This window comes from Pelodiscus sinensis, unplaced genomic scaffold (assembly GCF_049634645.1).
Source record: "Pelodiscus sinensis isolate JC-2024 unplaced genomic scaffold, ASM4963464v1 ctg207, whole genome shotgun sequence".
NCBI classification, from domain to species: Eukaryota; Metazoa; Chordata; order Testudines; family Trionychidae; genus Pelodiscus; species Pelodiscus sinensis.
In genome coordinates, this window is record NW_027465918.1 from 1 (window position 1) to 114,973 (window position 114,973).

At 68.2% G+C, this 114,973-nt stretch overlaps 5 protein-coding genes across 13 annotated transcripts; 2 read left to right on the forward strand and 3 right to left on the reverse strand.

The window, feature by feature from the left end:
* Nucleotides 1-105: 105 nt before the first annotated feature.
* Nucleotides 106-9,566, reverse strand: WBP1 (WW domain binding protein 1). Its single transcript, XM_075916694.1, is given in 7 exon segments — nt 106-1,052; nt 1,054-1,173; nt 1,175-1,224; nt 1,440-1,547; nt 1,550-1,600; nt 3,321-3,423; nt 9,346-9,566. Coding segments are annotated over 7 exon segments (960 nt in total). The 5' UTR covers nt 9,415-9,566; the 3' UTR covers nt 106-593.
* Nucleotides 9,567-11,528: 1,962 nt separating this feature from the next.
* Nucleotides 11,529-18,285, reverse strand: INO80B (INO80 complex subunit B). The gene is made up of 5 exons (XM_075916695.1): nt 18,128-18,285; nt 16,762-16,960; nt 16,363-16,481; nt 13,235-13,410; nt 11,529-12,917 (listed from the first exon to the last, which is right to left on the reverse strand). The coding sequence occupies exons 1-5, from the start codon at nt 18,186-18,188 to the stop codon at nt 12,453-12,455; spliced, it is 1,020 nt and encodes a 339-aa protein (XP_075772810.1). The 5' UTR covers nt 18,189-18,285; the 3' UTR covers nt 11,529-12,452.
* A 25,958-nt stretch (nt 18,286-44,243) lies between these two features.
* RTKN (rhotekin) lies at nt 44,244-71,033 on the forward strand. 7 transcript variants are annotated; one of them, XM_075916706.1, is made up of 13 exons: nt 44,244-44,558; nt 61,960-62,159; nt 62,240-62,301; nt 62,382-62,435; nt 62,506-62,623; nt 63,973-64,197; nt 64,269-64,363; nt 64,844-64,950; nt 65,939-66,064; nt 68,077-68,242; nt 68,957-69,061; nt 69,344-69,452; nt 70,264-70,407. In XM_075916706.1, exons 1-13 carry the CDS (start codon nt 44,448-44,450, stop codon nt 70,268-70,270), a joined length of 1,485 nt encoding a protein of 494 aa, XP_075772821.1. In that variant the 5' UTR covers nt 44,244-44,447; the 3' UTR covers nt 70,271-70,407. The 7 variants fall into 7 exon arrangements, with proteins under 7 accessions (XP_075772821.1, XP_075772822.1, XP_075772817.1 ...); XM_075916703.1 differs by lacking the exons at nt 44,244-44,558; nt 69,344-69,452 and adding exons at nt 52,139-52,294; nt 52,848-53,189 and having other exon boundaries at nt 70,264-71,033; XM_075916707.1 differs by lacking the exon at nt 70,264-70,407 and having other exon boundaries at nt 69,344-69,456.
* A 449-nt stretch (nt 71,034-71,482) lies between these two features.
* LOC142824955 (uncharacterized) lies at nt 71,483-91,317 on the reverse strand. 3 transcript variants are annotated; one of them, XM_075916697.1, is made up of 14 exons: nt 90,726-91,316; nt 85,017-85,069; nt 83,957-84,069; nt 82,549-82,623; nt 81,686-81,823; nt 81,412-81,489; nt 80,392-80,543; nt 80,243-80,297; nt 79,574-79,648; nt 78,388-78,514; nt 74,036-74,872; nt 73,254-73,873; nt 72,503-72,560; nt 71,483-71,748 (listed from the first exon to the last, which is right to left on the reverse strand). In XM_075916697.1, the coding sequence occupies exons 1-14, from the start codon at nt 90,809-90,811 to the stop codon at nt 71,669-71,671; spliced, it is 2,547 nt and encodes an 848-aa protein (XP_075772812.1). In that variant the 5' UTR covers nt 90,812-91,316; the 3' UTR covers nt 71,483-71,668. The 3 variants fall into 3 exon arrangements, with proteins under 3 accessions (XP_075772812.1, XP_075772814.1, XP_075772815.1); XM_075916699.1 differs by lacking the exon at nt 90,726-91,316 and adding an exon at nt 85,293-85,432; XM_075916700.1 differs by lacking the exon at nt 82,549-82,623 and having other exon boundaries at nt 90,726-91,317.
* Nucleotides 91,318-113,255: 21,938 nt separating this feature from the next.
* LOC142824954 (uncharacterized) lies at nt 113,256-114,586 on the forward strand. Its single transcript, XM_075916696.1, has 3 exons — nt 113,256-113,382; nt 113,455-114,053; nt 114,221-114,586. The coding sequence occupies exons 1-3, from the start codon at nt 113,256-113,258 to the stop codon at nt 114,524-114,526; spliced, it is 1,032 nt and encodes a 343-aa protein (XP_075772811.1). The 3' UTR covers nt 114,527-114,586.
* Nucleotides 114,587-114,973: the final 387 nt, after the last annotated feature.

A 114,973-nucleotide genomic window follows, 5' to 3' on the forward strand; every position in this document is an offset into this window, starting at 1 on the left:
CCTCCCTGCCAGGAGAGCGTGGCCCCCCCAGCTTTCCAGCCCTGCATTGACTCAGCCCTGGGCTCATGCCCCAGGTTCAACCCCCCCCCCGCACACACTGGAGGCTGTAATTCCAGATCTCTTTAATAATGCGAACGCTACTGGAGTTCCTGCCCCCCAAGCACAGGCCAGTCTGGGGGCAGCCCCAGGCCCCCGCCCCCCAGGAGAAGCAGGTGGAGAGGGAGGAATCGGATTGCGCACCCCGGCCCAGCATGGCAGCGCTACACATGGGACCCAACACATGACAACAGCACGCAGAGAGGGACAGTCCATTGGGGCAGCCCCCCCAGGGCTCCGTGCCCAGAGTCCACAGCCCAGGGAGGGCTCCGGCTGAGCCAGGCAGTGTGCTGCCAGCGCTCCCTGCCCCAGCACAGACAGCGGCAGGGGAGGCGCAGAGCCCCAACTGTTCAGGAAAGGGAGAGGCTGACAGCCGCCTCGCTCTGGGGGGCAGGAAGAGGCTTGGGGCCGGGGCAGCAGCTCAGCCCCCTCCGTGGAGGAGCCTGCGGGGAAGAGCTGTCTGGAGCCATGGCGGTCACAGGCAGGAAGCCCAGGGCTCAGACAGGCATGGCGGGCGAGCTGGGCTCCCCGCTGCCCCCCTCGCTCGGGAGCCCGCCCAGGCTCCTGTGCTCAGGCCCCGCCTTGCTGAGCAGGTGCGTTTCCTCCTCACTGTCCTCCTGGCAGCGCCCCACCTCTATGCCCGAGTCGCCCGTCAGGCGCCGGTGCCGGAAGTGCTCGCCGCTGTCGCCCTGGGCCGCGCCCTCCTCCTCCTCCTCCATGTCCGAGCTGCGGTGGGAGTCGGCCTCGAAGAAATCCACGTTGGAGGAGAAGAGGGTCTGCTTGGGCGGGGGCTCGCGGGGGGCCGGCTCCTCGGGCAGCTCCCAGCTGGCGCCGGTGCCCGTGCTGCTGCTGCCGCCTTCCTCGCTGGGCGTGCTGGCCTGGCTGCGCTCCGTCTCGTCCGTGAGCTGCACCGACAGCGAGGTGCTGCTGGGGGAGGTGAGGCAGCTCGACTCGCTACGAGCAGCTGGTGAAGTTCTCCGAGCTGGGCGACAGGGTCAGGGGACTAGAGCCCAAGCGGCTGTGCGGCGCCCCCAGCTGGGCCAGGATGGTGCTGTAGGGGGGAGGAGGGGTGCTCGGCGCGGTGGGCCACCTCCTCGTAGGCTGGCAGCTTCAAAGAAGCCAGCATCCCTGGAGGGGAGAGAGCGCGGTACCTGAGAACGCAAGGGCGACCGGCCAGCTCCATGGCCTGCCCCAGCATCCCAGCCTGCCCGGCCCAGGCCCCGCAGGCTCCTGCACTCGGTGTGCCCCGGGCTGGCCTCCCCACCGGCCCAGGGCGCACCCCAGCCCCGGCCCCAGCCCCAGGAGGATCTGTTCCGGCGCGGAGCCGGGAGCCCGGCACTCACTGAGATCCAGCATGGAGCTGGGGTAGTTGCAGGCACCGTGGTAGGCGATGAGGTTGATCTCGCGCTGCCGCTGCTGCTGCTGCAGGCGCAGTTTGGCGCGGCGGTGCCGTAGGCGCAGCAGCAGCTGAAGAGGATGAGAATAGTCCAGAGGAGCCAGAACCCTACAGGCAGGAGACGAGGTCAGAACCCTCCTGCAGCAACCGCCAGGCTGCCCACAGGGCCGCCGTCCATCCCCCAGCCCACAGGGCATCCCCCAGCCCACAGGGCATCCCCCAGCCCACAGGGCCACCGTCCATCCCCCAGCCCACAGGGCATCCCCCAGCCCCACAGGGCCGCCGTCCATCCCCCAGCCCACAGGGCATCCCCCAGCCCACAGGGCCGCCGTCCATCCCCCAGCCCACAGGGCATCCCCCAGCCCACAGGGCCGCAGTCCATCCCCCAGCCCACAGGGCATCCCCCAGCCCACAGGGCCGCCGTCCATCCCCCAGCCCACAGGGCATCCCCCAGCCCACAGGGCCGCCGTCCATCCCCCAGCCCACAGGGCATCCCCCAGCCCACAGGGCCGCCGTCCATCCCCCAGCCCACAGGGCATCCCCCAGCCCACAGGGCCGCCGTCCATCCCCCAGCCCACAGGGCATCCCCCAGCCCACAGGGCCGCCGTCCATCCCCCAGCCCACAGGGCCGCCGTCCATCCCCCCAGCCCACAGGGCATCCCCCAGCCCACAGGGCCGCCGTCCATCCCCCAGCCCACAGGGCATCCCCCAGCCCACAGGGCATCCCCCAGCCCACAGGGCCGCCGTCCATCCCCCAGCCCACAGGGCATCCCCCAACCCACAGGGCCGCCGTCCATCCCCCAGCCCACAGGGCATCCCCCAGCCCACAGGGCCGCCGTCCATTCCCCCAGCCCACAGGGCCGCCGTCCATCCCCCAGCCCACAGGGCATCCCCCAGCCCACAGCGCCCGGCCGGGCTGGAGGAGCCGGGAGCCCCCTCCCCCATGGACAGCGCCCGGCCGGGCTGGAGGAGCCGGGAGCCCCCCCTCCCCCATGGACAGCGCCCGGCTGGGCTGGAGGAACCGGGAGCCCCCCACCCCGCCCATGGACAGCGCCCGGCTGGGCTGGAGGAACCGGGAGCCCCCCCCCCCCCATGGACAGCGCCCGGCTGGGCTGGAGGAGCCGGGAGCCCCCCCCCCCCCATGGACAGCGCCCGGCTGGGCTGGAGGAGCCGGGAGCCCCCCCCCCATGGACAGCGCCCGGCTGGGCTGGAGGAGCCGGGAGCCCCCCCCCCATGGACAGCGCCCGGCTGGGCTGGAGGAGCCGGGAGCCCCCCCCCATGGACAGCGCCCGGCTGGGCTGGAGGAGCCGGGAGCCCCCCCCCCCCCCATGGACAGCGCCCGGCTGGGCTGGAGGAGCCGGGAGCCCCCCCCCCCATGGACAGCGCCCGGCTGGGCTGGAGGAGCCGGGAGCCCCCCCCCCCATGGACAGCGCCCGGCTGGGCTGGAGGAGCCGGGAGCCCCCCCCCACCCCCATGGACAGCGCCCGGCTGGGCTGGAGGAGCCGGGAGCCCCCCCCCACCCCCATGGACAGCGCCCGGCTGGGCTGGAGGAGCCGGGAGCCCCCCCCCACCCCCCATGGACAGCGCCCGGCTGGGCTGGAGGAACCGGGAGCCCCCCCCCCCCCAATGGACAGCGCCTGGCTGGGCTGGAGGAGCAGGGAGGTCCCCCCAGCCAGAGCCCCCCTGCTGGGAAAGGGCAGCATGGGAGCAGCCCCCCACACTTGCGACCCGTCGACGGCCCAGGAGAGGCCGAGCTCCCTCACAGCACGGATCCCCCAGAGGGAGGGGCTGGCCCCAACCCCGAGGCAGCTGGTGCCGGCCCACTCACACCAGAGCTCATAGTAGTAGGTGCAGCATCCGGTCTCTCCGCAGCAGTGGCCCGTCTCGCACACGTAGGGCTGGTTCTTCACCCCCGGGCAGTATTCCCGAGCCTGCAGTGGGAGGCCTGGCGTTACACCCCCCGCCCGCCGGCCCCCTGCTCGGTCACCCGCCCGCCGGCCCCTGCTCAGTCACCCGCCAGCCGCCCGCCGGCCCTGCTCGGTCACCCGCCAGCCGCCCGCCGGCCCCCTGCTCAGTCACCCGCCAGCCGCCCGCCGGCCCCTGCTCAGTCACCCGCCCGCCGGCCCCTGCTCGGTCACCCGCCCGCCAGCCCCTGCTCGGTCACCCGCCCGCCGCCCACCGGCCCCTGCTCAGTCACCCGCCAGCCGGCCGCCGGCCCCTGCTCAGTCACCCGCCAGCCGCCCGCCGGCCCCTGCTCGGTCACCCGCCCGCCGGCCCCTGCTCAGTCACCCGCCCGCCGGCCCCTGCTCGGTCCCCCCCCGCCCGCCGCCCACCGGCCCCTGCTCAGTCACCCGCCAGCCACCCGCCGGCCCCTGCTCAGTCACCCGCCAGCCGCCCACCGCCAGCCAGCCCCTGCTCAGTCACCCGCCCGCCGGCCCCTGCTCAGAGTCACCCGCCCGCCGCCCACCGGCCCCTGCTCAGTCACCCGCCAGCCACCCGCCGGCCCCTGCTCAGTCACCCGCCAGCCGCCCACCGCCAGCCAGCCCTGCTCAGTCACCCGCCCGCCGGCCCCTGCTCGGTCACCCGCCCGCCGCCCACCGGCCCCTGCTCAGTCACCCGCCAGCCGGCCGCCGGCCCCTGCTCAGTCACCCGCCAGCCGCCCGCCGGCCCCTGCTCGGTCACCCGCCCGCCGGCCCCTGCTCAGTCACCCGCCCGCCGGCCCCTGCTCGGTCACCCGCCCGCCGCCCACCGGCCCCCTGCTCAGTCACCCGCCAGCCACCCGCCGGCCCCTGCTCAGTCACCCGCCAGCCGCCCACCGCCAGCCAGCCCCTGCTCAGTCACCCGCCCGCCGGCCCCTGCTCAGAGTCACCCGCCCGCCGGCCCCTGCTCAGAGTCACCCGCCCGCCGGCCCCTGCTCGGTCACCCGCCTGCCGGCCCCTGCTCGGGTCACCCGCCAGCCGCCCGCCGGCCCCTGCTCAGTCACCCGCCAGCCGCCCACCGCCAGCCAGCCCCTGCTCAGTCACCCGCCCGCCGGCCCCTGCTCAGTCACCCGCCCGCCGGCCCCTGCTCAGAGTCACCCGCCCGCCGGCCCCTGCTCAGTCACCCGCCCGCCGGCCCCTGCTCAGAGTCACCCGCCCGCCGGCCCCTGCTCAGTCACCCGCCCGCCGCCCCCTGCTCAGTCACCCGCCCGCCGGCCCCTGCTCAGTCACCCGCCCGCCGGCCCCTGCTCAGTCACCCGCCTGCTGCCCCCTGCTCAGAGTCACCCGCTTGCCGGCCCCTGCTCAGAGTCACCCTCCCACCGCTCACTGCTCAGTGTCACTCTCCCACTGTACCGCACAACCGCCCAGCAGCCCTGTTCAGTGTCACCCTCCCATCACACCGCACCGCACCACCACCTGGCAGCCCCTGTTCAGTGTCACCCTCCCACTGCACCGCACCACCACCTGGCAGCCCCTGCTCACTGCCTATCCAGCTGCACTGGAGCAGGTCTCCAGGACAATGCCAGCTACTGGCAGGCCATTTAGTCTGGGGGACTCGCCGAGTGCCATGATCACACAGGGGTCTGTCTGGTGGGTGCTGGGCGACTCTCCCCCCACATGCGGCCAGCGTATCATTGCAGTGCTGCAGGCTAGGCCTGGCTACCACTGCAAGAGAAGTGTCCTCATCGGGGGTCCTGCCAGGGGTATCCAAAGAACCACAACTCCTGTCTACACAGGACTGGAGCCACCCTCCCCAGGGACCACTTGGTTGCATCAACTCCCCCAGCAGGCCGCTGCCCCTACAGTCTCTAAGCAGGGGGTCATGCCTGCCTCCTACCCTTTTCCCTACGGAGCTTCCTCCTCATCCGGAGCCATCTGAGCCAGTTCAAAGCCTCTGAGGCCTTGTCCACATGTGGTCAGCTCCAGGATTACGCCGGGCTACACACACTGCTCCCCCTTGCTGCCTCTGTTTCAGGAGCAGGAGCCAGTACCCATGAAGAGCTGGCTTTAAGCAGGCTCCCCACCAGCACCAGATGCCCCTTCCCCCATCAGCCCCACGTTGCTGCCTCTCATACAGAAGCAGCAGCATGGAGGATGAGGGGAGCAGGCTGGAGCTGGTATGTGCGGGGGAGTCAGCTTTCAAACAGGCTCCCCCATGTGACAGCTCCTCGGACCCGACTGCCCCCCACTGCCTCCTACACAGGCAGTGAGGGGGGGCAGGCAGGAGGCTGTGCTGGGGGGAGCCAATTTAAAAGCCAGTTCCCGCAGCACCAGCTCCATGCCCCCTCCCTTGCTGCTGCCTCTATCAAAAGCAGCAGTGTGGGGGAGGGCGCGAGAGGCTGCCACGAAGCAGCCCGTGTCCACAGAGAGCTGGGACTCATGCACTCCTGGCCCCACTCTCGGGGAGCCCCTGCCACCCCCACACTGTTGCACCAGGAGCTGATTTTTAAACTGGTTCCCCTTGCAGACCAGCTCCCGCCTGCCACCCCGCACTGTATCAGAGGCAGGGGGCTCCCTGAGAACGGGGCTGAGCGCCCCTGGGAACTACAGAATAGCCATGGAAGCGCTAAGATTTCATGCGTGACACGATACCCAGCACCCCATGTCTACCCAGACCTGTGCCAGCTGGACTGCAGACGTGCTGTTCAACCTCTGCAGGCCTGTCGCACAAGAGAGCTGTGCCCCTCGGACTAAAAACGGGCGATTTTTAAACTCCTTTTGTCCAGACTGCACGAAAGCAGCTTGGATGAAATCGGGCCCATTTCAGTCAGAAACCAGCACGTGCGAAGAAACCCTGTGGGAGGCAGCAGAGGGTCCCTAAACTGGTTTAAGTCACTCGGTGGAGCCCGAGCCGCTCTGCCTCCCAGACTGGCCCTGAGCACCCGCCCGTCTCTTCCCTGGCTGCAGCCATGCGGATTCACTGCGGCTCAGCCCTGCTGACAAGGCTGCAGCAGGGCCCCCCACCTACACGGGGCAAGGGCCCCCCACCTACACGGGGCTAGGGCCCCCCACCTACACGGGGCTTTGCCACACTCCAAGCCAGCCCATCCCAGCCATGCTCTGGCATCGGGTGGGTCACCCTGGCTGCAGCCTGAGAGCCTCCCAATGGGTAGTGCCTCGCTCTGTGGCTGCAAGTGCCCGTCTCATGGCGCCCTGAAGTGGACCCACCCCCTGCCCCGCCATCCCCCTATGTCTCCCCTCTCCCCCTCGCCGGCATCCCCCCCACGCTTCGCCCTGCCTCGCCTGGCATCCCCCTCACCATTCCCTCTTGCCTCACCCCCGGGCCTCCCCGCATCCTCCCTTGCCCCGCCCCCTGTTGCCTGGCATCCCCTTTGCCCCGCCCCTCCCGCATCCTCCCTTGCCCCGCCCCCTGTCGCCTGGTATCCCCCTCGCCCCGCCCCCCGCATTCTCCCTTGCCCCACCCCCTGTCGCCTGGCATCCCCTTTGCCCCGCCCCTCCCGCATCCTCCCTTGCCCCACCCCCTGTCGCCTGGCATCCCCCCCCTCGCCATCCTCCCTTGCCCCGCTCCCTGTCGCCTGGCATCCCCCTCGCCCCGCCCCCTGTCGCCTGGCATCCCCCTCGCCCCGCCCCCCGCATTCTCCCTTGCCCCACCCCCTGTAGCCTGGCATCCCCCTCGCCCCGCCCCCCGCATTCTCCCTTGCCCCACCCCCTGTCGCCTGGCATCCCCCTCGCCCCGCCCCCCGCATTCTCCGTTGCCCCGCCCCCTGTCGCCTGCCATCCCCCTCGCCCTGCCCTCCGCATTCTCCCTTGCCCCGCCCCCTGTCGCCTGGCATCCCCCTGACCCCGCCCCCCCGCATTCTCCCTTGCCCCACCCCCTGTTGCCTGGCATCCCCCTCGCCCTGCCCCTCCCACATCCTCTCTTGCCCCGCCCCCTGTCGCCTGGCATCCCCCTCGCCCCGCCCCTCCCGCATCCTCCGTTGCCCCGCCCCCTGTTGCCTGGCATCCCCCTCGCCCCGCCCCTCCCGCATCCTCCCTTGCCCTGCCCCCTGTCGCCTGGCATCGCCCCGCCCCCACATTCTCCCTTGCCCCGCCCCCTTTCGCCTGGCATCCCCCTCGCCCCGCATCCTCCCTTGCCCCACCCCCTGTCGCCTGGCATCCCCCACCCGCCATCCTCCCTTGCCCGCCCCGTCGCCTGGCATCCCCCTTGCTCCGCCCCTCCCGCAACCTTCTTTGCCCCGCCCCCTGTCGCCTGCCATCCCCCTCGCCCTGCCCTCCGCATTCTCCCTTGCCCCACCCCCTGTCGCCTGGCATCCCCCTCGCCCCGCCCCCCGCATTCTCCCTTGCCCCACCCCCTGTCGCCTGGCATCCCCCTCGCCCCGCCCCCCGCATTCTCCCTTGCCCCACCCCCTGTCGCCTGGCATCCCCCTCGCCCTGCCCTCCGCATTCTCCCTTGCCCCGCCCCCTGTCGCCTGGCATCCCCCTCGCCCTGCCCCTCCCGCATCCTCTCTTGCCCCGCCCCCTGTCGCCTGGCATCCCCCTCGCCCCGCCCCTCCCGCATCCTCCGTTGCCCCGCCCCCTGTCGCCTGGCATCCCCCTCACCCTGCCCCTCCACATCCTCCCTTGCCCTGCCCCCTGTTGCCTGGCATCCCCCTCGCCCTGCCCCCCCACATCCTCCCTTGCCCCACCCCCTGTCGCCTGACATCCCCCCCCTCGCCATCCTCCCTTGCCCCGCCCCCTGTCGCCTGGCATCCCCCTCGCCCCGCCCCCCCCGCATCCTCCCTTGCCCCACCCCGTTGCCTGCCATCCTCCCTTGCCCCGCCCCCTGTTGCCTGTCATCCCCCCTCGCCCCGCCCGCCATCCTCCCTTGCCCCGCGGTCCCCCCTCGCTCCCCCCCTCTCGCCCCGGCATCCCCCTCGCCGCTTTTGCCCCACCCCCCCAGCCCAGCATCCCCCTTGCCCCCCCGTTCCCTCTCGCCCCCCCACCCCTCCGCCATCCTCCCTTGCCCCACCCCCCCAGCCCGAGATCCCCCTCGCCCCACCCCCCCAGCCCGAGATCCCCTCGCCCCGCCCCCTCGCACTCTTTGCCCCGCCCCCCGGCCCCCGAGATCCCCTCGCCCCGCTCCCACGCACCCTTTGCCCCGCCCCCCGGCCCGAGATCCCCCCCGCCCCGCCCCCTCGCACACTTTGCCCCGCCCCCCGGCCCGAGATTCCCTCGCCCCGCTCCCACGCACCCTTTGCCCCGCCCCCCGGCCCGAGATCCCCCCCGCCCCGCCCCCTCGCACACTTTGCCCCGCCCCCCGGCCCGAGATCCCTCGCCCCGCCCCCTTTGCCCCGCCCCCTGGCCCGAGATCCCCTCGCCCCGCCCCCTCGCACCCTTTGCCCCGCCCCCTCGCACCTTTTGCCCCGCCCCCCGGCCCGAGATCCCCTCGCCCCGCCCCCTCGCACCCTTTGCCCCGCCCCCCGGCCCGAGATCCCCCCGCCCCGCCCCCTCGCACCCTTTGCCCCGCCCCCCGGCCCGAGATCCCCTCGCCCCGCCCCCTTTCACCGTTTGCCCCGCCCCCCGGCCCGAGATCCCCCTCGCCCCGCCCCCTCGCACCCTTTGCCCCGCCCCCCGGCCCGAGATCCCCCGCCCCGCCCCCTCGCCCCGCCCCCTCGCACCCTTTGACCCGCCCCCCAGCCCGAGATCCCCTCGCCCCGCCCCCTCGCACCCTTTGCCCCGCCCCCCCGGCCCGAGATCCCCTCGCCCCGCCCCCTCGCACCCTTTGCCCCGCGATCCCCTCGCCCCGCCCCCTCGCACCCTTTGCCCCGCCCCCCAGCCCGAGATCCCCTCGCCCCGCCCCCTCGCACCCTTTGCCCCGCCCCGAGATCCCCTCGCCCCGCCCCCCGGCCCGAGATGCCCCGCCCGCCCCGGTACCTGCTGCTGCTGCCGGCCCAGCAGCGCGGCCCAGGCCCCCTCGGAGCCGACGCCCCCGGGCCGCTCCATGGCGCCGCCTACAGCCCCCCGCGGCCCCGCGCCGCCGCCCCGGCCCCCGCCGCGCGCAGCCGCCGCCGCTGCCCCGGCCGCGCCGCCGCCATCCCGGCCGCCCCCTCAGCCCGGGCCGCAGCCTCCGCCGCCGCCATCGCGCCCGGGCCGCAGCTCCCGCCCCGCCGCCGCGCCCGGCCAATGCGCGCCCGAGCTCCGGCCCGCAGCCAATCGGCGCCGCCGCCGCCGCGCCCTCCGCCAATCGGCGGCCGCCTGCCTGCGCCCTCACGCCCAACAACAGGAGACAAAGGGACCGAGGCCCGCCTCCGTAGATGACGGACAGGCGTCGTGGCCAGTCGAGATCGCAGTCCCGCCTTTCCAAGCCTGACTGACAGCAGGTCCGGCCACAGGCAGGGCTGAGCGCGCGCTCGAGGGGTGACTGACAGATTCGTCCACAAATGGAAGATGGGGACCCGCCCTCCGTGTGTGCTTTAACGACTATCTGCCAACGGACGGTGAGACCCACCCCAGCTTATTAGTGACAGGAGCTGCGACCAATGGAATCCATAGACTGGCCCCTTTGTCTGTGACTGACAGGATCTGCCAGCGACAGCGGCGCGGGCGGGGATCGTGGGGGGCGGGGCAGAGAAGGGGGGCGGGGGGGCAGTGCACAGGGGCAGGGTGGAGGGCTGGGGGCAGTGCACGGGGGCAGGGTGGAGGGCTGGGGGCAGTGCAGGGGGGCAGGGCAGGGGAGCTGGGGGCAGTGCAGGGGGGCAGGGCAGGGGAGCTGGGGGCAGTGCACGGGGGGCAGGGCGGAGGGCTGGGGGCAGTGCACGGGGGCAGGGCAGGGGAGCTGGGGGCAGTGCACGGGGGCAGGGCGGAGGGCTGGGGGCAGTGCACGGGGGCAGGGCAGGGGAGCTGGGGGCAGTGCACAGGGGCAGGGTGGAGGGCTGGGGGCAGTGCAGGGGGGCAGGGCAGTGGAGCTGGGGGCAGGGCAGGGGAGCTGGGGGCAGTGCACGGGGTCAGGGCGGAGGGCTGGGCACGGGGGCAGGGCGGAGGGCTGGGGGGCAGTGCACGGGGGGCAGAGTGAAGGGCTGGGGGCAGGGCAGGGGAGCAGTGCACGGGGGCAGGGCAGAGGGCTGGGGGCAGTGCCAGCCAAGTGCTTTGGGCAAGAGGGCAGAGGCGTGGTGGGAGGGGCACCACAGAAGGGGGCGGGGCCTGAGCAGTGGCTGGCCAGGGGGTGAGGAAGGCCCTTGTTGTTAGCACTTGGCCCAGTGCTGCGGTACAGGCCCCAGGCTCTCAGCTTTCCAGCCAGCCAGGTCTGTCTATAGTCCAGTCCCATTTCAGCCCCTTAAGGCAGACACCCAGCTTTAGAGCCCATCTCTGCCCCCTTCCCTGTGTCACTTACAGAGGCTGGGCTGCGTCCCTCCAGCTGGGGGAGCCCTCTGGGGCCCGGGGCAGGAAGCAAGGCCTGCAGGACGCTGCCTTATGCCCAGAAGTGTTTCCCAGAAAGCCCTGCAGAACTACAGCGCTTAGAAACCAGCCCGCCTGAGCCGCCTGCCCCGGGCAGCAGTGCGGCGCCTCTGCCCTTTCCCCAAGCAGCGCCAGCCTGCCAGCAAAGCCCATCTGTGCACCAAGTGCTCCTACGCTGCCCTCGCCGCCCCAGGCCAGGTGTGCCGGGTCCTTGGATGGCACAACTGCTGTGCCGGGGGAGTCACTGGGCCGGGCCTCCCAGGGCATCCTTCCTGAGGGCTAACTCTGGCCCTTCCACAGCCAAGGCAGCCTCAAGAATGCAACACAACAGGCTACGCAGGTGGGACGGAACCAGGCAGCCCTGGGCCAATATAGCAGCAAGGCACAAAACACATCCCAAGCTGGTCCAGGCACAGCCCCCTCCGCCCTGGCTGGGAGGTTCATGGCCCAGTCAGAACCCCCTCCCCCCCCCAAAAAAGCTGGAGCAATCGGGGGTCTGGAAATGGTCCCGACCTGGGCGAGGGGTGGCCGAAGGCCCAGGCTGGGTGCTCTTTCCTGGCTGCCTTCACCAACAGAGCCTGGGAGCTCCCCCCAGGCACGTCCCTCTCCCCCAGCCACCACAGGGAGTCCCCCCTAGGGCCCCAGCAAGGGAGCGACAGACCTTCCTTCCGCACCACGTTTAATACACCTTACAGGTAAGGAGGAGCGCAACGGCCCAGCCGCAGGAGAGCAGGGGAAGAGCAGGAAGGCACCTTGCACCAGTCAAGTCTGCTCGGCAGGATTCCACCAGACGTGCTCCCCCCCAAGCCCAGCCCCGCCCCACGCCATGGCCCCGTTCCGCCCCCAGTAACCAAGGCCCAAGCCCCCAGCTGGGACCGCACTGAACCCTGGCTGCAGCTCAGGCAGCGAGCCAGGCCCAGCAGCCCTCTCCCACGGCCCTGCGGCAGGCCAAAGCCCCCTTCCCCGCAAGAGATCTCCACCCACGTTGGCCCCGCTCAGCCACCTCCCCACGTCAATCGCTGCTGAGCAGCAGCAGAGGGTCCCACCCACACCCCCCAGCCTGCCCCGGCGGGAAGGGCTCCGCAGCCAGCAGAGACTCCCCCCACACACCCCAGCGCACGGGGCAGCCAATTTACCTCTCCTGCCTTGGGGTGGAGAGCACTGGGGGACAACCTCGGCAACGCTCCCCTGCCGCCAGCCCCACTCCACATGGCCCCTGCCCACAGCCCCGCTCTGCATGGCCCCTGCCCACAGCCCCTGCCAGCCCTTCCACTGACAGCTGGAAGCCACCCGGTGGCGGGGTCTGGAGACGCCATGTGGCCAAGCCCAACCCCAGGTCAAGCCGTGGCACATCCCTCCCTCACCTGCGAGGGTGGGAGCCACGTGAGCCGCACTGCAGAGGGGGCCCATGCAGCCACTCTGGGCTCAGACATGCCACAGCTCTCAGGGAACGAGTCCAGTGCAAGGGCAGGTCCCAGACGCCAGGGTCCTCGGCTCACTGGCACAAGGCAGCAGCTGTGTCCTGAGCCGCTCGTTCTCCCAGGGGGCTCAGGGACCTTCGAGAGCAAGGCTCGGTGCCAAGACCCCTAGCCCACCGCCTCCTGCAGCTGCAGGTTCTTCTGGTAGCAGGCCAGGCTGCAGAGGGGCACGCCGGTGCGGGAGCAGGAGTAGCGCTTGAGGTTGGGGCAGCCACTGACCCCGCAGGGGGTGGGAGAGGGCACAGGGGTGGGGGCGCAGGGCGGCAGGGGCAGCGCGGCCCCTGGCGGGAAGGACACGGTGATCTGGTCGGCAGCGTTGCAGTAGCGGATCATGGGGCACGGGGCCTGTTTGGCCTTGCGCTCCCGCAGCGTCTTCACCTTGGCCTTGCTGGTCTTGGTGAGGCGCTCGATGGTCTGGTTCTTGTTCTCCTCTGCCTTCTTGGCCGCCTGCAGGCGCCGCTTGCGGGCCCGCTCCTCCCGCTTCACCAGCATCTCCTCCGTCAGCTCCTTGGCCTTGTAGCCCATGGGCAGCTCCAGGAGCGGCTGGCTCTGCTGCTTGTGCAGGAGGGCTTTCTGCAGGGGCAGAACAGAGGAGATGGGCAGGGGCTTTCCCCACTGGGGAACCGGCTCCAGGCCAGCCCCAGGGAGTGTGCGTGTGTCCAGGAACAGGCCTCTCTGCAGGGAGCCTGGCAGGACACAGGCTCTGAGGCACCAGCCATGGCAGAGTTTTGGGCCCAGGTGGACTCTGTGCTACCTGGCTCCTGGCTGCACGGAGCCACAACCCCCAGCCACTGCAGCGCGTGGTGCTGGAGCCTTCCCAGGCCTCATGGGGGAAGAGCTGAATCTACCCCTTGGAACTGCCACACGGAGCCGCTCCCAGTCCCCCTCACCTGTCTGGCCGTGAGCAACGACTCGTCCACCTCCTTCCGAAGCTCGCCATTCTCGTCCAGCTCACCCTTCTCCAGCGCGTCCAGCCAGCGCTCCTCCTCCTCGTCCTCGCGGGCAGGGACGCAGCTCTCCGAGTCCAGCTCCGGCAGGGGCAACGGGTCCAGGTTACTGTCTTCATCTGGGCACCCCAGCCAGGAGACACAATGATACCACCTGCCCTGGCCAGGCCTCCCCTGCTCCCAAGAGCTGTGTCCCGGGGAGAAGGCCCAGCAGACCCCCACTAGGACCTGGCTGCCACTTGCTTTGGCCCTGAGTGTCAGGTCCGGCTCCGGCTCCCACCAGAGCATGGCGGAGCCGAGCCTGGCTCCCACGGCGGCAGCCCAGCCAGAGAGGCAAGGGAGAGCTGCCTGCCGCCCTCCCCCACTCACGGTCTTCAGGAGGGAAACCAGAACACTTGGGCTACGTCTACACTGGCGGCTTCTTGCACAAGAAAGCGTCCACACTGCCTTGTGGGAGCTGTGCCCTTGCGCAAGAAATCCCTGCCGAGTGTCCACACTGCCTTGTGGGAGCTGTGCCTTTGCACAAGAAATCCCTGCCGAGCGTCCACACTGCCTTGTGGGAGCTGTGCCTTTGCACAAGAAATCCCTGCCGAGCGTCCACACTGCCTTGTGGGAGCTGTGCCTTTGCACAAGAAATCCCTGCCGAGTGTCCACACTGCCTTGTGGGAGCTGTGCCCTTGCGCAAGAAATCCCTGCCGAGCGTCCACACTGCCTTGTGGGAGCTGTGCCCTTGCGCAAGAAATCCCTGCCGAGCGTCCACACTGCCTTGTGGGAGCTGTGCCCTTGCGCAAGAAATCCCTGCCGAGTGTCCACACTGCCTTGTGGGAGCTGTGCCTTTGCGCAAGAAATCCCTGCCGAGCGTCCACACTGCCTTGTGGGAGCTGTGCCTTTGCGCAAGAAATCCCTGCCGAGCGTCCACACTGCCTTGTGGGAGCTGTGCCTTTGCGCAAGAAATCCCTGCCGAGCGTCCACACTGCCTTGTGGGAGCTGTGCCCTTGCGCAAGAAATCCCGGCCGAGCGTCCACACTGCCTTGTGGGAGCTGTGCCCTTGCGCAAGAAATCCCGGCCGAGCGTCCACACTGCCTTGTGGGAGCTGTGCCCTTGCGCAAGAAATCCCGGCCGAGCGTCCACACTGCCTTGTGGGAGCTGTGCCCTTGCGCAAGAAATCCCGGCCGAGCGTCCACACTGCCTTGTGGGAGCTGTGCCCTTGCGCAAGAAATCCCTGCCGAGCGTCCACACTGCCTTGTGGGAGCTGTGCCCTTGCGCAAGAAATCCCTGCCGAGCGTCCACACTGCCTTGTGGGAGCTGTGCCCTTGCGCAAGAAATCCCGGCCGAGCGTCCACACTGCCTTGTGGGAGCTGTGCCCTTGCGCAAGAAATCCCGGCCGAGCGTCCACACTGCCTTGTGGGAGCTGTGCCCTTGCGCAAGAAATCCCTGCCGAGCGTCCACACTGCCTTGTGGGAGCTGTGCCCTTGCGCAAGAAATCCCGGCCGAGCGTCCACACTGCCTTGTGGGAGCTGTGCCCTTGCGCAAGAAATCCCTGCCGAGCGTCCACACTGCCTTGTGGGAGCTGTGCCTTTGCGCAAGAAATCCCGGCCGAGCGTCCACACTGCCTTGTGGGAGCTGTGCCCTTGCGCAAGAAATCCCGGCCGAGCGTCCACACTGCCTTGTGGGAGCTGTGCCCTTGCGCAAGAAATCCCGGCCGAGCGTCCACACTGCCTTGTGGGAGCTGTGCCCTTGCGCAAGAAATCCCTGCCGAGCGTCCACACTGCCTTGTGGGAGCTGTGCCCTTGCGCAAGAAATCCCGGCCGAGCGTCCACACTGCCTTGTGGGAGCTGTGCCCTTGCGCAAGAAATCCCGGCCGAGCGTCCACACTGCCTTGCGGGAGCTGTGCCCTTGCGCAAGAAATCCCTGCCGAGCGTCCACACTGCCTTGTGGGAGCTGTGCCCTTGCGCAAGAAATCCCGGCCGAGCGTCCACACTGCCTTGTGGGAGCTGTGCCCTTGCGCAAGAAATCCCTGCCGAGCGTCCACACTGCCTTGTGGGAGCTGTGCCTTTGCGCAAGAAATCCCTGCCGAGCGTCCACACTGCCTTGTGGGAGCTGTGCCTTTGCGCAAGAAATCCCTGCCGAGCGTCCACACTGCCTTGTGGGAGCTGTGCCTTTGCACAAGAAATCCCTGCCGAGCGTCCACACTGCCTTGTGGGAGCTGTGCCCTTGCGCAAGAAATCCCTGCCGAGCGTCCACACTGCCTTGTGGGAGCTGTGCCCTTGTGCAAGAAATCCCGGCCGAGCGTCCACACTGCCTTGTGGGAGCTGTGCCCTTGCGCAAGAAATCCCGGCCGAGCGTCCACACTGCCTTGTGGGAGCTGTGCCTTTGCGCAAGAAATCCCGGCCGAGCGTCCACACTGCCTTGTGGGAGCTGTGCCTTTGCGCAAGAAATCCCGGCCGAGCGTCCACACTGCCTTGCGGGAGCTGTGCCCTTGCGCAAGAAATCCCGGCCGAGCGTCCACACTGCCTTGTGGGAGCTGTGCCTTTGCGCAAGAAATCCCTGCCGAGCGTCCACACTGCCTTGTGGGAGCTGTGCCTTTGCACAAGAAATCCCTGCCGAGCGTCCACACTGCCTTGTGGGAGCTGTGCCTTTGCGCAAGAAATCCCGGCCGAGCGTCCACACTGCCCCTTGCGCAAGGGGACTTACCCGTTAGAAGAGAGCGTAGCTCTTGCGCAAGACGCCCTCTCTTGCCGCGCCGGTCGGTAAATTCCTTGCGCGAGAGCGGGCGGGCAGCGGGGACGCTCTGCAGATTCTTGCGCAGGAAGCCGCCAGTGCAGACACAGCCTCCGAGAGCCCGGCTTGGATGCCATTGCTCTTGTCCTGCTCCCTCCCTGGTCCAGGGGCCTCTCCATGCTGCCATTCGAGACCCCTCCCTGCGTCACAGCACTGCCCCGGGGCCCCTCGGCACCCTGGGGCTCCCGCAGCCACACGGCCGCCCCGGGGCCTCTCCCCACCCTTACCCTGGGGCTGGGCTTTGACAGCTGGTTAGGACTGAGGGAGGATTTCCCACGGTTAGCACTCACCCAGCCAGGCCCGGTACTGCTCAATAGGGACCCCCTCCATGGGCTCATCCTCGTCATCCGCAACCAGCAGAGGGGAAGGGGAGCGCGGCGCCTCGGGGATCACCGAGAAGGTCGGCACGCTGGAGAGACAGCCCAAGCCCTGCCTGTCAGGGAGCGGCAGAGCACGCCTGGCCGCCCGCCCAGAGTGCTGCAGGAGGGCCTGGGCGCATCACCCCGCACTACACCCGCACTGGACCCTGCAAAGGCCCCAGGGAAGACGGCCCTTGGGCTATTCTGGGGAGGTGGGCAAGGGGGAGACCAGGCTGGTTGGCTCCAGGCATGGCCCCTGGCTTGCTGCACCCTGGTGAGCCACTATGGCGAGTGCTAGTTTTAAGTATAAGCCTTGGCCACCTCCCTTACCTCTTGGTGCCCAGAATCTGCCCCCCCAGCTTGATTTTGAGCTTGAGCTGAGGCTTGGGAAGCAAGGGGCTGGCCTCCAGGGTCTCGGAGGAGAAGCTAGGCCCCACGTTGTCATGGTGATGCTTCTTCTTGTGCTTCTTCTTGTGCTTCTTGTGCTTCTTCTTGTGCGAGCTGTGCCCGCTGGACTCGTCCTGTTCTCCTGGGGACACGCACAACCAGTCATACCACCCCGCCCCCCACAGGCTCACACAGCCCCCCCCCCCGACCTCCTGGGCAAGACAGAGGGGCTCTGCCCCTCCCAAGGGAAGGGGGCACCGAGGGCTCTGGGGCGGGGCGGGGCAGGACCACAGGCGACATGACTGCCCCGCCAGAGGACAAGGCCCAACAGGCCCCATGGGGGAGGAAGCCCCCGTCCAGTGCTTCTCAGCCTATGGCCCACCCCGGCCCCACTGAGCCCCGCCCCCGACTCAAGCCCCCAGCCCGGCCCCACTGAGCCCCACCCCCGACTCGAGCCCCCAGCCCGAGCCCCGCTGAGCCCCACCCCCAAGACACCCCATCCCCACAATGCCCCGGCTCGAGCCCCGCCCCCCACAACTCCCCAGACTGAGCCCTGCCCCCCATAACTCCCAGCCTCACTGAGCCCTGCCCTGACTCCAGCCCCGCCCCCCACGATTCCCCAGACTGAGCCCTGCCCCCCACGGCCCTCCAGCCCCACTGAACCCCGCCCCCCACGATTCCCCAGACTGAGCCCTGCCCCCCATGGCTCCCCAGCCCCACTGAACCCCGCCCCCCACGATTCCCCAGACTGAGCCCTGCCCCCCACGGCCCTCCAGCCCCACTGAACCCCGCCCCCCACGATTCCCCAGACTGAGCCCTGCCCCCCATGGCTCCCCAGCCCCACTGAACCCCGCCCCCCACGATTCCCCAGACTGAGCCCTGCCCCCCACGGCCCTCCAGCCCCACTGAACCCCGCCCCCCACGATTCCCCAGACTGAGCCCTGCCCCCCACGGCCCTCCAGCCCCACTGAACCCCGCCCCCCACGATTCCCCAGACTGAGCCCTGCCCCCCATGGCTCCCCAGCCCCACTGAACCCCGCCCCCCACGATTCCCCAGACTGAGCCCTGCCCCCCATGGCTCCCCAGCCCCACTGAACCCCGCCCCCCACGATTCCCCAGACTGAGCCCTGCCCCCCATGGCTCCCCAGCCCCACTGAACCCCGCCCCCCACGATTCCCCAGACTGAGCCCTGCCCCCCACGGCCCTCCAGCCCCACTGAACCCCGCCCCCCACGATTCCCCAGACTGAGCCCCGCCCCCCATAGCCCCGCGCCTGAGCACAAGGGGGCGGGGCCGCGCGCGCTCCTCACCCGCCTCGGGCCCCTCCACCCTGCCGCCGGGGGCGCCCCCCCTCCGCCAGGCCTTGCTCATCGGGCCGGGCTCGGCCGCGGCAGCCGGGCGGCCTGTTCCGGCGGCCCCGGGCCCCGTTTCCGCCCCGCGCCAAGCTCGGCCCCAGCATGCCCCGCGGGCGGCGGCCATCTTTGTTCGGGGCAGAGTCCGAGGCGAAAGGGCTCCGTCCGGAAACAGGCCCCGGCCACTTTGTGTCCGGCCGGGGGGAAAGGCCCCGGGGGGGGGGGCAGCGCCCCCCAGCCAGTGCAGCCCGGCAGGTCGCTCGCTGCGTGGCGGGGGAGGGTATTGGCAGGGGCCGTGCTCCGTGCCCCCCCGTGCCCCCCCCATGCCTCGGCCGGCCCCTTGCCAGCAGCGAAGCTGGAGGGTCCCGCCCGACGGGCCGGGGGGGGTGTCAGCGGCCAAGGGACCCCCCCCCCCAACCTGTCCCGCCGGGCCCCGGCCCCGGCTGCTGCTTCTGAGAACGAGGCAGCAGCGCAGCCGGCAGGGGGGGCCCGAGCCCTTCAGCCTGCCCCTCCCACCCTGAAATGCAGCCAGGGCAGAGCGGCAGGGGGGGGCGCTACAGCATTAACCTAGCCGCGTTGCATCGCCTGCGCCAGGGCTGTGTCTACACTGGCAGGGGGCTGCGCTACAGCATTAACCTAGCCGCGTTGCATCGCCTGCGCCAGGGCTGTGTCTACACTGGCAGGGGGCTGCGCTACAGCATTAACCTAGCCGCGTTGCATCGCCTGCGCCAGGGCTGTGTCTACACTGGCAGGGGGCTGCGCTACAGCATTAACCTAGCCGCGTTGCATCGCCTGCGCCAGGGCTGTGTCTACACTGGCAGGGGGGGGCCTGCGCTACAGCATTAACCCAGCCGCGTTGCATCGCCTGCGCCAGGGCTGTGTCTGCACTGGCAGGGGGCTGCGCTACAGCATTAACCTAGCCGCGTTGCATCGCCTGCGCCAGGGCTGTGTCTACACTGGCAGGGGGGGGCCTGCGCTACAGCATTAACCTAGCCGCGTTGCATCGCCTGCGCCAGGGCTGTGTCTACACTGGCAGGGGGGGGCGCTACAGCATTAACCCAGCCGCGTTGCATCGCCTGCGCCAGGGCTGTGTCTACACTGGCAGGGGGGGCTACAGCATTAACCTAGCCGCGTTGCATCGCCTGCGCCAGGGCTGTGTCTACACTGGCAGGGGGGGGCCTGCGCTACAGCATTAACCCAGCCGCGTTGCATCGCCTGCGCCAGGGCTGTGTCTACACTGGCAGGGGGGGCTACAGCATTAACCCAGCCGCGTTGCATCGCCTGCGCCAGGGCTGTGTCTACACTGGCAGGGGGGGCTACAGCATTAACCTAGCCGCATTGCATCGCCTGCGCCAGGGCTGTGTCTACACTGGCAGGGGGGCGTTACAGCATTAACCTAGCCGCGTTCCATCGCCTGCGCCAGGGCTGTGTCTACACTGGCAGGGGGCTGCGCTACAGCATTAACCTAGCCGCGTTGCATCGCCTGCGCCAGGGCTGTGTCTACACTGGCAGGGGGGGCTACAGCATTAACCTAGCCGCGTTGCATCGCCTGCGCCAGGGCTGTGTCTACACTGGCAGGGGGGGGCCTGCGCTACAGCATTAACCTAGCCGCGTTGCATCGCCTGCGCCAGGGCTGTGTCTACACTGGCAGGGGGCTGCGCTACAGCATTAACCTAGCCGCGTTGCATCGCCTGCGCCAGGGCTGTGTCTACACTGGCAGGGGGGGGCCTGCGCTACAGCATTAACCCAGCCGCGTTGCATCGCCTGCGCCAGGGCTGTGTCTACACTGGCAGGGGGGGCTACAGCATTAACCTAGCCGCGTTGCATCGCCTGCGCCAGGGCTGTGTCTACACTGGCAGGGGGGGGCCTGCACTACAGCATTAACCTAGCCGCGTTGCATCGCCTGCGCCAGGGCTGTGTCTACACTGGCAGGGGGGGCTACAGCATTAACCTAGCCGCGTTGCATCGCCTGCGCCAGGGCTGTGTCTACACTGGCAGGGGGCCTGCGCTACAGCATTAACCTAGCCGCGTTGCATCGCCTGCGCCAGGGCTGTGTCTACACTGGCAGGGGGGCGTTACAGCATTAACCTAGCCGCGTTGCATCGCCTGCGCCAGGGCTGTGTCTACACTGGCAGGGGGCTGCGCTACAGCATTAACCTAGCCGCGTTGCATCGCCTGCGCCAGGGCTGTGTCTACACTGGCAGGGGGGGGCGCTACAGCATTAACCTAGCCGCGTTGCATCGCCTGCGCCAGGGCTGTGTCTACACTGGCACGGGGGGGCGCTACAGCATTAACCTAGCCGCGTTGTATCGCCTGCGCCAGGGCTGTGTCTACACTGGCAGGGGGCCTGCGTTACAGCATTAACCTAGCCGCGTTGCATCGCCTGCGCCAGGGCTGTGTCTACACTGGCAGGGGGCCTGCGTTACAGCATTAACCTAGCCGCGTTGCATCGCCTGCGCCAGGGCTGTGTCTACACTGGCAGGGGGGGGCTGCGTTACAGCATTAACCTAGCCGCGTTGCATCGCCTGCGCCAGGGCTGTGTCTACACTGGCAGGGGCCTGCGCTACAGCATTAACCTAGCCGCGTTGCATCGCCTGCGCCAGGGCTGTGTCTACACTGGCAGGGGCCTGCGCTACAGCATTAACCTAGCCGCGTTGCATCGCCTGCACCAGGGTTGTGTCTACACTGGCAGGGGGGCCTGCGCTACAGCATTAACCTAGCCGCGTTGCATCGCCTGCACCAGGGCTGTGTCTACACTGGCAGGGGGCCTGCGCTACAGCATTAACCTAGCCGCGTTGCATCGCCTGCGCCAGGGCTGTGTCTACACTGGCAGGGGGGCGCTACAGCATTAACCGAGCCGCGTTGCATCGCCTGCGCCAGGGCTGTGTCTACACTGGCAGGGGGGCGCTACAGCATTAACCTAGCCGCGTTGCATCGCCTGCGCCAGGGCTGTGTCTACACTGGCAGGGGGGGCTACAGCATTAACCGAGCCGCGTTGCATCGCCTGCGCCAGGGCTGTGTCTACACTGGCAGGGGCCTGCGCTACAGCATTAACCTAGCCGCGTTGCATCGCCTGCGCCAGGGCTGTGTCTACACTGGCAGGGGGGCCTGCGCTACAGCATTAACCTAGCCGCATTGCATCGCCTGCGCCAGGGCTGTGTCTACACTGGCAGGGGGGGCCTGCGCTACAGCATTAACCTAGCCGCGTTGCATCGCCTGCGCCAGGGCTGTGTCTACACTGGCAGGGGGGGGCCTGCACTACAGCATTAACCTAGCCGCGTTGCATCGCCTGCGCCAGGGCTGTGTCTACACTGGCAGGGGGGGCTGAGCTACAGCATTAACCTAGCCGCGTTGCATCGCCTGCGCCAGGGCTGTGTCTACACTGGCAGGGGGGGGCTACAGCATTAACCTAGCCACGTTGCATCGCCTGCACCAGGGCTGTGTCTACACTGGCAGGGGGCTGCGCTACAGCATTAACCTAGCCGCGTTGCATCGCCTGCGCCAGGGCTGTGTCTACACTGGCAGGGGGGGGCGCTACAGCATTAACCTAGCCGCGTTGCATCGCCTGCGCCAGGGCTGTGTCTACACTGGCGGGGGGGGCCTGCACTACAGCATTAACCTAGCCGCGTTGCATCGCCTGCGCCAGGGCTGTGTCTACACTGGCAGGGGGGGGCGCTACAGCATTAACCTAGCCGCGTTGTATCGCCTGCGCCAGGGCTGTGTCTACACTGGCAGGGGGCCTGCGTTACAGCATTAACCTAGCCGCGTTGCATCGCCTGCGCCAGGGCTGTGTCTACACTGGCAGGGGGGCCTGCGCTACAGCATTAACCTAGCCGCGTTGCATCGCCTGCGCCAGGGCTGTGTCTACACTGGCAGGGGCCTGCGCTACAGCATTAACCTAGCCGCGTTGCATCGCCTGCGCCAGGGCTGTGTCTACACTGGCAGGGGGGGCTGAGCTACAGCATTAACCTAGCCGCGTTGCATCGCCTGCGCCAGGGCTGTGTCTACACTGGCAGGGGGGGCTGAGCTACAGCATTAACCTAGCCGCGTTGCATCGCCTGCGCCAGGGCTGTGTCTACACTGGCAGGGGGGCGTTACAGCATTAACCTAGCCGCGTTGCATCGCCTGCGCCAGGGCTGTGTCTACACTGGCGGGGGGGGCCTGCGCTACAGCATTAACCTAGCCGCGTTGCATCGCCTGCGCCAGGGCTGTGTCTACACTGGCAGGGGGGCCTGCGCTACAGCATTAACCTAGCCACGTTGCATCGCCTGCGCCAGGGCTGTGTCTACACTGGCGGGGGGGGCCTGCGCTACAGCATTAACCTAGCCGCGTTGCATCGCCTGCGCCAGGGCTGTGTCTACACTGGCAAGGGGGGCTGAGCTACAGCATTAACCCAGCCGCGTTGCATCGCCTGCGCCAGGGCTGTGTCTACACTGGCAGGGGCCTGCGCTACAGCATTAACCTAGCCGCGTTGCATCGCCTGCGCCAGGGCTGTGTCTACACTGGCAGGGGGGCGCTACAGCATTAACCTAGCCGCGTTGTATCGCCTGCGCCAGGGCTGTGTCTACACTGGCAGGGGGGCGCTACAGCATTAACCTAGCCGCGTTGCATCGCCTGCGCCAGGGCTGTGTCTACACTGGCAGGGGGGCTGCGCTACAGCATTAACCTAGCCGCGTTGCATCGCCTGCGCCAGGGCTGTGTCTACACTGGCAGGGGGGCCTGCGTTACAGCATTAACCTAGCCGCGTTGCATCGCCTGCGCCAGGGCTGTGTCTACACTGGCAGGGGGGCCTGCGTTACAGCATTAACCTAGCCACGTTGCATCGCCTGCACCAGGGCTGTGTCTACACTGGCAGGGGGCTGCGCTACAGCATTAACCTAGCCGCGTTGCATCGCCTGCGCCAGGGCTGTGTCTACACTGGCAGGGGGGCTGCGCTACAGCATTAACCTAGCCGCGTTGCATCGCCTGCGCCAGGGCTGTGTCTACACTGGCAGGGGGGCCTGCGCTACAGCATTAACCTAGCCGCGTTGCATCGCCTGCGCCAGGGCTGTGTCTACACTGGCAGGGGGGCTGCGCTACAGCATTAACCTAGCCGCGTTGCATCGCCTGCGCCAGGGCTGTGTCTACACTGGCAGGGGGGCCTGCGCTACAGCATTAACCTAGCCGCGTTGCATCGCCTGCGCCAGGGCTGTGTCTACACTGGCAGGGGCCTGCGCTACAGCATTAACCTAGCCGCGTTGCATCGCCTGCGCCAGGGCTGTGTCTACACTGGCAGGGGCCTGCGCTACAGCATTAACCTGGCCGCGTTGCATCGCCTGCGCCAGGGCTGTGTCTACACTGGCAGGGGGGCCTGCGCTACAGCATTAACCTAGCCGCGTTGCATCGCCTGCGCCAGGGCTGTGTCTACACTGGCAGGGGCCTGCGCTACAGCATTAACCTAGCCGCGTTGCATCGCCTGCGCCAGGGCTGTGTCTACACTGGCAGGGGCCTGCGCTACAGCATTAACCTGGCCGCGTTGCATCGCCTGCGCCAGGGCTGTGTCTACACTGGCAGGGGGGGGCGCTACAGCATTAACCTAGCCGCGTTGCATCGCCTGCGCCAGGGCTGTGTCTACACTGGCAGGGGGGCCTGCGCTACAGCATTAACCTAGCCGCGTTGCATCGCCTGCGCCAGGGCTGTGTCTACACTGGCAGGGGCCTGCGCTACAGCATTAACCTGGCCGCGTTGCATCGCCTGCGCCAGGGCTGTGTCTACACTGGCAGGGGGGCCTGCGCTACAGCATTAACCTAGCCGCGTTGCATCGCCTGCGCCAGGGCTGTGTCTACACTGGCAGGGGGGCCTGCGCTACAGCATTAACCTAGCCGCGTTGCATCGCCTGCGCCAGGGCTGTGTCTACACTGGCAGGGGGGGCGCTACAGCATTAACCTAGCCGCGTTGCATCGCCTGCACCAGGGCTGTGTCTACACTGGCAGGGGGGGGCGCTACAGCATTAACCTAGCCGCGTTGCATCGCCTGCACCAGGGCTGTGTCTACACTGGCAGGGGGCCTGCGCTACAGCATTAACCTAGCCGCGTTGCATCGCCTGCGCCAGGGCTGTGTCTACACTGGCAGGGGGGGGCTACAGCATTAACCTAGCCGCGTTGCATCGCCTGCGTCAGGGCTGTGTCTACACTGGCAGGGGGGGCGCTACAGCATTAACCTAGCCGCGTTGCATCGCCTGCGCCAGGGCTGTGTCTACACTGGCAGGGGGGCCTGCGCTACAGCATTAACCTAGCCGCGTTGCATCGCCTGCGCCAGGGCTGTGTCTACACTGGCAGGGGGCTGTGCTACAGCATTAACCTAGCCGCGTTGCATCGCCTGCGCCAGGGCTGTGTCTACACTGGCAGGGGCCTGCGCTACAGCATTAACCTAGCCGCGTTGCATCGCCTGCGCCAGGGCTGTGTCTACACTGGCAGGGGCCTGCGCTACAGCATTAACCTAGCCGCGTTGCATCGCCTGCGCCAGGGCTGTGTCTACACTGGCAGGGGGGCCTGCGCTACAGCATTAACCTAGCCGCGTTGCATCGCCTGCGCCAGGGCTGTGTCTACACTGGCAGGGGGGCTGCGCTACAGCATTAACCTAGCCGCGTTGCATCGCCTGCGCCAGGGCTGTGTCTACACTGGCAGGGGGGCTGCGCTACAGCATTAACCAAGCCGCGTTGCATCGCCTGCGCCAGGGCTGTGTCTACACTGGCAGGGGGGGCGCTACAGCATTAACCGAGCCGCGTTGCATCGCCTGCGCCAGGGCTGTGTCTACACTGGCAGGGGGGCCTGCACTACAGCATTAACCTAGCCGCGTTGCATCGCCTGCGCCAGGGCTGTGTCTACACTGGCAGGGGGGCTGCGCTACAGCATTAACCCAGCCGCGTTGCATCGCCTGCGCCAGGGCTGTGTCTACACTGGCAGGGGCCTGCGCTACAGCATTAACCTAGCCGCGTTGCATCGCCTGCGCCAGGGCTGTGTCTACACTGGCAGGGGGGCTGCGCTACAGCATTAACCTAGCCGCGTTGCATCGCCTGCGCCAGGGCTGTGTCTACACTGGCAGGGGGGCCTGCGCTACAGCATTAACCTAGCCGCGTTGCATCGCCTGCGCCAGGGCTGTGTCTACACTGGCAGGGGGGCCTGCGCTACAGCATTAACCTAGCCGCGTTGCATCGCCTGCACCAGGGCTGTGTCTACACTGGCAGGGGGGCCTGCGCTACAGCATTAACCTAGCCGCGTTGCATCGCCTGCACCAGGGCTGTGTCTACACTGGCAGGGGGGCGTTACAGCATTAACCTAGCCGCGTTGCATCGCCTGCGCCAGGGCTGTGTCTACACTGGCAGGGGGGCCTGCGCTACAGCATTAACCTAGCCGCGTTGCATCGCCTGCGCCAGGGCTGTGTCTACACTGGCAGGGGGGCGTTACAGCATTAACCAAGCCGCGTTGCATCGCCTGCGCCAGGGCTGTGTCTACACTGGCAGGGGGGCGTTACAGCATTAACCTAGCCGCGTTGCATCGCCTGCGCCAGGGCTGTGTCTACACTGGCAGGGGGGCCTGCGCTACAGCATTAACCTAGCCGCGTTGCATCGCCTGCGCCAGGGCTGTGTCTACACTGGCAGGGGGGGCTGCGCTACAGCATTAACCTAGCCACGTTGCATCGCCTGCGCCAGGGCTGTGTCTACACTGGCAGGGGGGCCTGCGCTACAGCATTAACCTAGCCGCGTTGCATCGCCTGCGCCAGGGCTGTGTCTACACTGGCAGGGGGCTGCGCTACAGCATTAACCTAGCCGCGTTGCATCGCCTGCGCCAGGGCTGTGTCTACACTGGCAGGGGGGGGCCTGCGCTACAGCATTAACCTAGCCGCGTTGCATCGCCTGCGCCAGGGCTGTGTCTACACTGGCAGGGGGGGCTGCGCTACAGCATTAACCTAGCCGCGTTGCATCGCCTGCGCCAGGGCTGTGTCTACACTGGCAGGGGGGGCCTGCGCTACAGCATTAACCTAGCCGCGTTGCATCGCCTGCGCCAGGGCTGTGTCTACACTGGCAGGGGGGGCCTGCGCTACAGCATTAACCCAGCCGCGTTGCATCGCCTGCGCCAGGGCTGTGTCTACACTGGCAGGGGGCTGCGCTACAGCATTAACCCAGCCGCGTTGCATCGCCTCCGCCAGGGCTGTGTCTACACTGGCAGGGGGCTGCGCTACAGCATTAACCTAGCCGCGTTGCATCGCCTGCGCCAGGGCTGTGTCTACACTGGCAGGGGGCTGCGCTACAGCATTAACCTAGCCGCGTTGCATCGCCTGCGCCAGGGCTGTGTCTACACTGGCAGGGGGCTGCGCTACAGCATTAACCTAGCCGCGTTGCATCGCCTGCGCCAGGGCTGTGTCTACACTGGCAGGGGGGCGTTACAGCATTAACCAAGCCGCGTTGCATCGCCTGCGCCAGGGCTGTGTCTACACTGGCAGGGGGGCCTGCGCTACAGCATTAACCTAGCCGCGTTGCATCGCCTGCACCAGGGCTCTGTCTACACTGGCAGGGGGCTGCGCTACAGCATTAACCTAGCCGCGTTGCATCGCCTGCGCCAGGGCTGTGTCTACACTGGCAGGGGGGCGTTACAGCATTAACCCAGCCGCGTTGCATCGCCTGCGCCAGGGCTGTGTCTACACTGGCAGGGGGGCTGCGCTACAGCATTAACCTAGCCGCGTTGCATCGCCTGCGCCAGGGCTGTGTCTACACTGGCAGGGGGCCTGCGCTACAGCATTAACCTAGCCGCGTTGCATCGCCTGCGCCAGGGCTGTGTCTACACTGGCAGGGGGGGGCGCTACAGCATTAACCTAGCCGCGTTGCATCGCCTGCGCCAGGGCTGTGTCTACACTGGCAGGGGGGGGCGCTACAGCATTAACCTAGCCGCGTTGCATCGCCTGCGCCAGGGCTGTGTCTACACTGGCGGGGGGGGCCTGCGCTACAGCATTAACCTAGCCGCGTTGCATCGCCTGCGCCAGGGCTGTGTCTACACTGGCAGGGGGCCTGCGCTACAGCATTAACCTAGCCGCGTTGCATCGCCTGCGCCAGGACTGTGTCTACACTGGCAGGGGGGCTGCGCTACAGCATTAACCCAGCCGCGTTGCATCGCCTGCGCCAGGGCTGTGTCTACACTGGCAGGGGGGGGCCTGCGCTACAGCATTAACCGAGCCGCGTTGCATCGCCTGCGCCAGGGCTGTGTCTACACTGGCAGGGGGGCCTGCGCTACAGCATTAACCTAGCCGCGTTGCATCGCCTGCGCCAGGGCTGTGTCTACACTGGCAGGGGGGGCTGAGCTACAGCATTAACCTAGCCGCGTTGCATCGCCTGCGCCAGGGCTGTGTCTACACTGGCAGGGGGGCGTTACAGCATTAACCTAGCCGCGTTGCATCGCCTGCGCCAGGGCTGTGTCTACACTGGCAGGGGGGCCTGCGCTACAGCATTAACCTAGCCGCGTTGCATCGCCTGCGCCAGGGCTGTGTCTACACTGGCAGGGGGGGCTGCGCTACAGCATTAACCTAGCCGCGTTGCATCGCCTGCGCCAGGGCTGTGTCTACACTGGCAGGGGGGCTGCGCTACAGCATTAACCTAGCCGCGTTGCATCGCCTGCGCCAGGGCTGTGTCTACACTGGCAGGGGGGCCTGCGCTACAGCATTAACCTAGCCGCGTTGCATCACCTGCGCCAGGGCTGTGTCTACACTGGCAGGGGGGCCTGCGTTACAGCATTAACCTAGCCGCGTTGCATCGCCTGCGCCAGGGCTGTGTCTACACTGGCAGGGGGGCCTGCGCTACAGCATTAACCTAGCCGCGTTGCATCGCCTGCGCCAGGGCTGTGTCTACACTGGCAGGGGGGGCTGAGCTACAGCATTAACCTAGCCGCGTTGCATCGCCTGCGCCAGGGCTGTGTCTACACTGGCAGGGGGCTGCGCTACAGCATTAACCTAGCCGCGTTGCATCGCCTGCGCCAGGGCTGTGTCTACACTGGCAGGGGGGCGTTACAGCATTAACCTAGCCGCGTTGCATCGCCTGCGCCAGGGCTGTGTCTACACTGGCAGGGGGGGCTGCGCTACAGCATTAACCCAGCCGCGTTGCATCGCCTGCGCCAGGGCTGTGTCTACACTGGCGGGGGGGGGCCTGCGCTACAGCATTAACCTAGCCGCGTTGCATCGCCTGCGCCAGGGCTGTGTCTACACTGGCAGGGGGGGGCCTGCGCTACAGCATTAACCTAGCCGCGTTGCATCGCCTGCGCCAGGGCTGTGTCTACACTGGCAGGGCCCTGCGCTACAGCATTAACCTAGCCGCGTTGCATCGCCTGCGCCAGGGCTGTGTCTACACTGGCAGGGGGGGCTACAGCATTAACCTAGCCGCGTTGCATCGCCTGCGCCAGGGCTGTGTCTACACTGGCAGGGGGGGCTGAGCTACAGCATTAACCTAGCCGCGTTGCATCGCCTGCGCCAGGGCTGTGTCTACACTGGCAGGGGGCTGCGCTACAGCATTAACCTAGCCGCGTTGCATCGCCTGCGCCAGGGCTGTGTCTACACTGGCAGGGGGGCTGCGCTACAGCATTAACCTAGCCGCGTTGCATCGCCTGTGCCAGGGCTGTGTCTACACTGGCAGGGGGGCCTGCGCTACAGCATTAACCTAGCCGCGTTGCATCGCCTGCGCCAGGGCTGTGTCTACACTGGCAGGGGGGGGCCTGCGCTACAGCATTAACCCAGCCGCGTTGCATCGCCTGCGCCAGGGCTGTGTCTACACTGGCAGGGGGGGCTGCGCTACAGCATTAACCTAGCCGCGTTGCATCGCCTGCGCCAGGGCTGTGTCTACACTGGCAGGGGGGCCTGCATTACAGCATTAACCTAGCCGCGTTGCATCGCCTGCGCCAGGGCTGTGTCTACACTGGCAGGGGGGGGCCTGCGCTACAGCATTAACCTAGCCGCGTTGCATCGCCTGCACCAGGGCTGTGTCTACACTTGCAGGGGCCTGCGCTACAGCATTAACCTAGCCGCGTTGCATCGCCTGCGCCAGGGCTGTGTCTACACTGGCAGGGGGGGCTGCGCTACAGCATTAACCTAGCCGCGTTGCATCGCCTGCGCCAGGGCTGTGTCTACACTGGCAGGGGGGGCCTGCGCTACAGCATTAACCTAGCCGCGTTGCATTGCCTGCGCCAGGGCTGTGTCTACACTGGCAGGGGGGGCCTGCGCTACAGCATTAACCCAGCCGCGTTGCATCGCCTGCGCCAGGGCTGTGTCTACACTGGCAGGGGGGCTGCACTACAGCATTAACCTAGCCGCGTTGCATCGCCTGCGCCAGGGCTGTGTCTACACTGGCAGGGGGGCCTGCGCTACAGCATTAACCCAGCCGCGTTGCATCGCCTGCGCCAGGGCTGTGTCTACACTGGCAGGGGGCTGCGCTACAGCATTAACCCAGCCGCGTTGCATCGCCTCCGCCAGGGCTGTGTCTACACTGGCAGGGGGCTGCGCTACAGCATTAACCTAGCCGCGTTGCATCGCCTGCGCCAGGGCTGTGTCTACACTGGCAGGGGGCTGCGCTACAGCATTAACCTAGCCGCGTTGCATCGCCTGCGCCAGGGCTGTGTCTACACTGGCAGGGGGCTGCGCTACAGCATTAACCTAGCCGCGTTGCATCGCCTGCGCCAGGGCTGTGTCTACACTGGCAGGGGGGCGTTACAGCATTAACCAAGCCGCGTTGCATCGCCTGCGCCAGGGCTGTGTCTACACTGGCAGGGGGGCCTGCGCTACAGCATTAACCTAGCCGCGTTGCATCGCCTGCACCAGGGCTGTGTCTACACTGGCAGGGGGGCCTGCGCTACAGCATTAACCTAGCCGCGTTGCATCGCCTGCGCCAGGGCTGTGTCTACACTGGCAGGGGGGCCTGCGCTACAGCATTAACCTAGCCGCGTTGCATCGCCTGCACCAGGGCTGTGTCTACACTGGCAGGGGGGCCTGCGCTACAGCATTAACCTAGCCGCGTTGCATCGCCTGCGCCAGGGCTGTGTCTACACTGGCAGGGGCCTGCGCTACAGCATTAACCTAGCCGCGTTGCATCGCCTGCGCCAGGGCTGTGTCTACACTGGCAGGGGGGGGCGCTACAGCATTAACCTAGCCGCGTTGCATCGCCTGCACCAGGGCTGTGTCTACACTGGCAGGGGGGCCCTGCGCTACAGCATTAACCTAGCCGCGTTGCATCGCCTGCGCCAGGGCTGTGTCTACACTGGCAGGGGGGGGCGCTACAGCATTAACCTAGCCGCGTTGCATCGCCTGCGCCAGGGCTGTGTCTACACTGGCACGGGGGGGCGCTACAGCATTAACCTAGCCGCGTTGCATCGCCTGCGCCAGGGCTGTGTCTACACTGGCGGGGGGGCCTGCGCTACAGCATTAACCTAGCCGCGTTGCATCGCCTGCACCAGGGCTGTGTCTACACTGGCAGGGGCCTGCGCTACAGCATTAACCTAGCCGCGTTGCATCGCCTGCGCCAGGGCTGTGTCTACACTGGCAGGGGGGGGCGCTACAGCATTAACCTAGCCGCGTTGCATCGCCTGCGCCAGGGCTGTGTCTACACTGGCAGGGGGGCCTGCGCTACAGCATTAACCTAGCCGCGTTGCATCGCCTGCGCCAGGGCTGTGTCTACACTGGCAGGGGCCTGCGCTACAGCATTAACCTAGCCGCGTTGCATCGCCTGCGCCAGGGCTGTGTCTACACTGGCAGGGGGCCTGCGCTACAGCATTAACCTAGCCGCGTTGCATCGCCTGCGCCAGGACTGTGTCTACACTGGCAGGGGGCTGCGCTACAGCATTAACCGAGCCGCGTTGCATCGCCTGCGCCAGGGCTGTGTCTACACTGGCAGGGGGGCCTGCGCTACAGCATTAACCTAGCCGCGTTGCATCGCCTGCGCCAGGGCTGTGTCTACACTGGCAGGGGGGGCTGAGCTACAGCATTAACCTAGCCGCGTTGCATCGCCTGCGCCAGGGCTGTGTCTACACTGGCAGGGGGGCGTTACAGCATTAACCTAGCCGCGTTGCATCGCCTGCGCCAGGGCTGTGTCTACACTGGCAGGGGGGGGCCTGCGCTACAGCATTAACCTAGCCGCGTTGCATCGCCTGCGCCAGGGCTGTGTCTACACTGGCAGGGGGGCCTGCGCTACAGCATTAACCTGGCCGCGTTGCATCGCCTGCGCCAGGGCTGTGTCTACACTGGCAGGGGGGCCTGCGCTACAGCATTAACCTAGCCGCGTTGCATCGCCTGCGCCAGGGCTGTGTCTACACTGGCAGGGGGGCCTGCACTACAGCATTAACCTAGCCGCGTTGCATCGCCTGCGCCAGGGCTGTGTCTACACTGGCAGGGGGGCGTTACAGCATTAACCTAGCCGCGTTGCATCGCCTGCGCCAGGGCTGTGTCTACACTGGCAGGGGGGGCTGCGCTACAGCATTAACCCAGCCGCGTTGCATCGCCTGCGCCAGGGCTGTGTCTACACTGGCGGGGGGGGCCTGCGCTACAGCATTAACCTAGCCGCGTTGCATCGCCTGCGCCAGGGCTGTGTCTACACTGGCAGGGGGGGGCCTGCGCTACAGCATTAACCTAGCCGCGTTGCATCGCCTGCGCCAGGGCTGTGTCTACACTGGCAGGGGGGCCTGCGTTACAGCATTAACCTAGCCGCGTTGCATCGCCTGCGCCAGGGCTGTGTCTACACTGGCAGGGCCCTGCGCTACAGCATTAACCTAGCCGCGTTGCATCGCCTGCGCCAGGGCTGTGTCTACACTGGCAGGGGGGGCTACAGCATTAACCTAGCCGCGTTGCATCGCCTGCGCCAGGGCTGTGTCTACACTGGCAGGGGGGGCTGAGCTACAGCATTAACCTAGCCGCGTTGCATCGCCTGCGCCAGGGCTGTGTCTACACTGGCAGGGGGCTGCGCTACAGCATTAACCTAGCCGCGTTGCATCACCTGCGCCAGGGCTGTGTCTACACTGGCAGGGGGGCTGCGCTACAGCATTAACCTAGCCGCGTTGCATCGCCTGTGCCAGGGCTGTGTCTACACTGGCAGGGGGGCCTGCGCTACAGCATTAACCTAGCCGCGTTGCATCGCCTGCGCCAGGGCTGTGTCTACACTGGCAGGGGGGGGCCTGCGCTACAGCATTAACCCAGCCGCGTTGCATCGCCTGCGCCAGGGCTGTGTCTACACTGGCAGGGGGGGCTGCGCTACAGCATTAACCTAGCCGCGTTGCATCGCCTGCGCCAGGGCTGTGTCTACACTGGCAGGGGGGCCTGCGTTACAGCATTAACCAAGCCGCGTTGCATCGCCTGCGCCAGGGCTGTGTCTACACTGGCAGGGGGGGCTGCGCTACAGCATTAACCTAGCCGCGTTGCATCGCCTGCGCCAGGGCTGTGTCTACACTGGCAGGGGGGCTGCGCTACAGCATTAACCTAGCCGCGTTGCATCGCCTGCGCCAGGGCTGTGTCTACACTGGCAGGGGGGCCTGCGCTACAGCATTAACCTAGCCGCGTTGCATCGCCTGCGCCAGGGCTGTGTCTACACTGGCAGGGGGGCCTGCGCTACAGCATTAACCCAGCCGCGTTGCATCGCCTGCGCCAGGGCTGTGTCTACACTGGCAGGGGGGCTGCGCTACAGCATTAACCCAGCCGCGTTGCATCGCCTGCGCCAGGGCTGTGTCTACACTGGCAGGGGGGGCGCTACAGCATTAACCTAGCCGCGTTGCATCGCCTGCGCCAGGGCTGTGTCTACACTGGCGGGGGGGGCTACAGCATTAACCTAGCCGCGTTGCATCGCCTGCACCAGGGCTGTGTCTACACTGGCAGGGGCCTGCGCTACAGCATTAACCTAGCCGCGTTGCATCGCCTGCGCCAGGGCTGTGTCTACACTGGCAGGGGGGGCCTGCGCTACAGCATTAACCTAGCCGCGTTGCATCGCCTGCGCCAGGGCTGTGTCTACACTGGCAGGGGGGGGCCTGCGCTACAGCATTAACCTAGCCGCGTTGCATCGCCTGCGCCAGGGCTGTGTCTACACTGGCAGGGGGCCTGCGCTACAGCATTAACCAAGCCGCGTTGCATCGCCTGCGCCAGGGCTGTGTCTACACTGGCAGGGGGGCCTGCGCTACAGCATTAACCGAGCCGCGTTGCATCGCCTGCGCCAGGGCTGTGTCTACACTGGCAGGGTGGGGCCTGCGCTACAGCATTAACCTAGCCGCGTTGCATCGCCTGCGCCAGGGCTGTGTCTACACTGGCAGGGGGGGCTGCGCTACAGCATTAACCTAGCCGCGTTGCATCGCCTGCGCCAGGGCTGTGTCTACACTGGCAGGGGGGCCTGCGTTACAGCATTAACCAAGCCGCGTTGCATCGCCTGCGCCAGGGCTGTGTCTACACTGGCAGGGGGGGCTGCGCTACAGCATTAACCTAGCCGCGTTGCATCGCCTGCGCCAGGGCTGTGTCTACACTGGCAGGGGGGCTGCGCTACAGCATTAACCTAGCCGCGTTGCATCGCCTGCGCCAGGGCTGTGTCTACACTGGCAGGGGGGCCTGCGCTACAGCATTAACCCAGCCGCGTTGCATCGCCTGCGCCAGGGCTGTGTCTACACTGGCAGGGGGGCTGCGCTACAGCATTAACCCAGCCGCGTTGCATCGCCTGCGCCAGGGCTGTGTCTACACTGGCAGGGGGGGCGCTACAGCATTAACCTAGCCGCGTTGCATCGCCTGCGCCAGGGCTGTGTCTACACTGGCAGGGGGGGGCTACAGCATTAACCTAGCCGCGTTGCATCGCCTGCACCAGGGCTGTGTCTACACTGGCAGGGGCCTGCGCTACAGCATTAACCTAGCCGCGTTGCATCGCCTGCGCCAGGGCTGTGTCTACACTGGCAGGGGGCCTGCGCTACAGCATTAACCAAGCCGCGTTGCATCGCCTGCGCCAGGGCTGTGTCTACACTGGCAGGGGGGCCTGCGCTACAGCATTAACCGAGCCGCGTTGCATCGCCTGCGCCAGGGCTGTGTCTACACTGGCAGGGGGGGGCCTGCGTTACAGCATTAACCTAGCCGTGTTGCATCGCCTGCGCCAGGGCTGTGTCTACACTGGCAGGGGGCTGCGCTACAGCATTAACCTAGCCGCGTTGCATCGCCTGCGCCAGGGCTGTGTCTACACTGGCAGGGGGGCCTGCACTACAGCATTAACCTAGCCGCGTTGCATCGCCTGCGCCAGGGCTGTGTCTACACTGGCAGGGGCCTGCGCTACAGCATTAACCTAGCCGCGTTGCATCGCCTGCACCAGGGCTGTGTCTACACTGGCAGGGGCCTGCGCTACAGCATTAACCTAGCCGCGTTGCATCGCCTGCGCCAGGGCTGTGTCTACACTGGCAGGGGGGCCTGCGCTACAGCATTAACCTAGCCGCGTTGCATCGCCTGCGCCAGGGCTGTGTCTACACTGGCAGGGGGGCTGCGCTACAGCATTAACCTAGCCGCGTTGCATCGCCTGCGCCAGGGCTGTGTCTACACTGGCAGGGGGGCCTGCGCTACAGCATTAACCTAGCCGCGTTGCATCGCCTCCGCCAGGGCTGTGTCTACACTGGCAGGGGCCTGCGCTACAGCATTAACCTAGCCGCGTTGCATCGCCTGCGCCAGGGCTGTGTCTACACTGGCAGGGGGGCCTGCGCTACAGCATTAACCTAGCCGCGTTGCATCGCCTGCGCCAGGGCTGTGTCTACACTGGCAGGGGGGGGCCTGCGCTACAGCATTAACCTAGCCGCGTTGCATCGCCTGCGCCAGGGCTGTGTCTACACTGGCAGGGGGGCGTTACAGCATTAACCTAGCCGCGTTGCATCGCCTGCGCCAGGGCTGTGTCTACACTGGCAGGGGCCTGCGCTACAGCATTAACCTAGCCGCGTTGCATCGCCTGTGCCAGGGCTGTGTCTACACTGGCAGGGGGGGCTGCGCTATAGCATTAACCCAGCCGCGTTGCATCGCCTGCGCCAGGGCTGTGTCTACACTGGCAGGGGGCTGCGCTACAGCATTAACCCAGCCGCGTTGCATCGCCTGCGCCAGGGCTGTGTCTACACTGGCAGGGGGGCCTGCGCTACAGCATTAACCCAGCCGCGTTGCATCGCCTGCGCCAGGGCTGTGTCTACACTGGCAGGGGGGGCGCTACAGCATTAACCTAGCCGCGTTGCATCGCCTGCGCCAGGGCTGTGTCTACACTGGCAGGGGGGCCTGCGCTACAGCATTAACCCAGCCGCGTTGCATCGCCTGCGCCAGGGCTGTGTCTACACTGGCAGGGGGGCCTGCGCTACAGCATTAACCCAGCCGCGTTGCATCGCCTGCGCCAGGGCTGTGTCTACACTGGCAGGGGGGGCGCTACAGCATTAACCTAGCCGCGTTGCATCGCCTGCGCCAGGGCTGTGTCTACACTGGCAGGGGGGGGCTACAGCATTAACCTAGCCGCGTTGCATCGCCTGCACCAGGGCTGTGTCTACACTGGCAGGGGCCTGCGCTACAGCATTAACCTAGCCGCGTTGCATCGCCTGCGCCAGGGCTGTGTCTACACTGGCAGGGGGCCTGCGCTACAGCATTAACCAAGCCGCGTTGCATCGCCTGCGCCAGGGCTGTGTCTACACTGGCAGGGGGGCCTGCGCTACAGCATTAACCGAGCCGCGTTGCATCGCCTGCGCCAGGGCTGTGTCTACACTGGCAGGGGGGGGCCTGCGCTACAGCATTAACCTAGCCGTGTTGCATCGCCTGCGCCAGGGCTGTGTCTACACTGGCAGGGGGGCCTGCACTACAGCATTAACCTAGCCGCGTTGCATCGCCTGCGCCAGGGCTGTGTCTACACTGGCAGGGGGGCCTGCGCTACAGCATTAACCTAGCCGCGTTGCATCGCCTGCGCCAGGGCTGTGTCTACACTGGCAGGGGGGCTGCGCTACAGCATTAACCTAGCCGCGTTGCATCGCCTGCGCCAGGGCTGTGTCTACACTGGCAGGGGGGCCTGCGCTACAGCATTAACCTAGCCGCGTTGCATCGCCTGCACCAGGGCTGTGTCTACACTGGCAGGGGCCTGCGCTACAGCATTAACCAAGCCGCGTTGCATCGCCTGCGCCAGGGCTGTGTCTACACTGGCAGGGGGGCCTGCGCTACAGCATTAACCTAGCCGCGTTGCATCGCCTGCGCCAGGGCTGTGTCTACACTGGCAGGGGGGCTGCGCTACAGCATTAACCTAGCCGCGTTGCATCGCCTGCGCCAGGGCTGTGTCTACACTGGGAGGGGGGCCTGCGCTACAGCATTAACCTAGCCGCGTTGCATCGCCTGCGCCAGGGCTGTGTCTACACTGGCAGGGGCCTGCACTACAGCATTAACCTAGCCGCGTTGCATCGCCTGCGCCAGGGCTGTGTCTACACTGGCAGGGGGGGGGCGCTACAGCATTAACCTAGCCGCGTTGCATCGCCTGCGCCAGGGCTGTGTCTACACTGGCAGGGGGCCTGCGTTACAGCATTAACCTAGCCGCGTTGCATCGCCTGCGCCAGGGCTGTGTCTACACTGGCAGGGGGGGGCCTGCGCTACAGCATTAACCTAGCCGCGTTGCATCGCCTGCGCCAGGGCTGTGTCTACACTGGCAGGGGGGCGTTACAGCATTAACCTAGCCGCGTTGCATCGCCTGCGCCAGGGCTGTGTCTACACTGGCAGGGGGGGGCCTGCGCTACAGCATTAACCTAGCCGCGTTGCATCGCCTGCGCCAGGGCTGTGTCTACACTGGCAGGGGGGGGCGCTACAGCATTAACCTAGCCGCGTTGCATCGCCTGCGCCAGGGCTGTGTCTACACTGGCAGGGGGGCGTTACAGCATTAACCTAGCCGCGTTGCATCGCCTGCGCCAGGGCTGTGTCTACACTGGCAGGGGCCTGCGCTACAGCATTAACCTAGCCGCGTTGCATCGCCTGTGCCAGGGCTGTGTCTACACTGGCAGGGGGCCCTGCGCTACAGCATTAACCCAGCCGCGTTGCATCGCCTGCGCCAGGGCTGTGTCTACACTGGCAGGGGGGCCTGCGCTACAGCATTAACCCAGCCGCGTTGCATCGCCTGCGCCAGGGCTGTGTCTACACTGGCAGGGGGGGCGCTACAGCATTAACCTAGCCGCGTTGCATCGCCTGCGCCAGGGCTGTGTCTACACTGGCAGGGGGGCCTGCGCTACAGCATTAACCGAGCCGCGTTGCATCGCCTGCGCCAGGGCTGTGTCTACACTGGCAGGGGGGCCTGCGCTACAGCATTAACCTAGCCGCGTTGCATCGCCTGCGCCAGGGCTGTGTCTACACTGGCAGGGGGGGCGCTACAGCATTAACCTAGCCGCGTTGCATCGCCTGCGCCAGGGCTGTGTCTACACTGGCAGGGGGGCCTGCGCTACAGCATTAACCCAGCCGCGTTGCATCGCCTGCGCCAGGGCTGTGTCTACACTGGCAGGGGGGGCCTGCGCTACAGCATTAACCTAGCCGCGTTGCATCGCCTGCACCAGGGCTGTGTCTACACTGGCAGGGGGGGCGCTACAGCATTAACCTAGCCGCGTTGCATCGCCTGCGCCAGGGCTGTGTCTACACTGGCAGGGGGGCCTGCGCTACAGCATTAACCAAGCCGCGTTGCATCGCCTGCGCCAGGGCTGTGTCTACACTGGCAGGGGGCTGCGCTACAGCATTAACCCAGCCGCGTTGCATCGCCTGCGCCAGGGCTGTGTCTACACTGGCAGGGGGGCCTGCGCTACAGCATTAACCTAGCCGCGTTGCATCGCCTGCGCCAGGGCTGTGTCTACACTGGCAGGGGGCCTGCGCTACAGCATTAACCTAGCCGCGTTGCATCGCCTGCGCCAGGGCTGTGTCTACACTGGCAGGGGCCTGCGCTACAGCATTAACCTAGCCGCGTTGCATCGCCTGCGCCAGGGCTGTGTCTACACTGGCAGGGGGGCCTGCGCTACAGCATTAACCGAGCCGCGTTGCATCGCCTGCGCCAGGGCTGTGTCTACACTGGCAGGGGGGGCGCTACAGCATTAACCTAGCCGCGTTGCATCGCCTGCGCCAGGGCTGTGTCTACACTGGCAGGGGGCCTGCGCTACAGCATTAACCTAGCCGCGTTGCATCGCCTGCGCCAGGGCTGTGTCTACACTGGCCGCTTGAATTTCCGCAGAACGCGGCCGATCTCGTGTAGCATTGGCAGTGTCCTTCGGAAAGGCTGTGCCGCTCCCGTTCGGGCATAAGCCCTCTTGTGCGAATGCTTTTGCGCCACGGGCCAGTGCAGACAGGGGAGGACTGTTTTGCACAAAAAAGCCCCGATGGTGAAAATGGCGATTGGGGTTTTCTTGCGCAAAACCGCGTCTAGATTGGCACAGACGCTTTTCCGCAAAAAGTGCATTTGTCCTGCCAATCTAGACTCTTTTCCGCAAATGCTGTTAACGGAAAAACTTTTCTGTTAAAAGCATTTGCAGAAAATCCTGCCAGTGTAGACACAGCCCCTGGGCTCCCAAAGTGGGGGGCATGAAGAAATTCTAGGGGAGGGGGTGAGGCAACCCAGCCCCCCCATCAGGTTTTGCTGCCCCAGTCAGTTCCTTTTTTTTCTTCTTTCTAAACAACTTTTGCTGTTGGGGGGCGTGAGGGGTTTTCAAAAGGAGGGCGTGGTGCAGAAAAGTTTTGGAACCGCTGGCCTACACTATTACGTCCAAACCCCCCACCTGCTGGGCGTGGGTCGCTGTCCCATGCAGTGGCCCTGAGACCCCTGGCAGAGAGAGAATGCGTCTGCGCTGCAGCCCTAGCTGAGAGCCGGCTGGCTTGTAGCTCGCTCTGGGGAGGCTCCCGCACTGAGGTCCCAGGCTGGGTTCTGCCTGTGGGCGTTCTGCAAGCTCGAGGGCACCGGCTGACCGAGGGTAAGCGACTGGAATGTGCTGTGACTGTTCCCACACAGTCCGGTTGTCGGGGGGGCGAGGCAGACTGGAGAGGCGGAGGGGACTGGCTGAGACGCTGGAGTGATCCGGGAGCGTACGTGTGTCGGTGCCTCGACACACCAGTGTGGGGAGTCGGCCACAGTCAATTCTCCGTCCCAGCCGGGAGCCGCTGCAGACAGCAGGGCACCGTGGTACCTTGGGACGGAGCCAGGGACATGCTGGGCACAGCCCCACTTGCTGCCTAGCCCCAGGAATTCTCCCGGCGGTGCAGAAATTCCCACCCGTACAATTGAGGGGCAGCAGCTGGGTGGGTTTTCCAGCAAGGTCCTGAGCGTCTCATCAGCCTCCAGCCCAGCCTGACACAGCAGCAATTGGCCCCCAGGAATTCGCAACCCTTCACTCTGCTGCGCGGGTCCCCAAAGCAGCACAGCTCCTTAAGGCTGCAGGTGATGAACAAAGGCCCAGGGAAGGGGGGATTCTCTGCCTCCTGAGGGCTTGGAAGCCAGAGCCCAGCCTGGCCCCCAGCAGGATCAGGCTGCCGGGACAGGAAGCCATGTCTCTGCTCTGGAGAACCTGGGATGCGTTTACGTTTCAGGAGCCTGGCCGCTGCCCCAGTCTCAGGGTTCCGGCACATTCCCGGGGTCGGGGGGCAGCACCCATGTGAGTGCGGACACCTGCCGCCAGGCCGCTCTGGATGCAGCATGCGCCCTTCAGCCCCTCCCCTCAAACGTTTCTGGTCAGTCTCAGGCTGCGGGTAGGCCGTCCTTGGGGAGCAGCCGGCGAAGGGGCGCACAGATCCCACACTGCAACGAGCCCCCTGCCTCAGCCTCCTCACACACCAGGGCAGCTGGGCTAGGACACAGGTCCTTGGGTCTGGAACCACTGGGGCATCCTGGCTCGGGAAACCCTGCACTGGGCTGCCCCATGGCTGTTCCGCTGGCCATCTCCCTCCCTGCCGAAGAAACGATGCCCCGACTGCTTGTCTGCTTCGTGATTTCAGCTCCTCTTGGCTGCCAGTCACGTCTGTTCTGTTTCCACTGCTCCCCCCGCCCCCACCCTCGGCTCAGCTGGCTTTCCTGGGGCGGCTGCTGCTATTGGACCAGCCTTTGTGAGGGCTACGGCCTGAAACTCACATTCCTGCCCTTTGTGTCTGTCTGGGGTGTCAGTGCCCGAGGCCCTGCCAGCAGTGCTGCACCCGCACAGCCTGCCTCTTCGCCAGTCATCCCAGCTTGTGAACTTGAATGCACAGAGCCCCCCGCCCCCTCCCCAGGTTGCCTTCAGCCCAAGTCCCTGGGCTCAGGCCAGGGGACTGGGTGGCACGCGATGGCCTGTGCGGAGGGGCTACCGGGCCCTGCCGCTCCGCGAGTGGGCGCTAGACTGAGCGGCCGTGTCTGCTGATTCGCAGCGATTCATCAGCCCAACACAGACCCTATTGCCAGCTCGAGCCAGCCTGTGACTCAAGGCAGCAGACAGACGGCCGCCCGGCACTGCCCTCGGCCGACAGCTCCAGTTTTGTCCAGGCCCCAGGGCAAGGGAGAGTCGAATGCAGTGACTCAGAGGGCACAGCCCCCCTCCTTCCATGCTGCGCGCTGGCATCACAACTGCCAGGGAGGGGAGAGCGCCCCCCCCTGGCCCCCACCCTGGATGTCGCCCATCCAGGCACTGGCCCAGCCTTGCTGGTGAGAGCTGAGAAGGCAACCTGTCTGTTTAGACGGCCCCATGGCGAGCAGCTGTCTGTGGAATGGTGCAGCCTCTGCCCCGCCCGTCCCTGGGGGGGTGAACGCAGCCCTGGCAGAGCTTGCACAACACGGGGGTGGGGACGTGGCGCCTCCCAGCCCAGGGTGCAGGATCTATCCCTCCAGGCAGTGTCACTATTCCCCACGTGGGTCACATAGCGCCTGAGCCTGGGTTTGCTAAAAGGGGCCTGTTCCACCAGGCGCCCCCAGGTCCTGGCAGAGCTAAGCTCAGGCTCGGGAGCCCGGCCTGGTGGATCCTGACATCTGCTGCCCAACTGCTCTGGGAGGTTTGTTAAGCTCTTTGCTCCTAAGAGTCTGTGGCAGTGAGTTCCACAGGTTAATGATGCCTCACTCTGTGCTGTAGGGTTAGCAACACGGCCCTGGTGAAACCAGCCACCACCCAGAGAGCTGTCTCACTAGGGCCTGCCTCTCAGGCTTCCAGCTCCCCAGCCCTGCCCCACTGCCACTGCTGTTCTTCATATGCGGCGGGGCATGGGTCACAGCCAGGATCAGGCCCTGCTGTGCAGGGGGTTGCACAAACCTAGAGGGCCAGTCCCTGCCCCAGAGAGCTCCCATCTCACCAGAAGGAAGGGAGAGGTGGCTGGGCCGGGGCTCAGCTGCTGCAGCATGGGGGTCCTCTCTGCGCAGCTGGGAGAGGCCCCTCTGGGCTCGTGTGCACAGCCCGAGGGGAGAGGAAGGGCAGGGAGCCGAGAGCTGCCACAGAGCCGCTGAGGGGGTGGACAGGCCGGGGTCTCTCCCCAAAGCCAGATGAAAGGAGCAGAGGGGACACAGTGAGAGTCAGCACATATGTGAAGGGGGGTGGAAGCAGGAATTGTGGGTGTGCTGACTTGATGCACGTCCGACGTGCAAATGTGGGATGCATGCAAAGCACTTTGTGTGCGTGTGCAAGGATGTTACACGTGGGTATGTCTGAGCACATGGCTGTGTGCACACGCAGGTGCGTTTCTGTGCCGGTGCTGGCACCGCAGGGAGGAGTGCGACAGGCACCCCTACAGAGCAGCTCCAGCATTGGGGGGGGGGACACGGGGTGTGCAACTTTGGGCAGAGCCAACCCAGGAGCCTCTGGGCCCATTCCAGGCACAAGAGTGCAGGGGATGGTCCCCAACAAACACACACGTGTGTCCACACATGCACGGGCATGGCAGTCACAAGGGCACACGCTAGTGTGCAGACCCTGTGTGCACTCATGGGCACCTGCCAGGGACGTAAGGTCTCACACTGATGGGCGCACACAGATGGGGGTGCGCACACACATGGGCAAACACAGACGGAGGCACAGGCACAGATGGGGGCACACAGACAGAGGCGTACACACAAATGGGGCACACAGAGACAGGCACACACAGATGGGGGCACACAGACAGGAGCGCATACAGAGACAGGCACACAAACGGGCACACACAAACGGGAGGCACACAAACGGGAGGCACACAGATGGGGCACACAGAGACGGGCACACACAGATGGGGGCACATAGACAGGCACACACAGATGGGGGCACACAGACAGGAGCGTGTACAGAGACAGGCACACACAAACGGGAGGCACACAGAGACGGGCACACACAGATGGGGGCACACAGAGACAGGCGCACATAGATGGGGGCACACAGACAGAGGCGTACACACAAATGGGGCACACAGAGACAGGCACACACAGATGGGGGCACACAGACAGGAGCGCATACAGAGACAGGCACACAAACGGGCACACACAAACGGGAGGCACACAAACGGGAGGCACACAGATGGGGCACACAGAGACGGGCACACACAGATGGGGGCACACAGACAGGCACACACAGATGGGGGCACACAGACAGGAGCGTGTACAGAGACAGGCACACACAAACGGGAGGCACACAGAGACGGGCACACACAGATGGGGGCACACAGAGACAGGCGCACATAGATGGGGGCACACAGACAGAGGCGTACACACAAATGGGGCACACAGAGACAGGCACACACAGATGGGGGCACACAGAGACAGGCGCACATAGATGGGGGCACACAGACAGAGGCGTACACACAAATGGGGCACACAGAGACAGGCACACACAGATGGGGGCACACAGACAGGAGCGCGTACAGAGACAGGCACACACAAACGGGAGGCACACAGAGACGGGCACACACAGATGGGGGCACACAGACAGGAGCACGTACAGAGACAGGCACACAAACGGGCACACACAGATGGGGGCACACAGAGACAGGCACACACAGATGGGGGCACACAGACAGGCACACACAGATGGGGGCACACAGAGACGGGCACACAGAGACGGGGGCACACAGATGGGGGCACACACAGATGGGGGCACACAGAGACGGGCACACAGAGACAGGCACACACAAACGGGAGGCACACAGAGACGGGCACACAGAGACGGGGGCACACAGAGACGGGGGCACACAGATGGGGGCACACACAGATGGGGGCACACACAGATGGGGGCACACAGAGACGGGCACACACAAACGGGAGGCACACAGACAGGCACACACAGATGGGGGCACACAGAGACAGGCACACACAGATGGGGGCACACAGACAGGCACACACAGATGGGGGCACACAGAGACAGGCACACACAGATGGGGGCACACAGACAGGCACACACAGATGGGGGCACACAGAGACGGGCACACACAGATGGGGGCACACAGAGACGGGCACACACAGATGGGGGCACACAGAGACAGGCACACACAGATGGGGGCACACAGACAGGCACACACAGATGGGGGCACACAGAGACGGGCACACAGAGACAGGCACACACAAACGGGAGGCACACAGACAGGCACACACAGATGGGGGCACACAGAGACGGGCACACACAGATGGGGGCACACAGAGACGGGCACACACAGATGGGGGCACACAGAGACGGGCACACACAATGACATGCTCCCACCCAGCCCTGCCCTGCTGCCAGGCTCCATGTGCCTCTCACACTGTCCCTTTGTCCCTCTCCAGGCCTGGCAGTGCCACGAGGCTCCTGCCAGCTCTCGGCCTCAGTGCCCCCCGCCCAGCTCTGCACTGGCAGGAGCCTCGGCCGCCCAGTGGGTTCTGGTGCAGAGTCACCCCCCCAGGGATTCAGCCCAGCAGGTCTCCGCGCCAGGGGAGGCCCTGGGTGGTTCTTCCTGGTCCTAAATAGCCGGTTCGGTTCGGACTGCAGCGCCGCCCGGGCCCGGTTCGGTTCGGGCTGCAGCGCCGCTCAGCCCCGCCAGGTGCCGCCCAGGCCCGGTTCGGTTCGGGCTGCAGCGCCGCTCAGCCCCGCCAGGTGCCGCCCAGGCCCGGTTCGGTTCGGGCTGCAGCGCCGCTCAGCCCCGCCAGGTGCCGCCCGGGGCCGGGGGCGGAGTCTGACTCGAAGTTTGGAGCCGAGAGGGGAACTTCCCTTGGGACCCGGGATCGGGATCGGGATCGGGACGGGTCCGGCCGGGGCGGTGAATCCGAACCGGACCGGCCGGGGGAGCAGGCTCCCGCCCAGCCGCTGCGGGGTGCAGCCCGGAGCTCAGGGCTCTGCCCGCCCCAGACCTTGGGCCGAGGATGTTCTGCCGGAACCAGCGGAGCAGGGTGACCGTGGCGCGGGGCTCGGCCCTGGAGATGGAGATCCGGAGGGGCCGCTTCAGGCTCAGCCTCCTCGAGGACACCCCCCAGGTAGGACCCGGCCCCTCCCGCCCAGCCCGATCCCTCGCTGCCTCCGCCCTCACCTGCGCCCGCGCCGCGGCCCGGGACTCGCTGGGGGTGGGCAGCGGGGACCGGCGCGGTGCAGCCACCTCTAGGGTGGAGCTGGCAGAGGCGAGCCCGGGGAAACCGCGCTGCGGGCGGCGGGACAACTCGACCCCTGGGGCAGCGCTGCGGCTTGGGGGTCGGCCCTGCCAATGGAGAGCGCTCCCAGCCCTGCCCCACAGCGCCCTCTAGCGCTGCAGCATGGGGGGCCGTGCCCCCTACAGAGCCCCCAGCCCTGCCCCACAGCCCCCCCCTTTAGCACTGCAGCATGGGGGGCTGTGCCCCCTTCAGAGCCCCCAGCCCTGCCCCACAGCCCCCCCTTTAGCGCTGCAGCATGGGGGGCCGTGCCCCCTACAGAGCCCCCAGCCCTGCCCCACAGCCCCCCCTTTTAGCGCTGCAGCATGGGGGGCCGTGCCCCCTACAGAGCCCCCAGCCCTGCCCCACAGCCCCCCCTTTAGCGCTGCAGCATGGGGGTCTGCCCTGCCCGTGGAGAGGCTCCAGCCCCTGGGGATTTCCAGGCCCCTCAACATTTTGGCACCTGAGGTGGGGAGCTCAAATGCCCCCTGGCTTGGGCCAGCACTTTGCAAGGTCTGGATTCTGCCTCCTTCCTGGTCCACTCCCCTCGGGGCTGCTCAGCCACCTCCACAGGCCCGGCAGACAGTGTTCTACACCCTGGGCCTAGTGCCCCCGTCGGGCACCTGGGGCGGCCTCAGTGGGCCCATGGTAAGGCCGGCCCTGGACTGCCAGGAGCTCGTCAGGCCTTGGCCATAGGGCCTGAGCACTGGTGTCCCCACAGGCTTCCAGGCCACTGACTTGCTCTGAGAGGGAACAAGGCAGCTGGGCTGGGGGTGCCTGCTGGGGAGGGGCTGGCGGTGCCCGTTGGCAGCTGGGCTGGGGGTGCCCGCTGGGAAGGGGCTGGGTGCCTGCTGGAAGCCGGGTTGGGGGTGACCATTGGCAGCCGGGCTGGGGGTGCCCGCTGGGGGAGGGGCTGGGGGTGCCCGTTGGCAGCTGGGCTGGGGAGCCTGCTGGGGAGGGGCTGGCGGTGCCCGTTGGCAGCTGGGCTGGGGGTGCCCGCTGGGAAGGGGCTGGCAGTGCCCCTACCCCGACCCCCTGCCCCGCTGGAAGGGCCCCTATCCCGACCCCCTGCCCCGCTGGCAGTGCCCCTACCCCGACCCCCTGCCCCGCTGGCAGGGCCCCCACCCCGACCCCCTGCCCCGCTGGCAGGGCCCCCACCCCGACCCCCTGCCCCGCTGGCAGGGCCCCTACCCCGACCCCCTGCCCCGCTGGCAGTGCCCCTACCCCGACCCCCTGCCCTGCTGGCAGTGCCCCTACCCCGACCCCCTGCCCCGCTGGCAGGGCCCCTACCCCGACCCCCTGCCCCGCTGGCAGGGCCCCTACCCCGACCCCCTGCCCCGCTGGCAGGGCCCCTACCCCGACCCCCTGCCCCGCTGGCAGGGCCCCCACCCCGACCCCCTACCCCGCTGGCAGTGCCCGCTGGCCGTCGCCCCGGCTGCAGCGAGCCGTGGGTCCTCTGCAGTGAAGTCCAGGGCCGGGGGCTGCCGGGTTACGGGCAGAAGCGGGTCAGCAGGGAGGAGCCGTCTGCCCCCCACTTCCCTTCCCGTCCCTGTTAGCAAGAGCGTGTGGCCCTGGGGCCCCGACCGGCTGCAGACGCCACTAGCTCCCAGCTGGGCCACAGGCAACTCGTCTGCTGCCCCCGCCTCTGTGTTGCCAGGCTGGGGGGGGTGTCTGGGCCTGTGGGGGCTGGTGGCGGGGGTGCTCTGGGATGGGCGCAGGCCTGCTCTGCCCCGGGCTCTGAGTGCGGGAGCCGCCGGTCAGTCCATCTCCCGAGGGGCGCTGGCTGGATTCTTCCATCCGCCCAGCGCTGGGCACCCAGCAGCTCCGGCCGGCCGAATGACCCTGCTGGGCCGAGGACCGGCCCCATCCCTGGGGCTGGGGGCACACGGGGGGGCCGGGCTGCTGGGTCCCAGCTTCTCCCCTTCCTGCTGCAGGATCCCCAGGGAGTCTTGTGCCAGCCCCAGCCCCGGGCATGGAAAGGGTTAACGCCAGCCAGCTCCTCCTCCATCCCTGCCCCTGCCTGCTCCTCTCCCAGGGCAGCTTCCCGCCCAGGTGGAACAAAGGTGCTTTTCTCCCCGGAGCTGGGAATCCCCCTGCGCAGCCCCGGGCAAGGCTGGGACTGGCCGGCTCACACCTGGGCCCAGCGCCCCTGCCGAGGGCCCTGCTCCCTCCCCCCCCGGGCTGCTCCCACTGCCGGAGGGGGCCTAGCTCAGCAGGGGCCCACTGAACCCAACTGTAAACCCTGTGGATGGAAACTCCTTTGAGCCAGGGGGTGCTGCACCCCCCATTTCCAGCCCCCGAATGCTCCACAGCCCAGGGAACAGCCCAGCCCTTTGAGACAGGCTAAATGGCCACAGTCAATCAGACACGGTATTTTGGGGTGAGCACTAAATCAGGGCCCCTCATAGGAATGGCCATATTAAGTCAGACCAAAGGTCCTGTCAGCCAACAGTGGCCAGTGCCCGGTGCCCCAGAGGGACTGGACAGAACAGGGGTCCCTCCCCTGTCCCCCATTCCCAGCCCCTGACAAACAGAGGCCAGGGACACCCTCCCTGCCCAGCCTGGCGAATCGCCATTGATGGACCAAACCTCCATGCATTTATCTAGGGTTTTTTGAACCCTGTTGAAGTCCTGATCTTCACAGCATCCTCTGGCGAGGAGTTCCACAGGTTGACTGTGCGCTGTGTACTTCCCTTTGTTTGTTTTAAATCTGGCACCTCTTGTGTTATGGAAAGGAGTGAACGGCACTTCCTTATTCACTGTCTCCACGCCAGCCACGATTCTTTAGACCTCCATCATATCCCCCTTAGGCTCCCCTTTTCCAAGCTGAAAAGTCCCCGTCTTTCTCATCTCTCCTACGTGGAAGCTGTTCCACACCCTTAATCGTGTTGTTGCCCTTTTCCGCACCTTTTCCAATTCCAGCATCTCATTTCTGAGCCGGGGTGAGCACATCCGCACAGCACTCAGCATATGACCCTGCCGTGGGGCTGTGCGGAGGCAATAAGAGAGTCTCTGGCTTATTTGCTGTCCCTTTCTTCATGATTCCCAACAGTCTGTTCACTTTCTTGACAAGCGCTGCCCACGGAGGGGCTGTTTTCAGACCTCTCCACACTGGCTCCCAGGTCCCTCGTGTGGGATCGGCTAATGTAGGCCCGTCGTGTCAGACATGCAGCGGGGGTTGCTTTCTTATGCGCAGTGCTTTGCATTTCTCAACACAGATTTCACCTGCCACTTTGTTCTCCAGTCACGCAGGTTGGGGAGGTTCTTTTGTAGCTCTTGGCAGTCTGCTTGGGACTCAAGGATCTTGAGCAGTTTGGGATCATCTGCAAATTTTGCCACCTCACCGCTCACCTTTTCTTCCAGATCATTTATGAATGTTGTCTAGGACTGGTCCCAGCACCGGTCCTGGGGGACCCCACTAGTTACCTCTCTCCAGTCTGAAATTGATCATGTTTACCTACCCTTTGTTTCCCGTCTTTTAACCAGTTACCAACCCACCCCTGACAGTCTCTTGCCATTTCTGCCAGACTGGGCATTGTCTCAATGCCCTTATTACATGTATCCTGCTTCAAAGAGACTTTAACAGCAGACTACAAAGGGAAGCCTCAGAACTGTCATTCAGGCTTAAATTGGACACTTTACGAATGGGCCTTAACAAAGATGCTAATTAGCTTCCCCAGTTATCACCCCTAATATCATTATCTCACAGACACTAACCTCCCCCCTCAACCTCCCTCTGTTCTAAAATCTGATTTGTCAATTTTATATGTGTTCACTTTTTATGATTGTACCCTTTGGTATATAATGGTCATGCCAATTTTCTTCCACTATTTGATCTGAGGAAGTGGGTCTGGCCCACGAAAGCTCATCACCTAATAAACCATCTTGTTAGTCTTTACAGTGCTGCATGGTCCTGACTTTTGTTTCAGCAACCCAGGAAAGGACCTTCCCTCTTATCCCAGGACAACTTATCACAGAATCATAGGACTGGAAGGGACCTCGAGAGGTCATCGAGTCCAGCCCCCTGCCCTCAAGGCAGGACCAAGCTCCGTCTACACCATCCCTGACAGATGTCTATCTAACCTGTTCTTAAATATCTCCAGAGAGGGAGATTCCACCACCTCCCTTGGCAATTTATTCCAATATTTGACCACCCTGACAGTTAGGAATTTTTTCCTAATGTCCAATCTAAACCTCCCCTGCTGCACTTTAAGCCCATTACTCCTTGTCCTGTCCTCAGAAACCAAGAGGAACAAATTTTCTCCTTCCTCCTTGTGACACCCTTTTAGATATTTGAAAACCGCTATCATGTCCCCCCTTAATCTTCTTTTTTCCAAACTAAACAAGCCCAGTTCTTGAAGCCTGGCTTCATAGGTCATGTTCTCTAAACCTTTAATCATTCTTGTTGCTCTTCTCTGTACCCTTTCCAATTTCTCCACATCTTTCTTGAAATGTGGCGCCCAGAACTGGACACAGTACTCCAGCTGAGGCCTAACTAGTGCAGAGTAGAGCGGCAGAATGACTTCACGAGTTTTGCTTACAACACACCTGTTGATACAACCTAGAATCATATTTGCTTTTTTTGCAACAGCATCACACTGTTGACTCATATTCAACTTGTGGTCCACTATGACCCTAGATCCCTTTCCGCCATGCTCCTTCCTAGACAGTCGCTTCCCATCTTGTATGTATGGAACTGATTGTTCCTTCCTAAGTGGAGCACTTTGCATTTCTCTTTATTAAACCTCATCCTGTTTACCTCTGACCATTTCTCTAACTTACTTTGCTTAAGAGCCTTTGGTGAGGGACCTTGTCAAAGGCTTTCTGGAAATCTAGGTACACTAAATCCACGGGATCCCCCTTGTCTACATGCTTGTTGATCCCCTCAAAGAAGTCCAGTAGATTAGTGTGGCACCCCAACGCGCCGTCACATCGCCATTTTAGCCATCGGGGCTTTTTTGTGCAAAACAGTTCTTCCCTGTCTGCACTGGCCCTCTTGCACAAGTATTCTTGCACAAGAGGGCTTTTTCCCGAGCTGGAGCATGGAAGTATTTGCACAAGAAGCACTGATTTTGTACATTACAAAGTCAATGCTCTTGCACAAATTCAAGCGGCCAGTGTAGACAGCTGGCAAGTTTTTGCACCAAAACGGCCGCTTTTGTGCAAAATCTTGCCAGTCTAGAGAACACACCCCAAGTTCATGCATGTGTCTGACAATTTCATTCTTGACTATAGTTTAAACCAATTGGCCCGGTACTAAAGTTCGAGTTATCAGCCTGTAATTGCCTGGATCACTTCTGGAGCCCCTTTAAAAATTCATGTCAAATTAGCACCCTCCAGTCATTAGGTACAGAAGCTAATTTAAAGGACAGGTTACAAACCATAGTTAATAGTTCAGCAATTTCCTGTTTGAGTTCTTTGAACTCTTGGGTGATGCCATCTGGTCCCGGGGACTTGTTACGGTTCAGTTTATTAATTTGTTCCAAAACCTCCTCTAATAACCCCTCAGTCTGGGACAATTCCTCAGATTTCAAGTATCAGAGGGATAGCCGTGTTAGTCTGGATCTGCATTTATTCTTTTACGTAAGGAAAAGAACACGTACAAGAATAACTGGACACAAATCAGATATCAGGAATGGTAATTACAAAACCCTGTAGGGGAACACTTCCATCTTCCTGGACACACACTAGCAGATCTAAAGGTAGCCATCCTGCAGCACAAAAACTTCAAGACCAGACTTCAAAAAGAAACTGCTGAGCTACAGTTCATCTGCAAATTTGACACCATCATTTTAGGATTAAACAAAGACTGTGAATGGCTGGCCAACTACAAAAGCAATTTCTCCTCTTTTGGTGTTCACACTTCCAGATCATCTGCTAGAAGTGGGCCTCACCCTCCTTGACTGAATTAACCTCCTTATCTCTAGCCTCATTCTGGCCTGCATATTTATAGCTGCCTGTGGAAATTTCCACTCCATGCATCTGCCGAAGTGGGTCTTTGCCCACGAAAGCTTATGCTGCAACACTTCTGTTAGTCTCTAAGGTGCCACAGGACTCCTTGTTGCTTTTCCTCAGATTTGTCACCCTAAAAGACTGGCTCCCGTGTGGGAATCTCCCCAATCTCCTCAGCCGTAAAGACGGATACAAAGAATTCATTGAGCTTCTCCGCCATGGCCCGATGGTCTTTGAGTGCCCTTTGGCATCTCGATCGGCCAGGGGTCCCATTGGTTGTTTAGCAGCTTCCTGCTTCTGATGGACTTTAAATGTGGTTGGTTGGTTTCTTTTTTGCTCTGACTTTTTGTCTTTAGCTCACTGTTCTTCCCTTGTTCTGCCTTCCTAATTATATTTTTTACACTCCATTTGCCAGAGTTTATGCTTCTTTCCATTTCCTCAGCAGGGTTTAGCTTCTGACTCGTCATAGAAACCTAGGGTTGGATGAGACCTCAGGGGGTTGGACTCCATGCCTGCCAGCCAAAGCAGGACCGGCCCCACCTCAATCGACCCAGCCAGGGCTGTGTCAAGCTGGGACTCAGCAGGTCTAGGGCTGGAGAGTCCCCTCTCCCCCCACCCAACCCAGCGCTTCCCCGCCCGTCTAGGGGAATCGATTGTCCTAATGTCCGGGAAACTGAGCCCATTGCTCCTCGTTCTGCACCTGCCCGAGAACAGGCTCGCTCTAGGGATGTGAACAGTTAACCGATACCCCCCCATGGCATCACCTGGAAGTGGGGGAGGGGCGTCTGGGTGCTGAGTGTTATTGGTGAGGTTGGGGGCGTCATCGGGGGCAGGGTTTGGGGCCGCCTGGCAGGAGAGTCACCTTGGGGGGGCGTCTCATTTGGGGGCTTTGAAAGTTCTTGGGGGAAGCTTCCCAGGTGGAGCCGTCTGTCCTGCTGGGAAGGCGAGCGGTGGGGACTGGGCCTTGCGCTCAGGGGGTCTCTCTCCGGCTCCCTTGTCTTGCTGGGGGGCTGCTCCTGAGTTCGATGGCTCCCCGGCCTGCCCGGCGCACGTAGGTGGGGTGCGGCTGGAGGGGGCGCCAGGCACAGATCTCGCTGGGGCTCTGCCCCAGCCCTCTCTCCCCACTCGGCCTCTCCCCACCTGGGGGTCGCGGCAGGCCGAGGAGGGGGGGCTCCATGCAGCGCTCCCCCCTCTCCGCCACGCAGCGGCCGCGTGGCTCAGGCGGGCCGTGCGAGGCCGCTCTGCACCGGCAGGGGGAGCCCCGGGCGAGGCCGGCCCGGGCCGGGAGCCCCCTGCCGGGCCCGGGCGGAGAAAGCAGCTCAGGCTGCTCCACGTGCCTAGGGAGCCCGGCGCCCAGCCGCTCCCTGCCCATCCCCGTGGGCTCCAGCCGCCCCCTTGCAGCTGGGCTGGGCAGAGTGGGGTGCCCACGGGCCCCGGAGCCCGCCCCGCGAGGACAGAGGCCCGAGTGAGGGGCGGCTCCGGGCCGCTGGAGCCTGCGCGGCTCTGGCCCGCCCCGCAGCCCGGCGTGGAGGGGCCGCCCCTGTAACCCGAGCCGGGCGGGGGGCGGAGGCGGCCGGGCTCCCGGCTGGGCGGGGGGGAGCCGGGCAGGGGCAGCCGGCGCCTGCAGGAGGCCGAAGGTAACGGGCGCGGGTTGTGCCCGTGGCTGGATCCGCTGCGGGGCAGCGCCAGCTACAGCCTCTCCCGCCCGAGCCCCGCGCTGCCCCCATGGAAGGGGTGCGGGGTGCTCTGGGGTCGGGCCCTGGCTGCGGGTGGGGGGCGCTGCCCTGAGCCCCGCCCCTCTGGGCACTGGCTGCGGGTTGGGGGGCGCTGCCCTGAGCCCCGCCCCTCTGGGCACTGGCTGCGGGTTGGGGGGCGCTGCCCTGAGCCCCGCCCCTCTGGGCACTGGCTGCGGGTTGGGGGGCGCTGCCCTGAGCCCCGCCCCTCTGGGCACTGGCTGCGGGTTGGGGGGCGCTGCCCTGAGCCCCGCCCCCCTGGGCACTGGCTGTGGGTTGGAGGGCGCTGCCCAGCCCCCTAACACAGAGCTGGGGTTGAAGGGCATGCCCATCATTCGCCCTGCCACCAGGCCCGGGGTTACAGTGGGGGGCTGTCGCCCTGCACACTGGCTGCTTGTTCTGTGGGAGGGAAATGTGCGTTACGGGGCTGGGATGAATGGGCCTTTTCTCTTCACAGCTGGGCTGTGGCCGGGGGCTGGAATCCGCTGACGGACAGAGCCCGGGGCAAGGGTGGCAGCGACCTGCCCACGGGCCCCTGCTCGGCAGAGGCTGCGCTGGGTGAGATCGGGGGGCCCCGTGCTGGGGCGCTTGGCCGGGCGGGCACCAGGCAGGGGACGGCAGGAGACAGGGCAGACATGGGCTGTGGCTGTGCCCCGGCGAGCAGGCGCCCTCGGGCCCCCCAGTGACGGGGCCGGGGCTGGGCCTGGCTCCTGCGGATGCTGCAGAGATGCAGGACAGGCTGCGGATCCTGGAGGACCTCAACATGCTGTACATCCGGCAGATCGCGCTGAGCCTGCAGGTAGGGTCCCGGCCCCAGCCAGGCTTCCTGCAGCACCAGCCTGCGCAGGGCGACTCGCCACGGGCCCCTCCTGGGAACCTGGGGCCTGTCGGGGCCCAGGCTCGTGGCGTCAGGGGCCAGCCTGCTTTGCTTTGGGGGGTCTCGGTGCGTGGTTGTGCCCAGGGCGCTTGGCTGCTGGGGCAGTGTGGGGGCAGTGCCCCCCCTGGCTGCAGGCAGCCGGTGCCCAGGCTGGGGCGCTGGAGCGAGCGGCTTGGGGAGGGATTCCGGCGTGGCTCTGGGGGCTAGACGGGCTCGCTCCCCGGGGCGGTGGCCGTGCGCCCTACAATGCGTGTGGGGCGCTGGCTGGGGGACCAGCTGGCCTGGCTCCACGGCGCTGCGCCGGGCAGGGCTGCATGTGGGCGTGGGCAGGGCTGGTGGGAGGGGTCGGGCACGAGGGCACACGCGTGGAGGGCGGGCGCCTCGGGAGGGCCTGGCACAGGAGCTGGGCCACCCTATTTGCCGGTGGGTGGCATGGGCTAGTTGGTGCTGGCAGGAGCGGTGCATGCTGGGAGTTGTAGTCTCAGCCTGGCCCAGCCATCTCCAACCTTTTTAAGCACGAGGTCACTTCTTTGAATTGAAGAGCAATCCAGGATCCACCTCGCACCCGAACCCCTGCCCCACCTCCCTGTGCCCCTGCTCCAGGGCCCCGCCCCTCCTCCCTCCCCTTCCTCAGGCAGGGGAGAGGTTGGGGGCAGGCTCCGCTTAAGGGATTTGTAGTTGCTCTGATCTGAGCCTGGGGCAGGAGGGGGTTCAGGGTACAGGCTCTGTAGGGGAGTTTGGCTCGGGGGGCTCGGCTTGGGCAGGGGGTGGGGTGCAGGAGGGGGTTCAGGGTACAGGCTCTGTAGGGGCATTTGGCTCGGGGGGCTCGGCTTGGACAGGGGGTGGGGTGCAGGAGGGGGTTCAGGGTACAGGCTCTGTAGGGGAGTTTGGCTCGGGGGGCTCGGCTTGGGCAGGGGGTGGGGTGCAGGAGGGGGTTCAGGGTACAGGCTCTGTAGGGGAGTTTGGCTCGGGGGGCTCGGCTAGGACAGGGGGTGGGGTGCAGGAGGGGGTTCAGGGTACAGGCTCTGTAGGGGAGTTTGGCTCGGGGGGCTCGGCTAGGACAGGGGGTGGGGTGCAGGAGGGGGTTCAGGGTACAGGCTCTGTAGGGGCGTTTGGCTGGGGGGGCTCGGCTTGGGCAGGGGGTGGGGTGCAGGAGGGGGTTCAGGGTACAGGCTCTGTAGGGGAGTTTGGCTCGGGGGGCTCGGCTTGGACAGGGGGTGGGGTGCAGGAGGGGGTTCAGGGTACAGGCTCTGTAGGGGAGTTTGGCTCGGGGGGGCTCGGCTTGGGCAGGGGGTGGGGTGCAGGAGGGGGTTCAGGGTACAGGCTCTGTAGGGGAGTTTGGCTCGGGGGGCTCGGCTAGGATGGGGGGTACAGTAGGGGGTTCATGACTGGGGCAGGGGTTCAGGATGCAGGCTCCAGCTGGACACTGCTTACCCCAGGAGGCTCTTGGGTGGGGGTGCAGGGGGGCTGAGGCAGGCTCCCCCCTGCCCTGGCCCTGCTCCACTCTCCAAAGCAGCCAGCAAACCCCCTCCATCCCAGCCCTGTTGTGCCCCCGCGTTCTATGGCGACTGGATACAGGATGGAAGAGGGGCACCCTGACATCAGCCCCCCCCCGCCCTTCCCAGCAAGGGGGAGCAGGCGGGGGCAGCTCCCAGGCACAGGGCAGGAGACGCACAGCAATGGGGGAGGGGCAGCTGAAGTGTCCGGCTCCCTGTCCAAGACCTGCCAGTAGATCCCGGCCTGGTGGGTGAGCCGTGCCCTAGCCCCTGGGAGAGCACAGAGCCACGGGGCACCCAGCTGGGTCCGGGCACCCCGAGCTGGGCAGTGGCTCATTGGCAGGCTGGGGCTGGGAGCCAGGACTCCTGGGGTCTGTCGCTAGCTCTGGGGGGGGGTTTATGAGCTCTGCTGTGACCCACTGTGACGTGGGGCCTGTTGTCCGCCTGGGCCCGGTGCAGGGGGGCCGTAGCAGCCAGTGGCTGGGGCTGGACGCTGCTTTCTCCCGCGCAGGGCGTCCTGGCTGAGGGCTCCCTGAGCGGCTGCACGTTTCCACGTGGCAGGTCGTGGCTGCCTGCGAAGGGGCCTGGGGAGGCAGCGGAGCCCAGTGGCAAGAGCAGCCGTGGGCCGGGTTCCGGGGGTGCCAGTGCGCGCTGGGCCCTGTTCTGCCTGCCGGGGGCACACGGCCCCACGTGCCCAGCCCCGGCGGCGCCGCGGCCACGGGCCTGGTGCTGTTCCCCAGCCCAGGAGCAGCAGGATAGGAAAACTCTCCCTGTGGCCTGGGACCCCTAAGCCTAGACCCTTCCTTGCCCCCATTGGCCCCTGGCCATGCCAGGCTCTTCGCGCCGCGGGCACTGCCCCGCTCTGCAGGGCTCTCGGGCACTGGCAGGTCCTGAGTTCAGTTCCCTGCCCCGCCCGCCCGGTCTCCTCCTCCCCCCCCTCGGCCCCGCCCGCCCGGTCTCCTCCCCCCTTCGGCCCCGCCTGCCCGGTCTCCTCCTCCCCCCCTCGGCCCCGCCCGCCCGGTCTCCTCCTCCCCCCCCTCGGCCCCGCCCGCCCGGTCTCCTCCTCCCCCCCCTCGGCCCCGCCCGCCCTGTCTCCTCCTCCCCCCCCTCGGCCCCGCCCGCCCGGTCTCCTCCTCCCCCCCCTCGGCCCCGCCCGCCCGGTCTCCTCCTCCCCCCCCTCGGCCCCGCCCGCCCGGTCTCCTCCTCCCCCCCCTCGGCCCCGCCCGCCCGGTCTCCTCCTCCCCCCCCTCGGCCCCGCCCGCCCGGTCTCCTCCTCCCCCCCCCTCGGCCCCGCCCGCCCGGTCTCCTCCTCCCCCCCCTCGGCCCCGCCCGCCCGGTCTCCTCCTCCCCCCCTCGGCCCCGCCCGCCCGGTCTCCTCCTCCCCCCCTCGGCCCCGCCCGCCCGGTCTCCTCCTCCCCCCCTCGGCCCCGCCTGCCCGGTCTCCTCCTCCCCCCCTCGGCCCCGCCCGCCCGGTCTCCTCCTCCCCCCCTCGGCCCCGCCCGCCCGGTCTCCTCCTCCCCCCCCTCGGCCCCGCCCGCCCGGTCTCCTCCTCCCCCCCCTCGGCCCCGCCCGCCCGGTCTCCTCCTCCCCCCCCTCGGCCCCGCCCGCCCGGTCTCCTCCTCCCCCCCCTCGGCCCCGCCCGCCCGGTCTCCTCCTCCCCCCCCTCGGCCCCGCCCGCCCGGTCTCCTCCTCCCCCCCTCGGCCCCGCCCGCCCGGTCTCCTCCTCCCCCCCCTCGGCCCCGCCCGCCCGGTCTCCTCCTCCCCCCCCTCGGCCCCCGCCCGCCCGGTCTCCTCCTCCCCCCCTCGGCCCCGCCCGCCCGGTCTCCTCCTCCCCCCCCTCGGCCCCGCCCGCCCGGTCTCCTCCTCCCCCCCTCGGCCCCGCCCGCCCGGTCTCCTCCTCCCCCCCTCGGCCCCGCCCGCCCGGTCTCCTCCTCCCCCCCTCGGCCCCGCCCGCCCGGTCTCCTCCTCCCCCCCTCGGCCCCGCCCGCCCGGTCTCCTCCCCCCTTCGGCCCCGCCTGCCCAGTCTCCTCCTCCCGCCTCTCGGCCCCGCCCGCCCGGTCTCCTCCTCCCCCCCTCGGCCCCGCCCGCCCATTCTCCTCCTCCCCCCCCTCGGCCCCGCCCGCCCGGTCTCCTCCTCCCCCCCTCGGCCCCGCCTGCCCGGTCTCCTCCCCCCTTCGGCCCCGCCTGCCCAGTCTCCTCCTCCCCCCCCTCGGCCCCGCCCGCCCGGTCTCCTCCTCCCCCCCTCGGCCCCGCCCGCCCGGTCTCCTCCCCCCCTCGGCCCCGCCCGCCCTGTCTCCTCCTCCCTTGGCCCTGCCCCCGTCCTGTCTCCTCCCCTCTCGGCCCCGCCTGCTCAGCATGCCCAGGGTGGGGCGCAGCACAGGGAGCCCCTCCATGGCCAGGAGCCGGGGGCTGCGTGTGGCCTCCCCGTGTCCGGCTTCGGGGAGCCCCTGGGGCACGCTTGGCTGGACAGCCCAGGCTAGAGACTTGGCACCTGTGTCCTGCCCCAGCCGGCGGGGCAGTCTGGGTCAGGGTCCAGCTGGGGCAGGGTTTGAACCCGCGACCAGCCAGCCCTGTGCCCCCGCTGAGCTGTCTTGCTGGGGGGTGGGAGCCAGCGCCTGGCCGGCCGTGCAGGATTTACCCAGCAATCCTATTAGCAAATTGCTTGCTAATCGCTCTGGCCACACAGCGACTGGCTCAGCCTGCCCCACCCCACAAGGGCCGAGCCCCCACCCCGCTTCCCACGCGCTCCCCTGGCCGGCCTGTGCCCCCAATGGGGCCTGCCCTGCCAGGGTCCCTTTGGGTGCCCAACCCCCTCCCGTCCCCCGCAGGCTCCTGAGCCGGGGTGGGGGGCAGCGGCCGGGCCCCCCACCGGGGAAAGGCGGCATCTGTCCATCCCCCGCGCCAGTGCAGCTGCCTCCCCCTTGCTATTTATAGCCGCCGGTGATGTCACCGCTTCCTCCGTGCTCTCCGCGGTGTGAATCCTGGAGCCGCCGGCTCAGCCTTGGAGCTGCCAGGAAACGGCTCCTGCCAACCCCCCGCTCAGCTGTCCCCAGCCCTGCCGCAGCTGCGGCGCTGCCCGCGAGGCCATGGGCCGGGGGGCTGGCCCGGGGGGGGCCCGCGGCTGAGGGAGCCGGCGGGCAGCGCCCAGCATGGACAGCGGCAGGAGCGGCAGCGTGAGTGCCCGGGGCCGGGGCCCACAGAGATGCTGGCAGGAGGGAGCCGGGCTGGTGGCCTTTGGGGGGGCGAGACCCCGAGGGGCAGGCTGGGCTGGGGGGCGTGGCCCGGGAGATCTGGGGCACGGGCACCAATGCCCCTCCGGGCTCCATGGGGCGGGGCTGGGGGAGCGTCTGGCCAGCCCTTCCCCCCAGCATGAGGGCGGGGGCAGCTCTGCCCTGGCTGGGGGCGCTGGCTGGCGAGCGGGGCAGGGAGGGGTGCCTGGGCGCTGCATGTCGTGGGCAGTGTCCGGCCCGGCCCCGGGAGCTGCGGAGGGCAGCGCTGCCCTGGGAGGCGGTCGCCGTGTCCTGTGCTGGAGGGACCAGACCGGCCAGGGGAGGCTCGTCTCAGTGCAGCCCCCACAAGGCTCCCGGGAGGGCTGATTTCCTTCGACAACGATGGGGAGACTTGAAATGTAGGCGCTTGAACTCCCCCGAAATCCCCCCAGAGTTGTTGGCATCCCCGTGCCCCCACCCTAGCCAGCACCGTGTCCCAAAGGGGGGCTGGTGTGACCTGCAGGGCAGGAGCTGACAGGGCTGGGACGGGATGGTCACACTAGGCTCCAGAGTAAACACGTGGAGGGGGTGAGCTCGCCCTGCCTGCAGCCTCCGGACCTCGCTGCTGGCCTGTCTGGGCTGCTCTCTCCTAAGAACAGCTCGGCCCTGGGAGCCTTTGTGCTGCCGCCCTGCGCGGGCCGCAGAGAGCGCGGGGGGAGTGGCCGTAGGGAGGGGGGGCTCTGGGGATTCTGCTCCTCACTCCAAGGGGCTGCTGTCCCCTGGCGCTGTGGGGCGGGGTTGTCTCCGGAGCGCTCGGTGCCATGGGGCTGGGCAGCGTCTAGACCCCTCCAGCCCCTTGCGACGTGAAGCGGGGGGGCTCTGGACCCAGGTTGCCCAGGGCCTGCTGAGAGGGGCACGGACGCCGGCTTGGCAAACCGCTAGTCCCCTCGAGGCAGCGCGAGCTTTGTAAAGAGGGAAATTCGTCCGCCCCGTCCTGCTGGCAGGGGGCAGGGGCGTGGCACTAGAGCTTGGCATTGGGGTGCCCAGGACCTTGTGAACAAGGGGCAAGTCGGGAGGGGGGGACTGGTCTACGTAAGAGCAGCCAGACGGGGTCAGACCAAAGGTCCGTCCAGCCCAGCGTCCTGTCGGCCGACAGTGGCCAGTGCCCCAGAGGGAGTGAACAGGACAGGGACTCATCCAGTGAGCCCTCCCCTATTGCCCACTCCCTGCCTCTGACAGAGAGAGGCCAGGGACCCAGCCCTGCCAATACCATCGATGGACCTGTCCTTGAATCTGTCTAGCTCTTTTGAACCCTGTTAGTCCTGGTCTTCACCACGTCCTGTGGCGAGGAGTTCCACAGGTTGACTGTGCGCTGCATGGAGAAAAGCTTCCTTTGGTTTGTTTTAAACCTGCTGCCTATTAATGTCGTTTGGTGGCCCCTAGTTCTTATATTGTGGGAATATGTAAATCACTTTTCCTTATTTGCTTTTTCCACGCCAGTCGTGATTTTATAGACCTCTGTTCTATCCCCCGTGTCTCCTCTTTTCTAAGCTGAGAAGTCCCCGTCTTTTTAGCCTTTCCTCATATGGGACCCGTTCCAAACCCCTCAGCATTGTAGTTGCCCTTTTCTGAACCTTTTCCAAGGCCAAAATATCTTTTTTGAGGTGAGGAGACCACATCTGTACGCAGGATTCCAGATGTGGGTGTGCCATGGATTTATGGAGGCAAGAAGAGATTCTCCATCCCTCTTTAATGACTCCCAACGTGCAGTTTGCCCAGGAGCGGATGCTCTCAGAGATCTCTCCACAGTGACTCCCAGCTCTCGAGCTTACAGCTAAATTAGTGCCCGTCCCTTTGCACGCGTGGCTGGGATTATGTTTTCCGCTGTGCACTAGGATGCGTTTATGAACTCGTCTGTCCCACGCACCTTCCCGTGGGTCCCGTCTAGTCGTCTGTCTGGCACAGGGCAAGATCTGACCTGCCCGTGCCGCTCCCAGGCCCCATCTATGGCCATAGGGCTGCAAGAGGCAGGTGGCTCCCCCACTGCTGCAGGCTGGGCAGGGCACGTGCAGCCCAATGGACCCCCTAGCCCAGTGCACCCCAGTGATGGGACCCGTAGTCCCATATGACCCCCCCAGCCTGGGGTGCCCTGCTGCTCGGGGGAGGGGGTCCCTGCTGCACGGCCCCCTGCCCTAGCTCCGCTGCAGTTCCCAGCTGCCGCCCATCGGGTGTGGGCCGGGGGGGCAGGTTGGTGCCCTGCCTCGGCGTGGGCCTCGGGTCGGTCTGTCAGGGACAGGCTCAGGGGTCACGCGGTGCCACGCGGTAGGGACCCGCCTGGGGGCCAGGGCTGAGCACGGCCCCTCGGGCCGGCCGGGGGAATTCGACTGGGTCCAACGGTGGGACGCTGGAGCCAGACGCCCGCGGCCTGGATGCTGCTGTGAGCCTGGCGGACGCCCTGGGCACTGGGGCAGGGGGCAGAGCGGGGGGCTGAGCCCCTGGAAGCCAAGGCTGGGGTGCTGCGGCCCCCCCTTTCCTGCACCGTTGCTGCTCAGCCCAGGCCTGGGCCCGACCCAGCGAGCCACGAGACCCCTCTCACCCCTTGGGCCGCTCCTCTGTCCTGGGGCTTCGCCGGCTAACCCGGCTCCCTTAGACACCCGGCTGCTGGTGCCCGGCCCTCGTGCCGGCTCCCCCCTCGGGCGCCAGCTTCAGGGCTGCCCCTTTCCCAGACCGACTCCATCCCTATGGCCGCCCTCCCTGGCATCTCCCCAGCCCGGCCCGGCCCCCGCCACGGGGAGATCTGCTGCCACGTGACAGACGCCCCGTAGGCGGATTCCTCCCTGACCCCTGTGCCCGGGAGCCTGGGCGTGGAATCCCCCTTCCCTCTGGCTTTGCACCCGCCCCGTGTCCAGGGAGCCCAGGCTGGCTCCCCATGTGCTTCCCCGAGTTCCTGCTGTGTGCCTGGGTGGGGTGGCCTGGGCCTGCTCAGCTCCGAGAGGGGCGGGGGGCCCTGTACAGGCTGCCTCCGGGGGGCGAGGCCTGTGCCCGAGTCTCCCAGGGCGCCCCTCATGCCAGCCATGCCCGTCGCTGTCCCTGCCAGGCGGCACCCCGGTGCTGTGCTGAGTCCCTCCCTGAGTTCTCACCCCATTGGCCCCACTGACCCCACAGCTCAGTTAGCCCCGCCTCACAGCTCCACTAGCCCTGCCCCACAGCTCCCCTAGCCCTGCCCCACTGACCCCACAGCTCCCCTAGCCCTGCCCCACAGCTCTGCTAGCCCTGCCCCACTGACCCCACAGCTCCCCTAGTCCTGCCCCACAGCTCTGCTAGCCCTGCCCCACTGACCCCACAGCTCCGTGAGCCCCGCCTCACAGCTCTGCTAGCCCTGCCCCACTGACCCCACAGCTCCCCTAGCCCTGCCTCACAGCTCTGCTAGCCCTGCCCCACTGACCCCACAGCTCCCCTAGCCCTGCCCCACAGCTCTGCTAGCCCTGCCCCACTGACCCCACAGCTCCGTGAGCCCTGCCTCACAGCTCTGCTAGCCCTGCCCCACTGACCCCACAGCTCCCTAGCCCTGCCTCACAGCTCTGCTAGCCCTGCCCTACTGATCCCACAGCTCCGTGAGCCCCGCCCCACAGCTAAGCTAGCCCTGCCCCACTGACCCCACAGCTCCGTGAGCCCCGCCCCACAGCTAAGCTAGCCCTGCCCCACTGACCCCACAGCTCTGTGACCCCCGTCCCACAGCTCTGCTAGCCCTCCCCCACTAACTCCACAGCTCTGCTTGCCCTGCCCCACAGCCCCGCTAGCCTCACCCCACAGCCCCACTGACCCCACAGCTCTATGAGCCCCGCCTCACAGCTCCCCTAGCCTTGCCCCACTGACCCCACAGCTCCGCTAGCCCTGCCCTCATTGAGTCCATACCTCCCACTGGCTCTGCCCCCATCCCCCCTCAGCTCACTGCCCAGCCCCCCCTGACCCCTGCCATCTCCCCAGGACACGGAGCTGCAGAAGAAGATCGACCATGAGGTGCGGATGCGGGAAGGCGCCTGCAAGCTGCTGGCTGCCTGCACACAGCGGGAGCAGGCGCTCGAGGCCACCAAGAGCCTCCTGGTCTGCAACAGCCGCATCATGGCCTGCCTGGCGGAGCTGCAGCGCAGGAAGGAGCTGCAGGTGGCGCAGCGGACGGCCCGGCGGTGAGGGCCTGCCCGGGCGGGGCGGGCGGGCGGGCGGGCGTGTGGCGGGGCGGGGCTCACCGCTGTGTGCTTCCCTGCAGCCCCTCGGACGCCGGCCCCCTGGAGGATCGCCTGCCCTGCCGGGGCAAGGTCTGCGTGTCAGGTAAGCGGGCCCCACGGCGGGGGCAGCAGGCTGCAAGGGGGGCAGGGCTGCCCCGGGCTCACCGCCGTCTCCTCCCCCAGATCTCCGGATCCCCTTGATGTGGAAGGACACGGAGTATTTCAAAAACAAGGGAGGTGAGTGTGGGGCGGGGGCGGTGGTTGGCCAGGCAGGGGCCCGTGTGACGCCCGTGTCTCTGCCGCCCAGACCTGCACCGCTGCGCCGTGTTCTGCCTGCTGCAGCTCGGCGTGGAGACCTACGACACCGAGACGGTGCTGGTGGACCGGACCCTCACCGACATCTGCTTCGAAAACGGAGCCCTCTTGTGAGTGACCGGCCGGCGCCCCGCCCCCACGGCGCCCCCTGCTGGCAGAGGCTGGCCTGGAGTAGCTGGGAGCTCCGCCCACAGCCAGTGTCCTGCCCCGCCCCCACGGCGCCCCCTGCTGGCAGAGGCTGGGCTGGAGTAGCTGGGAGCTCCGCCCACAGCCAGTGTCCTGCCCCGCCCCCACGGCGCCCCCTGCTGGCAGAGGCTGGGCTGGAGTAGCTGGGAGCTCCGCCCACAGCCAGTGTCCTGCCCCGCCCCCACGGCGCCCCCTGCTGGCAGAGGCAGGGCTGGAGTAGCTGGGAGCTCCGCCCACAGCCAGTGTCCTGCCCCGCCCCCACGGCGCCCCCTGCTGGCAGAGGCTGGGCTGGAGTAGCTGGGAGCTCCGCCCACAGCCAGTGTCCTGCCCCGCCCCCACGGCGCCCCCTGCTGGCAGAGGCTGGGCTGGAGTAGCTGGGAGCTCCGCCCACAGCCAGTGTCCTGCCCCACCCCCACAGCGCCCCCTGCTGGCAGAGGCTGGGCTGGAGTAGCTGGGAGCTCCGCCCACAGCCAGTGTCCTGCAACGCCCCCACGGCGCCCCCTGCTGGCAGAGGCTGGGCTGGAGTAGCTGGGAGCTCCGCCCACAGCCAGTGTCCTGCCCCGCCCCCACGGCGCCCCCTGCTGGCAGAGGCAGGGCTGGAGTAGCTGGGAGCTCCGCCCACAGCCAGTGTCCTGCCCCGCCCCCACGGCGCCCCCTGCTGGCAGAGGCTGGGCTGGAGTAGCTGGGAGCTCCGCCCACAGCCAGTGTCCTGCCCCGCCCCCACAGCGCCCCCTGCTGGCAGAGGCTGGGCTGGAGTAGCTGGGAGCTCCGCCCACAGCCAGTGTCCTGCCCCGCCCCCACAGCGCCCCCTGCTGGCAGAGGCTGGCCTGGAGTAGCTGGGAGCTCCGCCCACAGCCAGTGTCCTGCCCCGCCCCCACAGCGCCCCCTGCTGGCAGAGGCTGGCCTGGAGTAGCTGGGAGCTCCGCCCACAGCTAGTGTCCTGCCCCGCCCCCACAGCGCCCCCTGCTGGCAGAGGCTGGGCTGGAGTAGCTGGGAGCTCCGCCCACAGCCAGTGTCCTGCCCCGCCCCCACAGCGCCCCCTGCTGGCAGAGGCTGGCCTGGAGTAGCTGGGAGCTCCGCCCACAGCCAGTGTCCTGCCCCGCCCCCACAGCGCCCCCTGCTGGCAGAGGCTGGCCTGGAGTAGCTGGGAGCTCCGCCCACAGCCAGTGTCCTGCCCCGCCCCCACAGCGCCCCCTGCTGGCAGAGGCTGGGCGGGACTAGCCCAAGCTCCCCCGACCCCCCAGGCTGGGCAGTGAGGACTCTCTCCCCCCAGCACGGAGGCAGGCCCAGACTTCCAGTTGAAGGTGGAGCTGTACAGCGCGGGGCTGGAGGAGGACTCGGTGCTCGGCAGCACCCCCAAGAAGCTGGCCAGCAAACTCAGCAGCTCGCTGGGACGCTCCTCCGGGAAGCGGCTGCGTGCGGCGTTCGACGGGGCCCCAGGGAGCCCCGTGAGTAATGGGGGGAGCACCCCCCTCCTGCTGCCGGCCCCCAGCGTGGCGTGAGTACCTGTCCCCCTACACTGCCATGCCCCTGGGGCCTGCGGGACCCTGACCCTCTCTCCCCTTCCAGGGGCCCCAAGTACCACCTGCTGGCCCACACCGTGCTCTCCCTGGCCGAGGTGCAGGACGGCTTCCGCACCCACGACTTGGCCATCACCAGCAACGGTAAGAGCGTGGGGGGGCTGGGGCCGGTGACACCTGCGGCGAGGTCTGCAAGCTGCTTGGCCCCTGCCCTGTCAGCGCGGTGGGGAGTCCCCGGGCCCTGCCGCCACCCACACCTGAAACGGTTAAGGGACTAACGCGGGGTCCCCCGCCCCCCGGAACAGCTCCTGCCCGTGGGAGCAGCAGATGGGGAGCTACTCAAGCCTCCCCTCCCCCGTCACCGGTTAACCGGATCTGGTAAGCATTGCCCGTTTAGGGTAACCGGGCAGCCAGTTAGCCTTGCGCATCCCTAGTTACCGCGGACATCGGTCCTTGTGCACGTCGGAGGCTCTTGCACCGCAGTCCCCATCCCCAGCTAGGTGTTGGTGCAGTGCCCAGGGAAACTGAGGCACGCCCAGAGGGTGACACTAGGGCAGTGGAGCCGACAGGCAGCACAACGGGAATGTGGCAGGGCAGCCCGGTGACGCCTCCTTTCGCCCCCAGAGGAAAGCTCCTTCTGGCTGCCCCTCTACGGCAGCATGTGTTGCCGCCTGGCTGCCCAGCCGCACTGCATGGCCCAGGAGATGATGTCTGGCTTCTTGACATTGCAGGCAAGTTCTGCGCCCAGTGCAGAGAGCCTGTGCCGGGGGCTGGGACACGGGCCTCTCTCCCCTGGGGCGCTGGCGCCGATCCGGCCCCGGGTGGGGGGCTGGGACACGGGCCTCTCTCCCCTGGGGCGCTGGCGCCGATCCGGCCCCGGGTGGGGGGCTGGGACACGGGCCTCTCTCCCCTGGGGCGCTGGCGCCGATCCGGCCCCGGGTGGGGGGCTGGGACACGGGCCTCTCTCCCCTGGGGCGCTGGCGCCGATCCGGCCCCGGGTGGGGGGCTGGGACACGGGCCTCTCTCCCCTGGGGCGCTGGCGCCGATCCGCCCCGGGTGGGGGGCTGGGACACGGGCCTCTCTCCCCTGGGGCGCTGGCGCCGATCCGGCCCCGGGTGGGGGGATGGGACACGGGCCTCTCTCCCCTGGGGCGCTGGCGCCGATCCGGCCCCGGGTGGGGGGCTGGGACACGGGCCTCTCTCCCCTGGGGCGCTGGCGCCGATCTGGCTCCGTGCAGGGCTGGCTGGGGGTGCGGGAACTGGGACTCTGTCAGGTCGGGTCCCTCTAAATTTCCTGGTTCAAGCGGCTGTTCCCCAGAGCCCTGGGGGTGTCTCCATCGCTTGGCTCTTGAGGCCCCGCCTGGCCGTCTGTCTCTGCCGCCTGGCGTCCCTGGCTGGGCGCGCGGCCTGGGCCAGGCGGGCTCATGCCTGGAAGCTGGCATTTCGGAGCCGACCCGCGGTCGGTCCTGGCTGGCAGCCGTGGCTCCGGGCCCTGGGTGACCGAGCTGGCCAGGGCTCAGTGCACTCTGGTGCCCAGGGCTGCGTGTCCCAGAAGCTGCCGCGCTGCCCATTTAGAGCCATGGCAGAGGCCCTGGTGCCGGGAGCCAGCCCTGCCCTCCCTGGGCCCAGTAGGAGCGTGGCCAGGAGCCTGGGGGCTGGGGAGGGCAGAGGAGAGAGCCCCATAGCCCCTGCTGTGACCCGGCCCGGCCTGTCTCCACAGCAGGGGAGTGAGCAGGGCTGGGCACGGCTGTTCTGCCTGCTGCGCGGCCCCAACCTCCTCTGCTACCGACGGCCGCAGGACGCCGAGGGCCCCGAGGAGCCGGCGCTCACCATCGCCATCAGCAAGGTGAGGGCCTCTGCCCCCCATCCCGCCCCACGCCCGGGGACCCCGCCCTGCCCTGCCGCAGGGGCCTGTGGGGGGGGGGCACCATGGAGCTTGGTGCTGGGCTAGGCGGTCTGGTGTGGGGCTTGCTGCTGGGCTCTGGGGAGCGACTGGGGGGCCTGGTGTGGGACCATGGGAGTGCAGTGGGGCTTGATGCTGGGCTCGGGGCCGTGGGGGGCGCTGTGGGGTTCGGTGCTGGGCTCTGGGGAGGGACCGGGGGGGCACCATGGGGCTCGGGGCCGGGCTCTAGGGAGGGACCGGGGGGGCGCCGTGGGGCTCGGGGCCAGGCTCTGGGGAGGGACCGGGGGGGCGTTGTGGGGCTCGGGGCCGTAGGGGGTGCCGTGGGGCTCGGGGCCGGGCTCTGGGGAGGGACCGGGGGGCGTCGTGGGGCTCAGGGCCGGGCTCTGGGGAGGGACCGGGGGGCGTCGTGGGGCTCGGGGCCGGGCTCTGGGGAGGGACCGGGGGGCGTCGTGGGGCTCGGGGCCGGGCTCTGGGGAGGGACCGGGGGGCGCCGTGGGGCTCGGGGCCGGGCTCTGGGGAGGGACCGGGGGGCGTCGTGGGGCTCGGGGCCGGGCTCTGGGGAGGGACCGGGGGGTGTCGTGGGGCTCGGGATCGGGCTCTGGGGAGGGACTGGGGGGGCGCCGTGGGGCTCGGGATCGGGCTCTGGGGAGGGACCGGGGGGCGTCGTGGGGCTCGGGGCCGGGCTCTGGGGAGGGACCGGGGGGTGTCGTGGGGCTCGGGATCGGGCTCTGGGGAGGGACTGGGGGGGCGCCGTGGGGCTCGGGATCGGGCTCTGGAGAGGGACCGGGGGGGCGCCGTGGGGCTCGGGGCCGGGCTCTGGGGAGGGACCGGGGGGCGTCGTGGGGCTCGGGGCCGGGCTCTGGGGAGGGACCGGGGGGCGCCGTGGGGCTCGGGATCGGGCTCTGGGGAGGGACTGGGGGGGCGCCGTGGGGCTCGGGATCGGGCTCTGGAGAGGGACCGGGGGGGGCGCCGTGGGGCTCGGGGCCGGGCTCTGGGGAGGGACCGGGGGGGCGCCGTGGGGCTCGGGACCGGGCTCTGGGGAGGGACCGGGGGGCGCCGTGGGGCTCGGGGCCGGGCTCTGGGGAGGGACCGGGGGGCGCCGTGGGGCTCGGGGCCGGGCTCTGGGGAGGGACCGGGGGGCTCCGTGGGGCTCGGGGCCGGGCTCTGGGAAGGGACCGGGGGGGCGCCGTGGGGCTCGGGGCCGGGCTCTGGGGAGGGACCGGGGGGCGCCGTGGGGCTCGGGGCCGGGCTCTGGGGAGGGACCGGGGGGCGCCGTGGGGCTCGGGGCCGGGCTCTGGGGAGGGACCGGGGGGCTCCGTGGGGCTCGGGGCCGGGCTCTGGGGAGGGACCGGGGGGCTCCGTGGGGCTCGGGGCCGGGCTCTGGGGAGGGACCGGGGGGCGCCGTGGAGCTCGGGGCCGGGCTCTGGGGAGGGACCGGGGGGGGCGCCGTGGGGCTCGGGGCCGGGCTCTGGAGAGGGACCGGGGGGCGCCGTGGGGCTCGGGGCCGTGGGGGGCGCCGTGGGGCTCGGGGCCGGGCTCTGGGGAGGGACCGGGGGGCGCCGTGGGGCTCGGGGCCGTGGGGGGCGCCGTGGGGCTCGGGGCCGGGCTCTGGAGAGGGACCGGGGGGCGCCGTGGGGCTCGGAGCCGGGCTCTGGGGAGGGACCGGGGGGCGCCGTGGGGCTCGGGGCCGGGCTCTGGGGAGGGACCGGGGGGCGCCGTGGGGCTCGGGCTCTGGGGAGGGACCGGGGGGGCGCCGTGGGGCTCGGGGCCGGGCTCTGGGGAGGGACCGGGGGGCGCCGTGGGGCTCGGGGCCGGGCTCTGGGGAGGGACCGGGGGATGCCGTGGGGCTCGGGGCCGGGCTCTGGAGAGGGACCGGGGGGCGCCGTGGGGCTCGGGGCCGGGCTCTGGAGAGGGACCGGGGGGCGCCGTGGGGCCTGAGCCGAAGGTCTCTGCAGGAGACGCGGATCCGGGCCACGGAGAAGGACCCCCGGAGGAAGGTGCAGAGCATGGCGGTGACGAACCGCTATGGGGCGGAGGAGGTGACGCACACGCTGCTGGCGGAGAGCCGGGCCGACCTGCAGCGCTGGATGGAGGCCTTCTGGCAGCACTTCTATGACCTGAGTGAGCCTGGGGGTCTCTGTGGGGTCGTTCTGCGCCCCATGGCAGAAGGACGTGGGCGCACTGGGGAGGGCCCAGCGGAGGGCAGTGAAGATGCTGAGGGGCTGGAGCACACGACCTACGAGGGGGCTGAGGGGCTGGGGCTTGTTCCGTCTGCAGAAGGGAAGAGCGAGGGGGGATTGGGGAGCAGCCGGCAGCTCCCTGCAGGGGGGTCCCCAAGAGGCTGGCGAGAGGCTGTTCTCGGGGGGGGGCAGAACGAGGAGCCATGGGCTCAGGTTGCGGGGGGGAGGTCTAGGCTGGACATTAGGAAAACCGATTTCCCTAGGCGGGGGGAAGCGCTGGGCTGGGTTCCCTGGGGAGGGGGAGTCTCCACCCCTGGCTGGGCTGTTAGCTGGGGCTGGTCCTGCCTCCGACGGGGAGGTGGATTCTATGACAGAGCTGGGGGTCGGGCAGCCGTTGGAGTGGGGCCTGACCCCAGGAGCCAGCAGGAGCAGGGCCAGGCTGGCAGTGGGATCGGGCCGGGGTGACAGGTGCCAAGGGAGCCGTGGGCTGCGGGGACCCCAGACGTGGGAGCTCCACCTCTGATCCTCAGCCCAAGGGCACGGCCCCAGGGTGTCCGGGGGGGGGCCCTGGCGTCAGAGCCCCCAGCTGCCACGGGGCAGGGTGCTCCCGTCCTTCCTGCCGGGCGGCCGCCCAGTGACCCGGCCCCTCTCGCAGGCCAGTGGAGGCAGTGCTGTGAGGAGCTCATGAGGCTGGAGGTGCCTTCGCCGCGCAAGCCCCCGGCCCTGCTGGCCAAGCAGGGCTCCCTCTACCACGAGACGGGTAAGGCGGGCTGGGAAGGGTCCCGGGCGTGGGGCAAGGGGACCAGCGCTGGGGGCAGGGCGTCTCAGCCGGGGCTGGCACGTGTTCTGTGCTCTGTCTTGCTGCCTGTCTGCAGGGCCCTTGCCCGCTCTCTAACTCAGCCGCCACGGGGGCGCCCCCCTGCTCCCTCACTGCCTGACTCTGCCCCCGTGCGCGTGTCTGTAACCGCTCCCCTTTCTCTCCCCTCCTGGCACTGCCTCCCCGCCCCCCTTCTGTCTGCTCTGCCCTGCTGCCCCGGGACAGCCCTGCCTGGCCCTGTGGTGCCGCCCGCGGCCTGCGAGGGGCTCCTGCTGCAGGATAACGCGGTCTCCGCCGAGATTCGGGCGCTCCTCTCCTCCTATTACAGCGACAGGTGACGTGGGGGCATGTGCAGACCCTGGCAGGCTGGGCCTCCAGAAACACGGGACCAAGCCCCATGCCTGTTGCCCCCAGGAGCCCTCGGCGCAGTGACCAGCCAAAGCCAACTCTAGGGGGCAGGGCGCTTGGCTGTGGGGGGCTCCTGGCTACTCCAGCCCGGCCTCTCCCAGCAGGGGGCGCTGTGGGGGAGGGGCATTGGCTCAGCAGGAAGCTCTGGGCTGCCCCAGCCCCTCCCGGCAGGGGGCAGTAGGGGGAGGGGCTGGCAGGGCAGGGAGCTCTGGGCTGCCCCAGCCCCTCCCGGCAGGGGGCAGTAGGGGGGAGGGGGCTGGCGGGGCAGGGAGCTCTGGGCTGCCCCAGCCCCTCCCGGCAGGGGGCAGTAGGGGGGAGGGGGCTGGCGGGGCAGGGAGCTCTGGGCTGCCCCAGCCCCTCCCGGCAGGCGGCAGTAGGGGGGGAGGGGGCTGGCGGGGCAGGGAGCTCTGGGCTGCCCCAGCCCCTCCCGGCAGGGGGCAGTAGGGGGGAGGGAGCTGGCGGGGCAGGGAGCTCTGGGCTGCCCCAGCCCCTCCCGGCAGGGGGCAGTAGGGGGGAGGGGGCTGGCGGGGCAGGGAGCTCTGGGCTGCCCCAGCCCCTCCCGGCAGGGGGCAGTAGGGGGGAGGGGGCTGGCGGGGCAGGGAGCTCTGGGCTGGCCCAGCCCCTCCCGGCAGGGGGCAGTAGGGGGAGGGGGCTGGCGGGGCAGGGGGTGCTGTGGGGCGGGGCAGGTGGGAGCGGGGGGCTCTGGCAGACATCCTGACCCCCCCCTTGGCCTGTAGCTATTGAGCCAATGGACGACATCGGGGCTGTGACGGACATCCTGGCGCGGAGGGTGACGGCGCTGGAGCTGCGGCCGGGCCTGGACGGCCCCTCCTGGGTGTCTCTCTTCGAGGGGCCGTTGCTCAGCGTGTCCACCTCGACCAGCGCCAGCTCCTGCCCCCCCCGCCCCCGCACGCTCTCCCTGGACGCCAGGCTCAGCCTGCTGAAGGGGCGCACGGGGAAGGGCCAGGCCGCCGCCCTGCACCCGCCCGCCGGCCCCCCACGCTCCAGCTCCTCCAGCAGCGGCAGCCCCACTCCGCCGGAGTCCGAGCGCCAGGGCCGCCCCCCGGGCCGCAAGCTGGGGGGCAGCCTGCAGTCCCAGGTGTGAGCAGCAGGGGGCGCCCCGAGCTGGCGCCTGCCCCCTGAGGACTGGACATGGGGGGCAGAGGCTCCCGGCAGGGGCCCCGTGGACGCTGGGCTCAGGGTGAGTTCTCGGAGCACATGCGACCTGCCTGGCCCGGGCACCCCGCTCATGCAGAGCCCTGGCCCCAATGGCCACTGGCGGGGGGGCCGCCCCCACCCCGGGGCCGCCTGGCTGCAGAGCAGAGGCTGACCCCAGCGGGGGGGGGGGGCAACGCGGGCCCCAGGCCTCCCTTATTCCAGCTCTAACGGCTGCTCCACGCTCCCCCCACCCGCCCTCGGCTTCCCCGCAGCGGGGCCAGGCCCCTCCCCACCGGGGCTGTGGGGGGGAGGCGGCCTCATGAATATGCATTAAAATGAATTTAACGTTTCCAGTCTCCTCCGTGGATGGGGGGAGTGGGCAGGGCTGGGCCTGCGGGGGGGGGGGGGGGGTTGGTCAGTGGTTTCCCCACAGCCTGTGCCCCGGGGGAGGGACACGGCTCAGCCCCCCGCCCCGTTCAGCACCTGCAGCCACCAGCCAGAGCTCCAGGCTGACCCTCCCTGCCCCAGGGCATGCAGCCAGGCCCAGTCCAGCCCCCCTGCCCATGCCCAAGGGGGGGCGGGTTTCCAGGCCCAGACCAGCCCCCTGGCTTGGCCGATGTGGAGAGGGGTGGGGGGAGCCAGGCCTGGGGGGGGGGGGGGGTGTGGCTGAGCCGTGTCCCCAGCAGGAGTTGCTGGGCCCTGCCAGGATGATGGCTGCTCCTCCCCCAGGCCTTGCTGTGGGGCAGGGTTGGGGGCCCAGGCGCCTGGGCAGGGCGCAGCAGAGCAGCCAGACCCACGGCCATTTCCCACAGCTCCTTTATTGGCCCACAGGCCAGGCCTGGGTGGGGCGGGGAGGGGGCTCACCCAGCGAGCAGAGTGTAGGGGGGAGGGCTGGGTCCGAGGGCAGCCCTGGGGGGTGCAGACGCTGAGCCCACACTTGCCCTGTGGGGTGAGCGGCACCGGCTGGGGGGCAGCCCCTGCTGTCTACGCAGTGTTGGGGGAGGGGCCCTCGGCAGCCTCCCGGGTCTCCAGCGCTGCCTCCGGAGCGAACCGGCCTGGGCCCCCTGCAGAAACACGGCAGGTCGGCTTCCAGGGGCCACAGCTGGGGCACAGGGCCCCACGGACTCCCCCAGTGGGGCTGCGCGCTGGGCTGCCCCTCCCCCACAGACCCCCTCAGTGTGGGGCTGTGCGCCGGACCCCCCTCCCCCACGGACTCCCCCAGTGGGGCTACGCGCTGGGCTGCCCCTCCCCCACAGTCCCCTCCCTGTGGGGCTGTGCGCCCGACCCCCCTCCCCCACAGACCCCCTCCCTGTGGGGCTGTGTGCCGGACCCCCCTCCCCCACGGACTCCCCGAGTGGGGCTACGCACTGGGCTGCCCCTCCCCCACAGACCCCCTCCCTGTGGGGCTGTGCGCCGGACCCCCCTCCCCCACGGACTCCCCGAGTGGGGCTACGCGCTGGGCTGCCCCTCCCCCACAGACCCCCTCAGTGTGGGGCTGTGAGCCAGGCCCCCTTTTCCCCCACGGACCCCCTTGTGGGGCTGCAAGGTGGGGCCCCCTCCCCCACGGCCCTCCCCCCCGTGGAGTTACATGCTGGGCCACCCCTCCCCCACAGACCCTCCCTCCCTCACGGACCCCCCCACGGGGCTATGCGCCAGGCCCCCCTCCCCCCAGACCTCCTTCCCTGGGGCTATGTGCCAGGCCCCCCCTCCCCCACAGTCCCCCTCTCTGAGAGGCTGGGAGCCAGGCCCCCCCCACTCCCGGGGGATCCGGATGTGCAGGGTGGCAGAGCGGGGGAAGGGCTTCCGGCGCTGCAGTACCTGCGGCAGGATCCCACGTTGCTTGCAGCTGGGGCTTGGTGCAGCTTTTCGGGGTGCCCTGCAGGACGAGAGGGGCACTGTGCAGTGGGCAGGGCAGAGCACGCCCATGGGCAAGATGCCAGCCCCCCCCACCGGAGCAGAGGTGCCCGCTGGAGGGGAAAGGCCCCATGACCCAGCCCTGAACGCGCCTCTCCCGGCATCAAAGCTACTTGGTGCCCGAAATGCCTCCCCCGCTGTGTCACAAGCCAGGGGGCGCGTCTCAGGAGCCCCTTCGGCGGGACTTACGGGCCAGCTCGCCACAGCGTGTTCCCGCTAAGGCGCCGACTGCGCATCGCCTGGTGCTTAGGCTGGGTCTAGACTGGCAAGGTTTTCCGACACTGGCCGCTTGAATTTCCGCGAGAACACAGACGATCTCATGTACGAAATCGGTGCTTCTTGCGGAAATGCGATGCTGCTCCCGATCGGGCAAAAGCCCTTTTGCGCACACGGGCCAGAGGAGACAGCTCAGATTTGTTTTGCACAAAAAAGCCCCGATGGCAAAAATGGCGATTGGGGCTTTCTTGTGCAAAACCACGTCTAGATTGGCACGGACGCTTTTCTGCAAAAAGTGGTTTTGTGGAAAAGCGTCCGTGCCAATCTAGACGCTCTTTTCCACAAATGCTTTTAATGGAAACACTTTTCCGTTAAAAGCATTTCCGGAAAATCATGCCAGTGTAGACATAGCCTTAGAGTCAGTGCTTGGCTCCGTTACCTTCTCTCCCGGGCTGTGGCCGGCCTCCTGCGCTGCCGTGCCGTTGTGTGCCGACGCCGGGCTGAGCTCCGGGGCGAGGGGGGGCCCGCGGCCGGCCTCCTGCGCTGCCGTGCCGTTGTGTGCCGATGCCAGGCTGAGCTCCGGGGCGAGGGGGGGCCCGCGGCCGGCCTCCTGCGCTGCCGTGCCGTTGTGTGCCGACGCCGGGCTGAGCTCCAGGGCGAGGGGGGGCCCGCGGCCGGCCTCCTGCGCTGCCGTGCCGTTGTGTGCCGACGCCGGGCTGAGCTCCGGGGCGAGGGGGGGCCCGCGGCCGGCCTCCTGCGCTGCCGTGCCGTTGTGTGCCGACGCCGGGCTGAGCTCCGGGGCGAGGGGGGCCCCGCGGCCGGCCTCCTGCGCTGCTGTGCCGTTGTGTGCCGACGCCGGGCTGAGCTCCGGGGCGAGGGGGGCCCCGCGGCCGGCCTCCTGCGCTGCCGTGCCGTTGTGTGCCGACGCCGGGCTGAGCTCCGGGGCGAGGGGGGCCCCGCGGCCGGCCTCCTGCGCTGCCGTGCCGTTGTGTGCTGACGCCGGGCTGAGCTCCGGGGCGAGGGGGGGTCCGAGTGATGGCTCCAGCAGGGCCTCTCCACCTGCAGGGCGAGGGGTAAGGGCTGAGGGCTGGCCACCATTGAGCTGCTGGGGCAGCGGGAGGCTTATGCCAGCCGGGGGGCAGCCAGGCTGGCTCAGGCTGCCCGGTAGCACCGCATGGTCCCCTCCCCTGCGCCCGGCAGCTGCCTGCCCCACACACCCACCTGCCGCAGGGTCCTCGCCAGGCCTGGGGGCTGCAGCCATGGAGGGGCCGGCGTGCCAGGCCCATGGGGATCCGGTACCTGTGCTGGAGAGCACTAGGCAGCTTTGGGCAGGCTCCCCACAGGCCAGCGATGTGGATGTGGGGTCAGAGAAGGGCCCAGTTGGCTCAGCTGGGATGCTGCCGTGGGGCCACGCACTGGGCCCCAGCTGGAGTGCTATGGGGACATCCTCTTCCACGGGCAGAAATGGAGCTGGTGGGCAGCTCGGGGACACAGCCCCATGAGGACTGCTGGGGGTCAGTGCTGCTGGGGAAGGGGGGGTGGCAGGGGGCAGCGAGAGGAGAGGAGGAGAACCAGCTCTGAGAGGGCTGACAGCAGGTGGGGGGCTGGGAGAGGGTGGAGGGCTGGGAAGGGGAGGAGAGCTGGCAGGGAATGGAGGGGGGCTGGCAGGGGGTGGAGACTCGGCTCTGGGGGGTGGAGACGCGGCGCTGGGGGGGCCGGCAGGGGGTGGAGACTCGGCGCTGGGGGGGCCAGCAGGGGGTGGAGTGCTGGGTTCAGCCAGGCTGATGGGAGGCAAGGTCATGGTTCCACTTGGGTTGATATGGGGCAGATCTTTGACCCTGGGCTGAATTGCTGGGGGTAGGGTCCCTGTCCCGGGGGGACTGGCGGGGGGCCCTGTCCTGGGGGGGCTGGCGGGGGGCGGGCCTGTGGGTCTGAATGGACTGCGAGGAGGGGCCGCCCCGGTGGGGCTGGGGCTGGCAGGGGGCTGCGGCCGGCGGAAGATGTAGGCGGACTCCGTCAGGCTGCGCTGGTAGCGCAGGCAGGGCCTGCGGGGTGCCCCTGTGGGGGAACCAGAGGAGATTGTCAGCAGCTGCTGCCCCTGCCCCCACCCCGCCTGCCAGGCAGCCAGCTCTGGGGGCACATGGGGGCTCCTTTTCCTGACAGCATCAGCAGCCTAGTCGGGGGCCCCCAGCAGAGCAGTCTTTTGGGGCAGGAAGTGAAGCAGGGTGCAATTCGCTCTGTTCACACCCTTGTGTTGCATGCGACTGCTCCTGTCCTCTAGTTACCCCGCACGCGTGCCTCAGTTTCCCTGAGCATGGCACCAGGCTGGGGCTGGGAATTCTAGGTGCCATAGAATCCTAGGACTGGAAGGGACCTCGCGAGGTTGTCGGGCCCGGTCCCCTGCGGCACAGCAGGGCCCGGCCCTGGCTAGACCAGGGCTACTCCACTTTGGAAGCCCCGGGGGCCAGTGAGCCAGTTACATGCAGGTATCTGCAAACAGCTTCTTTGACGCTGACGCTCATGAATACAAGGCACGTCCCACAATGCCCTGGCGCTCCCGGCACCGCCTGCCCGGGGACTAGAAACGCCGACACCCTGCGCCCATCTGTTCCCGCCAGCCCGTCCGCTTGTGTCTTTCAGTGCTCGCCCTGCCGGGGAGACGCCTCGCCGCTGTGGAGCGTGTTCCCGGTGGAGGCCACGTTCAAAGGATCCCACCCGTGCGTTGAGCCCCACGTAAGCCCGAACCGCCCCGCGGGCCGCAAACAAATGGGCCACAGGCTGCATGTTGAGTAGCCCTGGTCTAGATCATCCCTGGCAGGCGTCTGTCCATCCCGCTCTTACATAGCTCCAGGGACGGGGATTCCGCAAACCCCCAGGCAATTGATTCCAGTGTTTCACCACCCTGACAGGCAGGAAGTTTTTCCTAATGTCCAACCTCAAGCTCCCCTGCTGCAGTCTAAGCCCCTCGCTTCTCGTCCTGTCCTCAGAGACCAAGGGGAACAAGTTTTCTCCCTCCTCTTTCAGACACTCTTTTAGGTACTTGAAAACCCCTCTCATGTCCCTTCGGTCTTCTCTTTTCAAAAGTAAACAAGCCCAATTCTTTCAGCCTCCCCTCAGAGCTCATGTTCTCTCGACCTTTCATCATTCTTGTTGCTCTTCTCTGGACCCTCTCCAATTTCTCCACATCCTTCCTGAAATGCGGAGCCCAGAACTAGACACAAGACTCCAGCTGAGGCCCAACCAGCGCAGGGCAGAGCGGAAGGATGACTCCTCGTGTCTTGCTCACCACACTCCTGCTCCTGCAGCCCAGAATCACGTTGGCTTTTTTTGCAAGTGTGTTGCCCTGTTGGCTCAAATTTAGCTTGTGGTCCACTCTGACCCCTAGATCCCTTTCTGCCGTGCTCCTTCCTAGACGGTCGCTTCCCATTGTGTGTGTGAAACGGATTGTTGCTTCCTAAGTGGAGCCCTTTGCCATTGTCCTTATTAAACGTCGTCCTGTTTCCCTCAGCCCATTTCTCCAATTTGTCCAGATCCTTTTGAATTCTGACCCATCATCCAAAGCACATAGAATCCTAGGGTCAGCAGAGACCTCAGGGGCCATCGAGTCCAGCCCCCTGCCCAAAGCAGGACCAACCCAACTCAATCAACCCAGCCAGGGCTTTGTCCTGCAGGGACTTAACACCCCTAGGGCTGGAGATTCCAACCCCACCCCAGGGAACCCAGCCCAGGGCTTCCCCACCCGCCTTGGGAAATCATTTTTCCTAATCTCCAACCTAGACCTCCCCCACGGCAACTTGAGCCCATGGCTCCTTGTTCTGCATCCGCCCCACTGAGAACAGCATCTCTGGAACCCCCCTAACGGGAGTTGCAGGCTGCTCCCCAATTGCCCCTCGCTCTTCTCTTCTGCAGACTGAACAAACCCAAATCCCTCAGCCTCTCCGCATAGGTCACGTGCTCCAGCCCCCGCCACGTTTTCCTGGCCCTCCGCTGGACCCTCTCCAATGCGTCCACATCCTCTCTGTATTGGGGGGCCCAGAACTGGACCCAATACTCCAGATGTGGCCTCACCAGACCCGAATAAAGGGGAATAATGACATCTCTGGATCTGCTGGCAATGCTCCTCCTAATGCCACCTAATACGCCATCAGCCCTCTTGGCTACAAGGGCGCCTGTTGACTCATCTCCAGCTTCTCATCCACTGTAACCCCCAGGTCCTTTTCTGCAGAACTGCTACTTAACCGGTTGGTCCCCAGCCTGTACCAATACTTGGGATTCTTCCGCCCCAAGGGCAGGACTCTGCACTTCTCCTTGTTGAACCTCATCAGATTTCTTGTGGCCCAACCCTCCAATTTGTGTAAGTCACTCTGGTCCCTCCCCCGCCCTCCAGCGTATCTACCTCCCCCCCTAGCTCAGTGTCATCTGCAAACTTGCTGAGGGTGCAATCCATCCCCTCAGCCAGGTCATTAATGAAGATGTTGAACAAAACCGGCCCCAGAATCAATCCTGGGGCGCTCCACTTGCAACCCCTCCCGCTCGGCATCATCTCAAACTTAATAATCGTCCTCTCTCTGCATCATCTAAACAGTTGATGAAGATATTTAACAGAGCCGGTCCCAGCAGACCCCTGCGGATCCCCACTTGTCTGCCCTCCCAGCAGGACTGGGAACCGTTAATAACGACTCCCCGAGCACGGTTCTCCAGCCGGTTAGGCACCCGCCTTACACAGCCCCATCTAGGCTGCATTTCCCTAGTTGGCTGATAAGGTCGTGCCAGACGGTATCAATGGCCTCACTAAAGTCCAGGTGTCCCACGCCCACGGCTTCTCCCTTAGCCACAGGCCTTGTCACCCTCGCAGAGAGAGCGATCCGATTGCTCTGACATGATTTGTTCTTTACACATCCAGGCTGGCTGTTCCCTGCCACCTTCCAGGTGTGTGCAGATGGATTCCTTAATTACCTGCTGCATTCTCTTCCCTGGCGCAGCGTTAAGCTGACTGGGCTGGAGTTCCCTGGGTTGTTCTTATTTCCTGTTTGTAGGTGGGCGCTAGATTTGCCCTTTTCCAGCCTCCTGGAATCTCTCCCCACTTCCGCAACTTTTCAGAGACGACGCGAAAGGCTCAGCTGCCCCCTTTCGGCTCCCTGCGTGTTCTAGGTGCGTGTTCTAGGTGCATGTTCTAGGTGTTCTAGGTGCATGTTCTAGGTGTTCTAGGTGCGTGTTCTAGGTGCATTCGTCAGCCCTGGGGACTTGCAGGCCTCTCACTTTTCTAGGGGATCCCGGGTGTGACTCAGTGGGGGAGGCTGCCCCAACCCAGCACTGGCACACTGGCCCAAGCTCCCGTAACCTGAGCCTAGAGGGCTGTGACCAGGTGCCCCCTTTTGCCCAGGAAGGGGACACAGGAGGGGGCGGGGCTAGGGCCAGTTGCTGGGTGAGTGAGTGAGTGAGTCTGGGCTGGCAAGGGGGGCAGGGTCCTGGCTCTGGGCCCCTCCCCCCAGGCTGGGCGCCCCTCTGGCTGGGGGGGAACAGGGCCCGGGGGCTCCCTCCCCTCGGGGACGCCAGGGGCTGCAGGCACTCACCTGGCCTGATGCCGAGGGGCGACGGGGGTGACTGGGCATCCGAACTGGAGCCGGAGCCGGAGCGTTCCCGCTGCCTGAAGAACTCCCGGGGATTCTGGGAGCGTTGGGAGACCAGCACGGCCACCTCCTGCAACCCAGAGAGATGCAGGGGCAGCAGGGGGCAGGTACCGGGGCCTGGATCCCGGCCTGAGAGGGGAGCGTGCTAGCATTGGCCTGGCCCGGCAGGAGGGTCCTGGCTGGGGGGCAGGGGGCTAGGCTGGGCCTGGTGCAGCAGGAGGATCCTGGCTGGGGGGGCAGGGGGCTAGGCCAGGCCTGGTGCAGCAGGAGGGTCCTGGCTGGGGGGGGAGGGGGCTAGGCTGGGCCTGGTGCAGCAGGAGGGTCCTGGCTGGGGGGGCAGAGGGCTAGGCCAGGCCTGGTGCAGCAGGAGGGTCCTGGCTGGGGGGGGAGGGGGCTAGGCTGGGCCTGGTGCAGCAGGAGGATCCTGGCTGGGGGGGGAGGGGGCTAGGCCCGGCTTGGGCCAGCAGGAGGGTCCTGGCTGGGGGGACAGGGGGCTAGGCTGGACCTGGTGCAGCAGGAGGGTCCTGGCTGGGGGGGGAGGGGGCTAGGCCCGGCTTGGGCCTGGTGCAGCAGGAGGGTCCTGGCTGGGGGGGGGCAGGGGGCTAGGCTGGGCCTGGTGCAGCAGGAGGGTCCTGGCTGGGGGGGTAGGGGTCTAGGCTGGGCCTGGTGCAGCAGGAGGGTCCTGGCTGGGGGGGGCAGGGGGCTAGGCCCGGCTTAGGCCTGGTGCAGCAGGAGGGTCCTGGCTGGGGGGGGAGGGGGCTAGGCTGGGCCTGGTGCAGCAGGAGGGTCCTGGCTGGGGGGGGGAGGTGGCTAGGCCGGGCCTGGTGCAGCAGGAGGGTCCTGGCTGGGGGGGGGAGGGGGCTAGGCTGGGCCTGGTGCAGCAGGAGGGTCCTGGCTGGGGGGGGAGGGGGCTAGGCCGGGCCTGGTGCAGCAGGAGGGTCCTGGCTGGGGGGGGGAGGGGGCTAGGCTGGGCCTGGTGCAGCAGGAGGGTCCTGGCTGGGGGGGCAGGGGGCTAGGCTGGGCCTGGCTGGGGAAAGGGGCTCGGGGCAGGAGGGAGGTCACGGTGGGCCGCACTGGGAGGGGGTGGGGCAGGAGGTGTCCACGCCCTGGCCCAGTGGGTTGCTCTCACCGCTGCCTTCTCGATGGACTCGCTGCGCCGGAACCGGTCCCGCATGGCCTCCTCGTGGTCGCGCTGCTGCTGCTCCTGGGACGGGGTGGAGCAGAACCCCCCTGAGACCTGGGGAACCCGGCTGTGGGCACAGCTCCTCTCCCCCAGCTCCTGGCCTGCTGCCTGCCTGGGGCCAGATCTGCCCACCCTGCCGGCTCCCGGCCCTGCTGTGAGCTCTGCCCCCCCAGACTCAGCCTGGGCCCCCAGGACTCACCCTGCCCCCCCCCGCTCTGCCCCTCCCGGACTCAGCCTGGGCTCCCCGCTCTACCCCCCCAGACTCAGCCTGGGCCCCCCGGACTCAGCCTGGGCCCCCCCGGACTCAGCCTGGGCCCCCTGCTCTGTCCCCCTGGACTCAGCCTGGGCCCCCCGCTCTGCCCCCCCAGACTCAGCCTGGGCCCCCAGGACTCACCCTGGCCCCCCCCGCTCTGGACCCCCCGGACTCAGCCTGGGCCCCCCGCTCTGCCCCCCTGGAATCAGCCTAGGCCTCCTGGACTCACCCTGGCCCCCCCCATTCTGCCACCCCCGGACTCAGCCTGGGCCCCCCGCTCTGCCCCCCCGGACTCAGCCTGGGCCGCCGAGGCTGGCTGCCGGCTCCCTGGCGCAGGGCAGGGCGGACACTGTTCCACTCACCCATCGGGCCTTCTCTTTCCTCCGCTCCTCCGCCTCCAGCCGCGCCTGCTCCTTCCTGCAGAGCGCCAGAGAGCCCCGTCAGCCCTGCAGCCAGGCCGGCGGGTGGGCCGGAGGCGCTGGGCAGCCCGGGGGGCAGGCGGGGGACTCACCTCTGCTCCTCGATCAGCCGCTCTTTCTCCTGGCACCTGCGCTCTCGCTCAGCCGCCTCTCTCTTCTCCTCCTCCATGCGCTGGCGCTCCCAGCGGGTGCGCTCCTCCCGCGCCCGCCGGCGCTCCTCCTCTTTCCGCTGCTGCTCCTCCCTCTGGGCACAGCACAGGGGGTGGCTGGGACCCCCAAACAGCCGCAGCCCAGGGGTGCCGGTCCCACCAGCAGCCGGAGCAAGGTGGGAAGGTCAGCGCCCCCCCCCCCCGCCGCCGTCTGGGCACTGCCTCTCCCTCTGCCTTTCCTCCCGGCCCTGCTCCCAAGGCCGAGGGGCCCCAGGCGCCCCCCAAGGGCAGCGCTGCAGGCATGCACCAGGGGCAGCACCTGCAGCAGTGTCAGGGGGCAAGGCGCCAGCAGAGCCCTTGGGGAACCCAGCGCCCCCGGGGGAAGAAGGATCGGAGCTCCCAAGCCCACAGGGATCAGGCCGAGGCTGGAAACCCAGGAGAGCAGCAAGCACAGGTGGGACAGTTCAAATGCCTCATTCACCCAGCATCCCGCCCCTCCTGACTCAGCCTCCCCTGGCTGCTCCCAGGGGCGCTGGGGGGCAGGGCATGAGCAGCAGGGAGCTCCCAACTGCTGCAGCTCCAGCCTGTCCCAGCAGGGGGCGCTGTGGGGCGGGGCATGAGCAGCAGGGAGCTCCCGACTGCTGCAGTTCCAGCCTGTCCCAGCAGGGGGCGCTGTGGGGCGGGGCATGAGCAGCAGGGAGCTCCCGACTGCTGCAACTCCAGCCTGTCCCAGCAGGGGGCGCTGTGGGGCAGGGCATGAGCAGCAGGGAGCTCCCGACTGCTGCAGTTCCAGCCTGTCCCAGCAGGGAGTGCTGTGGGGCGGGGCATTAGCAGCCAGGGCGCTGTGGGGCGGGGCATTAGCAGCCAGGGCGCTGTGGGGCGGGGCATTAGGAGCTGGGGGCGCTGTGGGGCGGGTCCCGCTGCAGAGGTGTGGGCAGGGCCCCCGTGCAGGGTGTCTCTCACCTCGGCCTGTGCCCAGAAGCAGTCCCGTCTGGTCCTGCGGATCTCCAGGGCAGGGTTCGTTTTCCTGTAGTTGGTGCCCTGTGGGTAGATGCAGAGACGGGAGCCAGGAGCTCCGAGCCCCTCTCCCCGGCTCCGTGAGGGGAAAGGGCCCCAGCGGGGCAGCACATGCCAGCCCAGCCCAGCTGCAGGGAGCGAGCGCCCACGCAGCCCAGGGGAACGGCGCCAGCAGCCTCCCCGCCCCCTGCACCCCACAGTCCGTGTCCCCCCCACTCACCACCAGTTCCTCAGAGCCGCCGGCTGGCGCTCGCCCAGAGACAGCGCCCCCTGCTGGCGAGAGCTGGGACAGCACACGGTGGAGCCCCTCCTGCGTCACCTCATCAGGGCGGTGGGCGCTCAGCACCAGGCTAGCCTCCTGCATGGGGGGCAGGGCGAGGTCAGCCTCACCTCCAACTCCCCCTGGGCCACGGGGAGACCCCCCAGGGGACCCCAGCTGCCCTTCCCACCCAAGCCTGGGGCTCTCCCAGCACAGACCCTGTGCGCCCACTCCATGCCCGGCTCGGCCCGTGGCCCCTGCCCCCAGCACAGTGGGAATTTGCAGATCCCAGCCCAGGGGACCCCGGCTCGGTTCCAGGGTATTTATAGCTGCCTGTGGCGGGACCGAGAGCTGGGAACAGCGCCGACAGCCCTGGGGAAGGAGGGGCGCACCCCGCCCTGAGCTAAGGCTCCAGCCCTGGGAACAGGGGCGACACAAACAACAGACGGGTGGGGGGGAGGGCACCCCGCCCCCTCCCTCTCTGGGGCAAGCCAGCAAGAGCCCCCAGCTCGGGGCCAGGGAGCCTGGCTGGGGCCTGCAGGGAGCGCAGGCCAGGAATGTGCTGACCAAAGCGGCCAAAGGCCAGGCCTGCCCGGGGCAGGGTCCCAGGCTCTTGGAGGGCCGGGGAGCACCACATGGAGCCAGAGCCAGAGCCAGAGCCAGAGCCAGAGCGGGGGCGGGGAGGGAGCGCGGGTAGCCCAGGGCTCTCCCCCAGCCACAGCCCTGCCCTCCGCAGCGCCCCCTGCTGGGAGAGGACGGGAACTCTCCCAGCCAGCCCCGCCCCCAGCCGCCTGCAATGCCCAGAGCTCCGGGTGGGAACTCACCTTGAAGAAGGCCTTGATGGCAGGCAGATGCCCCGCACAGGCCTGTCTGTGGGACTCGGGCACCTTCTCCCCCACCTGGGCACCAAGCAGACACCCGCTCAGCTGGGCAGCCAGTGCCACAGCAGGGCCCCAGGCCAGGCCAGCTCACTCCATCCCCTGCTGGGCTGGCTGCCGGGCTCCCCCCACAGGCCCCAGCTCCCCTCCTCTCCGTGGACTCAGAATTTCACTGGGCTGGGCAGCCGTGGCACTCCCCTGCAGGGCCTTGTCCCCCTCCCCCTCAGCTCTCCAAGCCCATTCGCCCTGCCCCCCTTGGGTCCCCGGTGGTCACTTGGCCCTTAGCCCCCAGCTGGCTGCCGCTCTCCAGAAACGACCCCCCACCCACCTGCACCCCTTGCTGCCGGCACCCCTCCCTCCTGCCCTCTGCCACCCCTGCCCATGCCCCACGCAGTGCCCCCCAGCCCCAACCAGTGGGAGCGAGAAGCGGTCATGGGGGCTGGGCCCTGCCAGCGAGTGAGTCAGTGGGTGGCCCCACAGCACTTGGCAAGGAGCCTGGGACAGGGCTCACCTGCCCCCTGTGACCCCCAGCCATGGGACCCTGACCCCCAACCAGCCCCAGCCACGGAGCCCAGACTGCTAGCCAGCCCCAGCCCCGGGACCCTGACCCCCAACCAGCCCCAGCCACGGAGCCCAGACTGCTAGCCAGCCCCAGCCCCGGGACCCTGACCCCCAACCAGCCCCAGCCACGGAGCCCAGACTGCTAGCCAGCCCCAGCCATGGGACCCTGACCCCCAACCAGCCCCAGCCACGGAGCCCAGACTGCTAGCCAGCCCCAGCCATGGGACCCTGACCCCCAACCAGCCCCAGCCACGGAGCCCAGACTGCTAGCCAGCCCCAGCCATGGGACCCTGACCCCCAACCAGCCCCAGCCACGGAGCCCAGACTGCTAGCCAGCCCCAGCCATGGGACCCTGACCCCCAACCAGCCCCAGCCACGGAGCCCAGACTGCTAGCCAGCCCCAGCCATGGGACCCTGACCCAGACCCCCGTCTCTAGCCATGGAACCCAGCCCCCCAGCCAGCCACAGCCATGGGACCCAGCCCCCTGGCCCCAGCCACAGAACCCAGCCCCCCAGCCCCAGCCATGGAACCCAGACCCCCAGCCAGCCACAGCCATGGGACCCTGACCCAGACCCCCGTCTCTAGCCATGGGACCCAGACCCCCAGCCAGCCACAGCCACGGGACCCTGACCCATAGCCCCAGCCATGGGAAGCCATGGGACCCAGACCCCCCAGGACCTCCAAGCAAAACCCCAGAAAAATGCGAGTGGGTGCCTCCCTGCTGCACTAGGGGCGCTATAACCACCCCAGGAAGTCTGACCCCCTCCCGCCTCCCCTCCCCCACACGCTCACCCAGTTGATGAGGATGATGCGGGGCTGCCCGGAGCTGGGGTCCTGGGTGCGGCACAGGCCGTACATGACGCTGCTGCTGCAGAACTTCTCGGCCAGCTCGTCTGCCCCGCCGGCTGCAACAAGGGGGGTCAGCAGGCCCCAGTGCTCTGGGAGGCCCTGCCGCAGACCCCCCCATGCCCTGCCCCACTTCCTGGGGATCAGGCAGGCCCCAATACGGGGCAGGGACAGTGGCAAGGGGGCTCTCCCCTGGCAGGTAGGGCAGACCCAGTGCGGCGCTGGGGGGCAGAGGCAGGGGGCGAGGGGGCTCTCCCCCGGCAGGCAGGGCAGACCCAGTGTGGCGCTGGGGGGCAGAGGCAGGGGGCGAGGGGGCTCTCCCCCGGCAGGTAGGGCAGACCCAGTGCGGCGCTGGGGGGCAGAGGCAGGGGGCGAGGGGGCTCTCCCCCGGCAGGCAGGGCAGACCCAGTGCGGTGCTGGGGGGTATAGGCAGGGGGGCTCTCCCCCGGCAGGCAGGCAGGGCAGGGCAGGCCCAGTGCGGCCCTGGGGGGCAGGGTCAGGGGGCGAGGGGGCTCTCCCCCGGCAAGCAGGGCAGACCCAGTGGGGCACTGGGGGGCAGGGGCAGGGGGCGGGGGGGCTCTCCCCTGGCAGGCAGGGCAGGCCCAGCGCGGCACTGGGGGGCAGGGGGCGGGGGGGGCTCTCCCCCGGCAAGCAGGGCAGACCCAGTGGGGCACTGGGGGGCAGGGGGCGGGGGACGGGGGGCTCTCCCCCGGCAGGCAGGGCAGGCCCAGTGGGGCACTGGGGGGCAGGGCTGGCCCAGTGGGGCGCTGGGGGGCAGGGCTGGCCCAGTGGGGCACTGGGGGGCAAGGGGCGGGGGGGGCTCTCCCCCAGCAGGCAGGGCTGGCCCAGTGGGGCGCTGGGGGGCAGGGCTAAGGTGCCCTGCATTGCAGGGGACTCTCCGGCGTTGGGTGCAGCCCGGGGGGGGGGGGCGCTAGCAGGTCCCACCCAGGCGCTCTCCGTGGGACGCCAGCCCAGGGCCGTGGGGCCAGCGCCCGGCGGCTCTTACCTCCTGAGTCCAGGAGCTTCAGCTCGTTGCACCTCCCATAGGCAAAGACGGCCCTGGGGGCGGAAGGGAAGGTCAGAGCCGAGGGGGGATCGTGGGGACAACCCGCTCCAGCCCCCTCCCTCCAGCCCCCCCCCCCGCAGCTCCAGCTCCCCCCCCCCCCGTCCCAGCCCCACACCTCACCCCCTGGCTCCACAGCTCCAGCTGCCCTGTCCCGCTCGGCCCTCCCCTCCCCCGGCCTCTTCCCTTCTCCCCAGCCCTGACCCCCCATGTCTTTACCTGCCCTCCTCCATCAGCCCTTCTCCTCTGGGCCCCTCCCCGCCTCAGCTGGCTCCTTCCTGGCTCAGCAACAGCATCCGCTCCAGGACAACGGTGCGACAGGATCTGGCACCATGTGGGTAGGACCATGGCAACAGCCCCCCCCACAATGGTCCCCTGCCCGACTCAGCGCCAAGGGGTGCATGTGGCCCCCAAACAGCCCCGGGGCCAGTACTGCCACATCGACTCTCCCCATCTCCCTGCCCACTACCCACAGCGCCAGCCCCCCCACAGCACTCCCCGCTGGGATTGGCCAGGGCTGGGCCAGCTGGGAGCACCCCCCAGAGCCAGTGCCCTCCCCCCACAGCGCCCCCTGCTGGGCGAGGCAGCACTGAGATACCTGGCAGCGCCCCCCACAGCCTGCGCTCTGCCCTGCCCCCCACAGCGCCCCCTGCTGGGCGAGGCAGCACTGAGATACCTGGCAGCGCCCCCCACAGCCTGCACCCTGCCCTGCCCCCCCACAGCGCCCCCTGCTGGGCGAGGCAGCACTGAGATACCTGGCAGCGCCCCCCACAGCCTGCGCCCTGCCCTGCCCCCCACAGCGCCCCCTGCTGGGCGAGGCAGCGCTAAGATACCTGGCAGCGCCCCCCACAGCCTGCGCCCTGCCCTGCCCCCCACAGCGCCCCCTGCTGGGCGAGGCAGCACTGAGATACATGGCAGCGCCCCCCACAGCCTGCGCCCTGCCCTGCCCCCCCATAGCACCCCCTGCTGGGCAAGGCAGCATTGGAATGCCTGGAAGCGCCCCCCACAGCCTGCGCCTTGCCCTGCCCCCCACAGTGCCCCCTTCTGGGCGAGGCAGCGCTAAGATACCTGGCAGCGTCCCCCACAGCACCCCCTGCTGGGCGAGGCAGCGCTAAGATACCTGGCAGCGCCCCCCACAGCCTGCGCTCTGCCCTGCCCCCCACAGCGCCCCCTGCTGGGCGAGGCAGCACTGAGATACCTGGCAGCGCCCCCCACAGCCTGCACCCTGCCCTGCCCCCCCACAGCGCCCCCTGCTGGGCGAGGCAGCACTGAGATACCTGGCAGCGCCCCCCACAGCCTGCGCCCTGCCCTGCCCCCCACAGCGCCCCCTGCTGGGCGAGGCAGCGCTAAGATACCTGGCAGCGCCCCCCACAGCCTGCGCCCTGCCCTGCCCCCCACAGCGCCCCCTGCTGGGCGAGGCAGCACTGAGATACATGGCAGCGCCCCCCACAGCCTGCGCCCTGCCCTGCCCCCCCCATAGCGCCCCCTGCTGGGCAAGGCAGCATTGGAATGCCTGGAAGCGCCCCCCACAGCCTGCGCCTTGCCCTGCCCCCCACAGTGCCCCCTTCTGGGCGAGGCAGCGCTAAGATACCTGGCAGCGTCCCCCACAGCACCCCCTGCTGGGCGAGGCAGCGCTAAGATACCTGGCAGCGCCCCCCACAGCCTGCGCCCTGCCCTGCCCCCCACAGCGCCCCCTGCTGGGCGAGGCAGCGTTGGGATACCTGGGAGCACCCCCCCCACAGCGCCCCCTGCTGGGCGAGGCAGCGCTAAGATACCAGGGAGCACCCCCCAAAGCCTGCGCCCTACCCTGCACCCCACAGCGCCCCCTGCTGGGCGAGGCAGGGCTGGGATACCTGGGAGCGCCCCCCACAGCCCGTGCCCTGCCCCCCACAGTGCCCCCTGCTGGGTGAGGCAGGGCTGGGATACCTGGGAGCACCCCCCACAGCGCCCCCTGCTGGGCGAGGCAGGGCTGGAGCAAGCCCGCGCTCCCCACACTGTTCTCTGGCCCCGTTCCTTGCGACGCTCCCATCGCAAGACAGGACAGATTCCATGAATTTGCTCAGCTTCCGGTGTGGCGCGCTGGAGGGGGACGGGCGCAGGGGATTCAGAGGCCCCGCGTGGGGGAGGAACACACACAGAAGCTGCCCTAAAGGCCAGCCCCCCAGGCTCACTGCGCCTGCAGCATGCACCGGGGGGCCAGGATTACCAGGACCCTGCTGCCCAGAGCACAGCCCCCCACGCCAGGCTGCTCGTTACCCCCTGCCCTCTCTGCGAGGTCTCAGCCCCCCCCGGCCTCATCTAGGCCAGGCAGACGGGCACATGAGCAGCCCCAGCCGGCGGGGCGGGCGGGCGTCTGGGCTGGGCCGGTGGACCAGGGAGAAGCTGGCTTGGCCCCTGGCCAGGTGAATCCCGCTCTCCAGGGAGGCCGGCGCCCCAGGCCGGCCTCAGCCCAGCTCCCTTGTCTCCAGATACTCGCACACGTGAGGACGTGCTCTGGGAACACGCGTGTGGCTCTGCGTGCTCCCTTGAGCACAGGCAGGCCTGGCGCAGGCGGGCGCGGACACGGGCGCTGCCCGGCGAGTGAGCACGCCCTGGTGCCAGCGAGCCCCGCGCTGGCGGCGTCCCGGCAAACAGGCCTGAGCAGGCGGGGGGGGAACTCTGCCAGCCCGGCTGGGGGCCAGGCCCCTCCCTCCTGGCCGCTGCGTTCCCGCCTGGCGCGCGCCCAGCGTCCCCACAGCCTGACGCCAGGGCTCCGGGCGCCCAAGCCACAGAGCCGCGTGTGGTTTCTGCCTCAGCTAACCAGCCACTCACCCGCGGGAGGGGCAGCCCCATGCACCGACCCTGCAGAGGGGACAAGGGATGTGCAGGAAAAGCAGGGAGGCCTGGTGCCAGCAGTTCCCTTGGCAAGGCACCTTTCTACCCCCCTCCCCCACGGCGCCCTCCAGCCCGCACAGCCCCTGGCCAGCTCGGCCAAACCAGCAGGAACACGGCCGGGGGCGGCACACAACCTCAGCGGGGCCCTGGCTGCTGGGCGGCACTGGGTCTGCCGGGGGCTCTCCGCGTCGCTTGGCATCAGATGGAGCCTTTGGGGTGGAGCTGGAGGGGCACCCCAGGGCACCCCACAGACATAGCTCCACCCGGTGGCACCGCTCTGCCCCTTGGGATCCTGCTGGGCCAGGCCAGGCCAGGAGTAGGGGGAGCCCCCCAGCCAGGGCTCCTGCCCCCCCAGCGCCCCCTTCTGGGAGGTCGCAGAATTGTTGCCCTAGGAAATCTGTTCCCCGGAGCCACGCCCTGGACAGCAGAGCTCAGCCGCCAGCTCCTGTCCCGCCGGTGCCGTGAACTCCTCAGCTTGGAAAACAAGTCCAAAATCCATGGTCGTTTCCTGAGGTGCCCCCGCCTTCCCTCCCCCGCGCCCTGCCCCCAGGAACCCGGCCACGGCGCCAGCACAGCCGCAACCGGGGGAAGGGAATCCGGGCTCCTGCCATCCCAGAGACTGGGGGGGATGACTCTCCTGGGGGGGGAGGGAGTTGGGGGGGGGACAGCAGTCCAGCCTAGCAGCACCCTGTGAGAGGCACAGGTTAAAGCAGGATTGTTTCAGGCAGTGGAGACAACTGCCAGTTACCCCGGGCACCCTGCGGTGAGGCAGCAAGGACTGAGGGGCAGGACTCCCGGGGCCTACTCCCAGCTGTGTGGGGAGGGGCAGGACTCCCGGGGCCTACTCCCAGCTGTGTGGGGAGGGGCAGGACTCCCGGGTCCTACTCCCAGCTGTGTGGGGAGGGGCAGGACTCCCGGGGCCTACTCCCAGCTGTGTGGGGAGGGGCAGGACTCCCGGGGCCTACTCCCAGCTGTGTGGGGAGGGGCAGGACTCCCGGGGCCTACTCCCAGCTGTGTGGGGAGGGGCAGGACTCCCGGGGCCTACTCCCAGCTGTGTGGGGAGGGGCAGGACTCCCGGGGCCTACTCCCAGCTGTGTGGGGAGGGGCAGGACTCCCGGGGCCTACTCCCAGCTGTGTGGGGAGGGGCAGGACTCCCGGGGCCTACTCCCAGCTGTTTGGGGAGGGGCAGGACTCCCGGGGCCTACTCCCAGCTGTGTGGGGAGGGGCAGGGGACAGAGGGGCAGGACTCCCGGGTCCTACTCCCAGCTGTGTGGGGAGGGGCAGGACTCCCGGGGCCTACTCCCAGCTGTGTGCGGAGGGGCAGGACTCCCGGGGCCTACTCCCAGCTGTGTGGGGAGGGGCAGGACTCCCGGGGCCTACTCCCAGCTGTGTGCGGAGGGGCAGGGGACAGAGGGGCAGGACTCCCGGGTCCTACTCCCAGCTGTGGGGGGGGGGGGGGGCAGGGGACCGAGGAGCAGGACTCCTGGGGCCTACTCCCAGCTGTGTGGGGGGGGCAGGGGACCGAGGGGCAGGAGACCGAGGGGCAGGACTCCCAGGTCCTACTCCCAACTGTGTGGGGAGGGGCAGGGGACCGAGGAGCAGGACTCCCGGGTTCTGGCTCTGTCACTAACATGCTGTGTGACCATGGACAAGCCACTCTCTTCCTCTGCGCCTCGGTTTCCCCTGCTCCTGTCAGGTGGGAACAGAACGCAGGCCACTGGCTCTGTGACGCCCTGGAGAACCCGACCCCACAGCAGCTCATGGCAAGCCCCTGGCTTTGCCTTGGTTCCCTGGTCTCTCGACCCCACCAGCAGGGCGGAGGGCAGACAGCAAGTGAGCCCTGAGCTTCCCCGAGCCAGAGGGCTCCAGGAAAAGTTCTGTCTCAAAAACCTCTTCACACACCTGCCCCATTGTGCCTCCACGGCCCAGCCCCCCTACCCCACAGCCCAGCCCCCCTACCCCCATAGCCCCCAACCACGGCACAGCTCCCCAGCCCCACACTTCTCTGCCACTGCCCAGCCCTGCCCCCCACGGCCCAGCCCCCCTACCCCACGGCCCAGCCCCCCTACCCCCATAGCCCCCAACCACAGCACGGCTCCCCAGCCCCACACTTCTCTGCCACTGCCCAGCCCTGCCCCCCACTGCACAGCCCCCCTACCCCACGGCCCAGCCCCCCTACCCCCATAGCCCCCAAGCACGGCACAGCTCCCCAGCCCCACACTTCTCTGCCACTGCCCAGCCCTGCCCCCCACTGCACAGCCCCCCTACCCCACGGCCCAGCCCCCCTACCCCCATAGCTCCCAAGCACGGCACAGCTCCCCAGCCCCACACTTCTCTGCCACTGCCCAGCCCTGCCCCCCACTGCACAGCCCCTCTACCCCACGGCCCAGCCCCCCTACCCCATAGCCCCCAACCACAGCACGGCTCCCCAGCCCCACACTTCTCTGCCACTGCCCAGCCCTGCCCCCCACTGCACAGCCCCCCTACCCCACAGCCCCCCTACCCCATAGCCCCCAACCACAACACGGCTCCCCAGCCCCACACTTCTCTGCCACTGCCCAGCCCCACACCCCACTGCCCAGCCCCCCTACCCCATAGCCCCCAACCACAGCACGGCTCCCCAGCCCCACACTTCTCTGCCACTGCCCAGCCCTGCCCCCCACTGCACAGCCCCTCTACCCCACTGCCCAGCCCTGTACCCCCATAGCCCCCAAGCACGGCACAGCTCCCCAGCCCCACACTTCTCTGCCCAGCCCCGCACCCCACAGCCCCGCGCACCAGTCGGTGGCGCGGCGGCGGCTCACGACATCCTCCTTGGCGGCCAGCAGCGCCAGGCTGCGCGGGTCCAGGCTCAGGCGGCTCATGGCTGCGCCCCGCGCCCGCCGCGCCGGGGAGTCGCTGGCTCCGGAGCCCCGCGCCGGCCTGCCGGGAAGGGAGGGGCCGGGAGGGGCGCGGCCGGGCCGGCGCAAGGGGAGGGGCCCGCGGGGGCAGCGGCACCCCGGCCCCTGTTCTCTGGGCGGGAGTAGCGAGCAGGGCTGGCGGCTCTGCCCGGGCTCCGGGGGGGCGGCTGGGAGCCAGGACCCCTGGGCTCCGTCCGTAATGCCGCAGGGTGAAGCCCCCCCCGTGCCTCAGTTTCCCCGTCTGCCCAGTGGGGCTTGTGATCCCGGCGGGGCTGGGGCAGGGTAGCGGGGACACTGCGACCAGCCCCGCCACCTCGCTGGCTGCTCCTCCGCGGCACGGCCCGTGGGCGTCGGGCGAGTCCCAGCGCGGCCAGGGCCTGTGGCCCCCGGGGGGCAGAGCCGGAGCAGCGCGCCTGGCACGTGGTCCCGAGCCCCCCGGAGCGGCAGGCTGGGCGCTGCCCCCCTCCCGGCCCCGGGCCCCCGCAGGCGGTTCCAGCGGCTCCTCCCATCTTCGGAGCCCAGCAAGCAGGGGGGCGGCGCTGCCCCCCCGCTCGGCTCCGCCCTGGCTGGGCTCCGCTGGCAGAGCCGCCTGCGCCCTTATTTGGGCAAGGAAACCGCTGGCCCGGCAGCTGGAAAAACGCAGGGGCAGCCCCCCCCCCCCCCCGCGCACAGCTGGGATGGGGCCCCCCCGGCATGGGGTGGTGGTGGCTGGGTCTGGCTCCTGCCCCCCACCAGGCCAGGGGCCTGCTGCATCTCTCTGAACTGAGCCTGACCCAGGCTCCCCACTTCTCCCACGCTGGTCGGGGCAGCCTGGCACCCCAGCCCTGGAGCAGACCCCCAGGCCCACGTGTCCCCCAGCCTGCCCAGACCCCCAGGCCCAGGTGGCTCCGTATCCCCCAGCCTGCCCAGACCCCCAGGCTCATGTGGCTCCGTATCCCCCAGCCTGCCCGACCCCCAGGCTCATGTGGCTCCGTATCCCCCAGCCTGCCCGACCCCCAGGCTCATGTGGCTCCGTATCCCCCAGCCTGCCCGACCCCCAGGCTCATGTGGCTCCGTATCCCCCAGCCTGCCCGACCCCCAGGCTCATGTGGCTCCGTATCCCCCAGCCTGCCCAGACCCCCAGGCTCATGTGGCTCCGTATCCCCCAGCCTGGCCCAGACCCCCAGGCTCATGTGGCTCCGTATCCCCAGCCTGCCCGACCCCCAGGCTCATGTGGCTCCGTATCCCCCAGCCTGCCCAGACCCCCAGGCTCATGTGGCTCCGTATCCCCCAGCCTGCCCAGACCCCCAGGCTCATGTGGCTCCGTATCCCCCAGCCTGGCCCAGACCCCAGGCTCATGTGGCTCCGTATCCCCCAGCCTGGCCCAGACCCCCAGGCTCATGTGAATCCGTATCCCCCAGCCTGGCCCAGACCCCCAGGCTCATGTGGCTCCGTATCTTCCAGCCTGGCCCAGACCCCCGGGCTCATCTGGCTCCGTATCCACTAGGCCCATGTGGCTCCGTATCCCCCAGCCTGGCCCAGACCCCCAGGCCCATGTGGCTCCGTATCCCCCAGACCCCCGGGCCCATGTGGCTCCGTATCCCCCAGGCCCCCGGGCCCAGGTGGCTCCGTATCCCCCAGCCTGCCCAGACCCCCAGGCTCATCTGGCTCCATATCCCCGAGGCCCATGTGGCTCCGTATCCCCCAGCGTGGCCCAGACCCCCGGGCTCATCTGGCTCCATATCCCCCAGACCCACATGGCTCTGTATCCCCCAGCATGGCCCAGACCCCCAGGCCCATGTGGCTCCGTATCCACCAGGCCCCTCTGGCTCTGTATCCCCCAGACCCCCAGGCCCCCCAGACCCCTGTGGCTCCATATCCCCCAGACCCCAGGCCTATGTGGCCCTATGGTCTGGCTCCCGCCGGGGCGGAGACCCCATGGAGGCTGGCACACTGAAGGGTGCCTGGCCCTGCCAGGAGGGCAGGGGCCGGACTTGATGCCTCACAAGGTCCCATCTGTGAGTCTGTGGTTCCTGGGAGTTGTGGGGTGCTGCAGGACGGGCCTGAGACTCTGCATGCCTGGGCAGCGGGGAGATGGCTGATCCCCGTCTCCTGAGGGGGACGTGGGGAGCGGGAGGGAGACTGGAGGGGTCAGCAAAGCCCGGCCAATGGCCCAGCTGCCAGTGAACGATTCCCCCCAGAGCTGGATCCTGTCCCAGCTGAGGGCAGCCAGGTGGCTCCAGGGGCTGCCCCACAACTGCGGGGGCTGGCTGGAGGCTGCGCCTGCCGGGCTGGCACGTGGAGGGGCCTGTGCTAGGGACGGTGCCGAGTCCTGGCTGACGCTCTGGCGCAGAGAGAGGCCTGAACTTCGCCAGGTCCCAGCGGAGTGACCCTGCGACATTCAGTTTCGGGGGGCGGGGAGTGATTCCTACTGTCTTGTGCTGCCGTGATGTAATACCGTCTGCGTGCCTCAGTTTCCCTGGGTGCTGCACTCCAGTGGGAGTTTTGGGAGTGACTCTCACTGGGGGAGGCTGCCCCAGCCCAGCACTTACACACACTGGCCTGGGCTCCCAGTAACCTGACCTGGGAGGGGGGTGACCAGGTGACCCTTTTGCCTGGGAAGTAGGACACAGGAGGGGGGGCCTGGGGCCAGTGTGTGTGACTCATAGACTCATAGGGTACGTCTACACTACAGCGCTAGTTCGAACTAACTTAGTTCGAATTAGTTAAATCGAACTAAGCTAGTTCGAACTAACGCATCTAGAACTAAAAACTAGTTCGAACTAGCGTTTTGCTAGTTCGAACTAGTAAGTCCACATTGAGTGGACTCTGAACAGGGCTTAAGGATGGCCGGAAGCAGTGCCGGCAGGGCATAAAAGGAGGACTTAGAGCATGGAGATGCTGTCTCAGGCTAGCCGAGGGCTGCTCTTAAAGGGGTCCCGACCCCCACCCCGGACACACAGTTCTAAGGGGTGCCCCGCTTGCAAAGAAGTTCTGGCTTGGAGTGCCCTGAGTGCCCACACTGGGCACATCACACCACTCGGCCATCAGCCCGGCTGCACTTGCCGCAGGCTGCCATCTGCGGAGAGGGAGTAATTGGGGGGCTGCAGGAGAGCTTCCACCCCCAGAAGCCCGCAGAGCCAGCCCAGTCCTCCCCATCGGGGGCTCGTACCCCATTCCTCCCTCACCTCCTTCCACTTACCCTTCCTTAGCCCCCCTTCTTATTGATGTACAAAATAAAGATAACGTTTCTTCCAACATTGACTCTGTCTTTATTGAAAAAAAACTGGGGGAGACTGGGAAAAGGAGGTGGGAGAGGGGAAGAGAAAGGCTGGGAGAGGGGAGGGCAACTAACATGATCAGGGGTTGGGAACAGGTCCCATATGAAGAGAGGCTACAGAGACTGGGACTTCTCAGCTTAGAAAAGAGGAGACGGAGGGGGGACAGGATAGAGGGCTCTAAAAGCAGGAGTTGGGTGGAGAGGGTGCATACAGAAAAGCTCTTCATTAGTTCCCATAAAGAAGGACTAGAGGACACCAAAGGAAAGGAATGGGTAGCAGGCTTGAAACTAGTAAGAGAAAGTTGTTCTTCTTCCCAAAGCAAATAGTTAACCTGTGGAACTCCTTGCTGCAGGAGGCTGTGAAGGCTACAACTAGAACAGAGTTGAAAGGGAAGTGAGATAAAGTGAGATAAAGTGATGGAGGTTGGGTCCATGGAGTCCTATTAGCCAGAGGGTAGGAGTGGTGTCCCTGCCCAAAGTTTGTGGAAGGCTGGAGAGGGATGGCACGAGACAAATGGCTTGGTCATTGTCTTCGGTCCATCCCCTCCAGGGTCCCTAGGGTTGGCCGCTGTTGGCAGACAGGCTACTGGGCTAGATGGACCTTTGGTCTGACCCAGTACGGCCATTGTAAGCTCAGGGCTCAGGGTCGGGGGTCTCAGTGGACCCCCTTGATTTTCATGCACACCTGGTCCTGGGTGGCCAGGCTGGCAGCTCTCCTGCCCTAGACGGCCACTTTCCTGTGCCTAGTGAGGAGATCGTGGACGAGGTCCACGATGTCCGCACTAGCCCAGGAAGGTGCCCGCCTCTTGCGGTCCAGGGCAAGCTCCCGGGAGCCGCCAGCCTGGTCCCGGCAAGAGGGGGAGGGCTGGGGGGCATCGGGTGGGTGGCTCTGTGCCGTGCCAGGTGCAGGGTCTGCTAGCTGGGTGCTGGCAGGCTTGCACCTGGCACGGGCACCGTAGCCAGCCCGTGCCCCTTTAAGGGGTCCGGGGCCGGGAGGGGGGCATAGAGTTTCCCTGGTGTTGGCCAGAGTGGCCACCAGGGAAACCTGGGGAGGGCTAGCCTCCCACTAGTTCGAACTAAAGGGCTACACAGCCCTTAGTTCGAACTAGCTAGTTCGAACTAGGCGTTAGTCCTCGTAAAATGAGGTTTTCCTAGTTCGAACTAAGCGCTCCGCTAGTTCGATTCAAATTCGAACTAGCGGAGCGCTAGTGTAGCACCTATTAAAGTTAGTTCGAACTAACGTCCGTTAGTTCGAACTAACTTTGTAGTGTAGACATACCCACAGACTTTAAGGTCAGAAGGGACCATTCTGATCATCTAGTCTGACCCCCTGCACAGTGCAGGCCACAGAATCTCACCCACCCCTCCTAGAATAATCCTCTCACCTAGATCTCAGATATTGAAGCCTTCAAATACTTTGAAGGCCCCAACATGCAGAGAATCCTCCAGCTGTGATCTGTGCCCCATGCTACAGAGGAAGGCGAAAAACCTCCAGGGCCTCTGCCAATCTACTCTGGAGGAAAATTCCTTCCCGACCCCAAATATGGCGATCAGCTAAACCCTGAGCATGTGGGGCAAGACTCACCAGCCAGACACCCAGAAAGTTCTCTCTAGTAACTCCTATCATCCCTCCATTGACCTATTTCCCACTGATAGTGAATGGTCAATTACTTACCAACAGATGTCAGGGTGATTAAAGTCCCCCACGAGATCCAGGGCCTGCGATCTGGCAGCTTCGCTCAGTTGTCCGAAGAAAGCCTCATCTGCCTCATCCACCTGATTCGGTGGCCTGTAGCAGACACCAACCACAACATCACTGCTGTTGTTTGCTCCTTTAAACTTAACCCATAGACTCAACAGGTTTTTCTCCCTCTTTATACTGGAGTTCAGAGCAATCGTAGTGCTCTCTTAGGGTCTGTCTACACTACAAAGTTAGTTCGAACTAACTTTCCTAGGCGCTACACTAGCGCTCCGCTAGTTCGAATTTGAATCGAACTAGCGGAGCGCTTAGTTCGAACTAGGTAAACCTCATTTTACGAGGACTAACGCCTAGTTCGAACTAGCTAGTTCAAACTAAGGGCTGTGTAGCCCTTTAGTTCGAACTAGTGGGAGGCTAGCCCTCCCCAGGTTTCCCTGGTGGCCACTCTGGCCAACACCAGGGAAACTCTATGCCCCCTTCCCGGCCCCGGACCCACTGTGACATAGAGGGGGTACCTGCTGGTTTCTATGCTGCTGGCTCTGGGGTAACCCCCACTGGCTGCCGTGGTACCACGACCCAGCAAAACAGGATGAGTCACTATGCAAACCAGTGGCCAGACACCCCCCATGGAGAGGAACAAAGGAAGGTGGATGCTGCCCTGGCTGGGGGGGCAGGGCTGGAAGAGGGTTAGTTAGCTGGCTGTCTGGGAGAGCATGGAGGAGACAGCCTAGGGGAAGGGGCTGGAGTTTAGGGGCCCAGTCTCCCCCATCTCAAGGGGGCCTGAGGCATCCTAGCCCAGCTCTGTGACCAGATTCCATCTGTGATGGGCTGTATCCTGGAGAGGCAATAAACTCCCTCTATTCCACCGGCTGGTGCAGTCTGTTTGTGCCATTTCGGGGTGCAGGAGACAGGGGACCCACAACGTGCCGTCACAAAGGGGTGTGTAGCCCCTTAATTCGAACTAGTGGGAGGCTAGCCCTCCCCAGGTTTCCCTGGTGGCCACTCTGGCCAACACCAGGGAAACTCTATGCCCCCTTCCCGGCCCTGGACCCCTTAAAGGGGCACGGGCTGGCTACGGTGCCCGTGCCAGGTGCAAGCCTGCCAGCACCCAGCCAGCAGACCCTGCCCCTGGCACGGCACAGAGCCACCCACCCGATGTCCCCCAGCCCACCCCCTCTTCCCGGGACCAGGCTGGCAGCTCCGGGAGCTTGCCCTGGACCGCAAGAGGCGGGCACCTTCTGGGCTAGTGTGGACATCGTGGACCTCGTCCACGATCTCCGCACTAGGCACAGGAAAGTGGCCATCTAGGGCAGGAGAGCTGCCAGCCTGGCCACCCAGGAGCAGGTTGGCATGAAAATCAAGGGGGTCCACTGAGACCCCCGACCCTGAGCCCTGAGCTTACAATGGCCGTCCTGGGTCAGACCAAAGGTCCATCTAGCCCAGTAGCCTGTCTGCTGACAGCAGCCAACCCTAGGGACCCTGAGGGGATGGACCGAAGACAGTGACCAAGCCATTTGTCTCGTGCCATCCCTCTCCAGCCTTCCACAAACTTTGGGCAGGGACACCACTCCTACCCCCTGGCTAATACCACTCCATGGACCCAACCTCCATGACTTGATCTCACTTCCCTTTCAACTCTGTTCTAGTTGTAGCCTTCACAGCCTCCTGCAGCAAGGAGTTCCACAGGTTAACTATTTGCTTTGTCAAGAACAACTTTCTCTTACTAGTTTGAAGCCTGCTACCCATTCCTTTCCTTTGGTGTCCTCTAGTCCTTCTTTATGGGAACTCATGAAGAACTTTTCTGTATGCACCCTCTCCACCCAACCCCTCTTTTAGAGACCTCTATCCTGTCCCCGCTCCATCTCCTCTTTTCTAAGCTGAACAGTCCCAGTCTCTGTAGCCTCTCTTCATCTGGGACCTGTTCCAACCCCTGATCATGTTAGTTGCCCTCCCCTCTCCCAGCCTTTCTCTTCCCCTCTCCCACCTCCTTTTCCAGTCTCCCCAGTTTTGTTCAATAAAGACAGAGTCAATGTTGGAAGAAACTTTATCTTTATTTTGTACATCAATAAGAAGGGGGGCTAGGGAAGGTAAGTGGAAGGAGGTGAGGGAGGAATGGGGTACGAGCCCCCGATGGGGAGGACTGGGCTGGCTCTGCAGGCTTCTGGGGGTGGAAGCTCTCCTGCAGCCCCCCAATTGCCCCCTCTCCCCAGATGGCAGCCTGCGGCAAGTGCAGCCGGGCTGATGGCCGAGTGGTGTGATGTGCCCAGTGTGGGCACTCCGGGCACTCCAAGCCAGGACTTCTTTGCAAGCGGGGCACCCCTGAGAACTGTCTGTCCGGGGTGGGGGTCAGGACCCTTTAAGCGCAGCCCTCGGCTAGCCTGAGACAGCATCTCCACGCTCTAAGTCCGCCTTTGATGCCCTGCCGGCACTGCTTCCGGCCATCCTTAAGCCCTGTTCAGGGTCCACTCAATGTGGACTTGCTAGTTCGAATTAGCAAAACGCTAATTCAAACTAGTTTTTAGTTCTAGACGCGTAGTTCGAATTAGCGCTGTAGTGTAGACGTACCCTGAGGTTCCTTGTTCTTAAGCTTTTCCAGGTAACAGGGTCGCCTGGGCCCCTCTCTTCTCCCGGCCCCTCCTCCATTGTCCCACCTGGCTGGGACCAGCTGGGCTGGGCACCGAGGTCTCCTCTCTGCAGTCCATTGGCCTCCCTCTGGCCAGACCCAGCCGAGCCCTCCAAGCTGGGTCGCCGGGCACCAGTTCCCGGGCTCTAGTTCTGGGCTGTTCTCTGCAACAACAAATTCCCTCTCCCTGCACCTCATTAAACCAGTTACACTGAACACCCCCTCTGCATGCAGCCCCCCTCTGACCTCCTAAAACTCCCCCCATGCTCACAGCACAATATTACCGTCCTTCCAGAACTCCCCTGTGGGCCACGAGGTAGCGCCTTGGCCAGCTCTTTTAGAACTCTTGGATGCAAGTTCTGCAGCCTGGCTGCTTTGAAAATATTTCACTTGAGAGCTGCTGTTTAACACCCTCCTGAGACACTGGCTGACCGGGAAGTGTGGGAACAGGGGCAGGGGCCCCTAAGTGCGTATGCCGGGTGGAGGCGTGTGAGTTCCCACGGCCACGGTAAATTGTCCACATGCCTGTGTGACCCCTGGGGCATGCTGTGACCTAAGCCTGCTCCCCACGTGCTGGCTGGCTGCCCCTGAGGTGTGAGCTCCCAGTTCAGTGCCGGGCCATGGCAGCAGGCGGGGGGAGCTGTGCGCCCCAGCGCTCCCGTTCCCTGCCTTTGCTGGGTCACTGCCCTTCCGAGCAGCGCGGGCTGATTGATCTGCATTGATCCCGGCCGCCAGAGAGCACCAGCCCCGCCCCTGCAGCCCACAGTCCCCCTGCCAAGGAACGGTGCCAGCAGGGGCCCGAGCCTCTGGAGCAGCTGCCCCCGGGCTGGGCCAGGCCAGGTGGGTACGCGGGGGCTGCGTGGTGGGCGGCCGGCGGACACGATCCGGCGAGCAGAGTCTCCACGCGCCACCGCCCGCAGGGACACGGGGAGGGGCTGGAGGAGGCTGCCTGCGCCCTGCAAAGCCCCAGAACAGCCCGCTGCGGTGGGGAGGGTATGGCTCTGGAGCCAGCTTGTCCCGGGGCAGCGTCCAGCATCCCTGTGCTTCCACCCCATCCTCCCTCCTCCCCTGCCCCAGAAGGGGGCAACTGCCTAGCAATCTGCCCCAGGCCCTCAGCCCCACCCCCAGCGGCAGCCCTCACCCCACCCACCCCTAGCCCCGAACTCCTCCTGCACCCCAAAGCCCTCGCCCCACCCACCCCTAGCCCCGAACTGCCCCTGCACCCCAAAGCCCTCTCCCCCACCCACCCCAGAGCCCGCTCCCCCAGTGGCAGCCCTCACCCCACCCACTCCTAGCCCCGAACTCCCCCTGCACCCCAATGCCCTCACCCCACCCACCCCTAGCCCCGAACTGCCCCTGCACCCCAATGCCCTCACCCCACCCACCCCTAGCCCCGAACTCCCCCTGCACCCCAATGCCCTCACCCCACCCACCCCTAGCCCCGAACTCCCCCTGCACCCCAATGCCCTCGCCCCACCCACCCCTAGCCCCGAACTGCCCCTGCACCACAAAGCCCTCTCCCCCACCCACCCCAGAGCCCGCTCCCCCAGTGGCAGCCCTCACCCCACCCACCCCTAGCCCCGAACTCCCCCTGCACCCCAATGCCCTCACCCCACCCACCCCTAGCCCCGAACTCCCCCTGCACCCCAATGCCCTCGCCCCACCCACCCCTAGCCCCGAACTGCCCCTGCACCCCAATGCCCTCACCCCACCCACCCCTAGCCCCGAACTGCCCCTGCACCCCAATGCCCTCACCCCACCCACCCCTAGCCCCGAACTGCCCCTGCACCCCAATGCCCTCACCCCACCCACCCCTAGCCCCGAACTCCCCCTGCACCCCAATGCCCTCACCCCACCCACCCCTAGCCCCGAACTCCCCCTGCACCCCAATGCCCTCACCCCACCCACCCCTAGCCCCGAACTGCCCCTGCACCCCAATGCCCTCACCCCACCCACCCCTAGCCCCGAACTGCCCCTGCACCCCAATGCCCTCACCCCACCCACCCCTAGCCCCGAACTCCCCCTGCACCCCAATGCCCTCGCCCCACCCACCCCTAGCCCCGAACTCCCCCTGCACCCCAATGCCCTCGCCCCACCCACCCCTAGCCCCGAACTCCCCCGCACCCCAATGCCCTCGCCCCACCCACCCCTAGCCCCGAACTCCCCCTGCACCCCAATGCCCTCGCCCCACCCACCCCTAGCCCCGAACTCCCCCTGCACCCCAATGCCCTCGCCCCACCCACCCCTAGCCCCGAACTGCCCCTGCACCCCAATGCCCTCGCCCCACCCACCCCTAGCCCCGAACTCCCCCTGCACCCCAATGCCCTCGCCCCACCCACCCCTAGCCCCGAACTCCCCCTGCACCCCAATGCCCTCGCCCCACCCACCCCTAGCCCCGAACTCCCCCTGCACCCCAATGCCCTCGCCCCACCCACCCCTAGCCCCGAACTCCCCCTGCACCCCAATGCCCTCGCCCCACCCACCCCTAGCCCCGAACTGCCCCTGCACCCCAATGCCCTCACCCCACCCACCCCTAGCCCCGAACTGCCCCTGCACCCCAATGCCCTCGCCCCACCCACCCCCTAGCCCCGAACTCCCCCTGCACCCCAATCCCTCGCCCCACCCACCCCTAGCCCCGAACTCCCCCGCACCCCAATGCCCTCGCCCCACCCACCCCTAGCCCCGAACTGCCCCTGCACCCCAATGCCCTCACCCCACCCACCCCTAGCCCCGAACTCCCCCTGCACCCCAATGCCCTCGCCCCACCCACCCCTAGCCCCGAACTCCCCCTGCACCCCAATGCCCTCGCCCCACCCACCCCTAGCCCCGAACTCCCCCTGCACCCCAATGCCCTCGCCCCACCCACCCCTAGCCCCGAACTCCCCCTGCACCCCAATGCCCTCGCCCCACCCACCCCTAGCCCCGAACTCCCCCTGCACCCCAATGCCCTCGCCCCACCCACCCCTAGCCCCAAACTCCCCGTGCACCCCAATGCCCTCGCCCCACCCACCCCTAGCCCCGAACTCCCCCTGCACCCCAATGCCCTCGCCCCACCCACCCCTAGCCCCGAACTCCCCCTGCACCCCAATGCCCTCGCCCCACCCACCCCTAGCCCTGAACTGCCCCTGCACCCCAATGCCCTCGCCCCACCCACCCCTAGCCCTGAACTGCCCCTGCACCCCAAAGCCCTCTCCCCCACCCACCCCAGAGCGCGCTCCCCCAGTGGCAGCCCTCACCCCCAGGTGAGCAGGACCAGGGGGCAGGACGGGGCCAGGGGCCAGGGGGCAGGACGGGGCCAGGACGGGGCCAGGGGGCAGGGGCCAGGGGGCAGGATGGGGCCTGGGGCCAGGGGCCAGGGGGCAGGACGGGGCCAGGGGCCAGGGGCCAGGGGGCAGGACGGGGCCTGGGGCCAGGGGCCAGGACGGGGCCAGGGGCCAGGGGCCAGGGGGCAGGGGCCAGGACGGGGCCAGGGGCCAGGGGGCAGGACGGGGCCAGGGGGCAGGATGGGGCCAGAGGCCAGGGGGCAGGACGGGGCCTGGGGCCTGGGGCCAGGGGGCAGGACGGGGCCAGGGGGCAGGACGGGGCCATGGGGCAGGGGGCAGGACGGGGCCAGGGGGAGGACGGGGGCAGGGGCCAGGGGGCAGGACGGGGGCAGGAGCCAGGGGGCAGGACGGGGCCAGGGGCCAGGGGGCAGGACGGGGGCAGGGGGCAGGGGGCAGGACAGGGCCAGGGGGAGGACGGGGCCATGGGGCAGGGGGCAGGACGGGGCCAGGGGGCAGGACGGGGGCAGGGGCCAGGGGGCAGGACGGGGCCAGGGGGCAGGACAGGGCCATGGGGCAGGGGCCAGGGGGCAGGACGGGGGGGCAGGGGCCAGGGGGCAGGACGGGGCCAGGGGCCAGGGGGCAGGACGGGGCCAGGGGGCAGGACAGGGCCAGGGGCCAGGGGCCAGGGGGCAGGACGGGGGCAGGAGCCAGGGGGCAGGACGGGGGCAGGGGGCAGGGGGCAGGACGGGGCCAGGGGGAGGACGGGGCCCGTGTTCGGAGCCGGCTGAGCTGGCAGCTCCAGCCATTGTCCCAGGCAAACGGCCTCAAATTTCTGCCGACGTGGCGAGTTGCACAGTGAGATCAACAATGAACTTCTGCTTCCTCAGCACCAGCCCAGGGTGTGTGTGGGGGGGGGTCCTGTCCCGGGGGAGGGGGAGTTGGCACACGGCCCAGGGTGTGTGTGGGGGGGGGTCCTGTCCCGGGGGAGGGGAGTTGGCACACGGCCCAGGGTGTTGTGTGTGTGGGGGGTCTTGTCCCGGGGGGAGGGGAGTTGGCACACGGCCCAGGGTGTGTGTGGGGGGGGGTCCTGTCCCCGGGGAGGGGAGTTGGCACACGGCCCAGGGTGTGTGTGGGGGGGGGTCCTGTCCCGGGGGAGGGGAGTTGGCACACGGCCCAGGGTGTGTGGGGGGGGGTCCTGTCCCGGGGGAGGGGAGTTGGCACACGGCCCAGGGTGCCGGGGGGCGGGTCCTGTCCCGGGGGAGGGGAGTTGTCACATGGCCCAGGGTGTGTGTGTGGGGGGGTCCTATCCCGGGGGAGGGGAGTTGGCACACAGCCCAGGGTGTGTGTGGGGGGGGGGTCCTGTCCCGGGGGAGGGGGAGTTGGCACACGGCCCCAGGGTGTGTGTGGGGGGGTCCTGTCCCGGGGGAGGGGAGTTGGCACACAGCCCAGGGTGTGTGTGGGGGGGGGTCCTGTCCCGGGGGGAGGGGAGTTGGCACACAGCCCAGGGTGTGTGGGGGGGGGTCCTGTCCCGGGGGGAGGGGGAGTTGGCACAAGGCCCAGGGTGTGTGGGGGGGGGTCCTGTCCCGGGGGAGGGGAGGGGAGTTGGCACACGGCCCAGGGTGTGTGGGGGGGGTCCTGTCCCGGGGGAGGGGAGTTGGCACAGGGCCCAGGGTGTGTGGGGGGGGGTCCTATCCCGGGGGAGGGGAGTTGGCACACGGCCCAGGGTGTGTGTGTGGGGGGGTCCTATCCCGGGGGAGGGGAGTTGGCACATGGCCCAGGGTGTGTGGGGGGGGTCCCTGTCCCGGGGGAGGGGAGTTGGCACACGGCCCAGGGTGTGTGTGGGGGGGTCCTGTCCCGGGGGAGGGGAGTTGGGCACACGGCCCAGGGTGTGTGGGGGGGGTCCTATCCCGGGGGAGGGGAGTTGGGCACACGGCCCAGGGTGTGTGTGGGGGGTCCTGTCCCGGGGGAGGGGAGTTGGCACACGGCCCAGGGTGCCGGGGGGCGGGATGGATTTCTGTCGACTCTGCTCTCCTGAGGACATGGGTTTGCCCCACTCTCTAGGGGTCAGTTTTTGTTCGTCCCTAAGGCCCCGTCTCCACTGCAGCCCCGCGAGCCACTCCGCTCGAGGCCGCATTGTCGGGCTCGCCGCCCCGTGGCCCGCGCTCCAGGAGGAGTGGGGACGTGTCGGAACAGCGGGTGCGTGTGAAATGTGGCGCCGTGTAGACAGCTCCCAATTCCGAAAGACGCGATTTGGAAATACGCCCCAGAGGCGACACGGCGCCGTGGCCCCCGGCGCAGCGGAGACGCAGCCGAGGGGCTCGCCTTGCCGAGCGCCCGTGGCCCCCGGCGCAGCGGAGACGCAGCCGAGGGGCTCGCCTTGCCGAGCGCCCGTGGCCCCCGGCGCAGCGGAGACGCAGCCGAGGGGCACGTCTCCACCGAGCGCCCGTGGCCCCCGGCGCAGCGGAGACGCAGCCGAGGGGCACGTCTCCACCGAGCGCGCCCGTGGCCCCCCGGCGCAGCGGAGACGCAGCCGAGGGGCACGTCTCCACCGAGCGCGCCCGTGGCCCCCGGCGCAGCGGAGACGCAGCCGAGGGGCACGTCTCCACCGAGCGCCCGTGGCCCTCGCGCAGCGGAGACGCAGCCGAGGGGCACGTCTCCACCGAGCGCCCGTGGCCCCCGGCGCAGCGGAGACGCAGCCGAGGGGCACGTCTCCACCGAGCGCCCGTTCGGAGTGACGGCTGCCGCGGTCCCACCGCCCCGATCCCCACGCGGGAGGGAAGTCGGGGGGAGGAGCGCTCTGCCTTCGGCTGCCTGCTGCGGACGGGCGCCAAAGCCGAGTTCAGCCCCTTCGACGCCGCTGGAGGCGCGGGGCTGGGCCGGCTGGAGCCCGCAGCAGGGACGTGCTCTCAGGCGCGCAGGGCTCGCTGTTAAAGGGACAGGCCGGCACGGCTCCCCTCTGCGACAGAGAAACCCCACCGGCTCCCTAGGGCTCAGGCAGATCAGCGGGGCCTGGGGCCAGCACACTTGGGGCTGCCCATTCCGCCCGTTCCTGGGGCCAGCTGGCTTGGGGTGCACCAGGGGATGTCCAGGGCCCAGGCTGCGGGGGTGGGGCAAAGGAGGGGCCGGGGTCCCCATGGGGCTGGTTCAATCTGCAGACGCAGCGGCGCCATGGACGTCAGCGCTGGAGGCAGGGCTGCAGCGTCCCCCCGTAACCCAGGGTGGAGCTGGCCCCCGGGTCCCTCCCAGCATCGGGGAGCCCCAGCCCCTCCACTGCCCACTGCAGGGCTGGACTATACGCCGTCCCCCTAGGCTCTGGGCTGGCCGGGGTGTGGGGAGGGTCTGTCAGGGCCACCCCAGGGACTGTTTGGGGGGTTCTTTTTTCCTGCTCACTTTGGACAGCCCCCCGACCGGCTTTCCTGTGGCTCCGTGGCCCCCGGCCCAAACACGGTCCCCTGGGTTAACCATTAACGGGGCGCAGCTCCCCACCTGCTGCGGGCAGGGGGCCCGTCATGGCCGGGGCTAGGCAGCCAGGTGCCCCTGCGATGCGGGGAGTGGAAGGGCAGCTCACGCCCCCAAGCACTTCCGGGGGGGGTCCTAGGGCCAGGGCCAGGCTGCTGTCAGAGCCTGCGGATGGCCTGGGGGCACTGCAGGGTGGGGGAGCAGGGCCAGAGCTGTCCCGTCCGTCGGGTGGTTCCGGGGGCCGCTCAGGGCGGGGAGCAGGGCCAGAGCTGTCCCGTCCGTCGGGTGGTTCTGGGGGGCGCTGCAGGGCGGGGAGCAGGGCCAGAGCTGTCCCGTCCGTCGGGTGGTTCCGGGGGGCCCGCTCAGGGCGGGGAGCAGGGCCAGAGCTGTCCCGTCCGTCGGGTGGGTTCTGGGGGGCGCTGCAGGGCGGGGAGCAGGGCCAGAGCTGTCCCGTCCGTCGGGTGGTTCCGGGGGCCGCTCAGGGCGGGGAGCACGGCCAGAGCTGTCCCGTCCGTCGGGTGGTTCTGGGGGGCGCTGCAGGGCGGGGAGCAGGGCCAGAGCTGTCCCGTCCGTCGGGTGGTTCTGGGGGCGCTGCAGGGCGGGGAGCAGGGCCAGAGCTGTCCCGTCCGTCGGGTGGTTCTGGGGGGCGCTGCAGGGCGGGGAGCACGGCCAGAGCTGTCCCGTCCGTCGGGTGGTTCTGGGGGCGCTGCAGGGCGGGGGAGCAGGGCCAGAGCTGTCCCGTCCGTCGGGTGGTTCTGGGGGCGCTGCAGGGGCGGGGGAGCACGGCCAGAGCTGTCCCGTCCGTCGGGTGGTTCCGGGGGGCCGCTCAGGGCGGGGGAGCAGGGCCAGAGCTGTCCCCGTCCGTCGGGTGGTTCCGGGGGGCCGCTCAGGGCGGGGGAGCACGGCCAGAGCTGTCCCGTCCGTCGGGTGGTTCCGGGGGCCGCTCAGGGCGGGGAGCAGGGCCAGAGCTGTCCCGTCCGTCGGGTGGTTCTGGGGGCGCTGCAGGGCGGGGAGCACAGCCAGAGCTGTCCCGTCCGTCGGGTGGTTCTGGGGGGCGCTGCAGGGCGGGGGAGCAGGGCCAGAGCTGTCCCGTCCGTCGGGTGGTTCTGGGGGCGCTGCAGGGCGGGGAGCACGGCCAGAGCTGTCCCGTCCGTTCGGGTGGTTCCGGGGGCCGCTCAGGGCGGGGGAGCAGGGCCAGAGCTGTCCCGTCCGTCGGGTGGTTCTGGGGGCGCTGCAGGGCGGGGGAGCAGGGCCCAGAGCTGTCCCCGTCCGTCGGGTGGTTCTGGGGGCGCTGCAGGGCGGGGAGCACGGCCAGAGCCTGTCCCGTCCGTCGGGTGGTTCCGGGGGGGCGCTGCAGGGCGGGGGAGCACGGCCAGAGCTGTCCCGTCCGTCGGGTGGTTCCGGGGGGCCGCTCAGGGCGGGGAGCAGGGCCAGAGCTGTCCCGTCCGTCGGGGTGGTTCCGGGGGCCGCTCAGGGCGGGGAGCAGGGCCAGAGCTGTCCCGTCCGTCGGGTGGTTCCGGGGGCCGCTCAGGGCGGGGAGCACGGCCAGAGCTGTCCCGTCCGTCGGGTGGTTCTGGGGGCGCTGCAGGGGCGGGGAGCACGGCCAGAGCTGTCCCGTCCGTCGGGTGGTTCTGGGGGGCGCTGCAGGGCGGGGAGCAGGGCCAGAGCTGTCCCGTCCGTCGGGTGTGGTTCTGGGGGGCGCTGCAGGGCGGGGAGCACGGCCAGAGCTGTCCCGTCCGTCGGGTGGTTCTGGGGGCGCTGCAGGGCGGGGGGAGCAGGGCCAGAGCTGTCCCGTCCGTCGGGTGGTTCTGGGGGCGCTGCAGGGCGGGGAGCAGGGCCAGAGCTGTCCCGTCCGTCGGGTGGTTCTGGGGGCGCTGCAGGGCGGGGAGCACGGCCAGAGCTGTCCCCGTCCGTCGGGTGGTTCTGGGGGCGCTGCAGGGCGGGGAGCACGGCCAGAGCTGTCCCGTCCGTCGGGTGGTTCTGGGGGGCGCTGCAGGGCGGGGAGCAGGGCCAGAGCTGTCCCGTCCGTCGGGTGGTTCTGGGGGCGCTGCAGGGCGGGGAGCAGGGCCAGAGCTGTCCCGTCCGTCGGGTGGTTCTGGGGGCGCTGCAGGGCGGGGAGGCAGGGCCAGAGCTGTCCCGTCCGTCGGGTGGTTCTGGGGGGCGCTGCAGGGCGGGGAGCAGGGCCAGAGCTGTCCCGTCCGTCGGGTGGTTCTGGGGGGCGCTGCAGGGCGGGGAGCAGGGCCAGAGCTGTCCCGTCCGTCGGGTGGTTTCTGGGGGCGCTGCAGGGCGGGGAGCACGGCCAGAGCTGTCCCGTCCGTCGGGTGGTTCTGGGGGCGCTGCAGGGGCGGGGAGCACGGCCAGAGCTGTCCCGTCCGTCGGGTGGTTCTGGGGGCGCTGCAGGGCGGGGAGCAGGGCCAGAGCTGTCCCGTCCGTCGGGTGGTTCTGGGGGCGCTGCAGGGCGGGGAGCAGGGCCAGAGCTGTCCCGTCCGTCGGGTGGTTCTGGGGGCGCTGCAGGGCGGGGAGCACGGCCAGAGCTGTCCCGTCCGTCGGGTGGTTCTGGGGGCGCTGCAGGGCGGGGAGCAGGGCCAGAGCTGTCCCGTCCGTTGGGTGGTTCTGGGGGCGCTGCAGGGCGGGGAGCAGGGCCAGAGCTGTCCCGTCCGTCGGGTGGTTCCGGGGGCCCGCTCAGGGCGGGGAGCAGGGCCAGAGCTGTCCCGTCCGTCGGGTGGTTCTGGGGGCGCTGCAGGGCGGGGGAGCAGGGCCAGAGCTGTCCCGTCCGTCGGGTGGTTCTGGGGGCGCTGCAGGGCGGGGAGCACGGCCAGAGCTGTCCCGTCCGTCGGGGTGGTTCTGGGGGCGCTGCAGGGCGGGGAGCAGGGCCAGAGCTGTCCCGTCCGTCGGGTGGTTCTGGGGGCGCTGCAGGGCGGAGGAGCACGGCCAGAGCTGTCCTGTCCGTCGGGTGGTTCTGGGGGCGCTGCAGGGCGGGGAGCACGGCCAGAGCTGTCCCGTCCGTCGGGTGGTTCTGGGGGCGCTGCAGGGCGGGGGAGCAGGGCCAGAGCTGTCCCGTCCGTCGGGTGGTTCCGGGGGCCGCTCAGGGGCCGCAGGGCCAGCCGCCCCCCATCCTTTGGGCAGGGACGGTTCCCCATATTGCTATTAGCCTGCAGGGTGGCCAGGGGGCCTGCCGCAGGGATCGGCCCCCTGCAGTCCCCACAGCGACAGGACCGCAGGAAGGGCTGGGGGGGCAGCAGGCTGGAGCCAGGCGGTGGAGAGATGGCGGCACTGGGGGGAGGAGTGACGGGGGATGGAGCAGAGGAGGGGTCCCCCAGCCCTGCACTGCGTAGGGAGGGCTCTGAACCCCTTCTCCAGGCCAGCGTGATCCTGCCGGGCCAAAACTGGGCACACGGACCTGCCCTGCAGAGGCCCAAGCTGTGTCAGGAACAAGCCCTCAGCAGCTTGGTTATGGAACAAGAGGGCGGCTGCTTGGGGTGGTGGCTGCGGCAGGATGGAGCGGTAGCATTGGGGGGTTCTGAGCTGGCAGTAATGGTGCCAGGTGCTGGACATGGGGCGGGGGACCCTGGGAGAGTGCAGGGGGCGGGGCACTGGGCAGTCTGGGGGCAGGAGCAGGGGGGCGGGGCCACTGGGCGGTCCAGGGGAGGGAGCAGGGGGCGGGGCACTGGTCGGTCCAGGGGAGGGAGCAGGGGGCGGGGCACTGGGCGGGTCCAGGGGAGGGAGCAGGGGGCGGGGCACTGGGCAGTCTGGGGGCAGGAGCAGGGGGCGGGGCACTGGGCAGTCCAGGGGCGGGAGCAGGGGGCGGGGCACTGGGCAGTCCAGGGGCGGGAGCAGGGGGCGGGGCACTGGGCAGTCCAGGGGCGGGAGCAGGGGGCGGGGCACTGGGGCAGTCCAGGAGAGGGAGCAGGGGGCGGGGCACTGGGCAGTCTGGGGGCAGGAGCAGGGGGCGGGGCACTGGGCAGTCCAGGGGCGGGAGCAGGGGGCGGGGCACTGGGCAGTCTGGGGGCAGGAGCAGGGGGGCGGGGCACTGGGCGGTCCAGGGGAGGGAGCAGGGGGCAGGGCACTGGGCAGTCCAGGGGCGGGAGCAGGGGGCGGGGCACTGGGCAGTCCAGGGCCGGGAGCAGGAGGCGGGGGCACTGGGCGGTCCAGGGGAGGGAGCAGGGGGGCGGGGCACTGGGCAGTCCAGGGCCGGGAGCAGGGGGCGGGGGCACTGGGCAGTCCAGGGCGGGAGCAGGGGCGGGGCACTGGGTGGTCAAGGGGCGGGGTGCTGGGATGTCCGGAGGAGGGAGCAGGGGTGGGGCACTGGGCAGTCCGGGGGTGGGAGCAGGGGGCGGGGCACTGGGATGTCCGGGGTGGGGCACTGGGCAGTTGATACCAAACTGTTTAGGACAGTCAAGACAGAAGCAGACTGTGAGGGACTCCAAGAAGATCTCACCAAACTGAGTGATTGGGCAACAAAATGGCAAATGAAATTTAATGTGGCTAAGTGTAAAGTAATGCACATCGGGAAAAATAACCCCAACTATAGGTACAGTATGATGGGGGCTAATTTGGCTACGACAAATCAGGAAAGAGATCTTGGAGTTATCGTGGACACTTCTCTGAAAACTTCCACACAGTGTGCAGCGGCGGTCAAAAAGGCAGATAGGATGCTAGGAATTATTAGGAAAGGGATAGAAAATAAGACCCAGAATATCTTACTGCCCCTGTATAAAACAATGGTACGCCCACATCTGGAATACTGTGTACAGACGTGGTCTCCTCACCTCAAAAAAGATATTTTGGCCTTGGAAAGGGCTCAGAAAAGGGCAACTAAAATGATCAGGGGTTTGGAACGGGTCCCATATGAGGAGAGGTTAAAGAGACTGGGACTTTTCAGTTTAGGAAAGAGGACACTGAGGGGGGATATGATAGAGGTCTATAAAATCAGGAGTGGTGTGGAGAGGGCTGATAAAGAAAAGTTATTTATTAGTTCCCATAATAGAAGAGCTAGAGGACACCAAATGAAATTAATGGGTAGCAGGTTTAAAACTAATAAAAGAAAGTTCTTCTTCACACAGCGTGTAGTCAACCTGTGGAACTCCTTGCCAGAGGAGGCTGTGAAGGCTAGGACTAGAATAGAGTTTAAAGAGAAGCTGGATAAATTCATGGAGGTTAGGTCCATAAAAGGCTATTAGCCAGGGGATAAAATGGTGTCCTTGGCCTCTGTCTGTCAGAGGCTGGAGGGGGATGGCAGGAGACAAATCGCTTGATCATTGTCTTCGGTCCACCCTCTCTGGGGCACCTGGTGCTGGCCACTGTCGGCAGACAGGATACTGGGCTAGATGGACCTTTGGTCTGACCCAGCACGGCCGTTCTTATGTTCTTATGGGGTTGGAGCAGGCGACGGGGCACTGGGCGATCCAGGGGCGGGAGCAGGGGGCGGGGCACCGGGCGATCCAGGGGTGGGAGCAGCAGGCGGGGCACTGGGCGGTTTGGGGGCGGAAGCAGGGGCGGGGCACTGGGCGGTCCAGGGGCGGGAGCAGGGGCGGGGCACTGGGCGGTCCGGGGGCGGGAGCAGGGGCGGGGCACTGGGCGGTTTGGGGGTGGGAGCAGGGGCGGGGCACTGGGCGGTCCAGGGGCGGGAGCAGGGGCGGGGCACTGGGCGGTTTGGGGGTGGGAGCAGAGGCGGGGCACTGGGCGGTTTGGGGGTGGGAGCAGGGGCGGGGCACTGGGCGGTCCAGGGGCGGGAGCAGGGGCGGGGCACTAGGCGGTTTGGGGGCGGGAGCAGGGGCAGGAGCACTGGGCGGTCCAGGGGCGGGAGCAGGGGGTGGGGGCACTGGGCGGTTTGGAGAGCGGGAGCAGGGGCGGGGCCCTGGGCGGTTTGGGGGCGGGAGCAGGGGGCGGGGCACTGGGCGGTCCAGGGGCGGGAGCAGGGGGCGGGGCACTGGGCGGTCCAGGGGCGGGAGCAGGGGCGGGGCACTGGGCGGTTTGGGGGCGGGAGCAGGGGGCGGGGCACTGGGCGGTGTGGGGGCGGGAGCAGGGGGCGGGGCACTGGGCGGTTTGGGGGCGGGAGCAGGGGCGGGGCACTGGGCGGTCCAGGGGCGGGAGCAGGGGGCGGGGCACTGGGCGGTTTGGGGGGCGGGAGAGCAGGGGGGCGGGGCACTGGGCGGTTTGGGGGCGGGAGCAGGGGGGCGGGGCACTGGGCGGTCCAGGGGCGGGAGCAGGGGGGCGGGGCCCTGGGGGGAGTGTGACCCCTCCCCTCCCGGCAGGTCGCTGTGCTGGGACCCGGGCGCTCTGCAGCTTCCCCCCCCCCTCCCCCCCGCGCGCTCGCGGCTCCCGCGCCAGGCCAGGGCGCCCGAGTTCGAGCCCGCCCCGCGGGGGGGGGGGGGGGGCACGAGCACTCGGGGGCGGGGCGCGGGGGGTGTGGGCCCACGAGGGTCACTGGCAGCGCGGGGGTGCGCAGCGGGGGAAGGGCTGCGGCGTTGCCCCTTTAAGGGGGAGCCGGCGGGTTCTGCTCCTTTGGGCGGGGCTCTGTGTCACGTGGGCCGCCGTGGGCGCGGCTTGCTCCCGGCGAGGCTCCTTTGTTCGAAGCGGGCGGGGCCGGGGGCGGGGCCTGTGGGGGCGGGCGAGGGGCTAACGGGCCGGGGCGGGGCAGTGGAACGGAGCGGCCCGGGCGGGCGCCATGGGCCCCAGGCGGCGCCGGCCGCCGCGCGCGAGACGGGCGGGCCCGGGGCTCGAGCCGGCGCCCGTGAGGGGCGGGGCCGCCCCGGGACCCCCAGGTGAGGGGAGGGGAGGCCGCCCCCCCCGCCGCGCCCCCCCCCCGGGACCCCGAGTCTCCCCCCCAGCGCCCCCCCCCCGCCGCGTCCCCCCCCCCGGGACCCCGCGTCTCCCCCAGCGCCCCCCGCCGCCCCCCCCGGGACCCCGCGTCTCCCCCAGCGCCCCCCGCCGCCCCCCCCGGGACCCCGAGTCTCCCCCCAGCGCCCCCCCCCGGGACCCCGAGTCTCTCCCCAGCGCCCCCCCCCGGGACCCCGAGTCTCTCCCCAGCGCCCCCCCCCGCCGCGCCCCCCCCGGGACCCCGAGTCTCTCCCCAGCGCCCCCCCCCCGCCGCGCCCCCCCCGGGACCCGAGTCTCTCCCCAGCGCCCCCCCCGCCGCGCCCCCCCCGGGACCCCGAGTCTCCCCCCAGCGCCCCCCCCGGGACCCCGAGTCTCTCCCCCAGCGCCCCCCCCCGCCGCGCCCCCCCCGGGGACCCCGAGTCTCCCCCCAGCGCCCCCCCGCCGCGCCCCCCCGGGACCCCGAGTCTCTCCCCAGCGCCCCCCCCGGGACCCCGAGTCTCCCCCCCAGCGCCCCCCGGGACCCCGAGTCTCTCCCCAGCGCCCCCCCCCCGCTGCGCCCCCCCCGGGACCCCGAGTCTCTCCCCAGCGCCCCCCCCCGCCGCGCCCCCCCCCGGGACCCCGAGTCTCTCCCCAGCGCCCCCCCCCGCCGGCCCCCCCGGGACCCCGAGTCTCTCCCCAGCGCCCCCCCGCCGCGCCCCCCCCGGGACCCCCGAGTCTCCCCCCAGCGCCCCCCGCCGCGCCCCCCCCGGGACCCCGAGTCTCTCCCCAGCGCCCCCCCCGGGACCCCGAGTCTCTCCCCAGCGCCCCCCCTGGGACCCCGAGTCTCTCCCCAGCGCCCCCCCCCCGCCGCGCCCCCCCCAGGACCCCGAGTCTCTCCCCAGCGCCCCCCCCGCCGCGCCCCCCCCGGGACCCCGAGTCTCCCTCCGTCGTGGCCCCCCGAGCTCCCCCCCGTCTTGCGTTTCCCCCACGAGCCCCCCAGCGCCGCGCTCACCCCCCAAGTCCCCCCTCCAGTTCCGTGCCCCCCCCCCGAGCTTGCCCCACCCCCACTAGCCCCCTCCGCCATGCCTCCCCCATGATCCCTCTGTGCCCCTCCCCCGCTACTGGCCGGGCCCCCCCCCCGCCGACCCTGGAACCCCCCCAGACTGCCCCCCCCCCCCCCCCCCCGCTGTGGTGGCCTCACTCCGGCAAAGCCCCCGGGGCCCCGGCCCAGCTCTGGCAGAGCCCCGCTGCTGGCGGCCTCGGGGCCGGGCTCCTTCCCCAGCAGCTGCCTGTCCCCGCAGGGCCCGATGGACATCGATCTGGACTATGAGAGACCCAACGTCGAGACCATCAAGTGCGTGGTGGTGGGGGACAACGCCGTGGGCAAGACACGGCTCATCTGCGCCCCGCGCCTGCAACGCCACCCTCACCCCAGTACCAGCTGCTGGCCACCCACGTGCCCACGGTCTGGGCCATCGACCAGTACCGCGTGTGCCAGGAGGTGAGCCCCCGCGCGGGCAACGCCACCCTCACTCCAGTACCAGCTGCTGGCCACCCACGTGCCCACGGTCTGGGCCATCGACCAGTACCGCGTGTGCCAGGAGGTGAGCCCCGCGGGCAATGCCACCCTCACCCAGTACCAGCTGCTGGCCACCCACGTGCCCACGGTCTGGGCCATCGACCAGTACCGCGTGTGCCAGGAGGTGAGCCCCGCGGGGCAATGCCACCCTCACCCAGTACCAGCTGCTGGCCACCCACGTGCCCACGGTCTGGGCCATCGACCAGTACCGCGTGTGCCAGGAGGTGAGCCCCGCGCGGGCAATGCCACCCTCACCCAGTACCAGCTGCTGGCCACCCACGTGCCCACGGTCTGGGCCATCGACCAGTACCCGCGTGTGCCAGGAGGTGAGCCCCGCGGGCAATGCCACCCTCACCCAGTACCAGCTGCTGGCCACCCACGTGCCCACGGTCTGGGCCATCGACCAGTACCGCGTGTGCCAGGAGGTGAGCCCCGCGCGGGCAATGCCACCCTCACCCAGTACCAGCTGCTGGCCACCCACGTGCCCACGGTCTGGGCCATCGACCAGTACCGCGTGTGCCAGGAGGTGAGCCCCGCGGGCAATGCCACCCTCACCCAGTAACCAGCTGCTGGCCACCCACGTGCCCACGGTCTGGGCCATCGACCAGTACCGCGTGTGCCAGGAGGTGAGCCCCGCGCGGGGCGGCGGGGGCGGCGTGGAGGGGCCTGCGCTCACTGTGCTCTCCCGGGCAGGTGCTGGAGCGCTCCCGGGACGTGGTGGACGAGGTCAGCGTCTCCCTGCGGCTCTGGGACACCTTTGGGGACCACCACAAGGACCGGCGCTTTGCCTACGGCAGGTGGGAGCTGGTGCTGCGGGCCCCCCCGGGGCGCGGCGCCCGGGAAGTGAGGGGGGGTGCCCCCCGGGGCGCGCCCGCCCGGGAAGTGAGGGGGCCCCCCGGGGTGCGCCGCCCGGGAAGTGAGGGGGCCCCCCCGGGGCGCGCCGCCCGGGAAGTGAGGGCTGTAGGGCCCTGGGCTGCCTGCCCCCGCTGCTCGGGGTGAGGGGAGGTGCCCACCTGCTGCTTAGCTCTGCTGGAGCTGGGCATGTGGTTCCCTCTTCTCCCCCCCCCCCCCCTCCGCCCGCCCCTCCGTGCAAGCTGGACTGGCCCTGGCCCCCAGCCCTCCCCCCGCCCCTGGAGTGTCTGGTTTCAGCACCCCTGGGAGGGGGGGCCCTTAGGGCACAGGCGGGTGTCAAGTGACAGCAGCGTGGGGGCTGGGCCTGGCCCCCGTGGGGGGGTCTCCTGGGGACACCCAGCGCCTGGGGGGGCCTGTAGTGCTTGGCGCTGGACGAACACGAGCCAGCTCCTGCCCCTTCACGGGGGGGGGGGGGCTCTTGGACCGGCCGCTCGGGGCTGGACACCCTGAGCCCCACGGCAGAGCCTGGGCATGGCCCCAGCGAGGCTGCCCGGGGCCGTCTGCCTAGTGTGAAATGCCCAGCCCCTCTTGCGG

What these genes read in the sequence shown, in the direction of transcription:
- INO80B (XM_075916695.1), bottom strand. Translation starts at nt 18,188, where the DNA reads ATGAGCAAGGCCTGGCGGAGGGGGGGCGCCCCCGGCGGCAGGGTGGAG. An exon ending in GCAGTACCGGGCCTGGCTGG is followed by an intron (nt 13,411 to 16,362) that starts GTGAGTGCTAAC and finishes TGGGGTGCCCAG; the next exon opens with ATGAAGACAGTAACCTGGAC. An exon ending in CGTTGCTCACGGCCAGACAG is followed by an intron (nt 12,918 to 13,234) that starts GTGAGGGGGACT and finishes CTGCCCCTGCAG; the next exon opens with AAAGCCCTCCTGCACAAGCA.
- RTKN (XM_075916701.1), top strand. Translation starts at nt 44,448, where the DNA reads ATGTTCTGCCGGAACCAGCGGAGCAGGGTGACCGTGGCGCGGGGCTCG. An exon ending in GCGCAGCGGACGGCCCGGCG is followed by an intron (nt 62,160 to 62,239) that starts GTGAGGGCCTGC and finishes GCTTCCCTGCAG; the next exon opens with CCCCTCGGACGCCGGCCCCC. An exon ending in CTCCCTCTACCACGAGACGG is followed by an intron (nt 69,062 to 70,263) that starts GTAAGGCGGGCT and finishes CTTGGCCTGTAG; the next exon opens with CTATTGAGCCAATGGACGAC.
- LOC142824955 (XM_075916697.1), bottom strand. Translation starts at nt 90,811, where the DNA reads ATGAGCCGCCTGAGCCTGGACCCGCGCAGCCTGGCGCTGCTGGCCGCC. An exon ending in GCCCCTCGGCATCAGGCCAG is followed by an intron (nt 74,873 to 78,387) that starts GTGAGTGCCTGC and finishes GTTCCCCCACAG; the next exon opens with GGGCACCCCGCAGGCCCTGC. An exon ending in AACGTGGGATCCTGCCGCAG is followed by an intron (nt 71,749 to 72,502) that starts GTACTGCAGCGC and finishes GTGTTTCTGCAG; the next exon opens with GGGGCCCAGGCCGGTTCGCT.
- LOC142824954 (XM_075916696.1), top strand. Translation starts at nt 113,256, where the DNA reads ATGGACATCGATCTGGACTATGAGAGACCCAACGTCGAGACCATCAAG. An exon ending in GCAACGCCACCCTCACCCCA is followed by an intron (nt 113,383 to 113,454) that starts GTACCAGCTGCT and finishes CCAGGAGGTGAG; the next exon opens with CCCCCGCGCGGGCAACGCCA. An exon ending in AGTACCGCGTGTGCCAGGAG is followed by an intron (nt 114,054 to 114,220) that starts GTGAGCCCCGCG and finishes TCTCCCGGGCAG; the next exon opens with GTGCTGGAGCGCTCCCGGGA.